At 41.0% G+C, this 144,179-nt stretch overlaps 1 protein-coding gene across 1 annotated transcript; it reads right to left on the bottom strand.

Moving 5' to 3' along the window:
* Positions 1-7,743: 7,743 nt before the first annotated feature.
* Slc15a5 (solute carrier family 15 member 5) lies at positions 7,744-118,177 on the bottom strand. Its single transcript, XM_041678731.1, has 9 exons — positions 117,844-118,177; positions 112,702-112,924; positions 95,854-96,023; positions 79,070-79,293; positions 72,345-72,531; positions 59,538-59,720; positions 46,412-46,543; positions 10,842-10,950; positions 7,744-7,888 (listed from the first exon to the last, which is right to left on the bottom strand). Exons 1-9 carry the CDS (start codon positions 118,175-118,177, stop codon positions 7,744-7,746), a joined length of 1,707 nt encoding a protein of 568 aa, XP_041534665.1.
* Positions 118,178-144,179: the final 26,002 nt, after the last annotated feature.

Consider the following 144,179-nt stretch of genomic DNA (forward strand, 5'->3'; position numbering starts at 1 on the left):
GCATTTTCTGCTGATTTTTTCCCGTTTTGTCATAACTCTTTTGGGAAAACTGTTTCCCAGGTTAGATTGATGATCAGAGGTCTTTGAAGTTTACCAGGTAAACACTTGCATTTAACTATGGGCAAATTACAGCAACTCCTTGAATCTGGAGTTTTTTTTTCATTTATAAAATAAAAGCATGACTAGATGTTCCATAACAGTCTCTTGAAATATGAATACTTGATGACTGAAGATTTCTATGTAAGCACAGCTTCAGATACATAACTATTTGGCCATAGGGCCATCACTCCGTTTCTGACAGATGTCTCAAATTCATTGTGGGAAAAGTCTCTCTTCTAATGTCTCCCCTTCTCTTCTCCCATGTTTATCTAGCCGAGCAGCTTTAACAGTCACCTAGTTTCTTATGTCAGAACCTTGTAACTCTCCTTGACTTCCCTCCCTGCGTCCCCTCCACATCTGAACAGTGGGGTATTATGATTAAGTATGCCACTGTTCAGTGTTAGACTCCGTGAGTCGTGGCTGTTTTTGGGCAAGTAGCTTGAAGTCTCTGTGTTTCAGGTTTCACATATGTAATATGAGGTTAATGATAATTCCAAGATCAAAAGTTTATTATAGATTTTTAAAGAAACAATTTAGTGCAAATAAGGCCTGATGCCTGCTTTCCACTGATTACCTCAGTATTGGCTCCCTGATTTGTGTGTCTCTTCTTGTCTCCATGGTAGGCACTACCACCATTAGCCAGGGACCTTACATGGCACTAATTACCTAGCTAGGCTCCTAGTGGCTGTCTAGTTTCTGTCAGGTTCTCCATTAGATTCTGACTGGCTGATCTTTCTGAGACACAAATGTCTATACTGCCATGGTCTGGGGACTTGTCACTGGTTGTACCATATATGCTACCATTTCCACAACAACCTGTGGTTTTTGTTTCCCACTTGTGTGCTTTGCTTGTGCTGCTTCTTAAGTTTGCCTGGGATGCTTTGGCCACCACCCTTCTGTTCATCCAGGACAGCAGTGATGCCCAAACTTTTGGCATCTCTGGGCCACGCTGGCCAGAGAAGAATGATCTCTGACCACACATCTCTCTAGCCGATACTTACTCAATCCAAAGCCTAAAAATTTACAGCTACAGTTTTCTTAGCAAGGACACAAAAGAATCCTGCTGTATTTCAGGAAGAGATTGAGCTTATTTCTCTTCCTTTTAGTTGAGATGGAGCCCCATGACTGCCCCAAACAGTAGGGATGTTATGTGGCCTTAAGTTAGGGCACAAGCAAAATAGGTTTTCTGTCTGGAGTGTTTCTTGGAATGTTTGTTTGTGGATTTCAGCTCCTAAGCACTCACAAGACTTGAAACTGTGCATGTAGGTAAGCTGTCAGAGTGCCCTAGTTGCAGCCAGTCAAATTAATTTTCTTCCTTCCTTTCTTTCTTTCTTTCTTTCTTCTTATCTATATTTCTGCTATCTATATGTCTATCATCTATTTAATCTAGTCTGTCTAATCTATCATCTATCTATCTATCTATCTATCTATCTATCATCTATCTAATTTTTGCTATCTATATTTCTATTTATCTTCTATCTATTTAATCTATCTAGTCTATCTATATAATCTATATATCATCTATCTATTGTCTGTCTACCTATCATCTGTCTATCTATATTTTATCTGTCTATCTATCTATCTATCTATCTATCTATCTATCTATCTATCTCATTACCTACCATTCTACCATCTATCATGTATCTATCATCTATCTATCCTATCTATCTTCATGTTTCTTCATTACTATCTCAAACCTATATATCTACATAATCATCCTGCCTTCATGGACCACATCTTCTCTATAACCTGAGGTCACATCTACAGCTTGACTCTGCTGCAGTGAAAAGGTTGTTTTTGCCCAGGAAGAAGAGAGACCTTGGGGAACTATCCCCTTTATAAATTCCCTATGGTGAAAATTAACTTAAGATTTAGCATAAATTACAAGAGAAAGCTCGATGAAGTGAATCTCTTGAGTTTGTCTCACCTGCTTTTCTAGCCTATGAACTCACGGCCAGTCATACATCAAGCATCTTTGTTCTTTGTGCTGCATATGGCGATCTGGGCCAGCCGTCTGGGATGTGACTCTGGGTGGAAGAATAATGCTGAAGTTTCTAGCACTCGCTGTCATTGTGGGAAGCAGACTGTTGTTGAAGTGTTATTATTAATGAGAATTACTGCTGGACAGCTTGAACTGGAGGATAATTTATTCTCCGCGAACTTCTAATTGTGGCGAAGCGGTTCATTCACCATGGCTGTTTGTTGCTGCTTCTCAATCACATTTTGCAGCAGTGAAATCAGGAGGAGCCAGACTGTAGGGGGAGCAGAAGTCTGGTTTCTAGAGACAATGTGAATTGGGTCAGGAAGATTTAGTTAATGTAAGAAACACTTGAGAAATGGAGAAAAGCCATCTGGCTTGCTCAGGAGACTGCCATCAATTTATACCAATCAAGGTGCCTACTATATGCAGGACACACTCTCCAAACTAAAATGCCTGCTTCTGAATGGCCACTACCTGCTCTCCCATTTGAAGCCTGTCTTCTCTTCTCTGGCATTTCTGATAGAGATATGCTTCCCTTCTGATAAATTTTGTGTGGTCCCATTCTTTTCTTCATTTTTCTCTGATGGATCCTGCTGGGGAAATACAAACTGCTATGATGACATGTGTGTTTCTTTTGTAATATCTTGGATGGCAAGAGGTGCCCCTTGCCTTAGCCAAATCCCTAGCTCCCACGGACTCCGTTTTTCTCAGCTTTTATCTGTAGCAGAATTATAGAATTGTTGCCTTGTTTTTCACTTAAGTGCCATTAAATGTGTTCCTGACTTGCTGTTACCATGGTAATAGACACTTGTCATAGGCTGTGCACTCATTGCTGTGTTTATTTAAGTTTGGTCACTTGTGGTTTCATAAGCCTAAGAACCGCCTGACTTCCATCCAAGAGATGGAATCAGAGCCAAGAGGTGGATTCCAATGCACCCATGATGAGGGGTAGATGAGGGTTTGGGGGACTGGAGGTTCAGTGATGAAGAGCATACATACTGCTCTTGTGGGGCACTGGAGTTTGGGTCCTCACGCATGTGAGACAGCTCACAACTGCTTGCTGCCTCTCCTGAGACTATCTATAAGCTGGTGGTGACTTTGATTGCTAAAAGAACTGACATACCAAGAAATGGAACAGTTGTATGCTCCAAGCAAGTGGCACAGGAATCTTCACAATTACGGATCAGACTAAGGGAACATCTATTTATTGCAAATTGCTCTTCCTAAAGGCAGTTTAGAACTCATTTGTAATACAAACATCCAGCTAGTTTTGATGGCAGATCTGAAAGAACTGGGAGAACTCATTTTTGAGATCCCTGCTCCCACTATAGTCAGCCAGAAGACTCTTTGAGTGGGGAGCACATGACGATCAGGGGTCCACACGGAGTAGTGGAAGGCTCCGTAGGAGTGCTGACTGTGGAAAATGTTAGCTGCTCTGTCAGGATCCCTATCCGTGTCACGGCATCCCTCTCTTGTTCCCTTTCGATGATGGAGTGCTTCATTCATGTGGGTTGATTCAGTGTTGGTGGTACATCCAGGGTTCTTTGTGAAAGCAGTTATTGCCCTGGGGAACAACGGTGTAACTTTCAAGTCTTCTCTCTGCTAAAATTTATTTTATTTATTCATTTATGTGTGGGTGGTATTTGTACATGCTTGTGTGTGTGTGTTTGTGTGTGTGTACCCGAGAATGCCTATGAGCATGCACACACATGTATATGGAGGACAGATGTTGATGTTAGGAGATTTGCTTGATTGCTCTCCACCTTCATTTTTTGAGATAACGTTGTTCACTGAGGCCGGAGCCCAATGATTCAGCAAGGCTGGATGGCCAGTGGTCCCTAGGAATGAATCTCTGCATCTCTGTCCTCTGCACCAAGTTTATATCCATGTGCTGCAATACCTGCTTTTGACAGGAGTGTTGGGGATCTAAACCCAGGTCCTCAGGCTTAGGTGACAGATACTTTACCGAGTAAACCATCTCCCAAGCTCTGCAACTCCTCATAAGTCACTTACTGTCTTGGTGTTTCAATTTCTCACTTAGAAAATAGGGACATTACCATGTGCCTCCCTCCCAGAATGCTGGTCTTAATCAAATATGTGGCACAGACTTGTAAACCGCAAAGGGTGGCATAGCTATTTTCGTGATTGTTAGTGACTCCCCTAATTCCTTTTCTCTCTACCAGACTGCACTGGGGGCACCTGTATTTTGCCGTCACTCTGCTGCGGGGTTTTATTTGAGGGCTTTACTTAATGGCCTGAGACTGGGAATCATATTCTGGCTTTCCTTGCGGTGGGGATGGTGTATAGCTGTTGCTGGGCCCAACATTGCTGATGATTTTCTCAGACCCAGAGACCCTGGTCGTTCTCAGCAGGCATTCAATTTGTTAATCACAATATTAACGGGAAACATGCGGAATCAGGAGCTGTGATTTGGCGACAGTGTTCCTCTGTTAGCTGACAAAAATACTTTAGAAATTAGCGTGTGTGGTGTGTGCTTGCGGTTGTGTCTGCATACGCCTGTGTGCACACACCATGTACACAGAAGTGAGAAGAGGGTCATGGGTGTTCTGCCTTGTGTCTCCACATATTCCCTTGAGGCAGTCTCTCAGTGGATCTGAAACTCACCCAGTTGGCTAAGCTTGCTGGGATCTGCCTGTCTTTGCTCACTGGTGCTGGGCGTGTGCGTTCATACCACATGATCATGCAGGTTCGTGGGGATCAAACTCAGGTTCTCCCATGGACACAGCAAGCGTTCTTATCTGTTGATCAGTCCCCACAGATCTACAAACTGCTTGTATAAAGCAAGAGAATTCCAGGTTGGCAATGAAGGGCTGGATATTGGAATTCAAGATTGTTGGAATTATTGGAGGGGGTATCACAGATAGGGGAGAGAGCTGAGTAGAGAGATAATAAGGGGGAGAAAATCCATCTGCTTCCAGGTCTCAGGTTTTTGTTTGTTTGCTTGCTTGCTTTTTCCCCTTTAGAAAACAAGGCACTACGCTGGAAATGCTTTCACTGGTAAATTCATACAAAAAGAACACATTTAAAATTTTTTGAGTACAGGCACAAAGTCTGGCTTTCGGCTGCCCCAAATATTACAAGAGAAAAGGGAGGAAAAAGATGTCCTTGTCACTTGCGGACAGAACCAGATGGGGTCAGACCTGTGCGCTCTGTGGGTCAGAGAAAACATTTTCTACTGCCTTCCTTTCAAGTCCCAAATCTTGATCAGAAATCCGGCACTGAGGGAGTTTCTCAGGGAAGACGAGGTTCCTTCAACCTTTGTGACCTGCGTTGAGTGAGTGACGGGGAGACCCTTGGCGGAAGCGGCTGGAGCAGAAGGAACGCTGTGCAGACGCAGGGCTTTGCTGCCATTGAACACATTACGGGAAAAATACAGTACTGAACGCAGCAGGCTTCTGCAAACAAGGCATCCGTTTAAGTTAATTGGTGTTATATAGAAGCTGAAACGCTCCGCTTATTTACAAAGCTCCAGATTTATGTAAAGCAAAACCAATTACACTTAATGCCTAAACTATTCCAGGTGCTCAGCGATAATGTCGCCAGGCTCTAGAGAGGAAACTGCCGTGTGAATGCACCCTGTTCCGAATGGAAGCGCGTGCAGTTACTGCAATTTAGCTAATCACAAGTGTCAACGCCAATGTGAGAGTTTTCAGCTCCTCTGCTGCTTGCTTTGGGTCAATTTTCTAATTTCTGCAGATCTTTCATTGCAAAGGAAGAGGGAGAGCGTGACGAATACCCCTTTCTTCCTGTTACAATGTAGAAATTAGGAGATGAAGGGAAAGTTGGGGAAGGGCCAAGGCCACGCCAGGCCGTTTTCTAAAGCAAGAGCAGGCTATGGCTTTTCATTTACACCAAGACGAGGCATTTGGAGCTTTCTTGATCTTTGGGGTGTTCATTATGAGACCAATGCGCTAGATACTGCACTAACGAGGCTCCTTTGGGGTGTTCATTAAGCCCAAAATTGCAAGCTTGGCATTTAACCTTTCACAGCAAGGAAAGTTGTAAGAGCATTGGGCCCTGCCTCATTGCTTTGCCAGGGATTTATGCAAAACAAAGAATCTGAAAAAGTTGTGGGGAAGAATTGCTGCGTGCACACAGACACGTCCTCCTAACAATTGGGAAGAATTTCTCTGTGCACATGGACGTGTTATCTGAACAAACCAGCAAATAGCAGATAGCTGGAATAGGAAAAACACCTGGTTTTTACAGCAATGCGTACTGAAGCCCAGCCAAGTTGGCTACATCTTTTATTCCACACTTTAAGCATTGGCTGCATCAGAAGGAGGGGGTGCTTAGTTACCATCGTTGGAAATGACCTGGTAAAGGCTCTTGTTCAATCCAGTGTAGTCCAGGAGGGGAAGTGGATGGAGGTCGTTAGTGAGGACTTTCAATGTCTGGGTACCAGAGAGGAAGAACTCAGGTTAGGTTTATCAAGCAGGCATTGTGGGGGCAAGAAAGAGTCACCTGGAACAGGAGACTCAAAACCAAACTGACTGTGATAAACTTGGACAAAGGGACAGGGCATTAATTTTATTCAATAGTAATAATAATAATAAAAGAAGCCTGGCACAGAGGCACCTGGATTGCAGTTCCAGTTTGTTGGCCATTCTTGGCAACATAGTTAAGTTTGAGGCCTGTAGATGGAGCGGCAGGCTGCTTCATGCTCCCCGGGAGGGCTCCCGGCCACCGGCTAGCTTTACCCAAAATAATTACACAGAAACTGTATTCTTTTAAACACTGCCTGGCCCATTATCTGTAGCCTCTTATTGGCTAATTCTCATAACTTGCTTAAGCCATCTCTAATAATCTGTGTAGCACCACGAGGTGGTGACTTACCAGGAAGGATTCTAGCCTATGTCCATCTTGGGCCAGAACTTCATCACGTCGGCCTGAGGCATCTGCCTCATTGCCTTCTTCCCAGCATTCTGTTCTGTCTACTCCACTCACCCATATTCTGACCTATCAGGCCAAGCAGTTTCTTTATTAATTAATCAATGAAAGCAATAGATAGACAGATGACCCTCCTCCATCAGAGGCCAGCCTGGACTGCCTGAGACCTTGTCCCAACCTAACAAGACCAAATGAAACCATACCAAGCTACCTCTATGATAGTAACATTGACTTTAAATTCAGAATTTTTTCATCAATTGAGATATATTTTAGTGGAATAACAAGATCAAATATAGCAGAATTATAATATATATATATATAAAATCTACCTAGACATGTGTTATCTGTGGTTAATAAATAAAAAATAGTGAATGTACAAAAAGAAAAAAATACAAACATAGCATTTCTTAGCTGACATTAAAATTATAAGTAAATATTCCTTGTCACTTTCAATTGCAGAACCATTGTGAAGATTATATAATAATGATTGACATGTTGGCATAGAAAAAAAGAATCATTTTCTGGTCATAAAGTAATCACCAAGACACTGGAATCACTTAATTAGTTTAGTACATCAATACAAAAGCATAATAGTTTATTAGAGGATCATGATTGTTCTGGTAAATAAAGTATGTAGATAGCATCCACGGTGGCTTTCTTTTATGTTGACTTTCCCGATAACATCTATAAAGTGTTCTGCTGAAGAAGGAAATAATGACTAGTGGGCTCACCAGTCGGAGTCAAATCCAGTTTCATAGGGCTGTCTCCCAAAGATCAATACTTGACGATGCTTCCAGCATACTGCCATAAAACTTCAGAGACTTTTCACAGAGAAGAGTTTCTTCATGATTTCTTCCACTGATGCTCTGGGCTTTACAATGATTTAGATTACAATATCTAAAACTGAAAGAAAGTGAACTTTTCTTAGGAGCAGATGGAGAGGACTTGATAAATCACTGGCTTCCCTCCCGGTGCTTCCCCACCTTTTATGATGGCGCTGCGAGGGTCATTATTTAAGAGGTAGTCTTTGTACAAGGACAGGGGAGTTCTATTTAGTACACAGTAAGGATCCCATAAGGACCTTTTGAGAGCGCTCTCTTATTATTGAGACAAGGTGTTGCCATGAAGCCCAAGCTCTCTTGGGACCTGCTTGTAGTCTAGTCTTGTTTGAACTGGGGTAATCCTCTTGCCTTAGCTTCTTAAATGCTGAGATTATAGGGGGAATGCACACCATCATGGCCAGCAGGATGGTGTTCTTTAACAACCACCTGTAAGTCTCTTCTGTACTGCTAGTGAGAGAAACCCTGAAATTTTATTGGCAGTGGATTTCATGGCTGCTTGGACTCTAAGGGCTCATCAAATGTGCTACAGATTGGACTCTACTGATTAGATGTACCATGGATTTGGTGCTGAGACCATTGTCAAAGAAGCAGTCTGTGACCACACTTTAAAAATGTCCACCGTCCACCCCTAACATTAGAGAAACTTTCCTGCCCTGAGTATCTTCTCCAGCCATACTACTCTGGGAAGGAGAGATTGTTGCCATTTTACACACTAGGACACTAAATTTCAAGTGTAAAAAACATCCTTATGGCTTACATAAGACTTGGACAGAACGAGACTTATTTATCAATCAAACCTGCCTTAGTGTGAAGTCCCTGATCTGTGCTTGTGCTAATCTCTGGTGTTGTACATTTTTATCCCTCCCTCTTTCTTTCACCAACCTCAAGCTCTCCTCAATAACCACAGGTATCTGAATGTTTTGGATTGGACACCAGTCTCGTTCCCTTTGTTCTAATGGAGTTTCCTTGATTCTTTAGTGCCTGGAACACTGCTTAACAGGTTGGCTGAGTTCATGTAAGCACGATGAGCTGATAAAGTCAGATTCCCAAGTAAAACCGACTTGGACTTGACCATGCTCATGGTCAACTGGATCATATCTCAGCATAAACATGAGAAGAATAAAGCAGAAGAAAGGGGTGCATAAGGCCAGATGGGGAAGCACTTTAGTGTTGCTAATACTTTTGAGTGTTTACTCAACTTTAAGCACCCTTGCAACACAGTGAGAGGTGAAGAAACCAAGGCATAGCTGGATTAAGGAGTGTGCTAGTGTTTACATTGCTCATACACTGTGGAACTGACCTTGACATCTCTGATTCTGGAGGTTGCTTCTCTGAAGTACAAAGGCAAGTTTCTTTCTTTCTTTCTTTCTTTCTTTCTTCCTTCCTTCCTTCCTTTCTTTTTTTCTTTTGTCCTTCCTTCCCTCCCTCCCTTCTTCCCTTTCTCCTTTCTTTCTTTCATTTGTTTTTGGAGACAGGATATTTCTGTGTAGCACTTCATAATCCAGGTTGACTTTGAACTCAGAAATTTGCCTGTGTCTGCCTTCCAAGCACTGGGATCAAAGGTGTGAGCCACCGCTGCCCATCCAAAGGCAAATTCTTACACAAAGACTACAAAATGGAAACTGGAGAGGTGGTACTGGACCTTACAAGCTGGCAGATGGATTCAGCGTCTGGGGTTGGAGACAGTGGCTGGAGGGAAGGAGCGCATGTCTTCAACTTTTGTTTTCACGACAAAACCTGTTTCCTACAAATCCTTGTTGGAGTTTCCTGTGAGACTCCGATTTTCTAGTTTCCTTCGTGATCTAAGAGCCTGGCATTTAGAGAACTTCCATATTGTGGGAAAGAGGTGGAACCTGTGTGTTTTGGCAATCAAGAAATAATCATACTAAATGGGGCTATCAAATTTAGGTGTGGTGCCCAACCCTCCTTGCAGTGTTTCAGTATCTCCCACAGTGGGCCCTCAGCTCAGGGAGATCAGGGCGGTACAAGACTCTGAGCATCTGTTGACTTTTGACTTTGCAAACTTCTGGTTTGCTGCCCTTATCTGTCACCGGGATGCTGATCCAAAAGACATTTGGTAGAAGAATAAAAGACTGATTTGGGCAAGGAAGAGGTGACAAGTAGGACTCGAACAGGTTAGGCTGCTTGTTCTGTGCACACAGCTAGAATATTTCAGTAAGAGAGAGAGATGAGGCAATCAATGGATAGATGATAGCAGATGATACATATGAGCCTGATTCATGGGGGATCTTTGGCAAGTAGACATTGCATGACTGAAAAGTATTTCCATGATTAGGCAGTATTTTGCATATATGTTAATCATAAGACAAGTGAGATTATGCACAAAGATGACGATATTACACTATTTTGGCAACTTAGGTGAGTCTCTAAAACAGTGGTTCTCAACTTGTGGGTCGACCCCTTGGGGGGTCATATATCAGATATCCTGTATATCAGATATTTATATTATGATTCATAACAGAAGCAGAGTTATAGCTATGAAGTAGCAGTGTTAAATTTTATGGTTGGGGGACCACTACCACATGAGGAGCTGTATTAAGAGGTCACAGCCTTAGGAAGGTTGAGAATCACTGTTGGAATGAATTTCCACCTATTGACCTTGAAAAGGCCACTGCTGATTTAAAGGCTTGACTGGAACCCAAATCTTTAGGGTCATTAAATTATTAGCTATTTGCTGAATGATATTTGTTTTTAGAGGTAATGACTTATGTCTAACTGTAACCTGTAACTCTAAAATAGTAGATCGTGGATAAAGGAAACCACCTTGGTGTCATAGCATGCTTTAGAATGGAATAAAACACGTATTCATTGTGAGAACTGCTGGATAAGGGGAGTCTAAACTGAAAGTTTCGCTCAGAATAATCCATTAAATTTCTGCAGGATGCTAATTTGTCTCGTCATGGCATACGGGATCCCATTGGCTCACTCATGAGTCTCAGACCAATATTTCACGGAGTCAGAAATCGTTCCTCTTCCCACACACTTACCCCCGTGAAGCCCTCCAGAATCCCAGGACATTCAGCAGCGTCAGGGATGCCAGCACGAAGAAGAAGCCTTCTAAATTGCCTTTGTTTAATGTGTTTGGAAACCAATTGCCTGTTTGGAGCAAACGTGTAATCATTATTCAGCTGCAGAGTTGCAAGTTTCTGTGAATATTTTATTATCCTGCGATTCACAGAGAATTGTTCGCCTCAGTAATATAGCCTGCATTAGAAAGCTCGTCTGAAACTTCGTTACCAAAATTCATTTAATTCCAGAAAAATAGAAAAATGATGAGCAGCACACCCCATCATATCAGGCTGAAAAGGTAGCAGCACCTTTCCCAGGGCTGTAGGGTAATCTCGATCATGATATTAATTTGCCTCATCTATGCCTGTCTCCTTCATTCTAGTTTTTCTCAAATCTCTGTGTTTAGCATTGTGCCTAACATATGGAGTAAATACATTTTGAATGACTGAAAGCTCTTTCCTATGATCAGATTGTCTTCTACATGTCTAACGACCAGTCGGATGACACACGGAAATGATGGATATCACACCTTTTAGCAAACAGAGTGAAGCCAGGGTTCTCTTATGGTATGTCGCTGCACATGCTGGGTAGATAGCATTGGTCTCTGATTGATGCGGAGATTTCTTTGGACCCGATGATAATTACTCTAATTTAAAAAAAATGCAACAAAGGCTCTTTGCTTCCTTATATCATCAGACTGAGTATTTATGGAATCACTCAAGGTTCGAGGAAATTAATTTGCTACTAAGTTTTAACTCTTGACTTTGGGCTTTGCTATGATTATTTTCCCTCTTTCTATATCAGAATCAATCTTTATTCAATGTATGCTTTCTGTGTGTATGTGTGTGTGTGTGTGTGTGTGTGTATGTGTGTGTGTGTGTGTGTGTGTGTGTGTGTGTGTATTTCTGTGTGGTAGGAGCAGACACAAGCCTGGAGAATATGTGTAGTGGAAGTCAGGGGATAACTTTGAGTTAAGTCAGGCTTTAGGCTTCTTTAAGCTTTCGATCAAAACAGGATCTTATTGGCCTGGAACTCTGCCATGTAGGCTAGGCTAACCAGAGAGCTTCCAATGTCGAAATACGGTCAGAAGACAGACTCATGGGAAGCATGCCTTGGAGAACTGTGAGAGAGGCTCCAGGGGAAAAAGCAGAGGACCTTTATCTCAGGTGCATTTTGTTCCCTGCATTGCTCTTGGACATGACCTTGCGCCTCCTGTGACAACTAAAAGCCATGTTTATTTTTGTTGAATGTCAGAACACAGCTGTAGAATCCAGTCTGGCCAGTGTACCCTGAATCTGGATATGACCTTCCGCCTTGCTTACCCACATAGAATCTACAGCATGTACCAGGCAATGGTATTTAAACTGGTCTGTCCTGAGAAGGTTCTGAGAAAGGACTGCTTTGATAATATTAAGTATGTGCTGACTGATGTTTATTTCCACGTTTTCCTGATCAGGCTCTTTTGAAGTCAAACAACCTTCCTCGGAGCATTGCTTTCTTTAGTACATTTGTGTCTAAAGGTACTGGAACCGAAGGAAGGTTGCCTCTGAATTATATTGTAGTGGCCCCACCCATTCTCCCAGATTCTCAGATCCCGGGTCTCACAGACACAGATCTGCATAGCCTGACAAGTGCTACCTGAACCAGGGACCTGAACAAAAAGCTTAGCAAGGGCATGAGGGCCCCTGCGGCAGGAGGTAAGAGCACGTACTAGTGTGGTGCTAAAGCAAGGGAAAGCGGCACCGTGTACTGAACTGATACTCCGTTTCTGAAATAAGAGAGGTGCAGCAATGTCCAAAGCCCAGCTGCGAGATGATGGGGTTTAGTAACAGACTATAAGCCCAGGTTTCCTGAAAAGGACACTCTAGATCCCCGACTACGGGATCAGGTCAATGAAAAGACAGTGGAATCCCACAGACAAAGGGAAGGTATTCCAGTGCAATTCTGGGTGACTCCGACATTCGTCAGTGTCACGATACGAACAGTAAATGGGACGAGTCAAAAGATGGCAGATTCTTACATACATGAGCATGAGCTAAATCATGAGACACAAGAAAAAAACTTCTTAGAAGCTAGAAGGAGGCTTTTTCTAGTGTAAGATCAGAATGGACCAAACAAAATCGAAAGTAAAAATGTCAGCCCCGCTAGAGAATGAGCGCCCTTGACCTTCTGTTCCCTTGCTGGGCTTACTTTCTTTGCTTGAGGATTATGATGAGGGTTGGGATGGAGGGGGATGCGGGGTGATGTGCTACCTTTTTGGAAGGGAGCAGCTTTGTTTTCTGGGAGTGAGGACATATGGCATGAATTGCCAGATTCTGGAAAAAAAGACAGAGGAACTTTCTAGATTTAGACAGGGGCCTGACGAGACACATCAAGATTTTGTTGCTCATCTTTTATAGGTGGTCAATAGTTCCCCCCCCCCCCCAGCCAGGGTTCCTCTGTGCTGGTCAATTGTCTTATGGTTGATGGACAGGCAGGAATACTTATCGTTTAGCAACTGGCATATGAGAACGCTAATGCTGTGTGCCAGACTGTCTTCCATCCCTTTAGAAAGAACAGAGATAGTAATGGTTCCATCTGCCTCTGTGCTGATATTGGGCTTGGACCCCGGGCTCTGCCTATGTCTACCTATTACCTCACCATTTCTGGGATTATAGGCTTGTGCCACCACCATGCCTGCCTTTTGTGTGGGTTCTAGAGCCCTGACACACCTCACCTGCAGGACAAGGGCTTCACCACCTGAACCATCACCTCAGCTTCCTCAATGGATTTGGATGTACTACTTACTGTTCAACATACTACATAAAATACAACATACATGTTATAAACATAATACCCAATTTACACCAATGCTCTAAAACCAGAAATATGGTCCAGGATTGTGGAATGTTTAAAAGGAAAATCTATTACTGTAGGAAAAGGTCCGTCTGCAGTTCTGAGTGGCTGGAAAACCTGATAGAGTTTGGCATTATGAAAACAAGAAGGTTTGAGTGCCAGTGTCTGGGTCTCCTTCCATCTTAGGTTCACGGTTTCCAAGGTGTTACTGGGTGTGGGGGGGCAGTCTGGGACCATAGCAACCCGTGTCTGTGCTGAAGGCCTTGACCTTCGGTGCAACACTTTACACCTACTACAGGATGCTTCTGGAGCTAGGAGGGTCTCCCTGGGAAGTACACACTTTCAGGTTGGATTTGGATGAAATGTTCTGCTAGGTTAACAGCCTCACTAAGACAGCTGTGATTGAGTGTGCCACTTCCCATTCAGCGTTTTTTTTTTTTTTTCTCTCTCCTTACTAAAAGAGGATGTCTAACAACAAATGAACAAATGTCTTTGTCCTTTGGTTCTTACAATCCTTTCTGCCCTCTCTCTCACAGTGCTTCCCGTACCTTAGGTGTGCACATGATGTGGTAAATTTATTAACTGGGGGTAGGCTCTCCATAGTCAGTTGAGCTCTGCATTCTGACCAGCTGTAGCTTTCTCTCATGATCTCAGTTTGTTGAAGAACAGACTAATCCAAAAAGCAGGGACATGTACTTGAGAGCTGGGAAGGAGGGGGTAGATACGGGAAGGGTTAGGAAAACAGATGGGAGATGAATATGATTAAGAAACAGTGTATGGAATTATCAAATACTAATAAAATAAATTTTAAAAGATTCACCATCACAAAGAGGTTTGATCACAATAAAAGTATTAGACAAAAAAGCCGCTGCCATTTAACTTCCTAGTGGAACATACTATGGCACAACCGTGGAATCATGGTATGGAATTATTGTGTCTGTTTCTTGAACCCCATAAATAAAGTTGTTGCTGAAATCCCAGCTCATGGGGCGGCGGCAGCAGCAGGCTCCTCAGGAGGCTGAGGCCAGTCTGGGCTGCCGTTCCAGATGCTATCTTCAACGGAAAGCATTGAATTTAGAGCTGTTTTATAGGTTTTACTACCACATCTAATGAATTAATTATTATTATTCAGATTGCGTGTGTATGGGTGTTTTGACCTCACGTACATGTGCATTCAGTAGTGCTTTCAGTATTCTAGAAGGCCAGAAGAAGGTGTTGTATCCCCCGGGACTGGAGTTACAAACAGTCCTGAGCTGCTATGTGGGTGCTAGGAAACAAACCCAGAATCTCTGGAAGAGCAGCCAGTGCTCTTACCCACTGAGCCATCTCTCCAGCTTTTCTTCATCTTATTAATTTGTGTAACCATATAAAGGAAATGCCTGATTCTGTTACTATAGTGACATGATGGATGACATCTTCATCTAGTGTTTGCATGAGTGGTTGCACTGAGTATCTTCCTGTTTGTCTGTGAATGAATATGGTAGCCCCATTTCTCTCTTTTTCTTCCTTCTCTGTGTCTGGCTCTGTCCCTCGGTTCCCCACCTCTTTCTTCTTTCTCCAGGTTTCTGTGTCCGTCTCTCTGTCCTCCCATGCATGTGCAGTAAACAAAGCTGTATTAGACTGGGGGAGTCAGAGAATAAATAGGTCAAGGAAAGGTGAGCTAACACACCACTTATTTTCAGAAAGAACTCAGCTACTCCACTAAGCCTGTTCAAATAGTGCTATTTTCTCTTTCTCTTGAATTAATATCCCAGTCGTATTTCTGTCCTTACCATCTCATTGCAGCACTTCATGTGTCATGTGATTATACCATTTTATCATCGTGTTACTCTGGCTGGGGTAAGAGGTTTGCAAGAAGCATGCGAAGTCTGAGAATTAACATGACATTAATTCTTCCTGGAGCATGAATTTCGATCCATAATAAGTAATTGGAAAGACTATCTTTATATTATAACAAAGTCAAATGAGGGAGAAGAATATAAATTTTGAAATACCTTTAGAGGTAAAACATCATATTTCTAAGAGATATTGCAATTACAGCAAATACCAGCCCTTTGGGAGGCCGTACCAAGTCCCCTGGGCATGACAGCACACTTCCATCTGTCCTTGGGGACATAGAGGGTATGAATAAAAATCACTGTGACTTGGTATATAGGAATGCGGAGGAACCATATGGGAGGACACTGTCCCAAGAGATTAGAGGAAGTAAGTGGAAATATCAAGCTATTCATTAAACATTTTGTAAGTGTGGTTACTTAAAAAATAAAATACCAGGTTTTAATATTACCTATTCTAATTCCTAATTACCTACCTACTTTTATCTATCTATCTATCTATCTATCTATCTATCTATCTATCTATCTGATTCTGGGGATTGAACATAGGACCTTGTACATGCTAAACAGATTCTTTACCAGTAGTCTATCTTCTTAGGCTGTTTTTCCATGTTTTTATTTGTTTATTTTTATTTTCAATTTCTGGTTCTGATAAATTTCTGGGTTTGCCTTGAATTCGCTGTGTGGCCCACACAGTACTTGAACATGCAATCCTCCTGCCTTGCCCTCTGTGGGTCGCTGGTCATGGAGACTTATATCACTAGGCCTTGCTCTGTATTCCTTCTAACTTTGTAAACATCTGACTTTTCAAAATAACTCTGATCTTCACATGAGCCCCACAGGTTTTCAGTCCATTCTGATTTAACATTCTGAATAAAGCTTGCTTTTGTGGGAGACACCACGGTAAACAGAGCCCTTGCCTGGTTTGACAGCTTGGGAAAAAAACGAAGCCTCCGGTTCGACAGAATCTTCATAAAAGCTAAATGTTGCTTATTTGATACTTGGTCTTTCAATAGCAAGAGGCGTATTGGGTGTAGGGAGTCATTCCAAGTCTCTGAGGTCCCCAGTTAGTTCCTTGGGCAGTTGAGAATAGGGAACCTGAAATGACCCTATCCTTGAGCAATACTGACGAATATCTTGCATATCATCATAGAACCTTCATCTGGTGATGGATGGAGATAGAGACAGAGACCCACACTGGAGCACTGGACTGAGCTCCCAAAGTCCCAATGAGGAGCAGAAGGAGGGAGAACATGAGCAAAGAAGTCGGGACCACGAGGGATGCACCCACCCACTGAGACAGTGGAGCTGATCTATTGAGAGCTCACCAAGACCAGCTGGACTGTGACCAAGTCTCTGGGCTTGAGGCAGACTTTTGATGTCAAATCATGTCTCTATTATTGATAATTGTTATTGATCAAATAACTGGATGGTTTAAGCCTCAGTTTCTCCACTTGAGAACAGTGACAGAAATACCTTCCTTTTTATGGCTCTTGTAGGAATCAAAGAGATACTGACTGGAAAAGGTTGGGCACAAAAAAGACCACCATTAACCTCAGGCCATCACCTTCGCTACCCCTTGAGAGAGAGCTCACAGAGCAATCAGATACCCAGGACTTGATCTGGGGCTTGTTTCCTGTCTGTTATTTTGTCATGCTCAGTGTGCCATTTTTTTTTATCATTATCTCAGGCCCGGCTGTAAAATGTTCCATTTAACATTGTCAGTTGACTCAGCGCTTAGTGCTATAACTTGATTTTAGTAGCTTATAAACTTTTATGGTCATAATTCACATTTGGGCCGTTTTTCACCTGACATTTCTAGGGGCCGGTTGAAGTTGGGAGCATCCTTGTAGAAGGAGACAAAGTGAAGACATCAGGTCGAGAAGGAGGCCAAGGAAACTTCTCCAGAACACAGCTCAGGAGAGCAGGAAGTTAGCAGGAGGAAGACTGCCACTGATGGCCCCTTTATTGCATGGTATTTGTAAGCCTGATGTGGGAAGTCTTTCTGTATATTTGTCGCTTTTACTGGTTAAAGAATAAAGCTTCTTTGGCCTATAGAAGGGCAGAATAGAGTAAGGTGGTAATTCCAAGCAGATAGAGGAGGAAAAAAGGCAGAGTTAGGGACATGCTACATAGCCACTGAAGGAGACAAATGCCTGGGAACCTTGCTGAGAAACCATGAACCTCATGGTAAAATACAGAATAATGAAAATTGGTTAATTTAAGATATAAGAGCTAGCTAGCAATATGCTTAAGTGATTTGTCAAACAGTGTTGTAATTAATATAGTTTCTATGTGATTATTTTGGGTCTGGGTGGCCAGGAAACAAATGAGCAGTCTCTGCCTACATAATCCCTCCTAGAGAACCCTAGGTACTCTACTTAGTGATATACCAAGCTAGTTAATGGGGACTGTTGCACTATTGAAGTAAGAGAACATTCAGAATATGTGGCATTGTTCTGCATCTCCTAAGAGGGTTTGCTAACCTCAATTTATATGCTCATTGAAATCAATCTTAAAGAAGCTTTTGGAAGAGGTCACCCCAAGTTGCTTAAGAGAAGTTTTTAAATTGAAGAGGAAAATGCAAATGGCAGTTATTCTGAAATACTGGACTTTATACACACTCATTAAACTGTCTCTGTTTGTCTGAAGTTACCATGACCATCTCAGAGACAAAAGGATTACGGACTCCTGTTGAGAGTTCCACCATTTATTCTATAGACTGAAGTGTGGAGGCCCTGGGTAGGAAAGTGAGGCACCACTCAGAAAGCACCTGTTTCATTCTTACCCGAGCATGCTGATTGCCCCTTCTTGATGCCAAATGCAACTATTACCATTATCACTCAACTTATAACATGAAAAGCTTCTGGATGACTGTCTAGAATAACTTGACTAAAATTCTTCTCCAAACACACTATTCATGCAAGGCCCCTACACAATCTATGAGACTCAATCTCAAGGCAACATGAGGTTCTTGGAATAATTTTCAGCAGAATATAAAGCTTTGAAGCCCATATGAGAAACATATAGGGTGACACACTTTGCACTCCAAATAGCAAGACTTCTCATAAGACAGAAAAATACATTTTTTCCTCTCCAGTTACAGGCTCTGTATCATAAGAACCAAAATGTCATGTTCTCCATTGTCTTTGGGCTTCACAGGGCCCCAAAGTCTGACCTACACATTTTCTGTTTCTTGTTAGACATGTTGTCCAGCTGCAACAAAAGCACAAATGCCCATGTGACAGGCTTATGACTAGAGAAACTGGCTACTTTTTTTTAATACAGCCTCTGCCTAATAGATTTCACTTTCCTGCCAATGACTGAGATGACTCCAAGAGAAAGGGAATACAAATTAGAAAAGAAGGAATCAAAGTATTGTTATTTTCATATGATACGATAGTATACATAAGCAAGCCCCCAAATTCTACTCCTTCAGTTACTAAAAACTTTCAGTACAATGGAACGATACAAGTAGCCTGCCTATACACAAATGACAAATGGGATGAGAAAGAAATCAGAGAAACAAAATCTTTCATAAATAATATTAAATATCTTGAAGTAACTCTAACCAAGCAACTGAAAGACTTGTATGACAGAAACTTCAAGCCTTTGGAGAGAGAAATTGAAGAAGATATCATAATATGGAAAGATCTCTCATGCTCATGGATTTGTAGAATTAACATAGTAAAAAGTGGCCATCTTACCAAAAGCAATCTACAGATTCAACAAAATTCCAATAAAAATCGTAACACAATTCTTTACAGATCTTGAAAGGAAACACTCAATTTCATATGGACAACAAAAACCCCAACATAATTAAAACAATTCTGTTCAATAAAAGAACTTCCAGAGGTATTACTATTTCTTATTTCAAGTTGTACTCAGAACTAAATTAACAAAAACTGCATGGTATTGACATAAAAACAGACATGTTGATCAATGGAACTGAAGACCCAGACATAAATCCACACACTTATGGACACCTGATTTTTGATTTAAAAAAAGCCAGAAATACACAATGAAAAAAGAAATAATCTTCCAAAAATGGTGCTAGTCTAACTGGATGTCGACATGTAAAAGAATGCAAATAGACTATCACTCTGCACAAAACTCAAGTCCAAGTGGATTAAAGACTTCAACATAAATCCAGTTACATCAAATCTGATAGAGGAGAAACTGGAATGCATTGATGTGGGAAACAACTTCCTGAATATAACACTAATAGCACAGGTACTAAGAACAATATTCAGTAAATGAGACCTCATGAAACTGAAAAGCTTCTGTAAGGCAAAGGACACTATCAAAAGGACAAAACAGCAGTCTACAGAATGGGAAAAGATTTTCATCCAACTTATATCCAACAAAAGGGTAATTTCCAAAATATTTAAAGAACTCAAGAAACTAGATGAGAACAAGCCAAATAGCCAAATTAAAAAATTTGGTACAGATCTAAGCAGAGAGTTCTCAACAGAGGAATCTCAAATGGCTAAGAAACAAAGAAAGGAAGTTCATCATCCTTAGCCACCAGGGTAATGCAAATTAATACCTATCAGAATGGCTAAGATCAAAAACACAAGTTACATCTCATGTTTGTGAGGATGTAGAGTGATAGGAGCACTCCTCCATTGCTGGTGGGAGTGCAAACTAGTACAGTCACTATGGAAATCAATATTCCTCAGAAATCAATTTCCTCAGAAATTGGGAATCGATCTACCTTGCAACCCTTGGGCATATACTAAAAGGATGCTCCATCCTACCACAAGGACACTTGTTCAGTCATGTTCATTGCAGCTTTATTTATAATAGCCAGAAACTGTAAACAACCTAGGTACCCCTCAATTGAAGAATGGCTAAAGAAAATGGTACATTTGCATAATGGAGTATTACTCGGTTGTTAAAAATGATGATGTCATAAAATTTGCAGGCAAGTGGAAGAAACTACCTAAGTGAGGTAGCCCAGACCCAGAAAGAAAAACATGGTATGTACTCATTTATAAATGGACATCCGCTGTTGGTGGAGGAAAGTCATATGTCTATTGGTTAATAAAGAAACTGCCTTGGCCCTTTTGATAGGACAACAGCTTAGATAGGCAGAGTAGACAGAACAGAATGCTGGGAGAAAGAAGCCGAGTCAGGCAGTGACCATGATTCTCCCACCCGACACAGATGCAGGTTAGGATCTTCCCTGGTATGCTACCTCATGGTGCTACACACATTATTAAAACTGGGTCAACACAAGATGTGAAAATTAGCCAGTAAGAGGCTATAGATAATGGGCCAGGCAGTGTTCAAAAGAATACAGTTTCTGTGAAATTATTCCAGATGCAGGAGCCAGGCAGCAGGAAGTGCCCCGCCATTCCATACCACACGCTGTTAGGTAAAGGATAATCATATTAGAATTCACATACCCAGAAAGATTAACTAACAAGAAGGGTTCTGTGGGGGATGCATGGATATCCCTCCAAAAGGGAAATTAATAGATTTTGTGTGTGGACTGGGGGTGGGTGGGATGGAAATAGGAAGGGTTGGGTAAGCAATAGGAGGGACAGAGGGAGAGAATATTTTAAAAGATGACTGGAACTGGTGGGGGCATTTAGGGAGTGATGTAGAACCTAATGCAGTGGAAACTATGGAATCTATGAGAGTGGCCCTAGCAAAGTCTCCTAGTAATGGGGGATCTGGGGGTCCAAACTGGCCATCTTCTCTAACCAGTCAAGGCTCCTAGCAGTATTACTGGGACATCAGCCCAGCCACAAAACCTTCTACCTACAATCTGTCCTGCCTGCAAAGGTGCTGGGATAATGGTGGTGCGGAACTTGTGGGAATGGCCATCCCTTTTCTGGACCAACTTGAGGGGGGAGCCCATGCCTGACACTGCCATGATGGCTGGAACCGGAAGCAGAATATCTAAAGATCCAGGATGGAACCAAACCCAAGTTGAAAAAAGTCAATGGAATGACTCTTAATGGTATTTTACTATATCCATAGAGTGGTGCCTCATCCAAGGGTCATCAGAGGGAGTCATCTAGCAACTAATGGGAGCAGATGAAGAGAATCACAGCTAAACACAGGCAAGAGCCAGATAAACCCCACAGGAGAATGGGAGAAAGAACTGTAGGAGCCAGAGGGATAAGGAGCACCATAAGAACTTGTCTCACAGAATCAGCTAAGCAGGGCTCATAGGGGATCACAGAAACTGAAGTGACAAACACTGACTCTGTATGGGTTTGAACTAGGTCCTCTGCATATATGTTATGTTTGTATAGTTTGTTGGGTTGCCCAACAGTGGGATGAGTCTGTGTCTTCTGCCTACACTTCAGGCCTTTTTCCTTCTTCTGGGTTTCCTCATTCAGCCTTGATATGTGGGTTTGTGCCTAGTCTTATTGTAACTCATTATGCTTTGCTTGATTGATATGCCTGGGAGGGCCATTCTCTTATTTATTTATTTTTTTTGAAGGGAAATGGAGATGTATAGAAATGATAAGCTAAAAGGGTAGATTATTGAATTTACTTTAATCTAAAATCAATTATTAATCTTAAATATTTTGTATTGATACAAATTTAATGTTGATTTTGTATGTATGTTTCTATCCTTGTTTAAGGTATTGGGCTTATGAAGCTCATTTAAAAATATAATGTATAATTAAGAAATACAAATTAATGGTCATCTATAAAAGGCAAATTTTTAATCATATTACGTATATTTTCATGGTCATAAACATATATATTTAGATAAATAGATGATTTCAAACACTTCAAAGACCAACAGAATACAGAATTTAATATGCTTAACAACTTAAGACTTTTCAAGATAGTGAGACACATCTACTCCTGTAGCACTGATCTACTTCAGAGAAGATGATAGGCATTGAAGAAACGCTATATGAACTTTGATTTTTATAACAAAATCTAGCCATGTGGGCAAAGAAATTATTCTTGTCTCAATTTCTGACAGTCCAAACTAGGCCAGCAGGACACAAAAAAGGTGACTGCCAAGCTTTGCCAAAACAAGCTAAGATAGTCTTTCAAAATTCCCTGCTTCACAAGAAAGTTTGTCAGATATGTTAGGCCTGTAGGCCAGAGTTAGACATCTCAAAATTACAAAATAATTTTGGGTGACTCTCCAGGTAGCAAGATGTCTCTGTCATTAGGTAACATTTCATCCTTCTGGGGTATCTGATAGAGTTAAAGACTAAATAGTTATAATTATAGCTTTCTTTAGTTATGATAGAAAGCAAAATAAGTATACAACTTTAGACTCACCAACATAAGATAGATAGTAGAGTATTATCTCTAATTTTGTCAGATACAAATAGATTAGATATAATAATTGTTTCTGTTGTACATAATTTTACAATAAATTTATAGTTATAAACCTTCCTTTTTATTAGACATAATTCTGTGGAATAATCCTTCTGTATACTGTGTGAATATGTAACTATGATTGGTTTAATAAAGAAGTTGACTGACCAATAGCTGAGTAGGATAAACTTAGGCAAGAAAGCCAAACTGAGAATGATGGGATACGGAGGGGAGAAGTCAGAGAGAGTCACTGGTAGACATATAGAGAGCAAGACGATGATGCTGTACTGAGAAAAGATACCAAGTCATGTGGCAAAGTATAGAGAAGAAATATGTGTTATGTGTAAGAGCTAGTTAGCAAAAAGCCCGAGCTATTGGTCCATCATTTATAATTAATATAATTATGGTAATTTGGAAAGTAGCTTCCAGTTATTTGGTAACAAGCAGTAGGGGCAGGAAAGCACTGTCCATAGAGAAGAAGCAGATTTGGGGGAGATGGGAGCTGGGGGTCTGGGAGGAGTTGAGGCATGAGAAATTGCTGTCATGATGTAATGTATGAGAGAAGAATAAAAGAAAAAATATTACTTCAAGAAACCAATCATATCCTCCTTCAGAAACCAGGGTTACCTCTTTTTTACTGCTAAGCCTGTACCCATGGGTCTAGCTGGTTCATGCTAGTTCTGAGCACAATCCCCACCCACACATGGTCTTGCAAGGTAAACTGTGTTCTATCTCATGTTGTGAGTGCATGAGACTGAAAAGCTGCTACCATTACCATAGGCACAGTGTCAAGTGCTTGCCTTTAGTCATGGTCTTCTATTTGGGAACAGCGGAACGTCTCTTCCTCATCAATGAGAAAGTGGAATGTAACAGAGTGAGTTGCCATGTCACAGAACAAGGTAACTTTGAGACAGAATATGTTACTTTCTCACATAAATATTGAATTATTGGCACCCCTCCCTTTTCCCTCCCTCTTTTCTTCCTTCCCTCTTTTCTTCCCCCCTCTTTTTTTCCTACCTCCTTTTTTCTCTCCCTCCTTTATTTCTCCTCCCTCCGTTCTTTTTCCTGTGCTGGTTAGTTTCCATCAACTTGATACAAATTAGTCTCCTAACAAGATATGAATTGAGGATTTGTCTCCTGTGGGCTTTGTTCTGAGACATCTTCTTTATCACTAAATGATGTAAAAGATCCCAGCTCACTAGGGGTAGTGCTATCTCTGGGCTACTTGATATGCGTTATATAAGAAAAGTAGCTGAACAAACCACAGCAAATGAGTCCCCATTATTCTTCCATGGTCTTTACCTGACTCCAAGTTCCTGCATTGGCTTCTCCCATTGCTGGAGTGTGACTTGAAAATAAAAACGAACTCTCTCCTCCCACAAGCTGTTTTTGGTCACTGGTAGATATTCCATAATACTATTCATTACTAAGCTGCTGGCTTCTGAGCTACATTGGAACATAGAACAAGAAGCAATGAGATACAGCATATGAAGGGTACAAGACATCCAGGAAGTGTCATACCCTGAAGTATGCATTTTTTGTGGCTCAGATCACCACAACTGTAGGCTACAGCCATCCTTGCTGATGAAGATGGAAGTTGGAAGTTCAAGATCAGCGCACATAAAGATCTCCCTTTAGCACAGCAGGCAGGCTTTTATTTATTTATTTTTCACAGGAGCTAGGGTTTTAATGGAGGTGCTTTAACTGTAGACTCTAGCAAAACTGTTCTTAAATACTCTCATACGGCAAACCATCTGTCTCTGTGAATCTCTGCTTTTGAAGATGAGTAAATAGAACAAAGGAAGCTCAATATGGAAAAGAAACATGACTATAATAAGTATTATGACTGTTGTTTACAAGAGACAGGATGTAAAGGCTTAAAATGAAAATAATACTGTGAATAAAGAGGAAGTCTTTAGATGGAAATAAAAAGAGAAACGCTGATTGGAGGCAAGCATGAATTCAAAGTGAAAGTCATCAAAAAGGACTTGGGGGGACTTTTTGCACTGATAAAGAGTACAATGTGGACTGAAAGACGATTCAGTGGGTAAAGTGCTTAGTATGTAAGCACCTGAATCACAGTCCCCACTGCCTGTGTAAAGCTGGGTGTAGTCACAGACATCACAACTTCTTAATCTGCAGTGAGAGGAGAGGTGCAGACTGAGGAAGCCTCAGAAGCTGAGGTCACATTGCCTTGTGCATATAATGGAGAACATGAGGCTCTGCCTTGACAATGTTTAACAAATATTTTAATGCATTTGGCTCAAATAATAAACCATTTGCAGCATTTTAACAAAAGCAATTGCAAAGCAGACCTAGAAATTTAAGTTACTGTTATCAAATAACCAACAAGTTCAGTCAACTAAACCTACAGCCACAAAACATTGAAAGACAGTGCAGAACATTGCAACTATAAATGTAGGAGTATGGATGTGAATTCCAGAGTGGCACTTTAAAAGTCATATATGGTTGTTGTAGAATATTATTTTAAGTTGTTTTACTTTTGTTTATGTGCATTTGTTTAACCCTGTAAAACTGTGTTACTGTGTCTGTCCAAAACACCTGATAATCTAATAAAGAGTTGAACGACCAATAGCAAGGCAGGAGGGGGGGGATAAGTGGGACTGGCAGGCAGAGAGGATAAATATGAGGAGAAATCTGAGAGAAAATGGATTTGGGAACGAGAAAGGAAGGAGTAGTACGTTAGGGACCTGTCAGCCAACCACCGACCTACACACTCAGACACAGAGTAAGAAGGAAAGAAAACCCATTAATATAAATGGACTCAATTCACCTATAAAAAGGCACAGGCAAATGGAGTGGATATGAAAACAGAATCCATCCTTCTGCTGCATACAAGAAACACAGTTCAACCTCAAAGATAGACACCGCCTCAGAGTAAAGGGTTGGGAAATTTTTTCCAATCAAGTGGACCTAAGAAACAAGCTGGTGTAACTATCCTAATAGTAACAAAATAGACTTCAAACTAAAATTAAGCAAAAGATACAAAGAAGTACATTTTACATTTGTCACAGAAAAAAAAATCCATCAAGAGAAATCTCAATATTGAATATCTATGTCCCAAATACAAGGGCACCCTTATGTGTAAAATAAACACTACTAAAGCTTAAATCAAACACAAAACCCCAGACATAAATAGTGGGAGGCTTGAAAACACCTCTCTCACCACTGAACAGCTTTGCCAGACAGAAACTTAACAGAGAAATAGGGAAACTAATAGATGTTATGACTCAATGGACTTAACAGACTTCTATAGAACATTCCATCCAAATATCAAAGAATATGCCTTCTTCTCAGCATGTCATGGAACCTTCTCAAAAACTGACTACATACTAGGTAACAAAGCAAACCTCAACAGATACAAAAAATTGAAATTACCCCATGAAATTGGTCATCAAAAAAAAAAAACCCCAAATAATCCAATAAATATGGGGCACAGACCTAAATAGAGAACTCTTAACAGATGAATCTAAAATGGCTGAAAGATACGTAAGAAAATGCTCAACATCCTTTGTAGTAATAAGAGCAGCGGGCTGTATTCCCAGCACCCCGGCCACCTGCTCGGCTAGCTTATGCCCGAAATAACAACACACAAACTGTATTCATTTAATCACTGCTTGGCCCATTTCTATCTATCCCTTACTGGCTAATTCTGATATCTCGATCAACCCATTTCTAATAAACTGTAGCACCAGTCTTACCAGGAAGATTCTAGCCTATGTCCATCCTGGGTCAGAGCTTCATAGCATGCGTCTGCCCAGGAGCCAGGAGCATGGCGTCTCTCTGAGGCGTCTGCTCCCGAGAGGAGAGCTGTGGAGTCTGAGCTCACTTCCTCTTTCTCCCAGCGTTCTGTTCTGTTTACTCCTCCCACCTATCTTCTAACCAATAAAATGGGCCAAGGCAGTTCCTTTATTAGCCAATGACCTTCCTCCATCAATCCTTAGTCACCAGAGAAATGCAATTAAAAACAAGTCTGAGATTTCATCTTACAACTGTAAGAATGGCCAAGATCGAAAACAGTGATGACAGCTTCTGCTGGAGAGGTTGTGGGATAAAAAGAACACTCCTTAATTGCTGGTAAGAAGGCAAACTGGTAGTCACTTTGGAAATCAGTATGGCGATTTCTCAGAAAATTAGGAAAAGTCTTCGTCAAGACATAGCAATACAACTTTTAGGTATATACTCAAAGGACATTCAATCATACCACAAGGACATGTGCTCAACTATGTTCATAGCAGCATTATCTGTCATAGCCAGAACCTGGAAATAACCTAAATGTCCCTAGACTTAAAAATGGATTTAAAAAAAATGTGGTACATTTTGAAATTTGCGAACAAGTGGATGGATTTAGAAAAGATCATACAGAGTGAGGTAACCCTGACACAGAAAGACAAATGTCATATGTACTCACTCATAAGTGGCTTTCAGACATAAAGCAAAGAAAAACCAGCCTACAATTCTACAGTTCATCAGAGAACCCAGACAATGAAGAGGACCCTAAAAGAGACATACTTGAATCTAATCTACATGGGAAGTAGAAAAAGAGAAAATCTCCTGAATAAATTTGGAGTATGGGGATCATGGGAGAGGGTAGAAGGGGAGGAGGAAGGAAGGGAAGGGAGTGGAGAAAAATATATAGCTCAATAAAAAATACTAACATCTGGATTTCTATATGTTGATCTCACTTGGATCTGTATCCTAGCAACTGAAATTAGTATGTTAAAGAGACATCTAGACTGCCCTGATTTTTGCAGTACTATTCATTATTTCTCTGACATAAAATCCATTGAAGTACCCGTAATGGATGAAAGAATTTGAAAATGGATTCACAGTGAAATACTATTTAACCTTTAAAAAGAAAAAAATAATTCTGTTATTTGCAACATTAGTGATGACTCTAAAGGTTATTGTACTAAGTAAAAGAAGCAAAGAACAGATATATTTCATAACCTCACATCTGGAACCCTCTGACAAAAATCAAGTTGAGAGAATAGCATGTGTTTACCAAAGGTTTGGGTGGGGGAAGAGAATGTAGAGAAAGGAAAGATGTTGGTCAAGAAGGAAGAATTTCAGTTTAGAAGAGTAAGTCATAGAAATGGATTGCATAAAATGACACTGTACTTAGTAATAATGAGTTATATAGTTCAAAATTGTTAAATGTGTGGATTTCCAATGTTCCTCCATAAAGACACAAGTATATGAGAGGATGGGCATGCTGATTAACTTGACTTGAACATCCTACCACATTAACGTGTAACACTCATCATACTCCTTAACTCTATACCACTATTCCCTGCCAATCAAAAATGAGATAGAGAAGCAGTAAGGTTCTGACTGAATTTCCTAGATGTCATGGAAAACTGGAGTTTTTCTCTGGATTCATCCAGAACACAGCAGGATAGTCATCATGCTGCCAAACACCGCTTCTTCCGTGTTCGCTACATGTTGTGGCAGCTTGAAAGAAAATGCCCCCCCCCCGCATGAGAGTTGCACTATTAGAAGGTGTCACCTTGTTGGAGGAAGTGAGTCACTGTGGGTGCAGGCTTTGAGGTCTCTTTTGCTCAAGCTTCCCTCAATGTGACTGTCAGTCAGCTTCCTGTTGCCTGTAAGAATTAGAACTCTTAGCTCCTTCATCACAATGTCTGCCTGCATACTGACATGCTCCCAATAATACCGATAATGGGCTGAACCTATGAATTTGTAAGAAAGCTCCCTTAATTAAATGTTTTCCTTATAAAAGTTGCTATAGTCATGGTGATTCTTAACAGAAATAGTAATCCTAAGACATAGGTGATTTCATACTGAAAGACATTATTAGATATACAACAGTGGTGGATCATAGGAAAATTCATAAGGTGATCTCAAGAACTGCATAGGAATTATTTAGCACAATGTAATGTGATTTGTTTAAATGCTGGAAGAAAGATCACTTATGAAAAAGTTGATGGCTTCATACACTCACAAATGTACTTAAAAGGTAAATATGACAGACCAATATTTATAGCAAGACAAAATGTGGAAGTCTTTTGGTGTAACCATTACTCTGGAGACATGATGTCAAGAAAAAAGTAAAAAATAAAATAAGGACAAAAATTACATTTGTCCAGGGGCTGGGAAGATGGCTGTAGGTAGAAAAGCATGTGTTTTAGAATCCTGGTAGACCCAGCTGAAAGGATGAATATGGCCGTGCATGCTGGTTATTCCAGCATTCCTACAGAGAGAGGAGAACTGGTCGGAAGCTTCCAGGCTAGCTGCCTGGATTACATATGCTGCACAGAAATGGGTAATAACAAGAGATCCTGTCCCTGCAAGATGGAAGGCCTGAACCAACCCTGGGAAGCTGTCTTTCGGCCTCCACAGGCTCCATTTGCCATGCACCAAGCCCCATGCATTCTGTGCTTGCTCTCTCTTTGTCGCTCCTTTTCCATTGCACACTAAGTTGAAAAATTGTATAATATCACATTTATTTGATGATGGGATTATTTTGCTGAAAGTGAAGTTGTGATCAAGTGAAATCCCCTTACATTTATTAAGGCAATTTGAGAAATGTTGAGCAAATGCAAGCAAAACACATCTTACTAAAGATGACCAGTGTTCTTAACACATTGTAATGAGAAAGAATAAGTCAGTTCATGATAAAAAAGAAAGATGCTTTTATAGCATTTCTAACAAGAAATATTTAGTACACATATAAAGTAAATGAAATATTGCTAAAGGGAATTAGCCGGTATTGAGCAGATTAAAAAGTGCTAAGAGCCAGGGTGCATCTTAGTGGTACAGTGCCTGACCTAACATGCTATCAACCTTAGCCCTAAGTTTTTAGACTCATGTCTAAAAGCAAAATAATCAGCAATCAACAGATTTTTTAAAAAGTTACTTCATTCCATGTCAATGGAATGTATTTTTCTCCTAAAGTTTAACTTAGAAATTTTACCAATTTTGTTAAAATGAAAAAGATTGGTCAAGAAAAGGTGATTGAAGAAAATTGATAAAAACAATTCTAAAATACATATTTCAGTATAAACCACAAAGAACATATAGTCAATAAATAAGGAATAATCATAAAGATTATTAGAACTATCAGACACGAAATCTGTGCTATATAATCACAACAACTAAAGGGAAAGCTAAAACTAAAAGATAGCTATGAGGAGCAGGAAAGACAGACAGTGGGAAAGACTGACAGCTTCTAATGTCAACTAGGACTGAACACACAGGCAATTGTATCACAAATAGGTTAATTTAATTTGCTTTATCCTACATCTGTGGTGTAATTTAATTAGCTTTTCCTAGTGTATATCGAATAACATTATAAATGTTTGTTCTTTGAGGAAGATTATGCATTTCCTTTAAAATAAAAATGAAATTCAGGTAGATAATAAAATTAACAGCAATGTTCCACCATGGGAGTGGGGGATGACACATAACGTCATCCTGTCATTTGGGTCTGGTGATCAGAATACTAGAGCTCTAGCCAAGGGCCTCAAATAAAAGAGCTGGATGTGGTGACATGCATTTATAATCCTGGCACTTCTACAAGTGAGAAGAGAGGCAGAGGCAGGAGAGCCTCCTGGAAGCTGGGAAGCCATTTAGCCTAGACTGTGTAGTAGGGCAGAGAGACCCTTTGCTCAAACATCAAAGGTTAGACGGGATGCTAGAAGGCCACTGGTTCCACGTTGTGCACATGCACACTAAAAAGAAAAATAAAAAAACCCTCCATAACCGAAGATGAACACAACAATAACAATCACCATGGAAACTACTTGGTGGATTTGACTGTGTAGGTCAGTAGACGAATTAAACAAACTCATGTCTAAAAGCAAAATAATCAAAACCAGGAAAATGTTAGGTATGTGTGAATATGACTAAATGGTAATATACATAAAGAATATGAAATAAATTGACCTTTCTGTATAGTTATTTCAGGAAACCAATAAAAATGAAACAAACGAAAAAAGAACAACAGACACAACTAAAAACGTTGTGTCAAAGAAATACAATACTAATCCTCTAAGGATGTTAAATTCTCAATTTCACAACCCAAATAATATAAAGTAACAATGGAAGTTAGTTTTTGTTGGTTGGGTTGGCCAAGATCAAAACATGGCCATGTGAAATTAACAGAGGAATGGATTTCAGGTCTGGGGTTTAAGTGGGTCAGTGATGTGGATTGATAGTTGGGTAAGAGATTTGTTTAAAGAGTAATTAATGTCATAGAGGGACAGACAGACAACAACATGAAAAGAGCACCTGGGAGGGATCAGATCCACAGGTCAGAAGAGGTGTCCTTCTCTATACATTTTACTGGAAGAAGGAAGTTCCATGTCATGTGGTTGGCACCTGCTTGTGTTCAGGTTGTCTGATTCCCAGGAAAAATTGAAGGAATCTGTTCACCTGGGGCCTGAATGGAGAATCGTGTAGTGCTGTGGGACAACGGTCTTGTACCCTGGAAAGGTTTGTTAGTTGTACTGGTTTAATAAAATGTTGATTGGCTAGTAGCCAGGTAGGAAGTAGAGGCAGGGCAACCAGAACAGGAGAATTCAGGGAAGAGGAAAGAGTCAGTCTGCAGTCATCACCCAGACACAGAAGAAGCAAGATGAGAATGCCTCGCTGTAAAAGGTGCCAAGCCACATGGCTAACAGACAAGAATAATGGGTTAATGTACAATGTAAGAGTTAGTTAATAAGAAAGCCTGAGCTAATAAGCCAACCAGTTTAAAATTAATGTAGGCTTCTGTGTGTTTCCTTGGGACTAAACAGCTGTGGGACTGGGTGAAACAGAAACTTCTGTTAACAATCTATGAGGTTGGAGAAAGCAAGCATGTGGAAAGAGAAGTCAATAGAGGGGCTTTACCAAGTGATGTGGCCCTGGCTGACAATGTCACCACAACCAATCCATGCAGCGATTGAAACAGTCTTACTTCTGAGAAGGCTGAGACATACAGCTTCATTGATAAACATTCCTGTTTCTAAGATTTCTTCCATTTATAGGAGATAATAAGAGATGGTCTTAAGGAACCTACAGACAGGCTCACCTGGGTAACATTTGTAACCTTGAGAGACTGGAACCAATCTAAGCCTTCTCTGTAAGAAGGAAAATGTGTGCAGGCACACCACACATGATAGAATAGCCTATCCACTTAGTTGTTAAATGTGGATTTTAAATTTTTTCTTTCACTTTTGCAATTGTGATGGCAAATGAAGCAGATACTCACAGTATTATTTATGGGAAAGTGAAACACGGGCATGACATGTGCGTGTTGACTGGGCAAGGAGAAGATTTCCTATAATCTTATTTTTTGACTATCTACACAAACATAAACTTTAATAACTACTCATGTGTACAAATAAAAAACTCTTGGAAGAAAATTTATAAAAATAATTTGTCTATCAACTTTATTTTTAAAATATTTTCTTTTATATGTATGTTTGTGTGTGCGTGTGTGTGTGTGTGTGTGTGTGTGTGTGTATGCAGTACTTACAGAGACTAGAGAGAGCAGCAGATCCCTTGGAGCTGGAGTCATAGGCAGTTGCAACATAGGTGCTGGGAACTAAACTTAGGTCCTCTGAAGAGTAGCAAGTGTTCTTAACTGCTAAGCCATCCCTCCAGCCCTGTTGCTCATCATCCTTTCATACTCAACCCCCTACTTCCTTTATAATTGGATTTATTTATACATATACTACTTTTACAGCAAGAGACTGGAAAAATCTTGTGACTAATTAATTATAAAATGATCCAGTGCTGAGTTTTTACCACATGTCTCCATTAGCTTGTCATTGGCAGCCTTAGATCTGCACATTAGAAGGCATATGTTAATTATAAAATTGTCTAGAGATATTGTTCTAGAACCCCAGTACCCCAATAAGGAAAATGAGATGGTTGGAAGGCCTGCAGTCACTGGCTCCAGCAGGGTATTACTCCACAGAGACTTCTTAGACACCTCAGACATGAATGGTGTTATTCTTGGTGCTATCTTTTCAATTCTAAACCTAACTCTGCTCTTTCTGGGGGATGATATTGTGGTTCCCCTTTTATTAGCTACTGGTTCATTTGGAAGGCAAAGGAATGGAAAACTGTTGATGTACACATTTTGGAATGCCTTTGAAAGGCAGCTGGAATCTGAATTACTATTTCTCTTAGACTTCATTATTACTGTTTTAAGTGTTATTTGGTGGGACTGGTAAACTAGCAGGTGTCTTAGACTGTTGAGATAAGTTTAAATAGATTGTATATTTTAGGTATAATATTCCCCGTGTGTGTGTGTGTGTGTGTGTGTGTGTGTGTGTGTGTGTGTGTGAGAGAGAGAGAGAGAGAGAGAGAGAGAGAGAGAGGGAGAGAGAGATTTTAAGAAATGTGCAATTAAAGAGATGTACTAGCCATTCTCCAGGGTGGATCATCTTCTCCACCCTGGGAAATAAACCCAGGGCAGAGAGGAGAGCTTTGGAACCGGAAATCCCCCACGGCTATATGATCTTGGTAACTCATATGTTTTCTGAGCTCATTTCCTTCTTATATATGTTGGGGCTACAGATATCTGCCTCCAAAGACCTGTGAAGATTTAGTGAAATAATATCTTCGTGGAATGCGTACAGCAAGGCCTGCATATAACTGACACTTAATAAATGCTAATTTCTTTCCTTTCTCCTCTCAGTAACCTGATTTAAATGCTTCATTTGAGATTCATAGCTTGCCTACCTGAGTTAATTTTTAAAACACATTAATTTTCATGATACCTGAAGGAAATAATACCTAACAACTGTATTCTAACTTTGACTTTCCTATCATTTTTTCATAGTTATCTAATAAAAAACTCAAGTTATTATTTCCTTTAATTTACTGACAAGGAAACAGAGGCACAGAAGGGCTGAGCTGTTTGCCTAAAGTCAAATAAAGGAGACAGGACAAATATTTGTCGAGTGAGCAGATGAACCGGAGTTAGCCTCAAATCCACACACGGCTCCAACCTGGCATCTCCTGCATCCCCACTTCAATTTGCATTTCCAGTTCTTGGGAATTGTGGATAAAAATGAAGTCGAGTTGCTGTTTCCAGGAAGGGACACCGTGTCTTTCAGAACTGTTAGCGAAATCACCAAGCATTGTTCACCTGAACAGGCCGGGAGAAGGGCCTAGATGGTATTTGACATAACAGGCTTTCTTGTAAGGGTGAGCTCATTCTTTTGAAGAGCATTGGGAGGGAAAACCCATCACGATAGTATGTTCTCTTGGTGATTTCAGTGAATTATCATGGAAATGAACTCCAGAAGAGAGGCAATGCTTTGTGATAATAGCCCGATAATGCCATTAGCTATGAACTGTAATTGTAATAGCATTAGTCAAATGAGTAGATCTGATATTAATTTGAGTGTCAAATATTTCTGTAAGGTTCTTCTTGTTAATTAAGCATCAGCCCGGGCATTATTAATTCACCATCTATCCAGTCCTTGCACACAGTAGGCACCCGATATGTATTTGTGGACTGAATTAATAAATCAGTCCTTAAAGTGGAGTTACTAAAAATAACAAAATGCTAAGTTTCAGTACTTTCATGGGTAGAACAAGAGTTTCTAAAGATTTATTTATGTTTTAAATTACATGTCTATGTGTGGATATGTGCACATGTGTGCACACCATCAGACACCCTAAGACTGGAGTTACAGCCTGACCTCACAGTTGGGACTGAATCGTGGTCCTCTGGGAGAGCAGCACCTTCTCTTAACCACTGAGCCATCTCCCCCGTCCTGAAGTGGAGTTTATTTTGTCCTATTGCTGCTTGTTTGTAGAGTCTTTCTTTTATTTGCAACTCAATTCACCTGAGAGCATAATTTACAAATTTTAAAATTTAAAATAGACCCTTTTTCTTCTTCTGCATATTTAGAAGAAAAAATATTTTCCTTCACATTATTTGTAGTACGGAGTTTTTGCCTTTTCAGCCTGTGTCTGCCGTAGGCAAGTTGCTGTATGCTTCATAAAAAAAATGGGGTGTTGCTCAGAAGGAGGCTGCACTCCTGCTTGCATGCATGTTTGGCTTCTCCATTCTCTCCTGAGGCTTCGTTCTGGAAGTCCAGCTCTCCATCTTGGCCCCTGACTCAGCCTCCATTCCCTCTTCCTCAGCACTTGGGCTCCAAGTTCCTTCCTTTCTTGGGCAACAGTTTCCTTCTCTGCCTTTAGAGGGCATGCTCAGACTCACACATAGACTGAAAGTAGCTCAAGTCTATGCCTGAGGTTCCCTGATAAACATAGATTTTCTAGCTGGGTTTTGGGACAGTGAGTCTTGTACTTTAGGGTACATATGTCTCCAATATTGCATAGGTCACGATGCATGTTTATGTCTCAACGGTGCACAGGACATACTAAAACATTGAACAATTTATTCACTTTGTGTCTGAAATTAAGATTTGATGGAGGTGGGTCTTGTATCTTATCTGTTGCTTTCATTGGTTAACTAATAAAGAAAACTGCTTGCCCTGATAGGACAGAAAATTAGGTAGGCGGAGAAAACAGAACAAAATGCTGGGAGGAAGAAGCTGAGTCAGTCAGTCGCCATAATTCTCCCACTCTAGACAAACGCAGGTTAAGATCTTCCCGGGTAAGCCTTGTGGGCTATACAGATTCTTAAAAATGGGTTAGATCAATATGTAAGAGCTAGCCAATAAGAGGCTGGAACTAATGGGCCAAGCAGTATTTAAAAAAATACAGTTTCTGTGTAATTATTTCGGGTAAAGCTAGCCGTGCGGAGCTGGGCGGGAATGCAACAAAGATTTAGCTGTATAAACAGTATTTTGACTTGCTAAATCTGACAATCTCAGGCACACCCGCTTCCAGATGTCATTTTCCTCATAAATCTTCTCAGTTCTAAATTCTTCAAGAGAGTTCCTTCCTTGCTTACTTAGACACTGCAGTCACATGGATCTACTTCTCACTCCCGTCTCACCATGGAGAGGGCTCCTATGGATACTATGAGCTACTTTTTCATCCTGTTTGCTTTTACAGTAGTGTTTGACACCGTGATACACTAAATAGCCTCTTATGTTTAGTGGAAAAGTGCACATATATACACACACACATGTACACATTCAAAACATACATATCAATATAATTCATACATGTACACATAGTTAGGTGTGTGTGTGTATCTATATCTACACCACATATATAATATACATCACAAATACAGACAGACACATGCACAGACACACAGACACACACACACACACACACACACACACACACACACACACACACAAATCTGCTCCTCCAAACACCTGGTGAAGGCCATCTTTCCTCATTTTTCTTCGGCAGACTTTCTTATTTCATCATCTTCTTGAACACTTCAGTGCTAAACTTTAAGCCCTGGGATTTATTTCTAAAGTTCACACTTGGTAATTTCATTCAGTTGTATGGCTTCCAATGTTATATTTGTGCCAAATATCTTTGTATTTCTCTACCTAGCCAAAGTCTTTCTTTTTTAAGCTTTGGGTGTTTCTATCTAGATGACTTCCCAGTATGCCAAACCCAGTGTGTTAAGTGTTGCAGTGTACTCTTCTTCCAAGTCTTTTGCCTTTAGTAAACAGAGTTTTCTCCTGCCCAGCGCGTTCCTAGGCAGCTGGTGTTTCTGTGATTCCGCCTTCTTCCTCTTACACCTATTATTTCCCAAACCATCCCAAGGCAGTGTTGGTTCTGCCTCTGAGACAGAGCTTTGTTGTCCACATCTCCTTCCCTGCCTATTTCTCTTGTTTCATTCATACCTCATTTTTCCTGTATTATTTTATGACTTTCTCCTTCTTTTGAATGCATCTTTTTCCTCTGCTTCCAAACCATACTATATCCACCGAAACTCAATGCCTTCATGATTTACTGCATTGAAGCTATAAGAAAAGCCTCTGTAAGTCAAAGGTGCCATATGATTTTACCCCTGTGCAAGTCCACCATGTAATGCCAGTCTCTCTGATACTGTATTTTTTAAGACTGCCAGCATTCTGTGGGCTCCTTTAATGCAACCAATGATTGTTACTGTTAGCCCTTGTCACAGGAACTCTTTACCAGGTATAGGTCAGGGCTAGGCTCACCCTGGAGAAAACCACATGCCCTTCTAGTCTGGGCTTTAGTACCAACCATTTCCAGATACTCTTTGAATGAAGATGCCTGTGTCTCTGACTCTTCCTTGTTCTACGTGTTTGTAATGGTGAAGAGGTATCATTCATGATATAAATCCATGAAGCCAAGAAGAACCCCGGGCACTGTTTCATGTCACCTTATTCAAAACTGTATCTGAGACGGAGGTAGACTGTGAGAACTAAGCTTTGCATCATGGATGCTTTCTTCCCTAAAATATTTTTGAATACTACAGAAAACCACATAAACATACACTTCGCTGACCTGGAAGACATTGGAAGCTCATTCAAATTACAGTAACCTTAATCACACACACACACACACACACACACACACACACACACACACACACACACAGAGTCTATATAATTGCTCATATCTAATATATATTATGCATAATTGCTTATTTACACTATGTGTGTATTATCTTACAACTCATGTTATTTTTTTTTCTTACAGTTCTCATAAAAGTCTTCGAAGGAAAATTATTAAAAGGTCATTATAGAGGAATAGCTCAGACTTAGAAAACAATGGAAAACAAAAGTAAAGGCTCTGGAAGGTTCTGTGGGTAAAAAAGTAGTTGTGCAAGTGTGAGGACCTAAGTTCAAATGCCAAGGACACACACGGAGTCTAGGCACTGCGGTGCTTGTCTGCGTTCTCAGTGCACCTATGAGATAGTGAGAACTGGAGACAGAACTGCAGGAAGTTATCATGGCAAACATAGCATTAAACATCAAAGAGAGCCTGCCTCATACAAGGTGGAAGTCGAGGATTGACACCCAAGGTCTCTCTCTCTCTCTCTCTCTCACACACACACACACACACACACACACACACACACACACACAGTGCCACAGTTTTTTTAAAAAGATATTATACACCCTTTTCCACATTTTGTGAGTCAATAGCAATAATGAATGACTACCTATAGCCTAATGGATAATTTGGGCTCTTCCTTGGTACTGTTAAGAACTTAAATATTTCTGGGCAGCAAGACAGGTTTTTGTGGGGACAAAGATTGAGGATACAGAAAACACCATATCTGGGATTTATAACGCTGTCATACAGGGTGACCCTGCTCCTAATTTTGTTTGAATGGCATGAGCACAGGTTACCTACACAAGCTGGAGGGAACCTGTCCTGACCACAGGTGTCTTCAGGGGCAGCAGGGCAAGGCTTTCCCACTCCAAGGTCTGTGAATCTATTATCTTAAAACACACATGTAATTAAAAGCCCAGTTGTGCACATTAATGGGAAGAAACACATTTCTTAGAAGAAAGACACAGGCCTACAGAATTCAGCTGAGCACTTTCCCTCACTTAGAGCGTCTTCTCTTCTCTCAAGCTCCTGGTAACTGCAGATTCCTGTTCCAAGAGCAGCTCTGTGATTCATGCTGACATGGCTGTCAGTGCCCTCAATTCCTGTAGATATTTAAATGAGAATTTAAAAAGATCTCATTTTTAATTTAAAATGGTCTTGATTTGAATTATACAGCCAAATTCTTTGTACTTTTCCTTGAAGCTGGAGCAGGTGAGACCGAGGGGACAGGGGACACAAAGCTTGACCTCTTCATTCTGCTCCATTTCCCCCCTTTCTTCCAGGTGCTGTTCCTCACCTCTAAGTCTGTAACTGAGATGTCATTTCTTCCCGAATTTTTAGTTTGTTATTTTTGTCAGAAGGTGAGGTTGGAGTCAGGAGAGTGAGGAAATTGATCTTGCTCCTAATGGGATAGAGGCGTCACCGGCGGTGTGACTGGCTTCTCGACTGCCTTCTATTAGCATTGCTACTTTTAGAGAAACCGTTCCTGAAGTGATTAGTGTGGGAGGACGGGTTTAGTCTCCTGTCTTCTCCTTTAAAACACTCCGGATGAGCGATCCCAGAAGGATCAGATTTCTCACTTGTACTGAAAATGTCACTGTAACAGTCATCTCGCTGCACAGTTGAGTTTTTGAGAAATCCTTTGAATTTCTGCGTTCACACCACTTCTCCATCACTGTGCTAAAAATGACTAATGTAGCTCGAAGCCCGTGAGACTGTGATATCTGATCGCCAGCCCCCCCATACACACACACACACACACACACACACACACACACACACACACATGACTGACATGGATTCTTAAAGACTGAAAATGCCGTAAATGCTGCGTGGAACCGTGAGGGGGCATTAGGTGCCTGAAACCTATCTTAAAGTTGGTTTTATTCTGGTCAATCCTGTTCCACAGTCATTTGGTCCAACATGTCCGACTCAACTTACCTGGTTTTCAGGAGAACACACGGCTCTAATGTGCGACAGTTTCATATTTAAAGCTAAACCCTGGCATTGGAATTTCGAAAGGCTTTATTTAATTTTATCCTCTAATCATCTCTGGGGAAAACGAAAAGCATTGCCCCTTTTTTAATTAAGAGAAAACCGTCTTAGAGGGATAACGACTTACCCAAAGCGATGTTTGTAGTCAAAGGCCCATTCTCTTTGGGGGGCACTAATTAGTCACTGTAAGCCAGCATAGGGTCACAGGAACAGATCATCTAAATGAAACTAATTTCCTTTCTTGAATTATGTTCGAATAGGTAAGGGGGTTGTCACAAACACAGAAGGAACCCACTCCCAGTAAAGCATGATAAAACCTCCTGTGATGTCATTTAGGAAGGGAAGAGGAGGTGGTTGGGTGGAATGAGAGTAATTAGGTGAACTGGGAACTGATTAGAGTCACAAGGGGAGGATTAAGGCGGTTGTCATTAACTTGTCGTGAGGTCTGTGGGAATTTCACGTAGGGCTCTATTTTCAGGTCTGTCCGATTCAACAATTGTGTCAATTACCTGGGAGAAGTCGAGGGGCTTGGTTACTAAACCTGCAGACAACACAAGAGAGATCAGCAATTCACTGGGTGACAGAATCAAGTTCCAAAAATGTCTATTTTTCAGCATGATGGGTTGACACTTATTAAGGGAAGGATAACATCCTATATTTAATTAGGGAGAAAAACACCGATGAGTGCAGCTTAATGGAGAGTAACTGCCAAAACAAGGAGGAGTTTGAGGTTTTAATTGACCACCAGCATGGTATAACTGCTGAACAACGCAACAGAATCTCCATGTGTGGGGGGTGGAGAAGAGAGAAAGACAGAGAGAGGAGACTGATAAGCATCCTGTATGTGCCTATTTTGAGTATTGTGCTTGAATTCGGAAACCATGTTTTGAAGATATTGACAAATGGTTCTTTAATGGTTGCAGAATGACAGGGAAAGAGCAGGAACTATGTAAACAAAAAGAAAAAGACGTGGCTTTTCTATAAAATAGAAGGGGGTTGTGATGGCAATTTTTACTGAACAGTAGCTGTGGTTATTGGTTACTTAATTCTCAGAACAATACAATGTATTATTTATTATGATGATCATGAACATGGACACAGAACATGAAGGGAGACTCTCATGATTCATACTTACTTGGTCTGACCTGAAAACTTATAACACATCATTCCTTTGCATATTTATCAACACATATGGTAAGAAGTCAGGTTTGTTCTACGGAATACACATACCAATGGAAGGAGATTGGAGTTTCATTGCCAAGCAGAGATATTTTCTGTATGCTAAGGGGTGACTGAGCTTCTATTTTTGGTACAAGGTTAGACTCAATGTGACATGAGGCATTATCCAAGTGAAATATTCTAATTTCTTGAGATATGATTTGTTGTAACTCAATTTTATTATGAACAGAAAATAAGAACCTTGAAAAGAAGAAAGTAAATTAGTTAATTGCTAGTTTAAATGGTGGCAATGTCAGTACACGATTGGAGTGTCTGACCTTAGAGCCCATTTTGGTAAGTGTCTTTGGAAAGGTCATCAAAACTTTGCTCATTATATAAACTGTCTTTTTCCATCTTCTACTCTATCTAGAATAGGATCAATATTATCTCATGTGCATACCGGCAGACAGAGATTACTTAGTAGGAATTAAATATGTCTTTAGAAGGTCCTTATGCTTCCAGATTTCTTCATTGCCTAATATGTTAAATGATTTGGACATGTTGGGAGAATCAGGTCTCTTTCAGACACAAGCTGAGCTGCATGGAACACTTTATTTTTTCTGCTTTAATTACATCATTAAAAAAAAAACAAAGAAAATACTATGGCCTTTTCAAAAGTTTTGTAATAAATCTAACTACGGAAGTAAAAGCCTCTACCCCAGCTAAGACTCCTCGCAATAGCAGATACATAGCCTGAACTGGCCATCTCTTGTGACCAGATTGGTGCTTAGCCCAATTGTCATCAGAGAGGCTTCATGTGGGAACTGATGGAAACAGACGGAGACCCACAGCCAAACATTAGGCAGAGCTCAGGGAATCCTGCAGAAAGAGGGACTGTGTTGGAAAATAGCTCGATACAGGAAATAACCAGGCCAGCTTAAAGATAACAATTATTTTTTTAATGGTTATAAGGGGAAACTCACGCCACAAGAATGGGGAGTGCGACTTCTTCTGTGCCTAACCCCCAACTCTGGAATGCCAGAGCCATATCCTTCTTGTTGTTGTTGTTTTCAGCTCTCTAAGGCCCTAGGAATATTTGAGCCTCACACTGGTATGCCAAGATATGTTTGTTTGTTTGTTTTCACTTTTTGCTCTTTGGGGGTTGTCACCCAGCTCCCAAATAATCACATGGAGTCTTATTCTTATGAAAATTTCTTACTTAACTTGACTTATTCCTAGCCTTTCCTCTTTGGCATGAGATGCAGTTTGAGACAGGGTTTCTCTGTATAGCTTTGCAGGCTGTTCTGAAATTCATTGTGTAGATCAAGTTTAGCCAGCTTTTCTTAACTTAAATTATCCTATATACCTATTGCCTCCGGGGTTGTACCTTTCTTTATTTCTGTGTATCCTTTCTTTCCTTCTTATTCTATATCTGACTGTGTGGCTGTGTGACTATGTAGCTGTGTGACTGCCCCCCAGCATTTTCCTCTCATCCATCTTCTCTTTTTCTTTTTCTATTTATTCTGCCTGGCAGCCCCTCCTATCCCTCTCACGCCTAGTTATTAGCCATTTATGTCTTTATTAGACCAATCAGGTGTCTTAGACAGGCAAAGTAACACAGTTTTACAGAGTTAAACAAATGCAGCATAAAAGAATGTAGCACATCTTTACATCATTAAACAAATATTCCAGTGCATACATGAATGTAACACATCTTAGAATAATATTCCACAACACCCCTTGGCTCCTACAATCCTTTCAGTCCCGATGGGGAAGCTCTGTTAACCAATCACACCCAGTTAAGGCGTGGCTACCTGGAATTGAGGAAGAAAAGCTGAGAGGGACCAGGTGCCTGGCGCTCTGGGCGATTCCCGATGAACACAGAGGAAGTCTCACTCCCCATTCTTGTGGTGTGAGTTTTCCTTTATAACCATTAAAAATATAATTGTTTTCTTTAAATTGGCCTGGTTATTTCCTGTATCAAGCTAATTCCCAACACTTGGTCAACATAGACTGTGCTCGCGGGAGGCCGAGGCAGAAAAGATTTTATTTATTTATTATGTATGCAGTGTTCTGCCCGCACGTTTGCGTGCATGCCAGAAGAGGGCACCAGATCTCATTATAGGTGATTGTGAGCCACCATGTGGTTGCTGGGAATTGAACTTAGGACCTCTGGAAGAGCAACCAGTGCTCTTAACTTCTGAGCCACCTCTCCAGTCCCTGAGGTGCTCAGTCTTACTGCAACTTAATATTCTATGTTTTGTTGCTACTTATGGGAGACCCACCCTTTCCTAAACAGAAATGGAAGATGAGTGGATTAGGGGTAAAAACAGAAGTGGATGGAGGGAGGGACTGGGAGGAGAGGAGGGAGAGAAAACTGCAGTTAGAATGTAATATATAAGAGAAGAATAAAATAAATAAATAAAAATTTTAGAAATATATATATATAAAACAAAGTAAAAGTTTCTACTATGCAATGCAAATTATCAATAATAATTTAGATTTTCAGTGAAACCTTTCTGCAGGAAGGAATCAGTTAAATTTGTTAAGAGGCAGCCAATAGAGTGGGAGAAGGTCTTTGGCAACTATACATCTGACAGTAGATTGATATCCAGAACTTGCAAAGAATTAAAAACATCAAAAAGAAATAAACAATCCAACAAAAATGGGCTAATGAAATAAACCGACAGTTTGCAAAAGATGAACTACAAATGACTGAGAAACATAGAAAGAAGGATTTAACCTCACTAGCCATGGAAGAAGTATACACCTAAGTTATGTTGAGATTCGAAAGTCAGTCAGTGAGAACCAATAACATATACTGTAAAGCGAGGATGCGGGTGTCTTGGTCACTGGGAAGTAACAATGCAACTAAGACAACTCATATACAAGGAAGCATTTAATTGGGGGACTTACTTAAAGTTTCAGAGGTTTAGTCCGTTGTCTTAGTTAGGGTTTCTATTTCTGTAAAGAGACACCATGACCACAGCAACTCTTATAAAGGAAAACATTTAATTGGGACTGGCTTATAGTTTCAGAAGTTTAGTCCATTATATTCTTGGCATTGTATAATCAGACATGGTGCTGGAGAAGGAGCTGAGAACTCTATATCTTGATCCACAGACAGCAGAAGCAACTGTGTGCCACACTGAGAACAGTTTGAATATATATGAGACCTCAAAGCCCACCTCCATAGGGACACACTTCCTCCAACAAGGCCATACCCACCTAACAAGGCCATATCTCCTAATAGTGCCACTCCCTTTAAGGCAAGCACTCAAATACATGAGTCTGTGGGGCCATTCCTATTTAAACCACTATATTTAGTATCATCACGGTAGGAAGCATGATGGCACACATGGTGATAGAGCAGTAGATTGGCTAAGAGATCCATACTAATCTAAAGGCTGAGAGAGAGACACTGGCCTGGTGTGGGCTTTTGAAACCTCAAAGCCCACCCCCAGAGACACCTTCCTCCAACAAGGCCACACCTCCAAATCCTTCTCAAATAGTGCCATTCCCTGTTCAAATATATATGCCTATGGGGCCATTCTTATGCAAACTACCACAATGGGAAAGAAACAAGGCATCCTGTAAACTGCTAGTGGGAAGATAAATGAGTCCACTTTCAATGGAAATTAGTATGGTGGTTTCCCAAAAACTAAACATAGATCAACCGTGTGATCTAGCTATATCACTCCTGAGTATTTACCTAAAGGACTCCAAGTTTGATTTTCAGAATCCATATGGTAGAGAGAGAACTGACTCTTGCAGTTCCTCTAACCGTAACATGTATTCTATGTTACACAACCCTATCCTCATACACACTCACACATACAAAATATATGTAAAAGAAAATGTAAAGTAGTGGGCAGAGGAGAGAGTCATTGGCAGAGGGCTTGTACGGTGGACAGAGCCTTGGGTTCAATTTTTAGCACTGCCTAAATTGAGTGTGGTGATGCATGCCTGTAATCCCAGCACACAGGAGGCTGAGACAAGCTTCTCTTAGCACAGGGCAACAATAGTGTGGCGGTGTCAGCTCCTATGGAATTCAGAACTTGGTTAAGGCAGGTTTTGGGGATGCTGCTCCATTAGGCTCAGTTTTGCTGGCTTGTGGAGACAGTTTTCCTCATTGCCCTTTTATGCCCCAGCCCCTCTTTATGTTTCCCGAGCCCCCTTTGAGTAGAAGTGACTAAATAAACTTCGGTTCAGTAATAGCTGGGATCTACAAAGTGTGGTGGACAACACACAGGAATTTGGGGGAGAATTCAGGAAGGTCTATCTCATTGTGGCAAGATGCTTAAGGCAGTAAAGTCAGCTTCAATTTGTAAGGACCTAAGCTGGTAATAATATTTGACTTTGAAGTTTTAGTGGATATCAGATGAGATTTGATGGTAGAGGCTCTCTTTGTACATTTATATGCATATAGTTATTTATTCTGTGTACTCTTATTGAGTCTGTTCCATTTTTACCTTCCACCAAGTGTGTTTCAGGGAAGGCATTCTGATTGCCAGGGTTGGCAGCAAGCCCCTTCACCCACTGGGCCATCTTACCAGCATTGTAGAAATTTTTTAAAGTCAACATTCCGAATGATTTCATTAAACAAAATAAAATAAGGAAGCATGTTTAGCATGGGAAGTGCTTAGATGCAAGTTTAAGTGAGACTTCTTCAGGTCATTTAAAAAATCTTGAAAGGAATACTTTATCACAACAAAACTTGCCATCAGAGTTCAAACACTGTAAGTTCTGGAGCTGAAGTTGCGAGTTTGGATTTGAGTGCTCTGAGAGTCACAACAGGATTGCCTGCTATTCTGTGTGATGTGGGTTTTGAGACACAGCGGGTGAGTGCCCCACATATGCTATTGCTTCACTTCCTCAGATACTTACAGGCAAGGTTTGTCCTTATCACCCAGTCGATTAAAATTGACAGATTTTGCCAAACTTGTTATATTAATTGTTCTTGATGTAAGTGATTCCCTGAATCACTGGGAATCTTCTAGGGGTTTGGGAAGTGTTTATTTTGCTGGTCCTGGCACCCCAGTACCCCGTACATAGAACACAGCAGGTTCTTGATAAATAATTTTTGAACTTTGTGTTGAATTTGTCACTGACTGATTATTTTCTTCATAGTCTGAGAGCAAATAGACTGGATTTATGTAAGAGAATACAAATCATCCCCCCTTTTATATTACTTTAAGTGTACAACCATAAATATATTTGAAAGTAGAGAAGAGTAAGACTGTCATATTTTCCTTAAAGTAAGCAACAGCCAATTAAGATAAAATTTTAGGTACAGTGACATTCAAAAATCATATTGGTAAGATGGGTTGATTTAAAAATATAGTCAAAAGCCTGTCCCCTGGCCCATTAATCATGATGTCTACGCTGTCTGTGTGTTTCCACTCACAAACCAACTTAAGATTAGAATTTTAACATTTGCATCTCAATTTTTCATATTTCTTGTTTCTCTATCCAAAATTTTCCCTGGGAAAATTTTCCAGATCATTTGTTAGCCACCTTAGGATTTCTCCTCAATTGTATAGGCAACATTTGGGGCCAACTGAGAGCAAAGTAGGCCACAGGGTAGCCTACAATCCTGGATATGCGCAGGTGCTCTTTTTTAGCATTGTCTTCGTTAGCTACCAGCCATTATTTAACACAGCTTCATCACAAGACCTAACAAGAATACAATGACCAGTTCGCTTTAAAATGCACTTTTAAAAGACACTCTACGCTGTCTCATGGGAGGTGACATTCTGTAATTACCTCCTCCTATCAAAAGGAAAACAATTCCCAGAAATTAATGAATACAGCAAGACTCTACCTCCTATCTTAATTCTATCTTAATTGCAAAAGTGGATCAATTAAAAAAAAGACTATGCTCGCAAAGACCCTCTCTTATGGTTTTGTCTCCCAGCTCCCTAGTCATCAGTTCAATGTATATAAGCATGAGATGAGTGAATTCTTACCTTTTGAGATGAGATAAACCAACTCCACCAGCAGTGCCCCTGTGAAACAGGCAAATCCATGAGACAGCGTCAAAAAATTCATGGAAGTTCCTCTGAAGGTGCTTGGAATGAATCTGTGTATTGCCATGGAGACTGGGAGAACAAGAAGAGGCCAGCATTTAGGAATTCACCTAAATCACTTATACACGCTATGTCCCTATGAATGCCTACCATGCATCAAATTTACCAATGAGCAAAATGTATGGGTGGGACTTTGTTAAGGTTAGTGCCCAGGTAGGCTATGATGCAATTTACGGTTAACTTCAAGGAATAAAAGATGACAGCATACAGCCTCATACAACTGCCAGGAGGATCTGATTGCCTGGCAGGTGAGTGCTGTAATATCTTCACCAAATTTCACCCAATCTTAAATATTTCTGATGCATTTGTATCAAGGTGTGAGCTGTTCTAAATATGATTTCTGTCATGAGGTCTCTGCTTGAGATTCCATGGCCTTTGGAAAACTTGAATTTATCGCAGAAAATTTATGCAGGGATTCAGGAGTTAAATATGAATGATCTAAAATCTCTTGACAACCATTTATTAGCCCTCATGTGAGTTTATTAATCTAAGTGACCACACGTGAGTTTATTAATCTAAGTCTCAACATCTTCCTATTTGAAATGGGAATATTATCATTACAGACAGAGAGGGGTGGTTATATCTGATGTTATATACCTATAACATGCTGTGTTTAATGCTGCCTTTCATGTGTTAAATAAGTCTAGGTATTTTTATTTATTTTTTCTTTTTATTCTTTTTATTAATTCTGTGAGAATTTCATATAATGTGTTTTGATCATATTCATACTCAACTTCCCCCCATAACTCCTTCCAGATCTACACCAATTATTTACCCACCCACCCCTGCAGCATCCTATCTTCTTTTTGTTGTTGTTGTTTAGTAACTCATGGACTCCAATTTGTGCGACCCACATCTCCTGCATGTGAAACCATTTTTTGGAGCATTGTTGACCTACCAGGAGCCACACTTTTAAAGAAGACTGAGACTCCATTCCCTAGAAGTCATTCTCAGTTAGGGGTAGGGACATAGACTTATGAATTCCCTCCTACTCTGTGATGTAAAGTTGACTGGCTTCGTCTTTTGCAGGCACCCACAGCTGCTGTGAGATCATGAGTGTAGTGATCCTGTCATGTCTAGAAGACTCCCTGTGGTCCTCCCCAGCTTCTGGCTCTTATAATCGTTGCACCTCCTCTACAGCAGTGATCTCTGATCCTCGGGATAAGTGTGATATAGATGTCTCATTTGTGACTGAGCAGACAACTGATTGGTGTTGTCCTGGGTACTTTGACCAGCTGTGAGTTTTTGTGTTAACATTAGCTATCTTAAACAGTATTTATCCTATCTATGCAAAGCACTGCACAAAACCGTTTGTATACATTGACCATGTCCTGGTTAGCCCAGTTGTCAAATTTGCACAGGCTAAAGTCATCTTAGAGAAAGAGGCTCCACTGAAGAATTGCCGAAACCAGGATGGCAGATGGAAACTACTTGATTATTAACTGATATAGGAGGACTGTGCACACTGTAGAGGGGGGAGCCATCCTTACCCAGGTGGTTCGGGGCTGTGTAAGGAAGCTGTCAAGCCTAAACCAGTCAGGGAATGAGAAATGTGGTGAGATTATGTTTGTGCTTCAACAAATAAAGCTTGCTTGAAGATCAGAATGTGGAGCTAGCCAATAGTTAGCCATAGAGACCAGGCAGTGTGGTACATACCTTTAATCCCAGCACTCGGGAGACAGAGGCCGATGGATTTCTCTGAGTTCAAGGCCACCCTGGGCTACATAAAATCAATCCAGACTAAAAGAGATTCAGAGTCAGGCAGTGGTGGCTCACACATTTAATCCTAGTACTTGAGAGTACCTGTTTAATTCTAGCACTAGGGAGATAGAGACAGGAAAGGATTTGGCTAGACAGAAAGAGGAATATAAACCTGGAGGAGGTAGGCGCTCACGGCATTCAGTGTGAGAATTCTGTGTGAGGATTTTTAGAGATAGAATCACCCATTCAGTCTGAGGATTCAGTGGAGGTAAGAACTATGTAAGAACTGCTGACTTCTCTGCTTCTCTGATCTTTCAGCATTTACCTCTATATCTGATTGGGGTTCTGATTACTAAAATCGATTAGAATTCAGACTACAGCAGGCAATATTCCTCCATGGTTATATGGTTTCTGATTTTCTTCTTTCCCTTTTGTGCTTTAAAAATTTTTCTAGCCGGGCGGTGTAGACACACGCCTTTAAGCACTCAAGAGGCAAAGGTAGGCAGATCTCTGCGAGTTTGAGGCCAGCCTGGTCTACAAGAGTTAGTTCCAGGACAGGCTCCAAAGTTACAGAAAAACCCTGTCTTGAAAAAAAACAAACAATAATAACAACAACAATAACAACAAAGGCATTTAAAAGACAAGATCTCCTGAGTAAACTGGGAGTGTGGGAATCATGGGAGAGGGTAGAAGAGAAGTGGGGAGGAAGAAAGAGGAGAAGAGAAAAATATGTAGCTCAATAAAAAACAATAAAAAAATCATCATGGAAAAATTTCTAATGTGAGTGTTGCTGCTTATAATACAATAGTCCCATACTAGCTCAGAATGGAGTCTAGTAAAGCTTTATTTATTATTTAGGGGTAGACTCACAGAAAAGGTGGTGATCAGCATTCCTCTGCATGAGTGGAGAACTGGGATCAAATCCAGCATCCAAAAGGGGCCACACATGATTTTACATCTGTGTATATAATACATGTGACCATGCCCAAAGTGGACCAGTGTCTTAAAGGTCTTGGATGAAGAAGCTGTCACCTCATATTCCCATTTTGTTTAAACATGTGAGCTATTATTTATAGACAATTTACACTGGTGTAGATTCTTGTATATTGATACAAATTCAAATTATATTTGTTATATTGAATATGCTCCTAGTTTTGTTTACAATATTTGTGTACCTATGCAAAGTTATTTTGTCATAGTGTATGCATGTATGTTTCTACCTCTGCTTAAGATATTTTGTATATTGACGCAATTTTAGTTTAGATTTATCATATTGCACTATATATTTCTAACTCTGATCAAGCTATTTATACACTGTTTACATTTTGAGGTCATTGTCCTCATTTGCTGTACAGTTGTTTAAAGACTATTAATATTAATATTTTAATATAAAGCTTTAGTATTTAAGCTAAATAGGTATTAAGAATTATAGGTCAATAGTCATCCATGTTTGTCATACTTATTTAGACTAATCAGGTTCTTTAGATACATAGAGATTGTATTCCACATCGATAAGTAATCTTCAACCACTTCAGAGAACTGTAGAATATGACATTTAAATAACTTAGAATTTTGTTAAAGTGAGACACGATTGCTCCTGACAGTGCTGATCTATTCCTGAGGGAATGTTGGACACCAAAGACACTCCACTTGGAGCTTGTTTTCTTCTTGGTAAAACTGGCCTTTAGGCAAAGAATTGCCCCTGCCTTGACCACTGACAAAATGCATGGTGTCCAGACTGGACAAACAGGATACAAGCAAAACGACTGCTAAACTTTGCCAAGGCCGGGTAATGTGGTTTTAAAATTTTCCTGCCTCTAAAAATGGTCTGTCAGTTACTCTAGGCCTTAGTCAAAGTTGGTTGCCCCAACATGCAAATGAGACTTTGGGAGATGGACCAGGTAGCTGGTTGTCTCTGTCATTTCTTGCACCTTTGGCAGTTGCTTGACTGCATTTCCTGTTTACTCAAATAGTATTAGTCCCCTTCGCAGGTCTTTGATGGGTTTGAAGATTATTAGTTCCCTTCTCAGGTTTCTGATGGGTTTGAAGACTAGATAGTCATAGTTATCTTCCTCTCATGACTTAGTCAAGCATTTCTAAAACAAGAGTTTGACCCCTTAGGATACGATGATATTGAAACATTTAACATATGTTTCTTGCTTGATGTTGTTCATGCTAGTTGTAATTCTAATTTTTATACTTGATATTTGTTCTTACTGTATATAGTTTTGCATTAGGCTTACAACTCTTTTATTTAGACAAAGGGGGTGCAGTGAGAACTCCTTTAGCCAATGACCTTTAAGATACTGGACCACTTTGGGCATGGTCACATGTACTATATATGCAGATGTAAAAACATGTGTGGCCCCTTTTGGATGCTGGATTCGGTCCCAGTTCCCTGACCATGCAGAGGACTGCTGATCACTGCCTTTTCTGTGAGTCTACCTCTAAATAATAAATAAAGCTTTACTATACTCCATTCTGAGCTAGTGTGAGACTATTGTATTATAAGCAGCAACAAATGAGATTGTAAATTGATATTAAGACTCAGTTTTATTTTATTTTTTTTTTCTGCTCATGGTTTTTTTTTAATTTCTTGCTTATTTCCATATCACTTTTAAGTTGGCAAATAGTACTTATGTGTTTAATAATTATATATTTATGAGATGAAGTGGAGTGCTTTAACATTTTATTAATTTTTTTTTAATTTATTTATTTATTAAGGATTTCTGCCTCGTCCCCACAACCGCTTCCCATTTCCCTCCCCCTCCCCCGATCAAGTCCCCCTCCCTCATCTGCTCGAAGAGCAATCAGGGTTCCCTGACCTGTGGGAAGCCCAAGGACTGCCCACCTCTATCCAGGTACTGGCTTTGTGGGAGCCTAGGCAGTTTGAATGCACACCTTACAAGACTCAGTTTTAAAAAGAAGAGATAATAGAAAATGGTTGAACTTGAAGCACTGAACATTTTGTTGTCTTGTCTATAAGAGTAGAGGTATGTTTTTATTGCCTCTTTTTTCTCTTGGGAACTGGTCAGACCTGGCTTACTTGTATTTCCTCTAGAAAAACTCTGTCTCTGCCCACAGCATCCCCCAACTATGTTATTATCATTAATATGCATGTATGGGCACAGGGTCATAGCAGTTGTGTGGAGGTCAGAGGGAAACTTTCTGGGGTCAGTTCTTTCCTTCTACTTATAGCTTCCAAAGGTTAGACTCAGGTCCTCAGGTTCAATAACAAGCTTGTTTATTTGCAGAGCCATCTCGCCAACTCTTGTCTAGGACTGTGGTGGTTTGAAAGAAAATGACCCCCAAAGGGAGTAATACTATTAGGAGGTGTTCTTTTGTTGGAGTGGGTATGGCCTTTTTGGAGGAAGTGTGTCATGGTGGAGGCAGGTTCTGAGGTTTCATATATTCTCAAGCCATGCCCAGTGTCTCAGTTAACTTCCTGTTGCCTTTGGATCAAGATGTAGAATTCTCCAGTACCATGTCTGTCTGTCTGCACACTGCTATACTCCCAGCCTCCATGTTTCCTACCATGATGATAATGACTAAGTCTCTGAAACTGTAAGGCACCATCTCAATTAAATATTTTTTTTATAACACTTGCCATGGTCATGATGTCTCTCTACAGCCATGAAAACTCTAACTTTATATGTACTTACTTTAAATGAACCTTAAATGTTAAGCCCTTTAAATGAAATTACTAATACACAATACAAACACATATTACTAATTTCCCTGTAATTGCACAGCATTTCCAGTTTACTTGTCTTTACTTAGGAGCATTCCAGACTATGCTCCAGGAAAGCTGCTGAGAGCTCGTCTGGAGACGGGTAGATGTATCCCTTCCTTCTCTGATGATAGGCGCTGGGAGGGCTGGCAGAGGAGTGCACGGCACTACACAGGCCAATTGAATAAGCACTGATTGAGGGTGAGGACAATGATGGCAGTAAATAGCACACGGCAAAGAAAAGCATCTAATGTTGGTGACCAGGTTCTACAGCTCTTTGTATGCTAGAAATCACCAGCAAGTTTGTGAGGTCAAGCCTTCTAGTACTTTCAGGACGGTTCGCATGCTTTGGGAAGAACTGATTCTGATTACGATGGATTTGGTTCATGAATCCTGCTCACTATAAATACGGGGAGACCAATAATGGGCAGGAAGACTAAGTGGGCTGATTCCTTTCCCTGGGAAGAAGCACAGTGCACGAGAACATGATTACTCTACTACTTAATAATTAATCCCATGCTTTTCTCTTGCTAGAACTTCTGGTGCAGTGCATAATTCATGAATACACTCTGCCAGCTATCTGCCTGCTGGTTAATCTTCCTTTGGTGTCATTTTAGCCATTTTTCCAAAGCCTCCAGTTCCCTTTTATAGGACTTTGCTTTTCAAGCCTTCAGATCTCCAAATCTCGGGGGTCTAATTGCATGTTCTGATCTTGTTCAACTTTAGTGATCATCAGTTTCTGCTTCCAGGCTCCAAGATGCTTCTTGTAGCCCATTATGGTGCAGATATTATCAACAAGTCAGTCACTACTCTAAAATAACCACTATACTATGGAGACTCAGTAAAAAAAATTCAAAGTGTCTATGAGAACTGGTCTTCTTGCCAACGAGCGTTAAAACGTGCCTCCAGAGAGCAGCAGGCGATGGTTTGTGAGGATGGCACCCGTAGTATGTGCCGAGTCTGTAGCATATGGAGACATAACCACCTTCCTAAGGCACCTGTGATGGGGAATTCATTGCTGGGATTCTTTGTTTTTCACTCCAGTTATTCTTGAACAGTTGAAAATGTGTTTATTATGTTTGAAGAGAAGCAATTTAGAGCACTCAAAGGAGCACAGTCCCGGAAATGGAGTTTACCCAACTGGACCTGCAGAGCAGCATTCTGTCCTTATACATGAAGAACTGGGCCAGGAATCTCATGATACCATGTTATCCACTACTTCTCTTGTGTGCTGGCACCTGCCAATCATGCTCACTCTTCTCAAAATGGACAGATTCTTCTCACCCTCTCTGCCAACATTGTCGCTTGGGTGAGATCTGAGCACCTTTAATACTGTATAACCCATCCTTCTATTCATCCAAATCTTGGTTTCTCTTCCCATTTGCTTCTGATGTGTCCCGTGCCACCTTGATTTTCAGTCCGTTTACACCTGTAGTCACTATATCATGGACCCATCTAGGGAAGGACAGCTGTGGTGGAAAAGTGACCCGGCCAGCACCCATGTTCATAAAGCTGTACCATAGCGTGGCCGTACCCTCCATTATGCATTCTCACCAGCTTAGTTTGTACCACAGTGTCATAGTTGAACAACTAAAATAGAGACTGAACCACAAAATCTATCTATTATTGCCTACTTTGTAAAAGTGACCTTGGCCTGACTTCGTAGCGTCTCTGTGTTGTAATCGCCTCTGTGCACCCCTCTCAGCTCCTATCTTTCCTACTTTGTCTCTACTTTTCAGTGACTAAAAAGTTTTAAGATCTCCAGTAACATAGTTTTGACAGATATTGTCTTGATGTTTTCTTTTGTTTCTGTATTGGCGGTTAAATCTAAAACTTCCAGGCCTACAAACAGCTGGAGAAGATACTGCTACAATTAAGACTGGTTTGAAAGCTTTCTTTTCCCACTAGGACTGCAAGCACATCTCCAGTGTATCACAGGTCATTGTAGGGCAGAAGGTAACCTGGAGATCTTTAGAGTTAGCTACTATTCTTCCTTGTCCACTATCATTAACATAGGACATAAAAATCATTGATTTCCATCATTTGTTTATTAACTGAATTAAAAATACATTTGTTTATAGCATACTTTGCATACTCTCCTTTCTGGGAGGCTGAACTCGGGGCACTATAAGGACAAACCACAGGAACAAAGGTATGGTCTGATGAAACATAATCTCTTCTGCCAAGAGCCAGACAGTATAGAAGGCAATTCAAGATTTTTGTATTATTTTAAAAAGAAGTGTGTATGTGTGAGAGAGGTTATTATAGAGACAGGATGGGAAATCACAAATAAGAGTGACAAGAATAATTTCTTTGAGTGGGTGACTTTGGAAAAAACTCAATGGGAAGAAGCCATCATTTCAAAACAGGAAAAGGCATTACACACCCAAAGTCCATGCACAGGCCTCAGGAATTGGATCACACTGGCTGACCTAGAAACATAGAGACTTGTGTGAATGGTGAGAGTCAGGATATTATAAGATTCAGTGGGAACATCACACAGATGCCAAATCTTGGCAAGGGGAGCGAGACTGCTCACCTCTACGTGTATTGGGAAATGGTATACCTTCAATTATGGGATGGATATTTAGAAAAGATGACCATGGCTGCTCTCAAGGACATGGACTTGGCACTGGAGGGATGGATCTGTAGTTAAGGACACTAGCTACTCTTTCAGAGGACCTGGGTAGATCTCCAGTACCTGCATGGTAGCTAACAACAGTTCATAAGTTCAAGAAGATCTGATTCTCATGGTAACCTTTGATGTTTGTGACTCAAAGACCTGTGTTGAGTCCTGAGGATGGCACTACTAATTTTACGCAAATATCAGCAAGGAAAACAAACTCACGTGATGTTGCTGATTGTAAAGCGTTGTCTATGTACAAAATACTCAGTGTTTTGCTTTGTATAAAATACTTCCCTAGGGAGGGGGACTTGATGGGGGGGGGGAATGGGAGGCGGTGGCAGGGAAGAGACAGAAATCCTAAACAAACAAATAAATAAATAAATAATAAAAAAATTAAAAAAATACTTCCCTAGGTTCTTGGGCTAACTCCTCTAGATGATGAGAGAAGCCCAGCATTGCCCGGTAGTCAGTAGCAGAACAGGGTCTGAACTCAGGTGCACTGATATTTTCTTTGTGTTTTAACAAATAAAGCTTGCCGGAAGAACAGAATGCAGAGCTAAGCCACTAGAGGTCAGGGAATGGTGGAGCATATCTCTAATCCCAGGATTTGTGAGAGAGAGAGGTAGAGGGATCTTTGTGAGTTCAAGGCCACCCCAGCCTACACGTGATTAAATCTGTCTAAAAGAGAAACAGAGTTCACACAAAGGTGATCCCAGCACTTGGGATCCCACCTTTAATCCCAGCACTAGGGAGGTGGAGGCAGAGAGAGGAATATAAGATGAAAGGAAATGGGAGCTCAGTGCAGTCTGAGGTTTGGTGGAGACAGTTGCAATCAGAGGAGACAGTCTGAGGACAGGACTGCCCATTTGGTTTGAGGACGTGGTAGAGGCAAAGGGTCTCTAGTGACTAACTGCTCTGCTTCTCCAGTCTCTCAAATTTCACCCCTTAAGATCTGTCTCCAGGACTTTGTTTTTAAGAACAATATGTCTCCAGTGACTAACTGCTCTGCTTCTCCAGTCTCTCAAATTTCACCCCTTAAGATCTGTCTCCAGGACTTTGTTTTTAAGAACAATTGGAATTCGTGCTATACTCAGGCCAGTCCAGGGTTAAGATCAGAAAGTTGAATGGCCACGCAGCCCTGCCTGTCTGGCGTAACTTGATTTTACAGATCAACAGACCCATTCACACTTTATATAAGTTGGTTTTTGAAGAATGGTGTCCCATTCCCATTCACCCCAATGCTGTGATATAAGGAATAATGATCATTCTTTCTATTTTTTAAGATTAGAAAGTTGAAGCTTAGAGATTAAATGAGTCCCTCATGTAGCAGGTAGAAGACTGGTCATGAGACCAAAGTCTGTGGTCTCTGATACACAAACTCTGTCTATAGTAAACAGGTAAACTTGGTTTCGTGATAGTTATTCTAAATGGTTAGATTAGGGATTACATTACACAATCCATCATTTTTAATAATTCATGGTTTTAATGATCTCTTTGGCCTCTAAATGTCTAATCACTTTGCTGAGCAGGCTAGGAATTTCCTACACGTACTTATTCTTTTACAGGAAGCCCAGAGAATTTTACTTATTTTCAAGACCTTCCTACAAACAACATTGGGCTGATGACAAATGCCAATGTGGTAGCATTTGTTCACAATTCTTATTTATTCTTCGCTGGGCTTACAGTGACCTTCCCATCACAGACTCTAATAGCTGATTCAAATGGAACATGTGAATCAAAGGTTTTAACAGAATGAGAAAAAATGTGAATATGTTTGAGGCTATGATTAGACAAATTTCATTCATTTATTTCATTTATTTAAATTAATTGCTCTGGTTTTGTCTATGTGCACATTGTGTGAGGGCATGAAGTTATTAAAAATGTACATAAAAAGTTTGAAATAATTCAGACTATAATAGACTCATTGAGGGTTTTAGATACAAGTGAAATGATTAGAATTATCATTTAGGATGATTTCGCAAAGGTGGTGGAAAACAGGAGACATTGGATATGTGGAGACAGTTAAAGGGACCAGGGAGGTGGCTCAATGGTTAAGAGCTCTAGCTGTTTTTACTATAAGACATGGGTTAGATTCCCGCACCAACAGGATGGCTTACAGTCACTTGCAGCTCCAGTTTTAGTGAATCAAATACTCTTCTGGTCCCAAAGGCAATGCATGCACAATACGCATGGGCAAAATACTCATACATGGAAATTAGCAAGCAATCTATTTTCTTTTGTTAATCATGTAAAATACTCCCAGTGAAGTGTAATGTGGACTGAGTTACATGTAGCTATCACATTCTAGGGAACCATGAGAAGATCAAAACCCGACATAGGCTTGCTAGGTTATTCTGATAAGTGTGTATACACACAAACACACTGACAACATCGCAGGAAGTTCTCAAATTCTTGTGATAAAGTATAAAGTGGCTAGCCTAATCAATATAAGCAATTGAGATAATCTAGAAACTTCTGATATTTAATAAACATAATTTAAATATGTCTTATGGAATACTGGTAATTACACTTAATCTAGGGTAATTTAATTTGAAGACATCAAGTTATTAGGTAAATTGCATCAAATTTTCATTTTATTTGCATGTTTATGTGCTTTCAAAGTCCATGCTCCAATTTTGGGAGTGTGTGCATGTGAGTGCCTTTGTGTTAGTGGGAGGAAGTCTGAGGCTAGAGAATGGGTTTTAACTCAGTGTACTGCAGTTCATTGTCTTCCAGATTTATTTCTGTCTCACCAAATGGTCTTGGCTCTAATAAGGTTGCGAGTTCCTTTATATCTAATAGAATTATGCTGGAGAACCTCCTTCAGCCAATGGTCTTTGAAAGGCTAGACCAGGTTGGGCTTGGCCTTGGGTACCAAAAAGGTGTGTGCTCATGTGCTTGCTCTCTTTCTCCTCTCTCACCTGGATGCTGGATTTGGTTCCTGCTATCATTCGTGCAGAGGACTATGATCTGTGAGTCCCCACTAAATAAAGAATCCCTTATTATACTCAATTTTGAGTTAGTGTGAAATTATCTTATTCACGTTTCCTTGCAAGGTGTGGAATGGTTAGCCTTCTAAGATACCTTAAATAAGAACTTCAGAAAAGCCCTATTGATTACTCAGAAACTGTTTGCAATTATACCAGCCAGTAATCTTGAAACTTAACCATCATTTTAGTTTTACAGGATACCATAGAGAAAAACATCGCCCCAGGTAATTCTAGAAGACAATAGCCCTTCTACCAACAAAGTTTGTCCTCAGGGTTAGGGACATCAATTAGGGGTTGATTATAACTGATATAGGGTTGGTGTTGGGGTGGAAATTTTGTAAGCTCAGAGATCTCACTTAAAAACAGGGAAAATTGAATGGGATAATAGGTAGATTAGTGTGAGTTTACTCACACTAATAATAAAAATAATAGTGAGTAGTAGAGTGAATAATTGTGAGCTATTATTTAGACAATTTGTATTGATGTAGATTTTTGTATATTAATACAAATTCAAATTATATTTCTTATATTGAACATGCTATTTCTGTTTACAATATTTGTACACCTATACAAACTTATTTTGTCATATTTTATGTATGCATGTTCATACCTCTGCTTAAGACATTTTGTATATTGATACAATTTTAGGATATATTTATCACATCATATTTCTAACTCTGATTAATATATTTATACAATGTTTACATTTTGAGGTCATTGACCTCATTTGCTGCACAGTTGTTTAAAGATTGTTTAATGTTCTAATATGAAGTCTTAGTCTTGGAGTTGTATAGGTATTAAAAATTATAGGTCCATAGTAGGGATTCTATTTTGCATAAATAGGTAATTTTTAAATACTTCAAAGATCTGTAGAACATGGCATTTAAACAGCTTAGAATTCTGTTTACGAGAGACACGAATGCTTCTGGCAGCACTGATCTATTCCTGAGAGAATGTTGAACACTAAAGACACTCCAGTTGAAGCTTGTTTTTTTTTTCTTAGCAAAACTGGCCTTTGGGCAAGGAACTGCCCCTGCCTCAACCATTGACAAAATGTGTGGTGTCCAGACTGGACAAACAGGATACAAGAAAAAGACTGCCAAACCTTGCCAAAACAAGGTAAGATAGTTTTAATTTTTTTTTCTGACTCTGAAAATGATCTGTTAGTTACTCTAGGCCTTAGTCAAATTTCGTTGCCCCAACGTTGCAAATGAGACTTTGGGTGATTGCCCAGGTATCCAGTTGCCTCTTTCATTTATTACACATTTTAAAATTGTACTTCCTGCCTACTAAAGTAATATTATCTCCCTTCTCAGGTCTTGAATGGGGTTGAAGACTAAATAGTTGTAGTTACTTTCCTCCTATTACTTAGCCAAGCCATTTCTAATATAAGACTCCTTTGGATAGAATTAAAACATTTAGCATATGTTTCCTGCTTAATATTGTTTATGTTGGTTGTAACTCTAATTTTTATACTTGATATCTGTTCTTATTGTATGTAGTTTTGATATCTGTTCTTATTGTATATAGTTTTGTATTGGGTTTGGAACTCTCTTATTTAGACAAAAGAGGGAGGTGATGGGGAACCTCCTTCAGCCAATGACTTTTGAGTGGCTTGACCCGGTTGGGTGTGGCCTTGGGTGCCAAAAAGTGTGGTGCACTTGTGCACTGGCTTTCTCTACTCTCTTGCATGGATGCTGGATTTGGTTCTTATTCCCTGTTCATGCAGATGACTGTGATCTGTGAGCTCCCCCTAAATAAAGAACCCCTCATTATACTCAATTCTGAGTTAGTGTGGAAATACCTTATTTGCCTTCTCCTACATAATTAATGTTGGTTACAGATAATAGAACAAAGAAAACTGAGACATTGTCTTAAATGAGGGTGTAAACAGGCATTGCTGGGAATACAGGCCTTGGGGCATGCTCCTCTCAAGCACTCTCTCACAGCCTTACTCACCCGCTGGGTTTACCAGGGCTTCAGACACTCCAAGCAGAACATACTGAGGAACCAGAGAGCCACAGGCCAGTGAGGAAACAGAGAAACCTTTGCCTGAAGGAGACAGCTCCCAGGTGAGTTTTCTGTGTATTTCTAGAAAGCCGGCTATGACCACAGACAAGGCTGCACAACTGGTACCAGCAGCTACAGAGAAAGCAAAACAAAAAGAGGAAACATGCTAACAAGCCACAACCTTACTTATGCCTTTGGGGATGCTTCTGGAACATTCTTCTGATACTCAGAGAGCAGCAAACCTTGGGGTACAGCCAGCCCGGCTTAAGCTCCAAAGGGCTGAGTTCACTCCATTTTTCTCAGTTCACTCCTTACTGAGATATAGCCAGAAGTTTCTAGTCTGCCCAGTCCTGAAGTCATTCAGTCCAAAATAAACACACAGAGATTTATATTAATTACAATCTGCCTGGCCTATTAGCCCAGGATTCTTATTAACTTACTCCTACAGCTTAAATTAACCCATAACTCTTGTCTATGTTTAGCCATGTGGCTTAGTACCTTTTCTCAATGAGGCATTCTCATCTTGCTTCCTCTGTGACTGGTGACTGCGTCTCCACCTTTCCTCTTCCCAGAATTCTCTTAGTTGAGTGACCCCAGCTATACTTCCTGCCTGCTACTGGCCAATCAGTGTTTTAGTAAACTAATATGCCTGACAAATCTTTACAGTGTACAAGAGGATAAAGAGCATTATCCCACAGCCCTGGGTCTAGTGCTTGTTGCTTAAGCTTATTGTCACTCTCTTGACATCTAAGTCCTGGCAATAAAGCTAAGATTCTAGAGAAGTTGTGATATTTCAATAAAATACTGTCATGTTAGCATCATAAAAGCTCCTGGTCACAAATAGTCTTGAGGATTATAGAAGATACTGCAATAGGTTTTAATTTTCACTCTCCACATACCAGTCTTTGTTAAAGGGAACTTCCCACCCCCTGTTTGGTATGAAACAAGGTCTCACACTATAGCCCAGCAGAACATCAAATTTGTAGAAATTCCTGCCTCAGTCTCCCCAATGCAGAAGTACAGATAAATTTCAAAAGGTATATTTGACTGAAACTATGATTCAGGAAAAAAAAATAAGACAAAACCATCTCTTTATTTATTTTAAATTACTGTTGTTAAATGATTTGAAGATAGGATCTTATCATTTTTATGATTTTTCTATGTTGTGTTTCTGATCTCTGCAGCTAATAGAGAATTGAAGACTAGAAATCTTAAATAAGAAAGGTCAAGAAAGGGTGGGGAGATGGCTTAGCATTTGCTGTGAAGGCAAAAGACCCAAGTTTAAATCCTCAGGACCCCCCTAAAACCAGAACATGGCCATGTGTAGGTTTACCCCCAGCATTTGAGGTAACAGATGATGGCCAGGCCCTGGGAGTTCACTGGCTGGCCAGACTAAAACCATGTGCTTCCAGTTCAGGGAGAGATCCTACCTCAATTCATTTTTCTTTACAGCTGAAGAATATTACACTGTGTATATATACCATGTTTTCTTTATCTATTTGTCAGTTGAAGACATCTAGGCAGTTTCTGTTTTGTGGCTCTTATGAACAGATGAATGAAGGACACAGCACAGACACTGATGTCTGTACAAGGGTACAGAATCCTTCTGGTGTATGACAAAGAGTGACATACCTAGGTCATATGGGAGATCAAATTTAACTTCCCGAGGTTTCTTCATATCTATCTCCATAATGCTGCACCAATTGCGATAATTGGGTCTCTTTCCTCCACATCCACATGAGCATCTCTTGTCATTTTATTTTTAATTTTAGGGAGAGTCAGTTTTCTTCAGATCTGTAGCCCCAGAGAAGCAATCCACACTCCAGTAGATTGTCCCACAATCTATATAAACATCACTAAGTGGACACTGCATTTGAACAAAAAAGCTATGAAGCTGAGGCTGAAAAGTGATCCAGGCTAAAGGAAGAGTTGAAGGGGAGTAAAACGGAAAGTGGATTTAATCAATACACATTATATGCATGCATAAAACTCTACATGAAAATAAATGAGATCAAGGTGGTTAGATTAAGCCAGATTACACCTTCTTATGGCCTCCACATGCGCATGCATCGGTATGTACACCATATGTACATACCACCATACATGCATACATGCACTGCACACATGCATATTAACAGACCACACTGGTATATACACCAGCACACATTTGTACATGCACCACAAACATGCATATAACATACCACACTGGTGTATACACCATTACACCTGTGTACTTGCACCACATACATGCATGTAACATACCACACTGGTGTATACACCATTACACCTGTGTACATGAATCACATACATGCATGTAACATACCATACCAGTATATACACCTCTACACCTGTGTCCATGCACCACACATTGCATATAACACACCACACGGTGTATACAACACTACACATATGCACATGCACCACATACATGCATGTAACATACCACATCGGTGTATATACCACTACACATGTACATGCATCACACACATGCATATAACATACCACACTGGTGTATACACCATTACACCTGTGTACATGCATCACATACATGCATGTAACATACCATACCAGTGTATACACCACTACACCTGTGTACATGCACCACACATTGAATATAACACACTACACCAGTGTATACACCACTACACATATGTACATGCACCACATACATGCATGTAACATACCACACAAAAATTAAAAAAGATTTAAAGTAAACAATAAAGAGCAATTATAAGACTGAATTAAAAAACAGAGATGAAGCGTGGAAGACAAAAACAAAGTTTCCCACACGGTGGGCAAGCCCTTCCTTTCCACTTTCAGTAATGGCCAGGAATGTTTAGGTTCTAACTACGGATTTTGTGTCAGTGTTTGATCGAATCCACTTGAAATTTAGAGATAGCTACATTTTCCTATCATGCATAACGTTTTAAATAGTGTAAAGTTTTCCATTAACAAGACCATCAGTTTTCAGGACTGTCTTAGCTAAGTACAGAGGCCGGTCTGAGTCAGGTATCTACCTCAGGGGAGAAAAGGAAGGTGGACACATATGAGGACCCACTGAGAGTAGCTGAAGTAAGTGCAAAGACGTGGCAGATACTGATGCTAATATGAGTCCAGATGTCTGAGAACTTGGTGGAGACAGTAGCACAAATGAGATTCATAAGAAGACAGAGAAAAAATTGATTTAGTTTTTAACAGACTTGGTGCCACGAAGGGGGTAAAATCAATAGAACTTCTCAGAAGACATTTAGAACATGTACTGCAACTCAGGAGACTATGTGAATCAAGGGAGGGCTGCTGAGTTAAGTGTTGAAGGTCAGACAAAACTGGAAAAGGGCTGACCATGTAAGCAATGCCCCCAACGATTATATTTGGAGTCTAAAATAAGACTATGAAAAGGACAGCAAACTGGGTGGAGGGGGCAGTTCTGAAAGGACAAAACAGACCCCAGCGACTCTAAAGTACCGGCAGGAGCGTTTGACTTGGAGACCCAGGAGTTTCAGATGGTAGTGACAGGATGAAGAGAAGTTGGAGAATCAGTTGAAATTTTGTATATGAGCTGTGGGATTCTCAAATCTCCAATTCTCATGTAAAGGAGAGATGAGCACCCTGTTCCTGCTATTCCTATGAGGAGGGACTGGAGATAAATCTCCATGTTTAGATAAGGTGACCTTGGACTTGGGGAGGAAGCATAAGAGAGAAAAGTTGGGGTCTGAACAGCAAGCAAGACCAGCAGTTTTCAGGACTGTCTTAGCTAAGTACAGAGGCCGGTCTGAGTCAGGTATCTACCTCAGGGGAGAAAAGGAAGGTGGACCCATATGAGGACCTCTCATCCACACCTCACTACTAGCACTGGGGATATCCTGAAAGCAAGGCATAGAAAGAGTTTTCTTTTGGTAGTGGAATGCCCCTACTACTCTTCATCTCTTGTCTTTGTTGGGGGGGATTTCCACCATGAAATGACATTTGAAAAGTTTCATCTGTGTACAGACATGCTACCCACAGCACCATATTCCTGTAGTTGACTTCATCCAGTCATGCTTTTCAGTTCTTGTCTAGATAAATGGGCAGGGGGAGGTCACCAGAAGTTTGAGAAGAACTACCAGTATACACGAGGGAAGCAAAGAGGAAGTATTATCTGCAGTTAATAACCTCAGCGATATGGTATCCACAGTAAAGGAATGTGTTGCCATGAAAGAGAAACCAGATATGAAAGCTAATGGTCAAACTGTGGTAGACTCTTTGAAGGATTAAGTCAATGACATTTCCAAAAGACTAGATCAAAAACCAGAAAGAAAAAGAGGAATTCAAGCAACAAAATCACTCACCAACCCAACCAATAGCCAAATAAATGGCCAACTAACCAACCAACCAATTTCCTAACTCATCAGCTAATAAGAATCAATCAACTGATCAACCAACTGAACAGACAAAAATCTTAAGATCATAGACATTTGAAGAGAAAATTTTGAGACATTAACTAAATTGTTTTTGGAAAGTTCAACATCTGATCAGTAGAATTCAAAAATGAAATATAAAGAAAATGGAAGGGCATATTTTTAAAAATAGACAACAGCCAGACATTATTCAGAGAGTGAGAAACATTGGGATATCAGTCCTTAACAGGATGCCTCCATCAGTCCCTCCCTTCAGGGATCAGGGAACCCATGTGGAAGAGGAACCAGAAGAATATATGACCCAGAGGGTATGGGGGATACCAAGAAAACAAGACCCTCTAAATCAATATGATCAAAACTCACATAAACTCACAGGGACTGAGGCAGGAGGCACAGGGCCTGCCCAGGTCTGCACCATGTTCTCTATGAATTTATTATATTATGGCTTTCAGTTGAGTGTTCTTATGGGGTTCTTAAGTGTGTGAATGAGTGAATATTTGGTTCTTGAGCCATTTCTTGACTCTCTTCTTACTCTTTGTATGTCTTGTCCAATTCTTCTGTGATGGCTTTTGTTTTTTCCTATCATACTTTATTTTGTTTTCTATTATCCCTTTGAAGCCTGTCTGTTTTCTAATGAGAGTCAAAAAGGGAGTGGATCCAGATGGGAGGGGAGGTGGAGAGAAACTGGAGGGAGTAGAGGACAGGGAATCATAATCAGGATATATTATGTAAGAGAAAAAAATCTATTTCCAATAAGAAGCAAAAAAGAATATATAATAGAGGTTTTTTTTTCAGAATTGAAAGAATTTATCCAGATCAACTACACAATGGTTGAAAAATTAAGATGCAAGAATATACGGGTTTTAAACATCTTAGAAAAGTCTTCCTTGTCTGGAAACCAAGTCATAAAAGCAGGAATGAGTGTCAAGTTGATTTCTTAGGATTTCTCATTGTAATTTGCATCCCAAAGGCATAGCTTAGTGATAAAACATTCACTTAGTGTGTGAGGTTCTGGTTCAACCCCGTCACAGAGAGGTACCTAATTTATAATTGGACTTCTAGGAGTGACTTCTGAGATGCCTTTCATGTTATGCAGCTCAGACAAAGACTACACACACTTTGAGTATTGACATCACTTGGTGTACGCCCATCCCACCCATCTCATCTGACTTCTCCTCCTCTCAGAGGCCAAGCAGGGGTTGTTAGTGCTTGAATGGAAGAACATCAAGTGATGGTTAGGAAGTTTACAGTCTCTTTGAGACAGTTTATAGTGTGCCTGCCGATTTGTTAGACTAGGGTCTGTGGTTCGGGTTTTTGATAAATGGCCAGTAATATATACAGTTCCTGAGGGTCAAAGGAAAAAGAAAAAAAAGCAAATATGTGTGTAACAATAAGAATTATTTTACAAGTTTTAATGATTCACATTCAAAATAATAATCTGTGTGGGAGTTGTATGATTTCACTTAGCTGGGGTTCAAAGGTAACATTTCTTATGATCAAAAACTCAAACATTCAACTGTGTGAGCATCTCTGTTTACATGTTCCCAGACATATCTGGGACAAGGTTTGGTCCAGAGCTATCGTGAGTAGTGTCTTTAGTAATCAGTGTTTGATGTTTGCTTTTTAATTTTATTTTTGGCTTGATAACAACTTTAGCTTTGTTCTGGGCCGCTGCTACTGTTCTACATACCTGCATGGAATATTAGCCATCTTTGTCCCTTTTCTGTGCTTAACATTCCTCTGTGTGACCATCTGGCACTGTTGTCACGGAGAGCTTGTTAGCTATGGGGATTCTCAGGCACACCAACAACAGAATAAGAACCCGCATTGAAACTATGTCCTCAGATGGTTCCTATCCATGTTAAACTCTGGGATGCTCTGCTTTGTCATTGAATATTCAACCTGATCTAGCTCCATCCAGCCAAAGGTTCCTGCAACTCCATCTAGCTCAATACCGAGGGTCCTCTCCACACAAATTCGGACAAAGCACATGTTTAGTCAGAGGTCCTCTTATTCTGCTGAAACAAAACAGTTGCAAATGTTCTCTTGTGGAGAACAAAGGTTTATTTTCTCAGTTCTATGGGTTGGGAAGTCAAGACCAGGGCTCAGAAACTTCACTTGCTTGATGCAGGCTGACATTTGGTCTGTGCTGGTGCCTTGGATGTAACATCTTCGAAAAAGGATGAATGTTATGACCTCACAGAACGGCGTCAGAGGACAAAAAGAATACACTTCTTCCATCTGGTCCTTTTTTATAAGCATGAATGGAATCCATTCATGGCTAGGTGACCTCTTGCAGTCCAAACATCTCACTCCTGGGGGAATAAATTTCAATGTGACTTCCAGAGAGGATGAGGCCATTCACAGGTATAACATGTGTTACTTAGATGACCCAGGACAAAGTTCATTGTATAAAAAGGATCTAAATGCCTGTGTTTGCTACTGAAAACTTATGCCAGTGAAACTGATTCTAATCTAAATTTAATCTACTTCCTTAAAAAAATTTAACTGAGGTGAGATCACGGTATACCCAAGGCAGAGAGCCATTGATCAGAATGCACGGATTCTAAAGTTCCTGTAGATCTGTAGTTACAAGATTGAGCACAATGGCTCCAGAGGAGATATCAAATAATATATGCTTTAATATTGGCTGTGTGACTGCAGACAGGCCTGTAAGAGTCTCGAAGCTCTCATAATTTATATTATTATCCTACCATGTAATACTTTTCAAAATTAGAGTGCAATGAAATAAGAGAAAGTGGGAATCCATTCCAGAATTAACCCTTCCTTTACTGTTATACACTGAAACAAAACTATATATATATATAGGTAATGGACATACTAAGATTTTAAGGGTTTAAAGATTTTAAAGGCTAAGCTTATCCATTAGGAAGATGATGGAATTTTCATGGATTGTCTGATATATGGAGTCTAACGTGTCTGTGAGCCTCCATAGCTATGATATTCTACCGAGGGCTTAGGGCTTTCTCCTTGGATCCTTCCTTTAGCAGCTTTCCAGGACAGAAAATGAACTTGGCAATGACTTAATTACCATGTGTTTTCTGCCTTTGGGGAAGATACTTGCCACTATGGAAATGGTGTGAGAGAGACTACAGAGGCTGGAGAGGCTAGAGAAGCTGGAGAAGCTGGAGAGGCTAGAGAGGCTGGAGAGGCTGGAGAGACAGATGGACATATAACAGAGTTCACTGATCTTGCAGATAGTTGGGGTTTGATCCCAGCACCATCATGGTGGCTCACAACTGTCTATTCCAGGGGATCTGACACCCTCTTCTGGTATGCAGAAGAGCTGCATGCATGTGTGCATAGACATACATTCAGGCAAAATAAAATACTTATGCATAAAATAAAAATAAACTCTTACAACTAGCCCTATGTTTCAAAATACTTTAATTGGGTTTGCTCTTACTTGCATTCTTCTTTGTTGGGAAGAAACTACCCTCCATTTCTGTATTGTTTTTCTTTGGGACCACTGATCTCATTTCAGGAGATGGGACTCAGTCTCATTTGAATTAAGAGACCATTCTTTGACACAATCAGATCCATGCATTTCTCTCTATGAAGCATCAAATACTGCTTCAGATGGTGCACTAGATCCATCTACTTCACTCTAAACTTATTCCAATTTAATGTTAACTTTAAGACCTGAGGATATCACTGTGCCTTTATTAAACAAATTAAACTAAGAAGAAAACTTAACTGCAGCTCATGTCTATAAAAGTGACTCCTTTACCCGTTTCACAGTTCTTACTATTAAATATTTTGCAACGGACATATAGTATTGAGAAAATTCATCAGTTTGAAAACCCCACAGAAAATAGGAATTCCAACCAGGCCAAGCCTCAGATTCCTGTACTCCCAGTGCTCTAGAGGTTGAGGCATGGAGAGGAGGGGCTACCATATGTCGCGAGCTCAAGGTGGTCCACGACTGTAATAGCATGAACATATTTAAAAGTGGAGGAGAGAGCAGGGAACATAGAGTGAGCCCTACTCTCAGTTAATGGTACTGAGCCAAGAACTTTGCTAATCACCACTTCCTTTCCAACCCAAATGGGAGCTTCACAGGACAACCATTATGTGAAGTAGTAGAAGGTACTGGTTATGGATAAAGAGGCCAATACTTTGTATTCTCAGACTTTGCATGAGAGTTATTAGCGATCTTAATTGGGCTCATTTTAATCTGATTAATACTAACCTGTGCCAGCACTCACTATTTAATTCCACAGGTTACATAATTGTAATCAATGCTAAGGAAAGAAATACTCATGGTGTAAACAGCTTTGTACTATCAAAGTCTGAAACGACCTATGGCAGTTATGATGGGATATATCACAATTATATCTCCAACTTTAGAGTTTGGTAAATTAAGGTTGACCTTTTATTAGGAAATATAATCTATTGGCACCACCCATTTCATGTGAATATGAAAATTCCTGAAGGGGGAGCAACTGAATAGTGTAAGGAGTGGGAGGGACACTGTGAGAAATGGTGACTCACTGTAGCAACAAGAGGAGCTGTTGGGAGATGTTCACTGTCAACTCCAACGTCTAGTATCTTATTGGGAACTAATCCCTGGGCATGTCTGTGAGGAGTATTCCTGACCCACCCTATGGTGCAGGAGTTCCTTCTGTCCATGTGTTGCTTTCATTGGTTAATGAATAAAGACACTGCCTTGGCCTAGTTGATAGGGCAGAACTTAGGTAGGCAGGAAGACAGAACTGAATGCTGGGAGGAAGAAAAGCCGAGTAGAGAGACACCATGGAGCTGCCAGAATCAGACATGCCAAATCTTTCCTGGTAAGCCACTGCCATGTGGTGATACATAGATTAATAGAAATGAGTTAAATCAAGGTGTAAGAGTTAGCCAATAAGATGTTAGAGCTAATAGGCCAAGCAGTGATTTGATGAACACAGTTTCTGTGTGGTTATTTTGGGGCTAAGCTCGTTGGGTGGCCAGGATGAACAAGCGGCCCTCTCCCTTGCAACAACCCTATTCTAGTTTCATTATTTTGCTGCGACATCAACTTTATCAAAAGCAACTGGGGGTGGGGGTGGGGGTGGGGGAAGGAAAGGGTTTGTTTGGCTGTTACTCCACGTCACTGTTTATCACCATGGGAAGTTGGAACAGGAACTTGAAGCAGAATCCTTGGGAAATGCTACTTGCTGATTCACTCAAGGCTCCTACGTGCTAGCTTTCCTATATAACTCAGGACCACCTGCTTCTGTCCATTGTCCAGAACTGATGAAGCCCTCCTACATCCTCCTACATCAATTAGTAGTCACGACAATCTCCTATAAACTTTTCGGAAGGCAAATGTGATCAGGCAGTTCCTCAAGGGGGCCTTCTCTAAGCTCTAGGCTGTGCCATGACGGTAGCTGAAGCTAACTAAGACTCTTTAAGTAGGCAGCCTCAGTTTGTGGGCTGGAGTCCCAGTCTGAGTAAGAAGAAAGCAAGCTGACTGCTGGCATCCCCTCTCTCTGCTTCTCTGTGATACACTGTGACCTGATGCCTCTTTCTCCTGCATGCCCTCAAGGCATGATCCAATGAAGCCTTTCATCCTATGAGTTGTTTGCATCAGTTATTTAGGTCATACCTTCAAGAAAAGTAACCAGTCAAGGGGCATTTTATTTACTTTCCATTGCTAATTGAAAACAGCAGCAAAGGTTTCAAATTAACGGTGATAATTTAACTATAATCTAATAGTCACATGTAGTTGAATAATTGAAAAATACTAATAATTTGATGATAACAATAATTGTAGTAGTATAATAGCCACAAGATTAAAAACCTGAATTTTAAAAACACTATTTTGATGAGCTTTGGTATATTAAATTATGGTTTGTGATGCATCTAAAAATAATATGTACACGATGATGCCCATGTTCATACTAGGAACTCATAAATATATGCCCATTCATAATTTATATGCCTATATGCTTCACTCTTATTTTCAGGCATTTGAGTTCAAAGTAGAAGGAAATTTTAGTATTAGACTCAGTCAATTATGTAAATTGGTATTAGAAAGTACCCTTGGTTTGGCTTTCATGTCCTGGTGAAACTTGTTCGTCTTCCATAATCATAACCAGAATATGGACAACTTACCCAAATATCTAGTTTAAAAGATGCATATCATCATACTTTTATATTCCCATAGCAAAACATTATGCAAATAAATGAACAATTATGCAAATGAATGAACAAGTATGCAAATGAATGAATGAATGGAGTCTGGCTTAGAAAGAACTAAATTCACTATTCCATACCCAGGGGAGCAAAGCTCTATTTCTTTTGAAGTAAGTCTAGCTTTCTTTTCTCCTGCCCAACAGGTCTTGTTACTGATTTTACAGGGGGATAATCTAGTTCATCAACAACATCAAATGATGTACTAGATAATTCTCCCACCTTTATTCATGAGAGCATCCCTAGTAGAATAGTCACGATTTTAAATACGTCATAGAGACAGTTGATCTAATTTAACCTGAACTTAAGATGTTTTATTCTAAGGAGGATTTCTAATTAAGCTCTGGTAGCTGTGGTGTTGGTCTGTTTCCCCAACGTAGGCCAGGTTTAAAATTTTCATGCATAAATTCCATACCCAGGAATATAAATTTGGTAGCTCTGCCTGTAAGTATCATGATACTTGTGTAAGACTGCCAAGATTTTTGACATTTTTGTAACATCAATGGACCCTCGCTCTCACGGTATGCTTCTTTATTCTGTTTCAATAGTGAGCTCATAGAAGTCAAACACACAAAGTTCTATCTAATTTCATTTGTGTCTTCAAAGTTCAGAAGAGAATTATGGGTTTTCTCTAAATAATACTGTTTTCTTGGATTTCTGCATTCAGACATAAAAAGCATGCCTTAAAGCTCAGAGATTATAAAATAAAATATTAAGAATTATAGTTTGCTAAATGTTATTACAAAAGTGACAGGCCTACCTGGTGAGAAATAAATTCTGGAAGCTTCTGTGTTAAAGATCTCTGTGTAGATGACTATAGTGACTATGATGATTTTAGTTACCTTGAGTTCTAAGCAAAACCAAACACCCAGTGCTCTGATCGGCAGAATCACACTCACGGGTTTCAGGAATACCAGGAAACACACATGAAGCTATGAATTGTGTACAGAAAAATAGCAGGAAGTGTGTGTGGCTGGAAGACCATGGTTCCTGATCTTTAAGAAGAGACACAGCAGGTTAGCTAGCTGGAAGAGGAAGTCTGCAGTCTGCCCTCGACTGTTGCAAAAGAATCATATCTCAACTATTGACTACTATGTTCATTTGCCCTGTGTGATATTTCCCAGGATTCCCATTTTTAATCAATTAATTTATTTATTTTGTTTGCCTATCAAAGGACAAATGGTGTCCCCTGAAAATGACGGTCCATTATCACTAATGCTTGTAGCACTTCCCCTGAGTATCGGGACCGTGTTCTAGATACCCCCGGCATGCCAGATGTTTTCAAATTTCACATAACCAAGTGACTCAAGATTTATCATATTTATGTATGTAAGTTACACCCCTCGAAGAAATCCAAAACAAGCAACGCACAGATAGGAGAGCTTAGGTGTTTGTTTCAAAGTCACACAGTAGCTGTTCAGTGGCAGAGAACACACCGACTTCCCTGTCACTTTTGCCCTGTGGCTCCCTGACAATGCCTTATTGAACAAGGTAGGAAGGACATACCCAGCAGAAAGGACTCCTTGACTTTTCCTCCATGAACCAGATGGATTTTGTTTTATGACTTAATGTATGTGTCCTAAGGAAGCTATCTTAAATCGTTCCACTTTGAATATCATTGCCATACCCCTTACTAGCTGAAGAATTACTATAGAGAGGCTGTGAATCAGAGAATTAATTTTTTTCTCTTTCAGGGATGGAGACATAACTTGTGGCTTTATTCATGTTAGGGAAGCCCATTAGAGATGAGTCTCCATGCTCACAGTGCTAATTTTTAATAAATTTCGTTACTGGTTTGGAAATTAAAACTATTAATTTTTTTGAGATTCACTAAGCACCTTTTCTCTTTAAGAGCGCACCAGGGACTAACTTAAGAGTAAGGATGGCCCTACTGAAGAAAAATCCATTTACTGGTGTTTGGAGTTTTACTGTCTCTTTCTATTGGACTGTGCCTTCCACAGAAGTGTAAAAGGATGGATTGAAGATGTCGTATCAATGCCTGGGTAAAGACTCAGGGACCTGGAAGCTGCCACTCATAAATTTATTTATTTTGAAATTTGTGAAAACTGTATGCCTACTCAGGAGTATGTAGCTAGTTTAACAGGCTCTTTTCTGTTTTGGTGTTGCAAACAATTTTCTCAGAATCCCACGTTGTACTTACTAATGCATGCTGACAGAAATGGTCCGTCTCTCTTAGAGGGAAGTAGACAGTTGCTGAAGTAATCTATGAAGGGAGGCAGAATTAACAATGGCAGGATGCTGATGACATTCATTAGTGCAATTGGCAGAGGAAATCCACCCAAGTTCCGGTTGGAATTCATGATCTGAAGATAATATCCTGAAGGGATCTGCATTCGAGGAAGAGGGGAGTTAGCCAGTGACTTACCTTTGGAGGAGGGTGCTCTGTCAGATGCCTCCCCCTCATGTCTCTTTGTTTTTTTCAGAATCAGTTCTGATCCCAGAGGCCATGCTCAGCCCAATGACAATGCTACTGATGGTGAGAACTTTGTTTTGACATTTAGTTCACCTTCATGACTTTGCTATTAAAGCCACAGGTAAAGAATCAAGTTTCATAAATTCTCCATACTCAAATGGACTAAGTTTTCATGAACATTAGAGCAAAACTCACCAGAAAGTGGGAGAGGGTGTCTGCTTTCACTCTGATGAAGTGAAAAGGAGGGCCTAGAATAGACTTTCTAAATGACATCTAGGCTGGCAACAAAACAGGATTTATTTATTTTTTCCAAGAGGGGACAATAGAGAGACACATTGATCACTGTAGACTATCTCTGTGTGCTTCCCACAAGGGTTTTGTTTCTAGCCTCAGTCAAGCAACAAGAAGGAAGAAACAAAATCAACTTTTCTGTGCTTGTGTCTTCTGTTTATCTGCTTTCATTGACACTTTATGTGTATGGGAGGGCTCTTTGCCTGAACGATTGTCTGTGTACAGTGTACATACAGTACCGACAGGCCAGAGAGGGCACCGAATCTCTCTGGAACTGGAATTATAGAAGGTTGTGAAGTGCTACATGGGGGCTGGAAGTTGAATCTAAGCCCTCTGCAAGAGCAACAGATGTTCTTTATGGCTGGTCCATCTCTCTTCAGCCCTGTTACTTTTAAAATGATTCTGGTGTGCCAACTGTTGTGGTTTTCCATGTGAAGTGTTCAGTCCCCCAAAGAAAGATGTCCATGGAGAGTAGGTACCCAGAGCATGGTGATGTTTTGGGAGGTTGTGAATCCCTTGAGACTGGGATCCTAACTGGAGAAAGTGTACAACACAGGGTGGGATTTGAGGTTTGATGGCTGTCTCCATCTCCTGTCTGGTCTAAGTGTTCTGACTGCAGAGGCAATTCTGCCAACTGCTTCCTGTTCTCTTTGTCATAATGCTGTGTCCCTTCTTGAACTGGGAGCCAAAATGAGCCCCCCCTCCTCTGAGCTGTGCCAGGCATTTTATCACAGTGATGAGACAGGTCACTGAGAGGCTGGAGAGATGGCTCAGTGGATAAGAGCACTGACTGCTCTTCTAGAGGACCTGGGTGCAATTCCCAGCACCCATATGACAGCTCACAACTGTCTGAAACTCCAGTCTGAGGATGTGACATGTTCACCCAGACATACATGCAGGCAAAACACTAATTCACATAAAATAAATAAAGAAATCCCAAAAAAGGAAGGAAAGGAAAGGAAAGGAAGGAAGGAAGGAAGGAAGGAAGGAAGGTGACTGATACACTAGCTCATCTCAATAGACCTGTTGAGGAACTGTGTGGAACAGACCTCTATATTAATACAAAAGATGACAGACTTTTTAAATTTCCTTGATCCACCTCATAATTTCAATCAACCACAAAACCTTTTTCATAATTAAGGAAACCCACATGATAACTGGAAACCCCCATGTGTAGTAAGAGCTGCGGGCCTGCTTTTCGTCCCGCCCAGCTCCCGCCCGGCTAGCTTTACACCAGAAATAACAGTACACAAACTGTATTCTTTTAAACACTGCTTGGCCCATTATATCTAGCCTCTTCTCGGCTAACTCTCGCACCTGGACTAGCCTATTTCTAATAATGTGTGTAGCACCCCAAGATGTGCTTACCAGGAAGATTCTAGCCTACATCCATCCTAGGTCGGAGCTGCCCGGGAGAGAGGAGCCTGGCGTCTGTCTGAGGCATCTGCCCCAGAGAGGAGAGCTATCAAGTCTGAGCTCACTTCCTCTTCCTCCCAGCATTCTGTTCTGCCTACTCCACCCACCTAAGGGATGGCCTATCAAAATGGGCCAAGGCAGTTTGTTTATTACCAATGACCTTTCTCCATCACCCATGCTAATTAAATCCCTAACACTAGCTTCTGGTCTCTTCTCATATGCCAAGCCCTGAGGAGTCACGATACTGGAAACAAGAGATACAGCTTATGGCTTGGGCATTGCTTCACACTCTCCAATTTCTTCAGTGGCACATAAGATGTTTTTGATTCCCAGCAATAACCCAAGCCACTGGGAGGCACAGAGTTAAGGCCTGCATGCCACTCCCTCGAGGAACGGCTTTTGCAAACTGCTTTTTAGACAGTAGTAGAACTGATAGGAGAGTCCTGCCTTCCCATCACCCAGGAGAGACACTTGGCTCAAACCCCCCGCATCAGAGCTTCTAGCTGAATTCCTCACTGACCCCTTCTCTCTAGTCAGTTGTACAAACTGGGAGTTTGGCTAGAGTCAAAAAAGTCAGTGCCATTGGTAACCAACTGACCAATGGGAAAAGGCAACTCTTACTTTGTCAACTGCCTAAACACAGGGCTGGACCACATTTTCTTATGGCTTCTGCCTATCTGCACACAACACATCCTGATGATAATTTATCTCCCAGCTTTTAATGGGATACTTGGGGTAATAAACAGGTCTTGCTTTGGTTGAGCTCCAGACGGTAAGAGTGAAGGCTGCATTAGCGTATTTCTGCTCTGCTTCTGTGCAGTTATGACACACACACCCCAATCTGAGGGAAATGAACGATGGATGTGTGGTTTAAAAAGTGCTGGCAGCTGAATAAGGTTTAAGACTGAGTGGCTCCTAGCATCAGAGCGAGTTTCTGTTACTGATTTCAAATGAGAATTATTGTTAATAGGAATAAAGTTATTATCGGCATGAATCACAGACACTGAAGCCTGTTAACTTAATAATGTTGCAAATGTGTCATTAATCTTCAGCGAAGAGATATTAATATATTGCCTAATCCAAGAAAAGGCTGTGGTGTCTTGAAAGCTTGAAATCATTTCTGCTTCTGCCTCGAGTTCTGAAATCCTCCCCTATTTAAAATTTTAAATACTTTTATTTCACACAGACCTCTGAGTATTCAGAAGTAATTGCTGTCAATAGAGATTCATTTTCACCTTCGAGTGGCCCTAATGTCAAATGGCAACCTTGTCGGCCTTAATATCAACATATTTTAAATATATGTCTTGAACCTGAAGGTCAATAATTGCCACTAAATTTAAAATATGGAATTCTGGGATGTTTTATTCCTGGTCCTTTGATTGTCTTCGTGCTGGTGATTATTTTATCTGGAAGCAAAATCTAGTCTTCGCCTATCCTAATGGAAGTTCCAACCTGGAGAAGGATGCTCTAGCATTTTTTTTTTCAATTTCCTGCAAAACATCACTCTATATAAGGTTGGTATCCACATAGTTTGTATCAAAATATTTCATAATGCATCAGAGAGGTGTTGTGGGCAATAGTAATAGGCTTGGATATCAGCCTTGAGTTAGGGCAACCATCCTGCCATACAGAAACAAATCAAAGGTTACGTAGGCTTTCTATTCTCTGGAATCTTAGGCATTTATTTATTCTAAAAACAAGGTCTCAATGTATAACCAGGTGTCTAGCCTAGCCTTGAACTCACTATGTGTCCCAGGCTGGCATTGAACCCACAGCAACCCTGCTGCTTCGGCCTCCCTAATGCAGTGTGGTTACACACACGAGTTGTTACATTAGCTGTTCAGTCTCTGATGTGTGGTAATGACAGTGGCTGGGCAAACATTCTGCGATGATAAAGTTAGACACCCAGAAGCCTAGTTGGTGAGATGCTCAGCTGGTCAGGGCACTGGCCCTTGAGGCTGACGATCTGAATTTGATCTCAGGAACCCACACGGTAACGTGTGAGAAATGACTCCTGTATGCTGTCTTTGACCTCCCCCTTCCCTAGACCATAGCAGGCATACATGTCCCCCATCAAGTAAATGTAGATATTTGTAAGCCATCTTTAAGAAGCTGTGGTGATTAATAAATTATCAATAAGTACTTGAGCTTTTCTTCAGTAAAATGGGCATTTATTTCCTTAAAATTTAGCTTACCAACTTTTCTTTACTTATACAGCCCACCCATGTTCCTGTAAATTACACTTCACTCATGAAAAAATAGTTCACTGCTGTGTGCGCGCACACACACACACACACACGCACACACACACACACACACACAGAGAGAGAGAGAGAGAGAGAGAGAGAGAGAGAGAGAGAGAGAGAAGAAGGAAAAGTAGATGGGCACTATATGGGAAGAGGAAAGGGGCAGAGAAGTGTGGAAGGGGATGAAAGCAGGTTATGTGGGGATGTGACTAAAACCAAATTTACCAAAATGTGCTGTATTTACAACAAAATACAAAATATAGAACCTCTCCCAGAAAAGGCTCAAGCTGAGTGGAGAGAAATAAAAGTTGCTGTTCTCCCATTAAGACAAGGCATCAGGAATTTGTGGTCTTGGCACAGAGGGTTTCCGGCTAGCTACGGACTGCTTAGTAGCTCAGCACTCAGCATTATTTCTCAGGTTTGGTGCCTTTTTAACAAGGACTGCATAAGTGGGGAAGGCTTCTGCGTTGTGTTGTTTTGAGGCCTGCTACTGTTTGTACAGCGGGGAGGACTCTCCCATTCTGTATGGCTCCTGTGCACTGTTTGGTCCAGGGGTTAACAAGCTTTCCTGGAAGGGGTCAGGTGATGATGATGATCCGCACAGGGGTTCTTTGGCAACTTTTCAGTTCTGCCACCTTTGGACATGAGCAGCCGCAGATATAACAAACCAATGGGCCTGGCAGTGTTCTAATAAAACTTTATTAGTAGGCGGCAACATTTAACTTCCATGTAATTTTTAAGCACCACCAACTACTCTTTTGTTTTTCCCCAATGGTGTAAAATATTGAAGCCATGCTAACTTTCACTATATACAAAAATGAAAAGGAGCACCAAGAGATGGCTCCAAGGATAGAGGCACTTGCCACAGAGACATGGGGATCTGGGTTCAATCGCCAGAACCCATATAAATGTGGGAGAAAAAAATCAACTTCTGCTGTCCTCTGACATCTGTGTGAGCACCAAGCCATGTATGCATCCCCTCCCACACCATGCACTTAGGCACATGTAATAATGACAAAAATTATAAAAACAGGCCATGGACTGTGGTTAGCTGGGTGTATTGTTTACTGTTCTATTGCTGGGATAAAACTGTCAACCAAAAGCTACTTCAGAAAGAGAGGGTGTGTTTTAACTCGGTGCTCTAGAGAGCCTGTGAACAGTGGGGAAGAGTCTGGGCACGGTAGCAGGAGCAGACCACACTGCCTGACCACACTTTTACCTACACACGGGAAACAAAGGAAAACCAGAAACTGTATCGAGGCTACAAACTCTCAAAATTCGCCCCCAGCGATGTAATTCCTCCAGCAAGGCTCTGCCTCCTCAAATGCTGTCACCTAGTGGGGGCCAAAATTTCAAACACATGAGCCTATGGGAGGCTTTTCACATTTAAATCCTCACCTGAGGTCTACAGGAGCAGGCATGGACTGTTCTGAGAGTCACTGCCTCTTCCACCTCCTCCTCCTCCTTCACCGCTGTTAACTGACAGACTGCCTCTTCACCATCAAATCACTTAACTTTACAGATCTCTTCTTTAGCAAATGGAGCTGGAGTTAGGCAAACTTTTCCCTGTGTAATGTTCTGTGATTGATGCATACAACTCAGGTGTTAGCTTTCTAAGCTCTACATTGGAGTTGGAGTGGCCATCAAGAAAGTTCTGAGTTTGTTCCATGACTTTCATAATTGTCTCCTTCTGCTCTATTTATGATTTAATCTTTGATTATAGCTGCATGAATTTGTTTAAATTCACATTTAATCTACAAAATACACCTTGGGCTTAGCATTTTCTCTTTGATTTGCTCCCAGCATAAGGACTGATTCCCTGAAGGCTAATATGCGAGTGGGAAGGGCATCGTTTACTCATAACTAAGAGTTAGTGAAGGCGGGGTTGCTTTCTAAAGGTTTAATAGGTTCAGGGAGAGGCTCAAATCTTTGGTTAAAGGGAGTTTGGGAATTGCCTCTGGGTCTTGAGATTCTAAAGACTATGCACTCTGAGATACTGTCTGCTCCTTTCACATGACACAGACAGTCCTACGAGATGATTCCACCCAGGGTCTCCTCAATAGTTTCAGCTTGACTGCCCTGAGCTCTTAAAACCAGGGACCGCACTGTTCAGAAGGTAGGACAAAGGCTTAGAATGTGTTTGAAAGTGCCTGCTCAGGTGTTGTGGTTTGTATGTGGAATGTCTCCCCTTGGTCTGCAGATGGTGGTGCTGTTTGGGAAGGTTGTTGGAACTTCAGGAGGTGGAGCATGGGAGGAGGGTTCATGCTTTCCTAGAGCCAGCCTCACTTTCTGTCTGCAGACTGTGACCTATATAATGCTGTTGGTCCTTCCATTCTGCGACAGACCCTACCCCCTCAAACTGAACCCAGATAAATCTTGCCTCCTGTAAGTGAGTTTTGTCAGCTATTTCGTCACAGCCATGAGAAAAGTGACTAACTCAGGCTGAAAACACACGAAGTCCCTTTGTTGTCTTCCGTGTGTGTCGACTGTCCTCCTTACCTGCATGAGGCACATTCTGTATACGAGCTGGGAACCGACGAGCGGCCAAAGGGTGGAGAAGACAAGTTCTGTGTCTTCCCCCTGGAGTTCTCTGTGGCATCTGTCGTGTATTTGCATGGCACGGTCTGACCGACTTGTTCTATCTCGTCCAAGGTGGCAGTGTGGCAGGCAACATTTTTTCAGGGCCATAACAACCACGCCAGAGACAGTCAGGAGGGAGTAACCTGCAAAGCATTGGAGACAGCATGTGTTAGCCCAGAGATGGCTCCTTAGACCTCTCAGACACAAATAGAGACCTGACATTCCTGAGGACAAAAGGTGGTAAAAGTGGCATAGAAGGGCTTTACTCCTGAGGAGTTGGGTTCAAAGGCACCGCTGGCAGAATAGCTTCCTGATGACCAGCCCAGGGTGCAGCGTGACAGACGATGTAAAAAATGAAAAAGGTAAGATCAATGGGGACACATTAGAAAAGAAGTGACAACATACAACGGCAGAGTAGAGAATTTCAGAGTCTCTAAGAAGTCTCTAACTTCACTCATTAATGAATAAGAGAACCTGGGAATTTTTTTACATCTTTTACTCTGGAACCAGGACTATTCTGTAAAATATAAATAGCCTTCATTTTACTTGGCAGGTAGCTGTTGGTTCTTTTATTTTGACACAGAGATGAAGGCAAATGTATTCTTTTCTTTGCCTTTACCCTTGAATTTCAGATGTAACATTAAATGTTGAACTCTTTAAATGCCTTTATGAATGTTGACAATGTTACTGAAAACATTAGTTTTCTATTAGTTGACTTTCCCAGGATTTCCCTCTATGTTGATATGCAGGATGCCTTAGCATCAGAAATGTCACATTGCCTCAGTTGTTAGCAGTTGCCTCGTCCCAGTCATTTGAACTTCACCCTAGCTTCTTTTTATGTTTTTTAGATTGTACAGAAAATTTGTCTCTCTTAGGAGTTTCTGCTACCCCGACCAGGAAAATACCCACACTGTGTAGTCTGTGTCATGTTGACTGTGACTTTTTTTTCTCCATAGTACTGACTTTCACCAGACAAATCCTTCCACAAATTATAGAGACTGAATTTTGGTTACAGGAAAAATGGTACAATCCACGCAAAAACATCTGAGTTTCTCTCAGTAGGTCAGCCAGAGGCACTCAAAAGACAATTTGGGTCGTCTTACTGTCTCCAAATTTCCCATAAGAAAGTCCTACATAAGATGAATGCTAGGCAGATTCATTTAGATGCCACACACTATTGGCTGTTCTATTTAAATAAGGAATACCTATGAACATCTCTTTTTATGGCTATGAAGTTGGCTATATTGATTCCATCTGATCTTTTCCATAAGACCTGTAATAGGCTGATTATGTCAGCCTTTGATTAATTGAGGAACTGGGGGCCTGGTAATTGAATATGCACCCTTTCACCTCAAGTCACTGAATCAAATCCAGCCCAAATTGGTAGTGACCATGAATGATTATACTTGTGACTCTCTGGTGGCCTCTGTGAAGTATCTTTAGGTCACATGGAAGAGCGTCATGATAATTGCTGACAGGAGAGCCACTCAGATCCATGGGCTTTGTCACCTCTTCCTGACCACTGTTTCCAAGCACAGAGGAAGGCTGAGGATTGGCCCAAGGAGACAGAAACATGTAGGTGTTGCCAGACTCGTGTCCCTTAGAGAAGAAGTAATAAGGAAAGGGCTTCATGGTTGCAGCATGAACGGCTCCATCATTGTCAGAGCATAGCCTGCTCTATCATGAGGTGTTCCGAGCCATTTCAGTGAGCTCACTTCAGGTTTAAGTAAAATGAAAGTTGGGTGTGTGATGATGGAGTCTGGAGTTGAATGTGGGCAGGCCTGGGCTAATGACAACCTTGACATTTCTTAGAGCTTTGCTTGTGTTGCTGGGTGTGCGAGGATGAAGCCTAGATGTTGAAAGTAGGTAGGCCTGAGCTAAAGGACTTAACTTTGACATTTTATTGTAGTTTTGCTTGCATTGCTTTTCAGCTCACACTCTGTTTGCTTGTGCTAGCTAGTTTGATGTCAACCAACACCAACTAGAGGCATCTGGGAAGAGGGAATCTCAATTGACACAATGTCCTCACCAGACTGGCCTGTGGAGCATTTTCTTGTTTGATGACTGATGTGGGAGTGTCCAGTTCTCTGTGGGCGGTATCGCTGCTGGGCTTATGGCCCTGAGTGCCTTAAAAAGCTACTAGGAACAATCTAGTAAGCAGCATTCCTCCATGGTCTCTGCTCCATTCCTGCTTTCAGGTTCCTGCCCTGAACTCTTTTAGTGATGGAGCGTTATGAGTACACGTAAGCTGAAACCCTTTTCCTCCAATTTGCTTTTGGTCATGGTGTTTTTGTTACAGAAATAGGAACTGTAACTAAAACACTGATCAATTCTTGAAAAAAATACAGTGCTATGTAGACATCAGGGTTATGATGATTCATTTTGATCCAAATGACTCCAGGTTTTCAGACAGTCTTCATCATTAAATGGTAATTATTTGTAGAAGGCAAGTCATTAGTCTTTTTTCTTTTCTCCTAAAGACATTTTCTTTACTTTTCTCCCAAGTTTAAAAATTCAAGGTCTTGTATTAAATATGTGTTTTAAATGGACCATAACTTTATTATAAACCAGGCATACTTTGTTGTGTGATAAAAATTGAATTTACTTCTAATAGATGCTAAAAAGATTTCTGAAATCTTCTTAAACAATTCAATATTGCTGTCATATTATTTATAAAGAAAGATAGCTGAGATTGGTGCTTTACTGAACTTTGTTAACATATAGTTATCCCCCTGGCTATGGGAAGTAGACAAGATTGCTGGGCAAAAAACTGGAATCTTGGGGGTGGGGCGGGATGGGGGTAAGGGGAGAGGGGGAGAGAAAAGTGAGAAGGGGAGGATGGGGGGAACTTAGGGAAACGGGATGATTGGGTTATAGGAGGGTTGGATAGGGGAGCAGGGAAGCAAATATCTTAGTTAAGGGAGCCACCTTAGGGTTGGCAAGTCTCGAACCTAGAGTGGCTCCCAGGTGCCCCGGGCAATGTCCCCAGTTAGTTTCTTGGGCAGCTGGGGATAGGGAACCTGACATGACCCTATAGCCATACTGATGAATATCTTGCATATCACCATAGAACCTTCATCTGGCGATGGATGGAAACAGAGACATAAACCCACACTGGAGCACCAGACTGAGCTCCCAAGGTCCCAATGAGGAGCAGAAGGAGGGAGAACATGAGCAAGGAAGTCAGGACCACGAGGGGTGCACCCACCCACTGAGACAGTGGGACTGATCTATTGGGAGCTCACCAAGGCCAGCTGGGCTGGGACTGAAAAAGCAAGGGATAAAACCGGACTCTCTGAACATGGCGGACAATGAGGGCTGATGAGAAGCCAAGGATAATGGCACGGGGTTTTGATCCTACTTCATGTTCTGGCTTTCTGGGAGCCTAACCAGTTTGGATGTTCACCTTCCTAGACCTGAATGGAGGGGGGAGGACCTTGGATTTTCCATAGGGCAGGGAACCCTGACTGTTCTTCTGACTGGAGAGGGAGGAGGAGAAAAGTGGGGGGAGAGGGAGAGGGGCAGGAGGAGGGGGAGGGAAATGGGAGGCTGGGAGGAGGCAGAATTTTTTTTCTTTTCAATAAAAAAATCAGTGTTGGGGATGGAGAGATGTCTCTGTGTTTGTTAGTACTTATCATTCTTCCAGAGGACCCAGGTTAGGGCCCCAGTACCCACAGGTGGCTCAGAACTGTCTGTAACTCCAGCTCCAGGGATCTGATGACCTCTTCTGGCCTCATGGGCACACACCCCACGCTTACAGAAATATAGACAAAACTAAAAATAATCTTTTAAAAAACAAATCAGTGAGGAAGACTCTCCCAGATGTCTGCCATCCCTGCACTTGGAAGGTGGAAGCAGGAACTTTATTAGAGCCTGTCTTATAAAACAAAGAAAATTCTCAAGTAAGATTGCCAAAATGTGTGTGAAATACACTAAAAATTAAATATAAGAAAGTTATAAAATGATATGCCCTGGCAGCTTGTTTGATCTATTAGTTATCAGATGTAACTTCCACAAGCATTTCTACACATATCTTCCACTGTATTTTTTTTTATTTTATAGTAGTGATGATTCTCAGGCCAGCAGCACTGCTCTGTGGACTAGGTTGTAATAGTACTTTGGAAAATAAATTCAGTGAAAGAAAATTGAATCTGATACAATGAGACAAAACGAATAAACTCAAAGAGGCTGTAAACCAGGGAATGAATGAGCGACGGTAATTTCTAAAATTCCTGCTGCCACAGAAAGCACCCAATGCATCTCCATGAAGTGAGGATAAGATCATTCATTCAGTCTCCATATTTACTGTAAACCAGGGGCTCTCTTTGTAGTGAGCCCGACAGGATCACCATTACAAGATGGCGCCAACATCCTGTCTTGTTGGAAATAAACAACTCCATATTTGGCTATGCCTTTGAGAGCTGTGTGTCCCCCGCTTCCCGCATGCGCGGTGGATGAGGATTCTTGAGCCTATCCCGATGCGGTCTGGTGTCAGCTGTTGGTGGCAGCCAATCACAGGGCGACCCGTGTGCCAATTCCCTATTTAAGCAGCTGCCTCAGTGCCCTTCGCCCCTTCGCTTCATGCTCTCCCTGCCCTTCCCTTCCTGCCCCTCGTTTCCTGCCCCTTTTGTTTCATGCTCCCCATCAATCAAGGGTACTCCAGTAAAGTGTGATCTGAGTGGAATCCTGATGTGGTGGTTGTTCTTTCTCGCCAGTCGAGAGGTCCTCCACATCTCTTTGTCTTTGGTATGATGGCAGCGAGCAAGGCTCACAAACCCGCAAGTCTTCTTGGTGCTCCCAGAGACATTGTGAGTAGGAAGCTCCTTACATGACTATGGTGGCAATGCAATGGGATGATATGATAGAAACCTACTAGGGATGACATGAACTGAGGACTGAGGACTAGGAGTAAGCAGCATCACGTGGAGGAAACAGGCCATTAGAGGCGAGCTGGGACATTGTGAGCAGCAGTCGAGGCTCTGAGGGGAGAGGAACTAATGAGAAGAATATGATGAAAGATAAAGTCCAATGCTTGTTAGAGGCCAGATGACACAGATTGTGGGAGGGATGTATAGTCCACCCTCCGAAGGGTTAGAAACCACTATGAGGTTGTAAATGAGAGAGAGATAGTGTATAATTCACATTTTAAAAAGCCACTCTGGAACCTTAGAACACTGCTGTAGGAATTTCTACCACCAGTAGCCTTTAAGTTTCCTGCCCGCTTGACCATGGCCTCTTACACTATATATGCCAATGTAAAGCATGCGACCTGTCTCTCTCTCTTCTGACCGTGGCATTTGCTTGCTGTTCCCTGTTTGAGCAGAGCATTGAGATCTGTGAGTCTACCCCTAAATAAATAACCCTTTATTATATTCGATTCTGAACTAGTGTGGGATTTCTTTTTAGAGTCCTTCTTCAGAACACTCAGCCCTAAATGGGATGTCTCCATCAAATCCCTCTCCCTAGAGCTCAGGGAACCCATTGGAAGGGGAGGTGAAAAGAGCAGCGTACTAGACAGAGAGAATGGGGATGGAGGACGCTAGGAGTACAAGGTCCTCTGAATGAACATAAGCAAAGCTCATATTTCACAGAGATTATGGCAGCATGCAAGGGCCTACATAGGTCTGCACTAGCTCCTCTGTGTGTATACTATGACTTCTAGCTTAGTGTTTTTGTGGGATTCCTGAGTGTGCTATGAATGAGTAGGTCTCTGATTCTTTCGTTATCTATCTATCTATCTATCATCTATCTATCTATCTATCTATCTATCTATCTATCTATCTTTTTGTCTTGTCTGACTTTGATATGATAGTTTTTGTTTTATCTTATTATATTATATTTTATTATATATATTTTAAATGAATTAACTTTAAAAAAAGCTTCCCTGGGGCCTGGTTTGTAACTCAGTCATAGAAGGCTCACCTAACATGTATGAGGATTTGAGCTTGCTTCTTAGAACTGAAAAAATAAATGGTAAAAGAAAAAGGAACCCTTGAAGCTGATAACTGATAGATTTCTGGGAATGAGATAGGAAAGCAGAAATCAGATAGGAGATAGTGGTGATGTGGACAGGACAGGAGTGGGAGCGAAGAGACGGAAGAAGGGAGAAGAATGGACTATGTTTTCAGCAATCAGTAGAATCTTCTGATGTCTGATGGTAAGGAAATAGGAGAGACGAGTAGAGTGGAAGATGGCTGCATTTCCCCTTGAACAGTGGGATGTTGGTGACGTATCATGAAGGTTACAAGAACTTAGTGTGAGCTGGTGATCATGGTAGGGCACACCTTTAATTTCAACACTTGCAAGGCAATGGCAGGCAGATCTCTGTGAGTTCACAGGCACTCTGGTTTACATTGTGAGTTCCAGGCCAACCAGGACCGTGTAGTAAGATGAGAGAGAAAGAAAGAGACAGAAGCAGAGGCAGAGAGAGACAGAGACAGAGAGATAGAGGAAGAGATAGGGAGGGAGGGAGAAAGGGAGAGATAGAGGGAGGGATAGAGGGAGGGAGAGAGAGAGTTTGCAGTTGGATGAACTAGGAGTTGGGTTGGGGTCACATTTGAAACACCACTCGATCACTAAGTCTAGAAGTCAAATAAAAAGTGATGTACTTTTCAAGACTGGACAAAATGTGGATGTGGAGCTGAGAGGCCTGTGGTTACCACTAAAGGCTGGGGCTTGGGGATACTGGAAGAGGAAGGCATGGATAGAAAAGAGGCATGGTTCCTGAAAGAAACCTGGGCCTCAGTTGTCATCAGGCTATCTAAGCCTTGGAAGGGGCAGAAGGACTGAAGAGGAGAACCAAAGGCAAGATGTGCTGTAGGTGAAAGAGGGAAGGAGCTCAGCATGAGGGAACCCTAGCTGGTTGGCAGAGCAGTCTCAAAAAGTCAGTCTGAAAAAGGAGCTGGCAGATAATGTGTCTGCTGGGGCAAGGGAACTGCCCCCATCATTGTAGTTTGCACTGTTGAAATAACCTACATATGCATGCTGTGCCACTTCTATGGATTAACCCATTAGGCTTAATAGAAAGCTCATATCTGTTGTCCAAATAACGGTGAGTGTCATGGACACTCAGCATATAAGAAAATTCCATTGTCATTGTAGTTCTTAGATTGTTTTTGTGTGCCCAGGGTAGAAAAGGGAAGTAAGGAAAAAGAAAAGAAAAGAAAACAAAACAAACAAAAAATCCCATAAACAAACAAAAAAGTTAACAATTAAAAAAAAAAACCTCTGTCTGGAATGAAGAATCAGTCAAGATGTGAAGCTCTGGCTTAAATGCCCAGGACACACACAATGGTTGTGCATATTATAAGATGAAACAGTTGAGCCATTTTAAATATTTTATTGCAAAACTCAAGGATGACACCTATTGCTACTTAAAAAAAACTTTTAGGAAGCCATTTTCCTCTTTGTACCTTTAAGTCCTTGGCTCTTATGTTCTGCTCCTCTGACCTTGATCTAATCATGAATATCTATGGTACTTAATTATAATAAAAAAAACCCGCCTACATTGCACTCTGCATGGTAGAGGCATATTTTTTCTCCTTTGGTCACCTGCCAGTTCTCAAAATTATAGCAGTGGGAAGAAATGCAAATGAAGGGCCTGCTTGACAGCTAAGCATAATGGGAGGCACGGTCCACATCTGAAAAGTTACCTTAATATAAAAGGTAGCATGGAGAAAAACCATTTCTTTAAGGTCACCTATGGCTTTGAATTATAGCTTTGAGAGATTTCCAATTTAGTCATCAGAGAGGAAGAAGCCAAAATAAGGATTATATCCTTTGCTGGAGAAAGATGGAGCTTTACCTCACAACCATCGGGCGATCCAGCAAAGCAGAAACCACAAACAAAACCATCAAAGGAAAAAAGAAAGCATCCATTCCCACATAGCCGTCGTATAAAGAGACTTTCGTGGATAAGTTACTGAGCTGTATTCTCTAGGCTAATTGTAGCCTTGCAACATATGAAATTGTTTTCTTAGTAATAAGCAGAGAAAGAGAATCATCTTACCATGTGATAAAATGCACAACTTGTGGACTCCACTAGCTAGGCGAGAATTGCAGTTGCCTGTGTGGATGACTTGAAGGAGTGTATTTTTTTACTCAGATAAACTTATTTTCAAATAGGAGGTAGAGAAGTAAATGGACACGTGTTGACTCGCTCTTTGGAAAATGTGAAAATACAGTGTTGGATATGTGTGTGCTCATTTGCTATGCTTTTCTTGTTTGTGTGTCTGCGACAGAGTAGCATCCTCCAACCAAGAGTTTGAAATCTTGGGATTGCAAACATGTCCCATGTTAGTGCTCTTCCCCCTCCATCTCTCATAGTGCTTGAGGATTGAAGCCAGAGCCTTTATATTTTAGGCAATTAGACATGCCATTGAGATAGCACCTGTCCCATGTATGTGCATACCCACTAAAACAAAAAATATTTAGTAGTTACACAATCTAGAAAATGCCAAGATAGTTCCCAAATCACCCCCCCCCATTTTATATTGCTCTTCTTTGTTTGGTGTTTGGGATCAACAGAACATCTTTTTGAATATGGACACCACTTATTGGCTACCAGGAGGGCATATACCATGATGGGAAGGCCCACAGAGTCTAGAGCTCTGAGACTCCAGGGCTCTGACATCACTTCTTTTAACTTCTGTGAGGTTTTAATCAAAAGAAAGTCATCTCATCCTTTAGAGATTTGCCTTGCATTCTGGTGAATAACAAACCCTGAGCCTTTTCCATATCGAGGGTATGAGACACAGGAGTCTCCAATTCTGGCCCCGAAAAGACAGTTTGAACAAGTTGGTAAGAACACTGGAAATGGTAAACTTAGGGTTTGCCAGGAGCAGAGATGCAGTGCACAGAGCCTAGTATACAAAGCAGTGATGTTGCCTTTCCTGCCTGCCTCACAGGCACATGGCAGAAATAAAGCAACCTGCCGAGTGGTGCTGGGGAGTGACACTGGAGAATGATGCCAATGGACTAAGGTGAGTGATGTTGGGGAGTGACACTGGAGAATGTGACAGTGATGGATGGGGTGACACTGTTGAGTGACATTCGTAAATAGAACACTTCATGATGTTTCTTATGCTGGTGACTATGCATCTGAACAGGATAGGCAGGAACAGGTCAGAAAGAAGGTAGCGTTAAGCAAGACAAACAGAAAGCCTGATAAAGGGAACAATGGAAATTGCCACAATTCAAGATGCGATGAAGATGACTTATACAACCAAGGTCAAGGACAGGGAATTTTTAGTAAGGGAGAATGGAATAACTTGATAGTAATATAGACAGAAGATGTGTTTATTCCTAAAATCTATCTGAATATCACTTCCAATAGTTCAAAGTCAAAAAACACAATATTAAAACCAAAAGAAAGCATTTTACTAAACCAAAGTTTAAAAAAATCCAACTTATTCTACCATATCTCAGAATCTACAAGAAACAAAAGAGAGGGTAGATACATTTGATTATAAAATTAAACCTATCTACAAAGCTAGTTCCAGGACTGTTAGGGCTATCGAATAGAGAAAAACAGTCTCAAAAAACCAAAACCAATCAATCAAACAAACAAAAATCCCCAAACAAAACAAAACAAAATTTACCACCCCCAAAATAGAAATAACATGAATAGAAAATAATACATGAACCGTGATTAAAATGCATACTATATATTAGAAACAATATGTAGATTTTTATCATAGTGAATTTTTGTCATGGGTGAATACATATACTAGGGATTGAAATCTTAATATTGATGAGGGGGGCCTACAAGACTACCCTCTCTTAAACAAACAGTTAGAAAAGAAATAAAAGAATGTAAAAAAAAAGGTTTTGTGACAAATGGTAACAAATAGAACACTGAGGATAAAGTTTATGGCCACTGGAAAGGAAGAAATCTCTCATAACCTAAGCTGGCACTTCAAGACTCTAAAGAAATAAGAGCAAAGTAAACCTAATGTCAGATAAAGGAAAGAAGTAGAGACAATAAAAGAGAAACATGATAGAAAACAAAACAAAGCCCAAGGAAACCAAGTTTTGCTCCTGTAAATGCCAGAAACATAGACAAATCTTTCTGCATCATGAAGGGGTGGGAGTGAAAATAGTCACAGCCAAAACTGGAAGTGAAAGACACAGTAAAATCGTACTAAAGTTGTTGTCACAAAAGTAAGAGAGAGAATGCTGTAAGCAACAGAGTGACAGCAAAATATATAACCGAGAGGAAGTGGCTCAAGTTCTTAGAAACACATGACATCATTGAGCTAAGTCGTAGAGAAGAAACATGAAACATCTTGTAACCACTGAGGATTCTGAGGCCAAATCAGAAATCAGAAATCTCAGTAAGGAAAAGCCCAAGATGAGGGGGGGGGGAGACCTGTTCTACCAAGCACTTGAAGAATTAACAACAGATTAATGTCAATCTTTACAAACTTGATAGAGAAATTTAAGATGAGACAGAATGTCAAAATGCTCTGTGAGATGCTGAGTTAGCCTGATACCAAAATCATATGAAGGTGCGGTAAGAAAACAGAACTAAAAATTAAAGTAATCCCTGTTAAATGTAAATGCAAAAATCCTAAGAAAAATACCAGGAAGCCAAACTTAAGAACATACTAAGAGTACTGTATACCACAACAAGGGGAATTCATATCTATAATGCAAGGATGGCTCAATGTCTAAAAATAATATACATTGACTTCAAAGATAAAGGGTAAAAATGTATTGCGGGAATTCATCTAACAAATAACCTCTTGGATATAGGCCTATAATGGTGTGGTCTGAGGTACTATAAGTACAGACAGAAAGCATGCTTGCCCCTTTTTGCTCTCTCTTAGTTGGGGGTCAGAGTTTGGGTCACAGCTTCCTGCATCCACAGAGGATAGTGGTTCTCTACCCTTATTGTGAGTTTTTCCCCCAAATCAATACACACTTGTTTGGTATGGGAGGTCCTTCTGTCTCTGTGTTGCTTTTATTGGTTAATGAATAAAGAACTGCTTTGAGCCTATGATGGCAGGGAAGAACAGCACTAGATGAGAAAAGCTAGGCTGTATGCTGGGAGAAAAAGAGCAGCAGAATCACTCTTATGACCTTTGTTGGTGTTTGCACACATGTGCATATGCACTCACAGTGGTAAAACATATATAAACATTGAAAATAAACAAGAAAGCAAATTAACGGTAAAAACCTGATTGTGAACTTGGATCCTCATAATGATTGCTCTTAAAGAAAGTTAAGAAGGCAGTATCAGTGTGAGTATATGCATTAAAATGCTAACTCAAGTCAAAGAGATTCTATCAACACTGTGTGCGTTTGTGTGTTGGTGTATAGAACATAGGACAATGTCCTTAAACTTATAAGGGATCTCAAGTTCCCTTGAATAGTCAAAATAGTTGGATAATTGAAAACAAATTTGAATGCCTGGTATTCTCTGATTTCAAAGCACATTACACAAAGCTGGGCATGATGACACATGTCTTTAATTCCAGCACTTGGGAGGCAGAGGCAGGTAGAGCTCTGTGAGTTGGATGCCACCCTGCTCTACAAAGTGAGTTCCAGGATAGTCAGGTCTATTAGTCAGCAAAACCCCAAAACACAAATGAATAAGACCAAAACCAATCAAACAAACAAAAAAATAAAGAAAAACAAAGAAAGAAAGAAAGAAAAGAAGAAAGAAAAAAAGAAAGAAAGAAAGAAAAGAAAATGTGTAGCTCTAATACAAAGGCAGAAATATAAGTTCCTGGAACCAAATAAAGAACCCAGATGTATGCCACTAAACAATCCTAACAGAGTACCTATATTCCACAGAAGGAAAGTGAGATAAGGAAAATGAATATCCATATACAAAAAAATGAGGATGAATATTTACCTCATACTATAGGCAAGACATTAACCTAAAATAGATTAAAGACCTAAAACCATCAAACTCTCAAAGAAAACAAGAAAAAAGTCTTTGTGATCTTGTACTTTTGGAAATGAAATCTAAATCACACACACACACACACACACACACACACACAGAGAGAGAGAGAGAGAGAGAGAGAGAGAGAGAGAGAGAGAGAGTTAGGCTAATGGTTAAAAACTTCATGTCAAAGAAAACAGTATGAATTGGGCAAAAAGGCAAAGTGTTAAATGGAAGAAACTGACTGTAATTTACACATCCAGTATAAGGTCAACATTTGGGCTATAACAGACTTCTATAAGTTGATAATAACTAGGTGCAAATGTCCCAGTTTTAAAAATGGACAGAAGACCTGAATAGATAATTTATCAAACAGTACATAAAAGTGACTGGCTGATAAACACTGATAAGATTGTGTCATTCATCATTTGGGAAATGCCAATCAAAATCACGAAGAAACATCACTTCACTTCCATCAACATGACTACAATTAAAAGTAAAAGAAGAATATTAGTGCTGATAAAATCTGGAGATATGTGAGTTATTTTTGAGTACTGAGGATGGGAGCAAAGGAGATGAAGGTGTTGAGGAAAGCAACAAGAAGCACCCCCAGACATTAAAAGAGGACGAGATCAACTTCAGGTCATGTGATTCAGGAGGGGGGGCTCTGAAGGTGTTTGCATGTATGTAATAGCAGTGTTTGCATTAGGTAAGAAGTGTATTCTGTGAGCTGTCCAATAATAGATGAGTGTATAAAAAGTGTGTTCTGTGTTGAGCCACATGCTCATAATCCAAGCATTTGGGTGATGAAGGATCAGTAGTTCAAGAGCATCCTTGAGTACATAGTGAGTTCTAAGCCTGTGTCATCTGTCTAAAATAACCAACAATGATATGTTAGGTACACTGGACTATTGCGCAGATGATATGTTAGGTACATTGGAGTATTGTGCAGATGTAATTAATACAGTTTCTGTGTGATTATTTTGGGTCTGAGAAACTGGGAAATGAGCAAGAAGGCTATGCCTGCAAAATGACACTTAATGTTGACAATGTACATCTACATAGGCCTAAAAAGTTTAAAAAAAGAAGAGTGCTTTTAGAACCACAAAAATGGGAGCCAAGCATAGCTACTTGGTAGCCACAAGTTTTTTTTTTTCTGAATGAGCTATTTGCTGGCACCATGGCTCCTTTAAGAGAAGTCTTCCTGACTCAGCAGTCACAAGGAAGGCTACATGGCTTATTTAGGAGCCGGCTTCCTGGTTTATCCGTGCAAACAGAGCTCTGACTCTTTCAGAAGGTCTGGCTACAGAGCATTTGGATGGGGTTTGTGAGCAGAGTGCTACAACTTGCTTAATGGCAACATAAACCCTCCTGAAAATGGGACTGTGAGCATGACTTGCATAGCTGACACTGAACAGATCTCAACCAAGTTGGATTGGGTGAAACCAAAAGGCAAAGCAGCCTTAGTCCTAGCCATGCTGCTTGGCATTTTAAGAAGCAGTCCTGGTCAGAAAAGGATTATAGATAGGCAAAAAAGACAGATTTAGATAAAAAAGATCTCTAAATGGGTAACAATGTTGGATAAATGTACATAGGCTTGGGATAAAGAAAAAAGAGTACAGATAGTTATAAAAGAGTACAGTCATAGGTTGAAGGAGTAAAGAAAAATAAGCCATGTAAAAATGGGATATACACAGACAGTCTGGATTATGTATATTATTGTGTTTTCTTTGAATTTTTTCACTACAGAGAGATATTTGATTCTGGGGGCTGCAAACCAGCATATATATTTTAAAGGTATTTTGACTTCAAAATTTGGGTCTAAGGATATGTTGCTTCGTAAAAAAAAGGTTCTGCTTTTTCTTCCACAAAAGATGAGAACCTGTGGATTCCTTCCAGACTAATGTGGTTTGATGGACCAAGACCCCCAAAAAGGTTGCCGTGAACATCTAAAATTATTTTGCCCAACAAAAAGCAGGAAGAATTTCAGAGATATCTATGCCCAAATTCCTAAATACTGTTTATGAATGTTTAAATTTACATTTAAAGGGGGATATTTATGGATCTTGGTTTATTGATACAAATTTAAGGTCAGTTTTGTTATGCATATATTTCTACTCTTGATTAAGGTATTGTATTTGTGCTGCTCATTTAAAAATATAATGAATAATTAGAAATACAGATGAAAAGATAGTCATCTATAATACTCAAGCTTGTACTCATGTAAGTTAGGTTTTCTAGATGTACAGAGATATATTCTAGATGGATAGTTATTCTTCAAACCTTTCAAAGACTGACAGAATATGGCATTTAAATTTTTTTAAAAAATTAGGACTTTCATGACAGTGAGACACATCTGGTCCTGGAGCACCTATCTACTTCAAGAGGATGATGGGCATCAAAGAGGCTCCTTATGGAGTTGGTTAGCCATTTGGGCAAGAAAATGCTCTTGCCTGGACTGCTTGATGGTATACTGTATAAACTGAACATGCAAAACCCACAGAAACCTGCCTGATAAAGTTGCCTAAAGAAGGTGAAATAGTCCTTTGGGGTTCCTTTTTCATGAAAGAGTCTGCCAGATATTCTGAAGGACATAGAAGAAAGTGACTGACAAACTGCCAATGTAGACAGAGCTGTCTTTGAAATTTATTTCTTCATGGAAATGTCTGCCAGATACTATGGGCCTGTAGGCTAAAGATGGATGCTGCAACATTACAGAACTTTGGGTGACTGTCCAGGTAGTGAGATGTCTCTGTTAATTCTAGAGTTTTATAAGTTGCCTGTTAACTTAGGTAATATTATATCCTACTGGGGTCTTTGGTGGAGTTGAAGAATAGATAGTTATAATTATAGTTTTTCTTAGTTATGATTAAAGATAAAGTAGATATAAATATTATAACTATAATTTTTGCCTGATAACTGTTTTGTTGTATGTAATCTTGCTATGTTAAAGTTAAAACTTTCCTTTTTATTTAGACAGAAAATGGGAGGTGATGTGGGAGTCCCCTCTGTTAGTTAAGAAGCTGCTTTGGGCCTATCACAGTGCAGTATAGGCAAGGCAGGAATTCCAAACAGATAGAGGAGGTAAGAGTAAGTGGAGTCAAAGAGATGCCATGTATCTGCTGGAGGAGAAAGAGGCCCATGTGCTGATACTGGTAAACCACAAGCCTTGTGGTAAAGTATAAAATAATAAAAATGGGTTGATTTAAGATGTAAGGGACAGCTATAATTATGCCTAAGTGATTAACCAAACAATATTGCAATTAATATAGTTTCTGTGTGATTATACTGAATCTGAGCAGTTTGGAAAGAGACAAGCAGCCTCTGCCTACAAAGACATTGTACTTCTTAATTGAAGAATCTGATTAATAGAGGGAAGGCAGGAAAACTGGTTCATGGGTGCTGCCTTACAGTTAGATACAGTCTGGAAGTACTGGTGTGCGAGTGTAAAGCAGGGTGACTACAGATAACAGCAGTATTCTGTGTGTTTTATTTATGTTTTTGTTGTTGTTGTGACAAGGTTTCATGTACCTCAGTCTGGCCTCAGATATGCTTATGTGGTTGAAGTGAGCCTGGCCTCAAACCCTTGATTCTGCTTATACCTTCCAAATGACAAAATTGCAAGTATGTACCACTAGTCCAGTTAAAGTCCATGTATTTAAAGTTTAAAAAAGGTAGAAAAATATTTTGAGTGTTTTATCATAATGAAATGATACATGTTTAGCATAATTTAAACATTACAGACAATATATATGTATCTATATTAAAACATCACATGATACCTCAACAATATGCTTGTTTTATGTTTTTAGGTATTTATTAAAAGTAAATTTAGAAGCTGAGAGATGGTTTAGTGAATAAGAGCACTTGCTTCTTTTGTAGAGACTCAGAGTTCCATCCCCAGCCTCCATAAGGTGGTTCACAACTGCCTGTAACTCTAGCTCCAAGGCGATCTGATATCTGATGCCCTCTTCTGGTCTCTTAGAGCAACTGCACTTAGATGCTGCCATTAAAAAATTAAGTATATACATATAATTTTAAAAATTACATGTATCAAAATATGAAATTATATATATATATATTTAAAGATATTTTAAAATAAATTAATTTAGGATTCAGGCATAGTGACACATGCCTGTAGTTCTAGATCTCAGGAGATGGATGCATGAATATCCTTAGTTTAAAACCAGTGTAGAATACATGGAGAGTTCAAGGCCAAACTGCTGTACATACTGAGATCTTGTCACAGAAAACCAAACAAATTTAAATTAAGATGGAGCAATTCACTTTATCTCTACCATCACCTGTCTCTACTAGTGAACAATGATGACACCGAGAACAGGTTTGGTTTTTTAAAAGTAGTTAACATAAGCATTCACACAGTGTATAATGTGTATTATGTATGTAATACTGTGCATGAGTATTATGCATGTAAATGTTTGTGGGTGACATAGATAAATGAGATTCTAGAACAATTGTGCTTTGTGACTGCCAGAGAGGGACAGAGAAACTGAATGTCAGAGCTTGAGCTGGTTTTGCATGGGGGTGATGGTGGGGGGTAAAGGCAGAGACATGGGACATCCTCTGGCTGTGGAAACCTGCAGTTCTATGAGTTCAAAAATGTCATAGTCAGTTTGTTTTTCTTTTTCTTTTTTTTTGTTTGTTTGTTTTTGTTTTTTGAGACAGGGTTTCTCTGTGGTTTTTGGAGCCTGTCCTGGAACTATCTCTTGTAGACCAGGTTTCATAGTCAGTTTAAGGAGGAGGTAAGAAACCCCGACCCTCTTGCCACCAAACCTAAGGTGTGACTTACGTTTCTCTGGTTGATGGATCAGGTCACAGTGCCTCATGTACAGAGCTACCAGGGCCATGAACACAGACAGAGAAGGAAGCAGAACCACAATGGCCCCAGCCCCAGAGTGCTGGATGCATGCAATTCCCAGAAAGACAACCGCTGCATTCAGGTTCGTAAACCAGGAGGCCCTGGGTACATAGAGAGAGAAAGAGAAATAAGAAAATTCCCAGTGGTTATTTTATGTAAGTCTCACGTTGTGGGTGCTGTGTTTCATATATGGAGTGCGAACAGGTGCCAGGTACCCAATCCAGACTACACAATAGCGTTTTGTCGTAGTTTCATAAGGGTTGGAACATTGCTACCCTGTGTCCATTTTCTGCTTAGAATAGGTGCGGTGAGAGTGGATTCTTTTTTTTTTTTTAACCTTAACATATGTTTCTGTTAGGAGCCTTCTGTAATTAGGATCAGGCTAGGTGTGTTTTTATTATTTTTTCTTCCAGCATCAGCTGAAGAAGGTGAAAGCTAAGGCCTGCATCTAAGCAGGAGTCAGGAGTCTGTGCCCCTTGAGCCTGGAAAATATAATTTAAGAACAAAATATTCCAAAGTACAGACAAACACAGAAACCTTAGGATTACCCAGGTAAAACCCAGGTTAGGCATTAAGCTAAAGGTTTGAACAATACCTTCTCCCAGTATCATGAAAAAGCTACCTACCACAGAGTCTAGTATGCAATTCTTTTCTGGGGGCTCCTCTCACCTCCCAATCTTTCACTGGATCTGTATTTAGCATTAGAGCCTACTGGCTTATAATTCAATAACATAATCCTGCCGTGTCAATTTAAAAATCTATTGCTGAGGTTCAATACAATACAGTACATTGCAATCAATACAATACAATTTACTCATTTAAGTACAGATGCCCCCTTTGTAATGAAGCTTTATTATGTGATCATTTATATTTCAGTTGTACAAATTCTCATAGAATTATGCTTTAATATATTTGCTTTAATAGTAGATGTTTAAAGAGTTTACATGACTAAATCCCCCCATTGGTTAACTCAATACCACTGAACTCTGAGGAATCTTCTTCCTTTCGCTATATTGCATGGTTAGGGGAGCTACGCCCTATCTTTGTGAACATCGCAGGTTGTTCTTGTGCTCAGCAGGGTGTGTCTATGCAGAAGCGTGGTCTGTGGGAGTTCCTCATGGTCTGCCTACCATATCTTCCAATGATTGTTTTCTTCCTTCTTCCCTCTCTTTGTCTTCCCTCTTCTCCTCTTCTACCTTTCTTTTCTCTCTGCCTTTTCCTTCCTTTACTTCTCCTCCCAGTTCTCCATCCATCCCTGACTCTTCTCTACATTTATCCCCTCCATTTATCATCGCTCTATTTCCCCATCTTCTTTTCCCTTCCTGTCCCTCCCTTCTTGCCTTCTCCCTACCTTCCCTCTTCCTCCCTTTCCCTCACTTTCCCACCTTTGTACCCCCTCTATCCATTCACAGCCTCATTCCCTCTATCTCCCATTCCTACAGCTCCTCCTCTCTCTGTGACCCTCCTCCCTCCTCACACATTCCCATCCACGTTCCCTCTAATATAGCCCTGCTACTTTTTTTCTATACCTCCTTCCATGACATCTCCTTACACAGCACTTCCTTCACACCCCTACAACCCCCACCACCCATCCACTCCCCCTCCTACCCGCTTTTTTGAAACACCATTTCTCTGGAGCTTTGGAGCCTGTCCTGGAACTAGCTCTTGTAAGACCAATCTAGCCTCAAACTCACAGACATCTGCCTGCCTCTGCCTCCTGAGTGCTGGGATTAAAGGCGTGCATCACCACCACCCAGCTCCTTTTTCCACCTTACCTCCTCAGCCACAGACATCCACATACTGTCATTATCTCCTACCCATACCCTTCCTATCACCTTCCTATCAGTCACTCTTGGCAACTGAGCTCCCTTCTACTCCAAAGCCCCCTTCACCTTCCACCTATTATCTACCTACCACTTTCTAATACATCCTACATTCCCTTCTACTCCACTTCCATACCCTATCACTCCTGCCAACAAATCGCCCCAGCCATCAAGCTGCTATCCACTGCCTTCCTTACGCTCCCTGCCCATTCCCTTCCACTTACTTCATATCCCATCAGTCTCCTTCACAAACCTTTCACCTCGATCCACATCCCATATTCACAATCCCTCTAACCTCCCATCCACCACTTCCTCCACCTACCTCATGTACTTCCCCTCCATAACCCCTATGCTTATACTGCTCCACCATGAATCTAACACCAGCCTCTTCCCCATACCCTATCCTCCAGCTCACATCCCTCCATACTCTCCATCACACTCATCAATACCTCCCTGCATGACCCCACTGCGCATCTCCTAGATTGGTCACCTGTCATCCCCTTGCTTCCACCCTCTTCATCTACTGGCCCTCCACACATCCCAACTCTGACCCACATCTCCTACACACACACACACAGACACACAATTTTTCTTTCACTATTCATCATTATTCACCCCCTCCAACCTGTCTTGTTTATCCCTCAGTACCCTTCCACCCACCATCTATACACTCTTCCACACACCCTGCTCCACTGTTTAGCTGCCATCTACACAACCTAATATCCTATTCGCCCCATAGAACTGTGCCTCAGCAAACCCACATCCACCCACCATGCACCTGCATCCACCCTTTTAAAACTTCATCTATACTCTGTCCAGCTCCCCCAATCATGTAGCCCATCCATCCTTATCCACCTGAACTGCCCATGAGCCACATCTTATCTACCTTCATGTGCCCTTATCCATTCCCCATGTGCCTCCATTCATACCTATCACCGTTCATTGATATCCACCATCCATCCAACTTCCACTCACCCCATTCATTCACTATCCAGAAGCAACTATTCCTCATCTACCTCCCATCTTCTCCCTTATATACCCTCATCCACCTCCACCCAGCCCTACGCATTACCAGACCCATGCTCACACACCTTCACCTACCCCTTCCAACTACTAGCTGACCCCACTTATGCCCTTATCACTTCTCACCCATCTTATCTACACCGACAACGTACTGTACATCCTCACCTACATGCTACCAACTTTCCATCCAACCACTGTAGCCAGGCCCCCTCCTATTCACTTCCACTCACTCCTCTAATCTACTTTCCCATCTGTTCCTCCATCTACCCCAATCCCCCCATTCAGTCCCATTCACTCCCCATCTACAACTGTCCCCTCCCTGTTCATCTGCATACACTATTCCCCTGTCCATCAGGACATTCCCTCTTACTATCAAGTAGGGTCTATTATATAGACTTTCACTATTTGTCCATTCATATTTTTTCTGCTAATAGATATTTTTCTAGCTAACAGGTAATACAAACATTGCTACTCAAGTGTTTGCAGGGATACTGGCATTCACTCGCTGTAGGGAAATGTCCAGGAGTGGAATGGCTGGGCTTTATGATACCTGTATATCTAATATCATAAGATGATGGTGGAGGGTCATCTTTCTATCTGTTGTTTTATTAGTTAAGTAATAAAGAAACTGCTTGGCCTCTGATAGGACAGAAAATTAGGTAGGTGGAGTAGACATAATAGAATGCTGGGAGAAAGAAGCTGAGTCAGGCAGTCGCCATGATTCTCCCACCTGACACAGCTGCAGGTTAAGATCTTCCCTGGTAAGCCACCTCGTGGGCTACACAGATTATTAGAAATGGGTTAGATCAATATGTAAGAGCTAGCCAATAAGAGGCTGGAACTAATGGTCCAGGCAGTGTTTAAAAGAATACAGTTTCCGTGTAATTATTTCGGATAAAGCTAGCCTTGCGGGCAGCCGGGTGCCAGGAACGTAGCCCGCCGCTTCAATCACAACAATAAGAAATTTACAAATGGCTTTTGAGACCCTTTCATTTTGTGACATTTCACATTGTTATCACATGTCCATGAACGCTCTAAACCATTCACATCATGGTCAGCTCTGAAGATGGTAGATTGGTGCCAGTTGATGTCTTTTGCATTTCCCTAAGGACTAATGATATCCAGCTTCTTGTAATGAGCTTTGAATTTCTATATCTTCTTTGACATAGCTTTCACGCAAATATGTCTCCCATTTAGGAAGAAAGTGGTGCTGGGAAGGTGGTTCAGTGGGTGGAATGCTTGCCCTTCAAACAAGAGGACCTGAGTTCAGGTTGCAGCACCCATAAAAAGCCAGGCCCAGCAATCCCTGTAACCCCAGTACTGGAAGTCCTAAACTGGAGGTCCAAGGGGGTTGATTGGCTGGCTGATCTAGCGAACTGGTAAATACTACATTCAATAAGACAACTTGTCTCAAATGTAACGTGGAGGATGATAGAGGAAGACAGTCAATATTGACCCCTCACTTCCACACACATATAAATGAGTGTGTGCACCTGCACACACATAACACACACACAAATTAAAAGCTTACTTATTTCCGTAATAATGAATTTAAAACCTTCATATGTCTATAAATGAGTTCTTTTTTTAAAGTAATAATACTTTTAATACAATTAACTTCTCAACCGCACATTTAATACATTAACTTTTCCTCTTCTTGGTTTCTCTACATTGTGTGCAGCATCACTTTGACTTGGTTATTTGTGTGTCTATTTTATTTCCCACCTTTATTTTGCATTTGAAAATCTTCCTTGGTGATTTGCATGAGTTACTAGGTGCCTCAAGTCAAGTCTGACTGTGATCCTACTCTACTGTCTACAGTGGAGAGACCGTCTTTCCTGCCCCACCAAGTCTGACTGCAATCCTTCTCTACTCTCTACAGTGGAGAGATCATCTTCCCTAGGGCTGTCTCCACCCACCTGACCTCTCAAGCACTCACCCTCATGCAGGCAAGGGGAAATTCGCTCCTTGACCAGATACTAAACTATCAAGGATCCCGGGGCAAAAAGGGCAGGAGGACCTCTAGTCTCTAGATGGGGTGAGAAGAGTAAATTGGGGAGAGGGAGATGTATTTAGGCTCTAGCATCATGAAGTGCCATGTTAGTCACTGGTGTATGGCTTGCTTTAACTAAAACCAAGAGGCCTCTCCCCATCCTGATCCAATTGCCAATGGGGACTGATAGAAAGGAAGGGCTAAAAATGTTTATTTCTCATGTGTAAAAGCCAGGCTTCCAGTGTTCTGTGGGGAATGTGAAGTGATGTGGCCGTGTGTATTTATCAAAGCTCCCTGCACACTTGTGCAACTGTACTTTGGGGGGTAGGTTTTCATAGGCTAACATTTGCGCTCTACTTCCTGAGTAGCAATTATTTTGGGGCATGTAACTTTCTCCTAGTCTCCACAAAGCCAGGTGTGGTGGTGCATGCCTTGTTATCCCTGCAATTGGAGGCAGTGGGAAGATGGCTGCAAGTTTAAGGCCAGAATGAGCTAGCAATAAAAACAAACAAAAAGCCCATTACACATGTGAAGGAAATCAGCGCTAGATTGCACTGCCGCTCCCACTGCGGCATGGGCACTGGAAAATCTGAGCCGACAAGCACTGGCATGCTTGTTGTTGAACTTGAGCCAACCTGTAGTGAGGTGGACTGAGGCCACTGAGTGTGGCCTGGGAGAAGCTGCCTTGGTGAGAGTTGGACATTGATAGTAGGAATTTCTCAGCAGACGGCCAGGCCCTTGGCAAAGTCTTACCGAATTCAGATGGCCAATGTGTACCCTGGCAATGGCTGTGGGACAGAGCTCCTTGTGTACTCGTCCCACACTTAAAACCCTAAGGATTCTCAGAATCAGCTTCAGCTGACTGGAGCTAGCAACCTGCTCTAGCCCTGTCCCCAGGGGTAGGGCAGTTCAGCCTCTGGCTGATCTCTATTCTTTTTTTTTCTATACTTTTACATTCTACTGGGCTCAGGGGCCCAAAATGTTGCTAAAGTTTAAGCTATCTGAATATCATCTACTAAGTAACTGGCAATTCTTTTTTCTTTCTCTAGGATTATATGAAATAAATTTGAATTTATTTTTTCATTTAAACCCCTCAGTTTTTCTTTCTCATTTTTTTTTTGGTTAAAAAAATCTACTTATCAATTATGTAGTTCTACAAATCTTCCCTTTTTGCCTGGGACTTGTCTATTAATTGTCTAACAAGGTATTGTTGGCATTCCCTTACCAGGTTTATTTTCTTTTGCAGATCAAGCTTTCAGTGTGGTTTGTAAGAGTTTTCTGCCAAACACAAGCTCACAAAACTTTTCTTCCATTTTTTTCGTCAGGAAAGAAATCTGAGACTTGGAGAATTGAAGTGACCCATCTGGCTTGATCTAGCTGTGCTGCAGGCCTGAGAGCCAGGGCCATTTGTCACTGTGCAACCTACAAGCAGGAACTTGGGCTCTGTGATCTTTCTGTGCCCCTTTTCTGGCCTCTGCAGTTACCAGTTTTATGACACCATTATTTCTTTGTTCATCCGGGCTTTGACATTTGATCAACGTGTTTCATCTGTCATTAATTATAAATACTGTCCTTCCTCTTTGAAACGGTGAGCAGAAGACATGCATTGGGGCTAACCTCTTACAATCACTCACACCCTACCTGACCTCCTGCAGTCTGGAACTCAGTGCTATTTCTAAAATAGAGATCATACTTCTGAGACAAAGATTATTTTAAAGAGTTGAGTGAAAAATAGATGTTAACGGTAAGGTGGTCATCAAATGTCTCTGTTACTTTTCCCTCCAGTCCTGACTTAGGAAACAAGAGCTTTGCACAAAGAAATGTGACACAAAGTTGAGAAAAATGAATACGGTGTTTGGGATCAAGCGGATATGTCTGGTTTGAATCGTGTATAGCTTGGTTGGCCACACTAAAGGGATGGGGTTCTATTCTCAGATAGCTGGGGTGTCTTGGGAAGAAAAGAGAACATGGGATTGATCAAATCTGACTTTAAGTGCAAAGGAACTATATGATCACAGTAGCTCTGTGATGATAGACAATGCATCATATGGAGTCATAACCATGATGATCTGGATTGAGGGCAAGAGAAAGCTGACCAGGGGTGCCTTAGGACAGGGGGAAGTGGCAGGTGTGAGGGGTGTGTGTAGAAAGGGGTACGTCACTGCATAACACTGTGTTTGAAACATGCACACTCATTGTTGTCTCTGTGACTTCTTATCTCCCTTGGCTCGCCAGATCTTGCTCATAAGGTACACGTTAGCTCTCTTCTTGAATCCGGTGAAGTCATCCATTGTTCTCGTGTCTTTCATGAACCTTCTAAAGTTGCCTGCTGTCATTCTCCTGCCTTTCTTTAACCTTCTGAAATCATCTATTGTTCTTGTGCTTGAACTTTAAAAGGAAACAGTGACTTCACCTTTGTCAAACTTCTCAGTGATGTCACCTTGTTCTGCATCTCTACTTCTGTCTTTGTGGACCTAGCGCAGAGCTAGAGCCACAATGAATGGACAATACATGACAACTTAATTAGCGATGTTACATATTATAAGAAAGACATAAGCTAGTAAAGACTCCTAATAATTGACATGGGGCTGGGGGCGCTAACAGAAAGCCAAATAAGACCATGAGAAACAAATTGAGTTAATAGAACCTACGAACAAAATTTATCTGTCATAATGGAGGTGGGGTACCCAGTAGGAATTTTCCAGGACAACCAGGTAGAGTTCCGAGCCTCAGCCTGGGCTTAACCTTTCATGCTGTGTGCCAAGCTGTCCTCTTGAACGGCAGCTGTAGCAACTGAGAGGGGGGGATCCAGAGCATTGTTGCTTTACTTTTACTCTTCAGAATAATTCCTTCCCTCTCTCAACGATAAGCAAACACTATTGAGAAAATGCCAGAAAACATTCTGTGACTCTTCAGTGTCTCACAAGGTGATACACACCGAACTGCTCCGAAGAGGGTCAAGGAAAATAATAAAAAAAAAAATACTCCAAGATTTAAATCTTAGGAAAGCTAGTTAGAAACCCAAAGAATTGCAGAGCTGAATTATCTACAGACAGGAGGGAATTTCACATAAAGCACTAAATGTAGTTTAATAAATGCCATCCCGCCTATTTGATTGTGTAATTTTCTGAAAGAATTACTTAGCACGGACATACTCTACATTTGTCTTTGCTTTTCTACGGACAGGACAAGCCACAGATAATTAAGGGTGGAATTATGTATGTATTATCTGCAAAAAATAAATAAATAAAAGAAAAGCCCACAGTCTTAGAGCTTACCATTAAGACTCCTTTCCTCTCAGAGTTCACCAGTAAATTGAAAGTATAAAACACCTCTCACACAGAAAGTCAAGGAGCAAAACACTAAAGCAAAACAAATACCAGTGATTAAGGGAAACTGAAAGCAGCAGGAGGAACACAATTTAGCCTACGTTTAAGTGTGGGCACGAAACTGCAGATAACTGAACAGTGAAGGCGATTTTAAAAATCGAATGATCCCTGGGATTTCTCATAACAAATCTCAGCCATCATTAAGGTTTTTTTATTTTTATTTTTTATTTTATTTTATTTTATTTTTTTACTAGAGGGGGTTCTTGACGAACTTAAGAAGATGAGCAGGAGGAGGAGAGGTAAATTTTCTGGAGGTTTCCAGTCTTTCTAACGTGAGTGAACAACTAACTTAGGGATCCAAGAGAAATTATTTTATTCTGTCCTGAAAGATGTAAAGATTTTTAGCAGATTTCTGTCTGTACAATGGAACAAAGGCATTTAGAAGGGCGACTGAAATATATGGACACTGATTTCATGGTGGGTGCTACCATTCTCCTAACACAACCATGAGTCTATTGAAACACTTGAAGGAATGTTCTGGCAAGGGTACATTTGCGGAGGTCAGGAGCAAACAGAAATGCTACAGTTCTTTCTTGTTCCCTGGAATTGTTTTTCCCAGCCAAGATACTGACAAATGATTGTTAATGTTGATAAACCTACATCAGGGGTCAAGTAGAACTTGTAGTTATATTTATTTTTTAAATTGTTTTTTATTGAGTTAAATATTTTTCTCTGCTTCCTTCCCTTCCTCTTCTCTCTTCCCCTTCTACCCTATCCCATGGTCCCCATACTCCCAATTTCCTCAGGAGATCTTGTGTTTTTCTACTTCCCATGTAGATTAGATCCAAGTATGTCTCTCTCAGGTCCTCATTGTTGTCTAGGTTCTCTGGGATTATGAACTGTAGGCTGTTTTTTTTTTCTTTATGTATAAAAGCCACTTATGAGTGAGTAAACATTATATTTGTCTTTCTGGCTCTGGGTTGCCTCACTCGATATGTTTTTTAGATCCATCCATTTGCCTGCAAATTTCAAGACGTTGTTATTTTTTTCTACTGTGTAGTACACCATTGTGTAAATATACCACATTTCTTTATTCATTCTTCAGTTGGGGGGTGGGCATTTAGGTTCTTTCCAGGTTCTGGCGGTGACAGATAATGTTGCTATGAAAATAGTTGAGCACATGTCCTTGTGGTATGATTGACCATCCTTTGGATATATACCCAAAAGTACTATTACTGGGTCTTGAGATAGATTTGTTTCCTAATTTTCTGAGAAATCGCCATACTGATTTCTAAAGGGGCTGTACCAGTTTGCACTCCCACTGGCAATGCAGGAGTGTTCCCTGTACTCCACATCCTCTCCAGCATAAGTTGTCATCATTGATTTTGATCTTGGCCATTCTTACAGGTGTAAGATGGAATCTCAGAGTTGTTTTGATTTGCATTTCTCTAATGGCTAAGGATGTTGAGCATTTCCTTAAATGTCTTTCAGCCATTTTAGATTCCTCTGTTGACAGTTCTCTGTTTAAGTCTGTATCCCATTTTTTTTTTTTACTGGATTATTTGTTCTTTTCATGATCAATTTCACGAGTTCTTTGTATATTTTGGAGATCAGCCCTCTGTCTGATGTGGAGTTGGTGAAGCTCTTTTTCATTCTGTAGGCTGCTGTTTTGTCTTGTTGACTGTGTCCTTTTCTTTACAGAATCTTTCAGTTTCAGGAGGTCCTATTTATTAATTGTTTCTCTCAGAGTCTGTGCTACACAGGTTATATTTAAGAAGTGGTTTCCTGTGCCAATGCATTCAAGTATATTTCCCATTTTCTCTTCTATTAGGTTCAGTATGGTTGGTTTTAGGTTGAGGTCAACTTTGATCCATTTGGACTTGGGTTTTGTGCATGGCAATAGATATGGATCTATTTTCATTCTTCTACATGTTGATATCCAGTTATGCCAGCACCATTTATTGAAAATGCTTTCTTTTTTTAATTTTATATTTTTTGCTTTTTGTCAATAATTAGGTATTTGTAGGTATGTGGATTGATATCCAGGTCTTTGATTTTTTTCCATTGTTCCTCCTGTCTGTTTTAATGCCATTACCAGGCTGTTTTCAGTACTGTAACTCTGTAGTAGAGTTTGAAGTTAGGAATTGTGATGCCTCCTGAAGTCCCTCTATTGTAGAGGATTGTTTTGGCTATCCTGAGATTTTACATTTCCATATTAAGTTGAATATTATTGTGAAGGGCGATGTTTCTCTGATTTCTTTCTCAGCAAAATTATCATCTGTGATCTGTGTAAAGGAGGGCTACTGATTATTTTTTGAGTTAAATTTGTATCCTGCTACATTACTAAATGTGTTTGTGAGTTGTAGAAGTCCCTTGGTAGAATTTTTGGGGTCACTTACATAAACTATATATTATCAGCAAACAGTGAGGGTTTGACTTCTTCTTTTCTGATTTGTATCCCCTTGATCTCCTTTTGTTGTCTTATTACTCTAGTTAGGACCTCAAATACTATATTGAATAGATATGGAGAGAATGAACAGCCTTGTTTTGTTCCTCATTTCAGTGGGAGAACTTGTAGTTTTAACTGACCAACAGTGGCTTCCCCTTTTCCCCAAGATCTCTAGTGCTTCTTCCTATCTATTATTTCCATCGTCCTTTTCTTCCTTCTTTTCCCAATACTGAGCTCTTCTTTCAGGAATTTCTAATGCATGGGGTCAGATTTGAGAATTATTGTTTTTAAGGGTTAGTAGGGGATTTACAACAAGGTCTCAGGTGGAGCCACTTCACACTTGGTACATAGCCTGGTCAGTCTCTCAACTCCTGACCTTTCTTCTTTTCTTCATACATTTGTATATTTAATTCATCATTTTCTCTGTCATAAATGTTTATACAGATAAAACCTGATTTTTGCTTATTCCATGATTAATTTTTTTGAGACAAATCTCTGTTTGCTCAGGCTGGCCTCAAACTTGTCAAGTAGCTGTGGAGTGCCTTGGACTCCTGGACACCACCCTCACAGCTGTCCTACTTGCTTTTGTAGAATGTTAAAGTCAAGTAACACTATTTGAGAACAGTGGTTTTCAACTCTATTCTGTCAGCTTGAAAATGCAGAAAACAATTTCTCTTCCCCTGTGTCCTGTGTCAACTGATGTACCCAAGGCTCCCAAGGTGCAGGACCAGTAAACGTTTAAAAGATGCTTTGATTACTTTAATGTGCTTCTAGAGTTGAAACGCATTGTTCTCTGGGTTCAGCTTCTGGAAAAAAAATGGTTTAACAATCGCTTTTTAACTCCAGTGCTTCCTTAACATAAAGATTCTACATTTGAATTCATATCTGTCTCAGTTAGGGTTTCTATTAGTGTAAAGAGACACCATGACCACAGCAAGCTTTACAAGGGAAAATGTTTAATTATGGTGACTTACTTATAGTTCAGAGGTTTAGTCCATTACTGTCGTGGCATGGATCAAGGCAGCAGGCAGATGTGGAACAGGAACTGAGAGTCCCACATCTTCTCTTGCAATCAACATGAAGAGTTATGTCTCACTGGGAGTAGCTTGAGCATAGGGAACCTCCCACAGTTATGACACACTTCCTATAAAAAGAACACATCGACTCCAACAAAAGAACACCTCCTAATACTGCTACTCTTTTTGTGGGCTATTTTTTCTCAAAACACCACAATACCCTGTTGTAATAGGAGCAGCGGGGCTGTGTTCCTGGCACCCGGCCACCCACACGGCTAGCTTTACTCGAAATAATTACACGGAAACTGTATTCTTTTAAACACTGCTTGGCCCATTATATCTGGCCTTTTCTCAGCTAACTCTTGCACCTGGACTAACCCATTTCTAATAATGTGTGTAGCCCATTAGGTGGCTTACCAGAGAAGATCTTAACCTGCATCTGTCTGGAATCATGGTGACTCACTGACTCAGCTTCTTTCTCCCAGCATTCTGTTCTGTTTACTCCGCCTACCTAATTTTATGTCCTATTAAAGGGCCAAGGCAGTCTCTTTATTTAAATAATGAAATTAACACAAAACAGAAGACTCTCCCCCATCAATACTCAGCAGAGAGCATTTTTTGTATTGGACAGACAATGTAGGGTCAGTTTCGATACCCACATTTGAAATGCAGGAGATGGAATAAATTCATGTTTTGCCCCTTTCAAGAACCCACTCAATATTTTACTTGGGACTTCGATTCTGCCTAATGCAGCACATTGTTAAGCAGAGATAGAATGCGAATTATCAGCTAAGGGAGGTAGAAAAAAATGTGAAGAGCGGTTTGAAGCTGACGGTGGTAGGCTTTAAAATCATGGTCATAAACAGGTCTCATTTACCACCGTCTTCTGGCTTCCAGGAAGAATCTGCTCGGGTGTGCTTACTTGCATTATCTCCAGTGTGGTGGCTCATAGCTGCACACCTAAGAACCTGGAAATCCCGGCAAGAGCCGGTTCCGATCTGGGTCCGTACACCAGGCTGCTGGCAAAGAGTTCCTTTTCAGAGAACCTCCACTTTATGCTTCCCGTGAGGCACACAGTTGCGGAGACACTGCTCCAGATGGCACCCTTGGCTAGCAGTGGCTTTCTCCCTTACATTTGGCAACCTTACTCAGAATCGCTGTTTTCAGCTCCTCAAACTTCCAGCCTACACGGCTTAACAGGATCGCAGGGAAGCTTTGGGTGGAACAGACGCAACGACACATCTCATTAAAGGTCTTGCCGCTATGAACATCCGACATCTGTGCTGGAAGCAGGACGAAACGCAGACTTCGGTTAGGTTTAAGTGTTGCGTTGTCCCTTGAAAGGAGCTGCTGAAATCAATTACGTTCTCCGTGCTTGCAACTTTTAGGATTTTATTTTTCTTTTGTGGCACTGGTAATTGAACCTGGGGCCTCATGAACGCGAGGCAACCGTTCTAGCACTGAACTGTAACCTTAGCCCATTAGGGGGTTTTAGGACTCTGAGAAAACAATTGAGTTAGTGGACAGCCAATTTTAAAGATGGCTACCTATTAAATAGGTTTTCTCTTTCCTATCAATAACAAAGATTTTAAGCTATGACTTGCTCATTGTTCAATAATAATAACAGCCTTTAAATTTCTAGTGCTAGTGTTAAGTTAGGATACTCTGTCTATAAGCATTAATACATCCCTCTGAGGTATTCCTACATTGTGCCTGGGTAACCCTGATTTCTGCAAGCTACCGACCTTGCTGGTAGTTATAGCTGTCCCAAGTGACCCATATAAGATTCTGCCAGCTAACTGCCTGTGGAGGCACTGTTAATCTTGCCACCCATCCATTCAGAATGTTTTAGAACAGATATTTCATTCTTGTCATTTGTTTCTACTAACTTTAGTAAGTAGATAATGACAAAATTTGTTCTGTAGTTTAGTATTTAAACCAAGAAAACAAGCAAACCAAAAAAAGTAATACTGTGGTTCTTTGTCTACTCCTCCCCCAGCCCCTGCCCAGACACTTGTACCTTCAGGCTTCAACAACGCTGCAGGATTATTCTCCTCGGAGACTTTAATGAAATTAGAAAATAGCAAAAAGTGTTTGCTAAATGTGTTCTTCCGGAATCTGGCCTGGCTCCTCCCAGCTTCTCAATTTCATTGTGTGACACTCCACATCCTCCTACCCAAACCCCTGAAGCACAAACCCACTGGGAGTCCTCTCCATTTCCCAAAGGAAGGAGTTCATTCATATAATATCCCTTTTGTAATCAACACCGAGAAATGGCACTTTGATTAAGCACAACTCTGAACGACTCAAACCACAGTACAATGCAGTCTCTGGGGCTATCTTTCAGAACAACTGGTGGCTCTCCCGTCGTAATCCTCCAGAGTCTTATTTAATCAAAATGATGTTGCTAATTAAGGATTAAAACCTCCAAATAGAATGAAAAAGAAGGATTTCATTCTCCTTTGGGCAGGTCAAGGAGGCAGAATTTGCTATGAGGTAGTGAACATCCCTTTTCCCTTTGATAGACTGCATCTTTCCCTTACATTAGGACTTAATCCAAAATAGGCTTGAGTGTTTTGTAATATTAATATAAAGCGGGAGGAGAAGTGTGAGGAAGAGAAGGAATCTGCCTGTAGAGCTGCATATTCATAGATAACGTTGACTCTAAACACTTTGTTGAAGGCATTTTTTTTTTAATTTAAAATGTGTGTGAGTGCATTGCCTCCACATATGTATGCAACCCAGGTGTCTGCCTGGTTTCTTCCTAGCTCAGGAAAACATGTTGGATGCCCTCTGGAACTGGAGTTAGAGGTGATTTTCTCCACACGTGGGTGCTAGCAACAATGGAGCCTGGATCATTGGCAAGAGCCGCAAAGTACCTTTAACTACCGAGCCTTCTCTCCAGTTGTCACTTAATGTTCCCAACATTAATTTTCCTTAACATTTTTGTCTGGTGCTGTCTGCCTTGATTTACCCAGAGATTACAGAGGTAGCAAGATAGTTATTCTAGACAATGCTGAGAACCCATTTTGCACACACACACACACACACACACACACACACACACAAAAGAACAAGCCAAACCAAACCAAACCAAACCAAAAACACACAATAAAGCAACAGCAAAAGCAAAAAATCCAACAGACAGACAAACCCAGAGTGAAAACCATGCATTTCTGGTAGCTTCCACCTGTTGTGACAAGCATGTATGCAACAGTCAACATAGAGGGAGGAAAGTGTGATGTCCCAGCTCCTGAGATTTCAGTGGGCCCTTTGTGGGCTGACCCGTTGCCAGGGCTTCTGTGATAACGCAGTACCTTGTGGCTGTGGCTGGAGCCAGATGATCAAACAAAGCTTCTCACCTGGTTGAGACCCAGAAGCAAGCAGCACAAGAGGAAAGGGCCAGAATTCCATAGTTTGTGTTTTATATGAGACTCCACTGTGCAAAGGTCCTACAGTCTCTCCAGAGTACCATAGGTCAGGGAAGAAACACTCCATACATGGGCATTTGGGATGACATTTTGGGTTTAAATAGAACTTTCCTGGAACACTAGCTAACCCATCCTGCAGCTGAAAGTTGTGAAATGGCTCTCATCCATGCTTTAATGGTGAGTCATAGCTGGGAAATACCCACTAATGAGAGCACTCAGGTAAATTCTACACTAAGCTATGAACAGTGGGTGACTTTTCATCAACTGTCAAATCTCAATTGTTTTCCCAAATCTTTATTTTATAGTATATAAACTGGTTCCTTTTAAAGCATATAGAAACAGGCAGTGGTGGGGCACACCTTTAATCCCAACACTTGGGAGGCAGAGTTCCCAAGAGTTCACAGAATTCCTGTGAGTTCAAGGCCAGCCTGGTCTACAAGAGCTAGTTTCAGGACAGCTAGGACTGTTACACAGGGAAACCCTGTCTCAAAAAACAAACAAACAAAACAAAACAAAAACAAAACAAAACAAAAGCATATAGAGCCTGGGGTGATAGCTCAGTACATAAAACGTGTACTGTGCAATTATGGGGACTCGAGTTTAGTTCCAAGAACCCATGTGAAAAGCCAGGTGTGGTGATGCACATTTAGATTCTCAACTCTAAGCATGTGAAGACAAATGGGTCCCTGGAACTCACTGGCCATCCGACTTAGCCTTGCTGGAAAGTTCCAAAGGACCAGCAAGAGATCCTTTCTCAAAAAACTTAATAGGTCCTGAGGAATGACCCCAGAGGCTAACCTCTGGACACCATAGGAACATGTGTGCATGTGCACACCTGCACACACATGTATACTTGCATGCACATACCTCATATTCCCCAGGCCAAGTAGCAAAGCGACAGAGAAAGATAGTTTGGTTGTCACGAAACATCACCTCAAGGATACTGGTAGGTATCCAACGTGTTCTGAAAGACTCTGTTTCGCTGTCATCTCCTCTTTACGCTGGACTGTGAACTTAACAACCTAGCCAGTCTCTGCTGCAAGTAGACATAAGGACGACAGCCTCCCTTCCATTCTTTGTGATTATCTGTAGCTGTGCCGCAGTTACATCTGGCAAAGTGCTAACGCTGTCTTCAGACATGAACATGCTAGAGAGAGATGACTTGGTCATGGGCAATTCTGGTAAGTAGAGGTGAGACTTCCACCTGGCCTTTTAGGCTCAGAGGCCTCATTCTATTCATTGCGACAAACCACGGTATGCCTTCTTAGTTGGAGGATAAATTAATCAGTTTTTCTTGGGAAGTTGCTGGTTGTGATCTATAGCTGATCATTATTATTTTTAAGATCAGCTTTATTGTTTATGTATGTGTTTGTGTATGTGTCTGTATGCCTATGTATGTTGCATATACATGTGTGTGCCTGCAGAAGCCAGAAGAGGGCATTGGATTTCCTGGAAATGGAGTTACAGGCACCTGTACTCCACTTGACTGGGGTGCTGGGAACCACACTGCAGTCCTCTGGAAGAGCAACCAGTGTTGTCAACTGCTGAGCCACGTGTCCAACCTTGACCAGGATTATTAGCTGAACCATCATCACAGAGGTCACCACATTTTCACTTACCCAGCCCAACCAATGAGAAAGGCCACACAGAGAGAAAACCCAAACAAAGAAAGAGTGTGATAATTCAGTTTTTTCCTACCAATCAGTGCCACTTACCAGTTAAAAAAAGACCTTGGCTTCTTGGATTCATGTTCCTGAGGGCTGTACGCATCAGATGGACAAATGACAACCATTATTCCTCCTGTGCCCAGGCAGAGGGTCAGCAGTGCTGTGTGAAACATTCCTGCCCGTTCTTCCACAGGCACGTGGTTGACCACAGGGTAAGAGCTTCCGTAGAAATCTTCCAAGGGGAAAGCAATCATGGATAACAAAGCAGTGCCTGGTGGCAGAGAGAAGAGAGAAGAGAGAATACAAATAGTGCAAACCCACAGACTCACCGAAGCACGTCCTAAATAAGCATTTCCCTCTGAAAGAGAGGCTCAAGTCTGTGTGAGAATATCTTACTCGCACACTTAGGTCAATCATTGCAATTTCAGGGATGGCTTGGGTTTTCTAAGTGTGGAAATTCTGTGTCTGCAGAGATGGCTCGGTTGTTAAGAGCTTGTGCTGCTCCTGCTGAGGACCAAGCTCAGTTCTGTGCTGTTTAGTGACAGATGCCTCTTCTGCCCCTTGCGGGCTGTGCTTACATGCTTATACCCCATTCTCTCACGTACATAATTGAAAATAAAATAACAAACACAAGATTTTCATTCATTTAGAGTTGACATATATAAAGAAATTATATAAAAATGAAAATTCTCTTTCTTGCGTGTTTAAACTAATCCAGCGTTCTGTGTATTTCCCTTTCAGCTTAAACCATTGTTGTAAGAGGTTTCTGTCTTGCCCGGTCCTGCTATAAACACACAGAAACTTTATTATTTACAATACCATTTGGCCAATAGTTTAAGTGTATTGCTAGATAGCTCTTACATTAACCCATTTCCACTATTTTCTATTTTAACATAAGGCTTGTAGCCTACTGGTAAGGTTCCAGCTGGCAGCCCACAACTTTCCCCTCTGGTGGCTCCATGGCAACTCTCCTGACTCTGCCCACTGTATATATATATATATATATATATATATATATATATATATATATATATATCTTCCACCCTGGCAATGTTCTGCTAAGCCATTGGCCCAAAGCAGCTTCTTTATTCATTAACCAATAAAAGCAACACATAGACAGAAGGACCTCCCACATCAAACTATCTTTTCTCTAAGATTGTATAAGCAAATGATGCTAATTTTCAACAACATTAAGATGACTCAGAACTATATCATGAGAAACATTAAGACATTTGGTGTGCCTGGCAGAGTATACTTGTGGTCCTAGCTCTCAGGAAGAAAAGGAGAAAAGGTCAAGAGTTCAAGGTTATCCTTTGACCACGTGTGTCCTTGTTTCTATGATTTCTTACACAGATTCACGGAACCTTCCTGGCACACAAAGGGAGGTGAGAAATGGGAGGGGCAGGCATGAGTGTGTCCTGGAGTCATGTAGACCAGTCAGGAGGAGGTAGGGGACAGAGTGACAAGGGAAGCTTGAGCCTCCTTCCCACTTTTACCTTGTGAGCCCTCACAGGACGATTCTACTCACTAAATAGAAGCTACTGTGCAGCCCCATCAATTGCTAACTTGTTCATTCCTTCATTTTCAAAAGCTGTATTCTTTACTCTTGAAACCAATGTTGAGATGTCAGTTGGTAGAGCTCTCTTCCTGTCCTATTTTCTTCTCCCTCCCTCCCTCTCTTCCTCCCTCCCTCTCTTCCTCCCTCCCTCTCTTCCTCCCTCCCTCCCTTTCTTCCTTTCATCCTCTCTTTCTTCCTCCTTTTTCTCCTTTTTTTCCTGTGGTACTAGGGATGGACCCCAAACCCTCACATACATTAGGCTTTCGCTCTGTCACTGAGCTACATCCCCAACATTATCAATGTTATTTCATCCATTTGATTACTTTTGTTCTATCCAACTTTGTTGACATTACCATTTTTGGTATGAATTTTTAGAGAGTGGCTCTGGGCAGTTAGTTCCTCAACTGGAGCTCAAATTGAAATTTTAATTTCACAGAAATATGAATTGGGAACAGCATTTAATGTCTTTTCTACATGTTTTTTACCATGTGGAGAATATATGCATTTGATTGTCATTCAGCAATGGGATAATTTACCTTGAGAGTGGACCCTTTAATGCCTTGAGTTTTAAGTGTTTTCTTTCAAAGTCAGTCAGGTGTGAAACAACATGTTTCTCTACTACTTAATCTTCCCTAGAAGTGTGATGTGAGGTTTGGCAGTACCAAAGGCTATGCAGCAGCATGTTCAGCTCAGTTGGCCAATGCAGTAACTACTTATTTAAGGAAAATCTACTTCTAGACCATACGATGCCTCAGCGTAAGCCACAAAAATGTTCTATTTTTATCCTTTGAGAAAATGTCACAACGCTCTGATTTCATTAGATCAAGACTTCATTTTTATCTTCAGTAAAACTGATGTGATAAAAACACAAATCTGTGATCTATTTGATAAGAATTTCTCTCTTTGATGTATGCCATTGTACCCTGCATAAGTCATCTGCCTATATCTGTAAGCGCTGGGAAACATGCTGTCATAGCTTATGTAAGGTGGTGGGGAGCAGTTCAGGAGTAAGTACATCAGAAAGAGCAGACATGCAGAGAACACGTGCATGGCAGAAGTCTAAATGCAGTCATGTAGATTGTGTGCATGTATGTGTTCCAGCACATGTGGGAAAATGTATGTGGGAGCCAGGGAACTCTGGGGGTATTATCCCTCAGAAGCCACCGACTTTGCTTTTGCAGATGACAGTATCTTAGTGACATGGGGCTTGCCAAGTTCGCTAGTGGTGTGCAGTGGTTTCCTCTGAATTGAAACATTCTTTCTAGGAGAGAGAGGGGTGATGAGGGGACCCCTCATTCACATGTTCAGGGAAAGATGAAATTTGCACGATTCACTAAGTCCCCTCCCCAGAGCCGTAGAGGCAGCAGACAAGTGCGGGTGGGTCAGACAGATGCAGAGGGGAGAGTCCTTGACTCTGGAACTGTCTGAAAGTCATGGAAAGAGCTCTAGGGACATGGACTTCATGTCATCACACAAGTTAGAGTGCGCTTTATGCTTGCGGTATCCCTGCTTTCGATTCATCCCCGCTCATATATATTACCTTTCCCCACAATCCTATTGTAACCCCAAATGAAAACTCACTGGTTCCCCAAATTGAACTTTGGTTGATGTGATTATTACTTTAGTTGTCACAGCTTTTTTTTTTTTAATCTGGGATGAATAGGGTTGTGTGTGTGTGTGTTTGTGTGTGTGTGTATGTGTGTGTGTGTTTGTGTGTGTGTGTGTGTGAGAGAGAGAGAGAGAGAGAGAGAGAGAGAGAGAGAGAGACCTAAGAAAAGCCACTTACACATTAGCAGGCAGCCTGTCTCCATCTCCCAGTATTGAGCTAAAACTGGAGACCACCACACCATGTATTTGGACATTGGTTCTGGGATGAGCTCAGGTCTCCATGCTCACATCAAGCATTTACTGAGCCCCCAGTCTCTCCAGCCCATCACTTCTCTATATTTGATAATAGCATGGCTAAATTCTGAGGGACAACAATAAACATGGGTCTGGACAAAACAGCAGGGGTTTTCAAAAATCTCAGGTACAGAGTGAATGCTTGAAGAAGTTAACTCTTTCAGACACAGCAAGAATGAATGGCAGAGGGAAAACTAGGTACATAGCAAGGATCTCAACGTCATTGGAGGCAAGCATAGATTACATTTTATATAAATTATAGAGGTCTGATAAGCTAAATTTTGAGTTTATTTTTTAGATATTAGAAACAATATGAAATAACATGAATTCTTTTTTTTTGTCAGGAAGTCAAGTTGGTAAATTGGTATGTGGGCTGGAATTGGACAGATTACTGGCAGCTTAGTAGAAAGGCCATCGTCAAGGGGCAAGCTGCATTTTTAATCTTAGTTGATACCAATTTTGACAGTGGTCATAGTTTGGTTAGAACTCTATTATTTAGTAACAGGTTGCAGTGTCCTGGCAGTTCTGAGGGGAAACTTTGGGGCACCACTCACAGAAGAAAGGGAAGGCAAGCTCAGCACCACAGGCTTATCATCCACCTTGCTGAGAGGCTATGGTAGGAGGACTAGTTTCAAGGCCTGATAGCGCTACACAGTGTTTTCTAAGACCATCCGGGCAGCCCAGAGAGACCCTGTCTCAAAATACAAAGGTAGAAAGGGATGGGGATGTACCTCAGTGGTGGAGTGCTTGATGAACGTGTGTGAGTCCTGTCTTCCATACCCAGTATCGGTCAGATTCAATGCAAGGAAGGTCATGAAGACGGGGTCAGTGGGTAAAGGTGTTAACCGTGCAACCTCACAGGCCCTGAACCCATGTAAAATGCTGGCCATGGTAGTACACATCTTTTATCCCTGCTCTCCTGTGTTAAGTGTGGAGGAAAAGGGAGGAGAACTGGCTGAAAGCTTACAGGCCATTTACTCTGGCATCCGTGTCAACAGCAGAAACAAGGGAGACTGTACCTCAAACAGGATGGAAAGTAAAAACCTACTCTCAACATTCTCAACATTGTCCCCTCTCTCTCTGTCTCTCTCTCTCTCTGTCTCTCTCTCTTACACACACACACACACACACACACACACACACACACACACACAAGATTATCCACCAGCTTGCTCTTTATGCCACAGCAAGCATTCCCAAGCTTCTGGAGTATGTTTATTTTTCTTTACGTAAGCAATCCTAATGTTCTGTCTGAATTCACTTATCTTTAACTGTAGTTGAATATATTTATATGAAATCTAATTGCCATATGATTAATTATAAAACTCAAACATCTCTTAGTTATTCTCCATGAACTTTAGCAACCTTTTCAGCATGATTCATCCAGTTGTGAAGCAAATGCTTTTCATGTTTCATATAGACTCTGTCACAAATTTCAGTTGGAGCACAAAGAGGAAAGCAAGGCATTCTAAGGTGTGCAGAAGATTGACATGCAAAGAGGTAATTAGCAAAAATGTAGTAATCAGAATGCTATTGACAATTCTGGAAAACACCACACACACACACATCTACCAATGACTTAATATATAGAATAAAATAAACTGAAACAATATACTTCATTTATTATAGCTTATGTTAAGACTAGGGCAGGAATAAAATAAACTAAAAATTCTAACAAAAACTTATTGAACTATGTGACAAAAGAAACGCAGTTAGCATGGGACACTCACCTAGAAAATGTAGCAGTAAGGATATGTGCAGCAGTTTGCTCCTTCCGACGTAATTGTCTGCCATCCACCCAACAAACCCAGGGCTGAGGACTGAGGCGCCAACAAAGCACAGGTTGAGAATAGCTGCCTGGTGGTTGTAGTAGCCAAGCTTGACTGTGCAAAAGGGGATCATGTTGCAGACGACTACAAAGAAGGTAAACTTCCCACACAGTTCCACCAGAAGCAAGCAAATGCCAGCCTGGAGACCCCGGGGATGTCTCCCTGTCCTCTGCTGCTCAGGGCCACCATGTAAGGCTAGGTCTTCCTCGGCAATGGCGAAATCTGTAACAGACATGACTACTTTGCCTTCAATATGACTTATGTGAGTTGCTTGGACTTGAAGCCTTCCCCCCCCCCCATTCCTCTCATGGAAAAAAAATTTAAGATGTCTGCTTTGAATGTCACAGCTTCATGCTGAAAGTTCTTCACTTTTTTTTTTCCACATTAGTGCTATTCTTCTTGACAAGCTACAAGCCCAAGAAAGAAGACAGGGGCATTTAAACACTCAAGGCTCAGCATAGCCAAATCTGATTTGTTTGTTTAATTACTTAGACACTAAATTAGACACTTCTCCCAAAATTATATTGAATTATGTGAATTCAGTTCCGTACATATGGAAACTCATCTGCCTCCTGCAGATAAAGGCTTAAATATGGAGACAGAAGAAACAGTTTTTCAGGGGGGTTTGAGCACCAGATCAGGAAATAATTTGAGTCTAATAATTTCTGATATTTTAATTAAACAAGCCAGAACAGTGCCAAGAGATAAAGCGGAAAAGGAAATCTGCTTTGAGGAGGCAGGGTACCTTATCATGATTCCATTTCTTGTTACTTTTGCTTGGGATTCTGATAAGAAAGTTAATTAGGAAACAAAAGTGCTAGTACATTTAGGTAGCGAGCAGGGTTTACAAGGAAGTAATTTAAGCTCACTAATGAAAGGAGAAAATATTAAATAAACTCCACGTCCTTTAGGTTGACCCCAAGCTTGTAGAACAGCCTCTCTGAGGAAACCAGAATCAAAAGGTGCCATTTGACTGACTGGTTATTAACCAGTAGTCAGGAATACAGCAAGCAGTCTACACGGGCTTTGGGAAATATTGGATCTACTATTATCCTGGCTCCCACCAAGTGAGTGGGGGCAAGCATCCTATTTTAGAAAGCGAGGGGACATCAACTAGGCTGACGAAAGTGACAGTGGATGAGAATATCTCACCATTTTGGGGTTTAGAGCCTGGGATTCATGGAGACAAGTGGATGGGACTACCAGGTCAACCTGTAAAACTTTAACAAGTGAGTCTTATTTTCATGTTGGCGTACCAAACCAAAGATTGATCAAAGCTGTGGACTTTGATTGGCATCATTTGTCCCTTAAGGACAGAGCAAAATGCTTTGATTTGACTCTCAGTAACGATCTCTGTGTACTGGTTCATGTTTTGATCTACCCAGCTTCCGTGTCCCTTCTTTGGCTGTCGTATCTCTTGTGGGTTATATATGAATGTCCCCATGTGCTCATGTGTGTGACTTCTCGGCACTTGTGGGAGAATTGCAGATTCTTTAGGAGGTGGCACCTTGCTGGAGGAAATGGTCAATGGGAGTGGGCTTTGAGGGAACACTGAGGGTGCTGTTTTCTCTCTGCTTTTTCTACACGGTACATGTTATCCGCTGTCTTCCTGTTCCTGCCACCATGCCTTCTCTGCCTGCTGCCAAGTCTTCTCCATGATGACCTTTGCCCCCAGACCTGTAATCCAAATAAACCATTTTCACCTTGGTTTCTTTTTTCTTTTCTTTTTTTGGGGGGTTTTTTTATATCACAGAAATGGAAAAGAAACTATTATGCCCTGTTTCTTTGTATAGAATGATCACACAGTTTATCCCTTAGACTTGATCACTTCTGTGATGATGGAGGAAGGTCATTGGTTAAGTAATAAAGAAACTGCTTGGCCTCATAGGTTAAAACATAGGTGGGAGGAGTAAACAGAACAGAATGCTGGGAGGAAGAGGAAATGAGCTCAGACTTGACAGCTCTCCTCTCGGGGGCAGACGCCTCAGAGAGACGCCATAGCTCAGTTCTTGGGGGCAGAAGCATGAAGCTCCAACCCAGGATGGATGTAGGCTAGAATCTTCCCGGTAAGCGCACCTAGCGGTGCTACACAAATGATTAGAAATGGGCTAAATTAATATGTGAGAATTAGCCTAGAAGAGGCTAGATAGAAATGGGCCAAGCAGTGTTTAAATGAATACAGTTTGTGTGTTGTTATTTCAGGGCATAAGCTAGCCAGGCGGCTGGGGTGCTGGGGATGCAGCCCTGCCGCTCTTATTACAACACTGAGAGATTAAAGTGGTGTTCTTTTCAGTATAGTTTTTCCTGGGAAATGGATCTACATGAAAACAGCACGGAGCACAGCCCAACCCATATTGGAGAATGACTCCATCTATCACAGGAGGTCATGGTGGACCTGATCATCAGGAAATCCCTGTGAAGCAGGAGTGTGTCTACCTAGTGAAAGTCGGTCACTGGCAGCTCATCTTTGAAGGCTGTACATTGTCCACATCCCTCCCTGTATTTAATTTTCTATGCTTCCTGGCCTCCCTGATGTGAACTTCTCTGCTTTCCCACACAGTTGTTTGGTAAGATGGCTCGGTGAGTAAAGGTTTTTGTCTTGCAGGCCTTGTGGCCTGACTTCAATTCCTAGAACTGTTTTTAAAGTGGGAGGAAGCAATTGATTCCACAAAAAGTTGTCTCTCACCTGCACATGTGTACCTTGGCATGAATGACCACACATATGGCATAAATGCACACACACACACACATGCACACACAGAGAGAGTCATAATAATAATAATGATAATGATAATAATAATAATAATAATAATAATAATAATAATAATAATAAAGTTTTAAAATTTATGGGTGGAATGACCCAAGAATGGACATATGGAATCTGAATCATCCAGATGGCAGGACACAGAAGAGGCCCTGGTGAAAAATTTAGTGCCTCCTGTCTCCTCCTCTGACAAATTTGCCCTTTAGTAAAACTACCAGGTCATTGCAATCTGTGGTTTGATTAAGTTACAAACCATTGTGGTTTCTGTAAACCACAGAAAGTTAATTTTACTACCAGCCAAACAGTTTCTGTCGCTTGTGTTTGCCCCACAAGCCGCTCACTGGGGATGTAACGACACCGACGAAAGTTTTCCGTGGTGTCTTTCCCAAGAAAGCAGCTCTGCTTCTTGCAGGGGCCACTGGCAAGCATGCTGGAATTCTGTGGTGGAAACTTGGGCTTTGGAAAACTTTTCCTCTGTGAAAACTGCAGAGGTTGCCTGCTTCTATAACCTTCAAGGGGGCAGAGAGGACCACTTACTGTGAAGCTAGGCTTCCTGCAGCGTTGGGTACAGAGGGGAAGTCTGATAGTCTTGTGATAAGGACAGAGTAATTAGTAAAAGGACATCCACTGAGTTGGGAGAGGAATTAAGCGGTAGCCCTGCTCTTTCTCTTACCTCGGTGAGTCTCTTACAGTGACTGTACACAAAGCCCGAACCAGAAAGCCACAGAGGAAGCTCAGAGTAGAAACGACTGAGGAAATGTCACAGCTCTCTCACAGAAGTGCCTTTTATTGCTTGTTCCTTTATATCTGTATTCCTCAGATACACTATGTAATGAATCTTTGGGAAATATGGAGCCATCTTCTAAGTCCTGTTTGCACAGAAGGCAAAAGTCAGGAGGCTGGATTATACTAAGGGGAATTGAAGTAACCCAAAACACCTTTATTGGTTCCTTTCCTACCACTCCCTCACTCAGATTTATTTATTTACATATTTACTTACTTATTTACTTGTAAGTGGAGACTGTTTATTTGTTTCCCAGCCGCCCAAACCCAAATAATCACACAGAATCTATATTAATTGCAACACTGTTTGCCTATTAGCTCAGGCTTCTTATTAACTAGCTCTTACATCTTAAAATTAACACATTTCTATTAATCTGTGTATCACTATGAGGCTGTGGCTTATTGGTAAAGTTCCAGCATCTGTCTCCTTCAACATGGCGTCTGTCTCCTTGACTCTGCCTACTATCTCTCTATATCTCGTCCAGCCTGGCTATATTCTGCCCTGTCATAGGCCAAAGCTGCTTTTTTATTAACCAATAGTAATAAAACATATTCACAACATACAGAGGAGAATCCCACATCATCTATCTATCTATCTATCTATCTATCTATCTATCTATCTATCATCTATCTATCATCTATCTATCTATTATCTATCTATCATCTATCTATCTATTTATCATTTAATTGGATGAGTATTTTTCCTACATATATTTACACCACATGCATTTCTGTTGCCCCTGGAGTCCAGAAGAAAGCACTAGGTCCCCAAAACTAGAGTTCATGGTGGAGTAAGTTTCATTGTGGGTGCTGGTAACAAAACCAGGGTTATCTGCAAGAACAGAAAGTGCTCTTAACCACTGAGCTATCTTGCTAGCCTCTCCTAACCAATTCTCAATGCCCAATACAGAGCACTCTCAAATGACAAGTGTCAAGTGCTCTTGAGAGTGACACTTTGCAGGAAAATTTGAATATCATCCCTTTCATAAATAAAACTGTCTGTGAAGACTGGAGACATGGCTCAGTGTGTAAGAACCCTTACCACATAATCCTTGGACCTCAGTGTGGAATTTTGGAACCTGCGTATAAGCCAAAGGCAGAGAGCAAGGTACAATGCTCCAGATTGTCTTCTGATCCATGTTCATGGCATGCATGGGCAACTGCAGACACCAACATCTATGTATACACAGACACAAACACAAACAAATAGGGTGGGTATTTGCAGATTTTAAGAAGGCTATAGAACCACTGTTAGTCATTTGTGACTTCATTAATACTCACAGCTGTGTGTACAATGACTGTGCTCCTCTGAGTCTTAATAAGATCCTCTCCAGGTTTCTAATTTTTACTTATTTTATTGCTGAAAATTTCAGACAATGTGTTTTATTCATATTCAGCTCCATTTCCCCAAATCTCCCTAGCTCTACCTCTTCCCTCTTCTCCCAACCTTATATCCCCCCTTTCTTTTTTCAGGGCAGAAACAAAAAAGCACACCACTAAGTACAATTCTGCTGTCCCTGTGCTACCCTTGGATTTGGGGGTGCCAACTGGAACATGGTTGATCCACCAGGAACCACATACTGTAGATGGCTCAGCCCTAAATGGGAGCTTTGTATCATGCCCTCTCCTTTCCAAGACTCAATGATCACTGAAGAAGAGGGCACAGAAAGATTATAAGAGCCAGAGGTATTGTATGACAAGCAACCAAGAAAGCAGTGTTTTCTGGACACAGCAGGACACTGAACATATGAATTCACAGTAGTTGTGGCACCATGAATAAGTTCTGCATGAGTTCAAGCCAGGCAAGATCCCATCATGGAGAGGAGAGGAGCCCATGGAGTTCTACCTCCAGATGAAGAGTTATTGGCAACTGACAGCTTCTGGGGGAGAAAGAATCTATCCTTTTCATGTTCTTTTTTCAAAGTTTTTATTGATTCTTTGTGGATTTCACATCATACATCCCGATCTCATTAATCTCTGCTCTTTTATCTGCTCTTTGCCCTTATAACATCGTCCAAATAAAGTAAAATAAAATTTAAAAAAAAAAGAAAAAGAAAAATCTCTTCATTGTAATATACACAATATACTCTTTACTCGACACATCTTTACTTGCAAATGCTCATTGCAGTGAGACACTGGTCTGGTTCCAAGGTCTCTGGCTTCTACAATACAATCAATACTGGGCCTTCACTGGAACTCAGCTTGGATATCCGGTTGTTGCCCTGTGTTGTGGAGATCCTGCAGCTTTGGATCTTCAGGGCCTGCCCCTTCATATGCTCCAGTAGTTCATAGGTAGGTAGATGTTGGAGTGGGCCAACTCATAGCCCTGGTTCTAGATTGCTGCTGGACTGGTTAGCTTGCCAGATCTCCCTCATCCTCACCACCAGAGTGAGCTCACTCAATGAAGCAGGCAGCAAAGGGATTGGGCCAGTCCTCCTGCTCTTGTGCCATCAGGGACAGCTCACCTGGAATCCCACCACCAGGATCAACTCTACTGTGGTGAGGTGCAGGGCCTGCTCTCCTGAGTGCTGTAACCAATGAGGAACAAGACCAACTCTGTACACCCCGATTCTTATAGCCTTTGATGGTAGCAGGAGCCAGGGACATCAACACAGACTGTGGTTGCTGCAGGGCCACAGATCAGACATGGTCCATGGCACAGGCTCGGGTGTCACCATGGTCCCGGCATATCAGCCTGCTCCTCACCACCTTTGCCTCTTCAGATCTGCCTCGCTCCACAGGACATGAATCATTCGTTCCTCTTTCCATCCCATACCCTGCCATGTATTTGCTCATCATTACAGCACTGGATAAGTCCGTGGTGGTTTCTTCTACCCTCCAAGGGCAAGTGGCTCCAAGCAGACATGTTGGTGTCCTTCTCCTGCTCCGTCCTGATGACACTGGGGTGTCTTTCCATATTCTTAAGGTATTATGCACAACTCTCTGTTTCAATGCATGTTATATTATTGTGTATTAGTTTCTATGCTTTCTTTTTCTTCTTTATTAACCATAAGTTCTTTGAATCTTGGAACAATTTTATACTTACCTTTGATTATCCGTTGCCTTAGACAGTTCCTGAATTTTACCAGTTATGTCAATCTATGTCTAGTACCTTATAGTGGTGGGCCCCTGTGACTTATCAGACACTTGAAAATTTAGCATATTGCTATGCCTCGTGTTGCAACTTGTAATCTAATTTACTTAGGTGACTGAGACAGGAAGACTATAAGTTCTGCCTTGTCTCCAGAATAAAGTTGAATGCCAACATGGGAAGCATAGTGATTCCATCTCAAAATAAAGAGTAAAAAGAGGATTAAGGAGGCAGCTCAGAGGTAGTGCTTACCTAGCATTGTGAGCCTCTAGGTTCAGTTCCTGAGAACCTCACCCCAACCCCCAAAGTAGAAATAGTAGAAGAGGTTGATTTAGGGGCTGGAGATACAGCTCTGCAGTATAAAAGCCATATCCTGTTCTTAGAGAGATACCTAGCACCCAATGGATGGTGGCCCATAATAGCAGTAACTCTGACTTCAAGGGTATCTAATGATCTGAGGTCACCTTCACTCACATGTGTATACATACAAATAGCCACAGCCCCAGTCAAGCCAGAGACTCAACCTCAGCCTCAGTCACAGCCTCAGACACGGCCACAGCTACAGCCACAGCCTAACATTAGCCATGGCTACAGCCACAGCCTAACATTAGCCACGGCCACAGCCTAACATTAGCCACAGCCATGGCCGCAGCCTAACATTAGCCACGGCCATAGCCTAACATTATCCACAGCTACAGCCACAGCCTAACATTAGCCACGGCCACAGCCTAACATTAGCCACGGCCATAGCCTAACATTATCCACAGCTACAGCCACAGCCTAACATTAGCCACGGCCACAGCCTAACATTAGCCACAGCCACAGCCTAACATTAGCCATGGCCACAGCCTAACATTAGCCACAGCCACAGCCTAACATTAGCCACGGCCACAGCCTAACATTAACCACGGCCACAGCCTAACATTAACCACGGCCACAGCCTAACATTAGCCACGGCCACAGCCTAACATTAACCACGGCCACAGCCTAACATTAGCCACGGCCACAGCCTAACATTAACCACGGCCACAGCCTAACATTATCCACAGCTACAGCCACAGCCTAACATTAGCCACAGCCTAACATTATCCACAGCTACAGCCACAGCCTAACATTAGCCACGGCCTAACATTATCCACAGCTACAGCCACAGCCTAACATTAGCCACGGCCACAGCCTAACATTAGCCACGGCCACAGCCACAGCTGTAGCTAATTTTTTAAAAATGTCTTGAGGGAAGATTTAAAGTCCTGGTTAAGGTATTGCCTAGATCAGATTGGCCTGTGGGTGTGCCTGGTGGAGTATGTCTTAAATATTAATTAATACAGGGAGACTCAGCCTGTTATTGGTGGTACCATCCCTAAGAAATGAGGTTATGGACTATATGAAAACTAGATAAGTATGAACCTGTGTGTGTGTGTGTGTGTGTGGAGAGAGAGAGAGAGAGAGAGAGAGAGAGAGAGAGAGAGAGAGAGAGATAAGTCAGAATGCAAGCCAGAGAGTGACCCAGACAGCAATTTCTCCTGGGCCCCCTGCTTGAAATTCCTGCCTGACTTCCCTCAAGGATGGACTAACCTGGAAGTGTAAGCCGAATACATCCTTACCTCCTCTAAGTTGCTGTTGGTCAAAAATTTTAGTCACTGCAAAAGAAATAAAAATGGGACAGTTGTCAGTGATGGGTCTAAACAAATTTAACTAATTAATAACGATTTTAAAAACTAACAAAATACATGCCCCTTTGCTGTGAGCCCAAGATTATTTTATCAATAACTGGGTGAGCCTTTATTTCATCAGTAACTGGGTGAAAGTCTATCCCAGAACTTTACCAGAACTTGACTTAAAAAGTAGAAAATGTAGCTAACTGTCCAAGCTCGCAGCTGCTCAAATGCACAGTGTTGTAGGCATCTGACTTTAGACTGTTCTGCAGTAGCTACAATCAGAGTGATAAGCCTGACTTCGTAGGACATTCTGTTTTCTGCAGTAAAGACTGTGAACTGGATGGTATGTAAGACTCTTGCTATCTGGGACTAATTTCTCTTGCTAAAGACTAGTAATTTATAAGAAATATATCTTTTCCACAGTCGTGATAGACCCATCTGCCTATAAATTCTACTCTTCATTTTCATAAACTAAGCAGGGTGTAAGTACGATTTAATTATTTTTTAAAAATGCAATTATCATAGTTCTCTCTAGATTTCTATCTTTTCAGTCCTGTCCCTGTGGGTACAGTTGGAAGTAGAGGAAGAGATATTTCTCTATCTTCCTGGAAGCCAGAGTTAAGAAATTATCCCTGGATTTTCAAAATGTATATAGAAGAAAGAATAGAAAACTTAAGAATACATGGCTATAAATAGCTCTTTGGTTCTGGCTTTGTTGTTTCTTTCAACTCTGAAAATTTTATTCTAGGGTCTTCATTGAAATATACATAATTACCTAAGCTTTGCAGTTTTTCAGACTTGCAGGGCCCGTGTATTATTGCACCTGTGTAGCAGCTTTATAATTCAGTGGTAATTGAAGAGCAATTATTCTTCACGACACATGTACATTTTTATATCAGATTGTTGGCAGATATTCTTTATGATGATGTCGTCTTCACTAATGAGAAAATTAGAACAAGTTCTCTCGGAGAGAGTGAGGCATCTCTTGCTAACTCGTTTCCTAATTCCTGACACAAATTTCAGAAAATTTTGCTTTTGTACTGGAAAGCAACTTGTACAAATCGGCACGATGCCTCCTCTGAAATTGGGGGATCATGGGAGGGATAGTGAACTATTTCACAGGACTGGTAAGGGTTTGTTTGTTGAGTCCATATGATGACTCTTAGAACAAGTCTACATAGACATCAATGTGGATATTTAGATCACAAAAGTCTAAAAGAATTTTAAGTCCCCTCCTTCCACCGCACATGTATGTGCAACCTACTGTGTCTACTTAGCACTGTTGGTATATACATGTTTTCAGGACTGACCAGTTGAGATTGGACATGCTGTGTGGAAACCTGTCCCTGGAGAAAACTGACTCTTTCTCTCCCAGCAGTCATTAACTACCTGATGCTCTTCTTCTGGGGCGGGGGGGGGGGGGGGCTTGTGGAATTTCCCCTGTCTATGTTGGCATGTCATCTCGTATTGTCATTATGCTGCTCTTCTTCAGGCCACCATGTTGTTGAGGTTTCATTGTGTATGCCTTGTCAAGTAGACACTACCTAGCAACAAGTGTCTCAAGCCTCCAGCTTTTATGGTTTTCCTGATCCCTCTTCCATTATTTGTGCTGAACCTTAGTTGTAAACTGTTTTCTGTAATAGACGGGGACTTACAGAGATCCAAAATTGGTCAAAATGAAGAATTTAAGCTCTTCATAGTTACTTTCCAAAAAGCAGAACTAGTGACTTACACAATAATTTGGTGTAAGACGAGACACCATAAGGCTGACATGTATATATTATAAACTTAGGTAACAAATCACTCAGTTTAGACCATTTAGAACCAATCAAAATTCAACATACACAGAGCATCTGCTCTCTGTCAGGCACTCTGCCAGATAGTAAGAAGCTAACTTTCCTCTAACTAGAGTAAGTGGATCAGATACCCTAGATTTGCCGTATCTGCACAAATAGTAGTGATGATACTACCTCCAGAGTAGGGGATGCAGTGCAGTTGGCAGAGGGCTTACCTAGTATGTACAAAGCCCTGGTTTCCCCAGCAGTACATAACTGGGGATTACATCTTTGTGTAATCCAGCGCTCTGGAAATATATGTAAGAGGCTCAGAAAAGGCTTCGAGTTGGTAGCCTGAGTAGCAATGGGGCAAAAAGAGACACCTTAAAGACTCACATCTGATGAGGAGGTGCAGCTGGGCCAGGACAACAGACCCAGCAACCTTTATACATAGTACAAGGAGCTAGGGGAGTGGTTGAGGCTATTTAGTGGGGAGAGGGTGTGAGAATGGGCAAATTGAAGGATTTTGATATTGAAGACAGAAACAGAGTTGCTTTCGAAGTGTGGGGGATATTAAAATGTTGTGGGTGAAGGTGGTTGAAAGGATGAAGTAGTTGTCATGTCACGTTGGTCAGACTCAAGCATAGTGACTTGATTTGCTGACAGCCATGATTCTGATACCTTTTACAAAGGTCAGTGCAAAGTAGCCACACTAGTCAGCCATACCGGCCAGGCAGTGATGGCACACACCTGTAATCCCACCAGCCACACTAGTCAGCCATAGAGGCCGGCCGGTGGTGGTGCCCACCTCTAATCCCAACACTAGAGAAGAATATAAAGTGGGATGCGGTAGAAAATTGCTCTCTTTCAGAGAAGATTTCAAAGAGGTAAGAGCTCCCTAGGGGCTTGGCTGTTTTTACTTTTCTGATCTTTAGATTGAACTCCAATATCTGTCTCTTGGTTTTTATTATTTGTGCTATATCTCTCAGCCAAGAATGCTACCCAAGACAAAACCCCATGGCAGGTCAAAAGTTCTAGATAGGATATCTTTATTCTTTACCTTTTGTGGTGGTTTGCATAAGAATGGCCCCATAGGCTCATATATTTGAATGCTTTGTCACCTGGCAGTGGCACCATTTGAAAGGATTGGGAGGTGTGGCCTTGTATGAATAGGTATAGACTTGCTAGAAGTGTGTTATTGGAGCTGGGCTTTGGGGTTTTCCAAGGCCCAAGCCAGGCCCAGTGGCTCTCTATACCTAATGCTTGTAGACCTGGATGTAGAGCTCTCAACTACTTCTCCAGCTTCATATCTGCCTATGCACCACCATGCTCCCTGTGCTAATGAATTTTGGTGAATCCTCTGAAATTCTAAGCAAGCGTCAATTAAATGTTTTGCTTTATAGGAGTTACTGAGGTCATGATGTCTCTTCAGAGCATTAGAACGCTGACTAACACAACCTTCTGTGTTCTGAGGGAGCTGTAGTTGACAGTAGTCATGATTTTATTGTTTGGGTGTGAGATCATGTATTGAAGGGTTTTCACCTAGCGGGTAGTGTTGGGATATAATTGGATCATAGCTGCAAACCTCACATTCTCCACTCATGTTCACAGGGGAAGGAGATTATCAGGAGATGGGAGTTGGTCAGAAGAAGAGGGTCACAGGAAGATGTTTCTCAAGGGTACAGCTTGTCTCTGGCCCTTTCCTGATTCTTGCTGTGTCTCTTGTTGGCCGTGAGGTTGACTGCCTCTTATGTCATGTGTTTCTTGTCCCACAGTGTTTTTCTTTGCTACAGTCTAGAGCAATGGAACCAGCTGTCTATGGAAACCTGAAATCGTAAGACAAAATAAACTTTTCCTTATTGTGTGGGTTTGAATGAGAAATGTCCTCCACAGGCATATGTGTTTGACTGCTTTGCCCCTTTTAAGTGGCACCATTCACAGAGGTTATAGAAGTTTTAAGGAACCATCTTGGAGAAAATACATCAGTGGGCATCTTTGAGGTCTCATAACTTCTCCTGGCAACCATCTCTATGTCCTTGTTTTCTGTATGTATGACAATGTAACTTCCTGCTCCTTATGCCATGCTTCCCCTGATAGGCTCTAGTTCTCTCAAATGATAAGCCCAAATAAAGCCTCTCCCCTCTGAGTTACGTTTTGTCAGTACATTCCCCCCCCCATAGGATCTCAAAAGTAATGATTACACTCCTTTATGTTGTTTTTCTGAAAATATAGCCATGGAAAGCTAACTAATTCAGGCATAGAATGAGTAGGTGAGTAAAATGGACACCCAGGTGTGGCGGACTTCTCAATCGGCGAGAAAGAACAACCACCACATCAGGATTCCACTCAGATCACGCTTTACTGGAGTGCCTTTGATTGATGGGGAGCATGAAACAAAAGGGGCAGGAAACGAGGGGCAGGAAGGGAAGGGTAGAAAGCGAAGGGGCAGGGAGCGAAGGGGCAGGGAGCTAAGGGGAGAGACAGCATGAAGCAAAGAGGTGAAGGGCTCTTAGGCAGCTGCTTAAATAGGGAAATGGCACACGGGTCGCCCTGTGATTGGCTGCCACCAACAGCTGACACCAGACCGCATCAGGATAGGCTCAAGGATCCTCATCCACCGCGCATGCGGGAATCGGGGGACACGTAGCTCTCAAAGGCATAGCCAAATATGGAGTTGTTTATTACCAACAAGACAGGATGTCAGCGCCATCTTGTAAGGGCGATCCTGTCCGGTTCACTACACCCAGGAGCTCTTCTATATAGCTAAGCATTAGAACCTCTTTTAAGAAAGAACATTATGGGGCTAGGGGCATAACTTTGTGGCTAAAGTGCTTGCCTTGTGTGCCTGAGAAACTGAGTTGACCCAAGAGTCCATGTAAAGAAAAGTCAGGTATGGGGGCACAAGCTTGAAATCCAAGCACTTGAGGCACAGACACGGGCCTTCTGGTCAACCTGCTTAGCCTACTGGGTGAGCTCCAGGCCAGTTGATGTTTAACTATATGGTTTAATTCTCTTTAAGGTTTGTTTTTATTGTGTGTGCATATGTTCATGCATGCATGTGTGTTTACATGTATGTATCTGTGTGAGTAAGTACCACATTCTGTGTGAGTGCCCACAGAGGTAGAAAGAAGGTGTTGGTCCCTTGGTGCTCTAGTTACAGGATGTTGGGAAAGCCTGAGTGTTGGAAATTGAACTCTATCCTCTGGAAGAGCCACAAGTACTTTTAGCCACTGAGCCATCACTCCAACCCATTTAATTCTTTACTTGTTATATTTTTATTTTTTAGCAGTAATAGGGCTGGATCACATAGTTTCACCTTCTAGTTTCTGGGTACCTCTTTTTTTTTTTTTAAAGAATGTTTGCTTGTATATTTGTAGGCATAGCCAGTTAATAGGATAAAAAAGAACCTACCCTGACCTCAATTTGGCAGTTTCTGCTGAGAGAAGTCAGTGACTGTTTCCCAGGCATCTCTTCGCGCTGTGCTGACTGTCCCCATTGAACAGGCAGGCAGCACATAGCATTTAGCCACTGAATTCCTCACATTTGCGATTCATTTTCTGTGTCAATTCATGTGTTTGATATTATAAAAATCATTTTAAACCTAGTTTAACTTTTCTTTTTTTACGTTCGGCTTATTCATAATTTTATGAGCTATAAATTTTATTGCATTGTGAATTGCCTTTCCCATCCACAGATAACTCTGAAGAAGTCCTTGGAGGAATTGCTTAGGATAGGATTTAAAAAGAAAAGAAAGAGAGAAAAGGTACTTTTGTCGAAACTTGGTACATGTTAGGCCACAATGTATCCTTGAGTAGAAAATGACCAAGAAAAAAAACCCTAACCTTGTCTGACTTTAGTTAAAGCATTTACACCAACCAAACATGTAGATTCTGGTTACATCATGTAAAATGAATATGAAATTTGATATGATTGCATATCTTATTAAAACAACTCTATTACTTCATACACAGCCCTTCTTTTTGGGCTATAGATTTTTGTTGGTGTGAATTATCCAGATATCTGGCTGTCAACAAGCTTGAGAATGATAAGAAATTTCTCATTTTTATTTTTCATGGGAAATGCTGACTTAATCTTGATACAAACTAAATTCAGTTTAATCTTGATTGTAGAGAGGAGGCAAGCAGGCCTGCTTTTCATCCCACCCAGCTCCCGCATGGTTAGCTTTAAACCCGAAATAACAACACACACATTGTATTCATTTAAACACTACCTGGCCCATTAGCTCTAGCCTCTTACTGGCTAACTCTCACATCTTGATTAACCCATTTCTAATAATCTGTGTAGCACTATGAGGTGGTGACTTACCAGGAAGATTCTATCCTACATGCATCTTGGGCCGGAGCTCATGGCGTCTGTTTCATTGCCTTCTTCCCAGCATTCTGTTCTGTCTACTCCGCCCACCTAATTTTCTGCCCTATTAAAAGGCCAAGGCAGTTTCTTTATTAACCAATGAAATTAACACATAGACAGAAGACCCACCTACATCACTTGATACAGATTAAATCTGGACTTACTCAGGTCATGCCAAACACTCACTGAATGTTCTAGTCTTATTTAAGCCTGTAAGTGCCAGAACTCCTCATGAGGGAAGTCATGCTGGTTGGTTTCATGTTGGGGTTGTGATTACTGCCAAAGCTGAAATGGCTCAAAGCATATGGAAGAAAAACTACAATAAATTTGGAATCCGAGTTCTGATTTGATGGTTTATTGTTGCTTTTCTAGATGTTTACTACAAATATAATTTTATTTAATCTCCTTCCATTCATGTTCTAAGCCTCTTACTTTAATTTTTTCCTCAACATGTACAGTTATGTCCTTGGAGAGTTTTAGAGGTTCCATAAGAGACAGTGGCAGAGGCAGAGGAGTACTGATTTGGATTAACATTGGAATGGCAGCTTTGCTCACAAGGGTTCCACTAAAGCACATACATCTTTCTGTACTTTGTACCTTACAGGTAGAATCTCTGCAATACATGCCTTCATCCTGAATCTACAAGCCCAGTGTATCTGCTGTGTCTTTTCCTTTGAATTTTCCTCTCCAGAATGCTTTGCTCCCAGATTTCCACATGCCCAGCTCTTTTAGTTTCCATCAAACCTTTATTAGGAGACCATTTTCTCAATTGGCTTTAGACTGGATTTCTTTAAAATATCAGAGCGCTTTTCCACTTCCTACTCAACGTGACCAGTATGCCCTAGCTTGCTGGGACTCTTCTTATTTCAGTATTGAAAATCCCATGCCCAGTGAACTATGTTGGATACAGTGTCTTAGAGGCCCTAAAGATTCAGCCTATCATCTACCCACTCACCTATCTCCCCATCCATACACACATACTCTGTCATCTATGTATCTATCTAATCCATCTATCATCTGCCCACCCCCTCATTTAATTGAACTAAATTATATTCCACAACAGTCAGATTTTTTCTTCTTCTTCTGTATTCCCCTATCCCCATAGCAGCATTCCTAGGGCTCCCAAATAAATCTCAACGAGTATTTGTTAAATGAATGAAAAAAATCTATATGTCAGGGCAGATTAGTAAAAATGAGAATAGAAAGGCCATGTTGACATTGCCCGTCTGTCCAAATAGCTGCCAAAATTATGTCTTGATCCTTATCATCTTCACAACTCATACTCACAGGCAACCTGCACGAGTCAGAGAGTCTAAACGGTAGGAAATGCAATGTTTTATACACAAACAGTTTGAACTGAAAATTGAGATTTAGGTAATGAAAATGCTGATTTGTATCAGAAGTGCCCTGCAGGATGATCAGATTGGATGAGTTCTTTCAGGCCTGCTGCAGGCTGTTGGAGACACTGATAGGAATGGAGGAACAGGCGATGTTGGGCCTGAAAGCATGATGGAACTGGTACAGCATCTGGCTTTAGAGGAGCACAACACCGGAAGCTTCCATGGCTTGAGATTGACATGCAGTTGGCATGTACTTAGAGCATCCCAGTATGAGCCATCTAGTGGAAAACCCAGCAGCAGAAAGAAAATGTAGCAGACTGGAAAGGTTATCAGACAGCCTCAGATTGAGTGACTTACCTAGAATCATGCGAATGGTGCTTGTCACTCTGTGTTATAATCACAGTTACAGTTTCATGTTTCTTGTTCTTGGCCTTGGCTATTTTTTTAGTGTGTGTTTGAGTGTGTGCATTGTGTGTGTGTGTGTGTGTGTGTGTGCTATGTGTTTGTGGTGTGTGTAGTGTGTATGGTTGGTTGTGTATGTTTATATGCTGTGGTATGTATGTGTTTGTGTGGTATAATGTAACATGAATTCTAGTTGTTCTTAATAATAAAAACCTGAAATCAGAGACAGGAGTTAATGCTGAAAGATCAGAAAAGCAGAGACATCAGCCACTAGAGAGTTCTTACCTCTACCAATGCTTCGTCCAAAGGGGTGATTCTATCTCTACGAATCCTCAGACTGCATACTCAGACTGAATCCTCAGACTGCATCTGAGCTCCTGTCTCATCCCATTTTATATTCCTCTTTTCCCCAGCCATATCACTCCTGTCTCCACCTCCCTAGTGCTGGGATTGAAGGCATGGGATCCCAAGTGCTGGGATACCCTCTGTGTGAGCTCTCGTTCTCTTTTAGACAGATTCAATCTTGTGTAGCCCACAGTGGCCTTGAACTCACAGAGATCCCCCCATCTCATCCTGGGGTTAAAGGTGTGTGCCACCACCGCTAAGCCTCTATGGCTAGCTAGTAGCTTAGCCTTGTACTCTGATCTTCGGGCAATCTTTAATTGTTAGATTACAAACAAAATATCACTAGAGTGGTGTGTGTGTGTTTGTGGTGTGTATGTGTGTTTTGGTGTGTGTGTGTGTGTGTGTGTGTGTGTGTGTGTGGTGTGCATGTGTCTTAAATCTTTCTCAATCACTCACCATGGTATTTATTGAGACAGGGTCCCTCACTGAAGATGGAATTCAGCAATTCTGCCAGGCTAGCTGGGCAACAAAATTCAGAGATCTTCCATTCCCCACTGCACCGGTGACAGAATTACAGGCATATGCCCCCATGTCTGGCATTTTTCACCTGTGTGCTGGTGACTTAACTGAGGTCCCCAAGCTTGCACGGCAAGCACTTGACAGTCTAGTCCATCGTCTCAGCCCCAGTTTTTTTTTAAAGTTAGGTCAAGTGTCACCTTTTATAATTCCTTTCAGTCTTTCTCACTTAATTTTAAGATATGTCTTCCCCATACCATTTTTGGCACTCAACCAGTCATCAGGTCTTATCCATTTTATTCTTAGCTATTTTTAGACCATGGCCTCTCTTCTACCCTTCTCATCCGTACTTGATGTCTTTCCATAATCATTGTCATTCTGCTCATCTGCCCCCACCTCTTTTTGTCATGCCCCCTTCTTTACTCAGCTGTATGGCCTCTTATGTGCTAAGCCACTCTTCACAACAAAGTCCGTGCTCCTGGAGAAGACCCACGTTGCCCACCTCTCTGTCTTCTCTGTTTCTCAGTGTCCTGAGCTCTAGCAATGCGAACTTTGAGTTCATGTGTGAGTGCCAGTGTTTCCTTCTTTACCTGTCTACTACTTTATGAATACTGCCCTCTCCATCTCACTATATGTCTTGGAATAAAAATAAGTTTTATATTCCAAGATTAATTTCCAGTGTCTTGTCTTCCAGGAAGGTGTCTCAATGCCCTGGCCAGTGGCAGGTGAAGTGTGCCTACTCTGACCCACTGTAACACAGTGAGGGTGGTGGGGTCTTTGGTGCCTCATTGTCATCTACTTCTGTGTCTTTTTCTTCTTTTTCCTCCTCCTGTATTTTTATGCATAGCCTAAGCTTTACTTATTTTTGGATAGGTAGCATCTAAAGATGGACTTGGTGATAAATCTGTTGATTGAATAGTTGGTTACATGAACTTGAAAAACTGCAGGGCTTCACCGTGATCAGTATTACATCAACAGGCATAGCCACCTTCCTTAATTTCCTCTTCTCAAATGGAAAATCTTGTACTTCAGTACTTCAACACTCTCCTCAGCTATCATAAAAATTTCCATAGGCCATGCTCCTGAGGATCCGTGCTAAAACCTCCTCTTTTATTTTGATTCCCTTTGGACCACTGTAATGGACTCTTGGCTGCTGTCCCAGCACCCATAATTAGCAGACTTCAGTGGGTATGAAATGCTGCTATAGAATTCCATTCAACATTGGATCAAATAAGTATGTAACTCCGGTTTTTGTGTCATCAAAGTTAGAGATGGGAAATAATTATTGGTTTCACATTGAGCCTGTTCCTCTTGGGAACTGGGGCAAAATTGTTCCCTTTGGGCATTTCATCCAACGATTTAAGTGAAAAACCAGCAGGTTCTCTGCTATTTCCTCTGGGAGACCCTTTTGCTGTCAAATAGAAGTGATTTTCTGAACAAAAAGAAGAGGGAAAGTCTTCCTTCTGTTTATATTAGGTTTTCCTTATAGTTCCTGCCTACCTAAATCCTGAAGTGCCTATACATGCTGGGGTGTATTCTGTGGGGGAAAGGATTATGTTCCTCTGTGAAGACCCTTGGAGACATAGCCTTTTTAATGACCCGTTTAATCATAGTCATTTGAGAATGAGTTGTTCCTTTCTTCACACAATCTAAGTTGGTTTTAACATGTTCCTTTCTTCACACAATCTAAGTTGGTTTTAACATTTTTAAATGCAAGGTTTTTTTTTTTTGGTGTGTGTGTGTGTGTGATTTTCTGCCCATGTTAATGTGTGCATCTCAATCTGACTATATAGGCATCAGGTCCAAAGCAATGATTTCTGGGTCCTGGAGCCAATTGCTGTATACTGTATTGATTTATTAAACAACTTAAAATGTTTGTTTGGATTTGGCATTTGCAATCTGCGGCACTCCAGCGATAGGCTTTACCTGGGAATGATTGCGTGGGAGGGAGCAAAGGGCATTGCAAAAAACAAAAGGCCTGGATCCTTACAGGGATTGTTATCTGGCTTGATGTCAGTATTCGCCGTTAAGGTAACACTCAAAGTTTGACTAGAGGCCTAACCTAAGGAGATGTTTTCCTCCATTTGCCTTCTCCCAGTGCAGTCTGGGGATTGAAGCCAACTGGACAATAACTCAAAAACCCAATCTCCAGCTTTCTACTTGTGAAATATTAAAGATGTTTGGCATTGCCAATCTCTGATGCCTCATTTATTAACAGAAAGCAGTAATGTGATACTTACATGGTTGTTGCAGGGGGTTTAACTGATGTAACATGTGGTATGTCTTGGTGCACTGTACACACCCAAAACATTTTGTATTTCTTTTTACCAAGAAGACTACTGTACTGTCCAAGATTCTGTGGACAGATTGGCAAATGTATGTGAATGACTTAAATTTATATGCCTTTCATGGAGGTAGGAAGCTAAAGTACATGTTATACTTATTTAATTATCAATAAATTACTATGAATGACATTAAGTAACAAGTTCCGCCTAAGTCTAATATACATCTGATGCTACTAATACTGCCAATTATTAATCTATTAAATCCTTTCAACAGCCTCCTCTTGACCTATAAAGCCCTTTAAACGTTTTTCCTCCAATGTACGTAACTATGTTCTCGAATCTTTCTTGAGGCACCTCAACTGTGCCTGCTGTGTGAATAGTATGCAAATGTGGCCTACTAGAACTGTATTTCAGACATCCTTGAGGCGTTTACCTCCTCTCTTTCTTGCAATTAATTGATCAACAACATTAAGTTTTCAGATTAAGCAAAGTGCATACGTGTGGAAGGGATGTTAAGCACTGAGCAAAAGGCTGGAGAAGTGTAATGTCATCTGCCAGGATCTAGTCTCTCAAACTACCATTATTCCCCCGGAGACCTTCTCCCAGTTTAATATATATTTTTTAGATAAACATGCATGCTTATATAAGCACACTGTATTATTTCTGTAATGGAAACCACTCTGAAAACAATTTATTTGTCTAGCAAGAAGGATATGTTTAAATAAATTACCATACAAATCATAAATTATCCAAGCTGCATTTTGAGGTCTCTGAAGCTTCATTATTTGGCTTATACTACTTCATATCCCTCTTTGTTGTGCAAATAATCAAAGGCAACAGAGTCTAAGGATTTAGGATGTAGATCCTAAATTTAAAATTTAAAGATTTAAAAATATTGCTGGCTTAGTGTCTTCACTGTGTGTCATATTTTAAAACGTTCGATTCTTTTCTAAATATTTTTTAATTGCAATAGAATGGCATCACTTTCTTTCCTTCCTCTCCTTCCTCTAGCCCCTCCCTCTAGCCCCTCCCTCTAACCCCTCCTTCTAGCCCTTCCCTCTAGCCCCTCCCTCCTCTAACCCCTCCCATAACCTCACTGTCAAGTTGAAAGGTTTTTCTTTGCTTGTTGTTATACATACATGGAATTTTTTTTAACAACTCTATTTGAAAGATAAAAAATTAGCTTGCTGTTTTTAGGAGTGTCACCGTGTAACTTGGGGGCCATCAAACTCAAGGCAGTTTTCTTCCCTCAGTCTCCCTCATGCTAAGATCACAGGAGTGCCCAGCCCAGTAAGACAGCAAAGTTAACTGGGCTGGGAGGAAGTTGTTCCCACAGGCAGGTGGGCATTTTAACATGTTGTGTTTCTATCAAGAACAGGCTCTGATCTCTTTAAAAGAAGTACTGCAGCAGTATTAATTTGGTTACTTTTACACACATTTACATACATTTGCATTAATATCCATGAAGTCCTTCTCCAGACATGCAAAATTAAATATCATTAGCTAATTAGTGCTCCCCCTGTCAACTGTATTCAAGCTTGAGATGGAAAGTGTGAAAGCGGCTGAAACAGGGGAAGTCTGTGAGTCAATCGGTGCTTCTCCATGCTTGGCGGAGGTGCACAAGGGAAGAGTCAGAACCTCATACACAAAGGACAAAGGCAGCTATAGGCTTCTTTACATTTGAAATAGCCCTGTCTATCCCTCCCCACCCCCACCCTCGCTCCTCATGCAGAAAGTATGCTGTCACAGATAGCAGCAAGCCACAGGGACTTGAAGTACAGAGCTCAATCAAACGTCCAAAGAATTGTTTTTCTTCTTTATTATGGCCATGTTTTCATATATGTCCCACTTTAAAAACACAAGATACACAATTCAGTGTGGAGTCAAGGACTAGGACTAGTCGTTTGTGGGGGGTGGTGGGATTTGTTGTGTGAGGGGGCCAGCAAAACGAACAGAAGAGGGCAGGAAGAAGGGAAGAGTTGTAAGCAGCAAGGTTTGAATTGAGAATTGCTACCTCCGTGGCTGGCCACACACATTCATTCTCTGGAGTAATGATAATACATTGAGAGAAACTGCAAAACAGGGAAGGAAAACACTTTGGTGGAAAATGAAATTTAATGGAAAGAAATGTCTATAAAGGAGTTTAAAAATAATTTTCCCTCCTTGCAAATCTGCTGTTTCTCTATATATCTTAGCTCAGGGCAAGGCTCCCTCTGTCCTAGACTTCTCTGTTTTCTGAGCTCAAGATTTCAGAAAAAAAAAAAAAAGACTTGGAAGCAATTAATAAACAGCTTGCACGACACCCACATAAGCACTGTCCAGTTGTAGCTAAATAAAGGAAAGTAGATGAATGTATTCACAACAACAACAACAAAAGTTCTGAAATGTTTAATTGGAAAAAAAATTCAAACTAATACAGGTATCCAGAATGATGTCGTGCACTAAAAGATTAAAATCTAAAGCTAATAATTTTCATTATTAATGTAACATAAACAGCAATTTCAAGTTATATAGAATATTTTTAGGGAGATAGTAAGGAGAATGCAACTGCTAGCGGTAGGTGGAAGAGGGGACCCTTCCATTTGCAGTTTTGTGTTGTGGCCATTCTTCTGTGTGAGAAACAGAAACTTTCACAGAAGTATTAAAGGACTCATGGCTACCTAAAGATGTGGGTTTTTTACAGCTTCCTTTGCAGGTATGCATGGTCATATGACTAATCCCTTGCCAACATAATATGATTAAACTTCTCCATTTCTTTAGGGGAAACTTTTTAGTCCTCTATCCCTTCTCCCATGTGTTAAAATCTAGATGAATTGCTGGTAGCCCTGTCTCAACTCTCAGCCCACAAAGATTATCTAAATGGAATTTAAGAGTTTAGCCTATATTTCCACGGTTTGTTTCTCTCATTAATTTGCTCAGCAAATATTTATTGACCAAGCACTATGTACTGTAACCTACGTGCAGTATTAGGGACATGGTGCTATGTAAGTTTACGTGGTAGTGATCCTGATTGAACTTGCGTTTTGCTCTTAAGAACCTGCCAATAAGAAACCTTTATGTCCTTTCCCAGTCTCTCTCTCTCTCTCTCTCTCTCTCTCTCTCTCTCTCTCTGTGTGTGTGTGTGTGTGTGTGTGTGTGTGTGTGTGTGTGTATGTGCATGTGTATGGGGTGGATATGCATGCATGTTTGCCTGTGTGTAGGCACACAGTGTGTGGGTATGAGTGCATGCAGGTGCATATGTACATGCCTGAGGTTGATGCCAGAATAACTCTCAATTGCCCTTCTACCTTAATCAAGGAGGAGGCAAGACCTCTCAGACAAACCCAGAGCTCACCGATGCAGCTAATTTCACTGGCCTGCTACCTCTTGGGCTTCCTTATTTCAGAATTTCACCTTGTGAGGTTGGAATTACAGGCCAGTTGACCCCCAGTTGCTATTTATGTGGGTTTTGGGAATTCCATCTCTTGTCCTCATACTTGGAAGTACTTAACCACTGAGCCTTTCCCCAGCCAGGTTTCTATTTTTATTCTATACTTAACTTTAGTTGAAAGAACACTGCCAAGGGGCACTGATTTTTCTTCCTGTGTTTCAACCCAATTAAAACAATTCAGACCCAGGTTTTTGAGAAGGACATTTGGGATTTTTTTCAAGAGTTTTAAAGTTTGTTCTGATTCTTTAAGAAGTGATGTGGGATTCTCCTTTGTATGCTGTGAATACCATTGGTTAATAAAGAAGCTGGCTTGGCCTGATAGGGTGGAACAGAGCTGGGCTGGGAAAACTAAACTAAATGCTAGGAGGAAGAAGGCCGAGGGAGAAGCCATGGAGCTGCCACTGGAGACAGGTGTGCTGAAACTTTGCTGGTGGGCCAAGACCTTGTGGTGATGCACAAATTAATATAAATGGGTTAAATTAAGATGTAAGAGTTAGCAAATAAGAAGCTAGAGCTAATGGGCCAAGCAGTGATTTAATTAATACAGTTTCAATGTGGTTATTTTGGGTCTGAGCTGCTGGGCAGTTGAGAAATGAACTCATAGCCTCCCACAACAAAAAAGGTATTTTGATTATTAAGAAATACTTAACACCCAAAATGAGAAAGCCTCATCTGCACAGAGAAGAATAAGAAAATGAACAGGACTGAGCCCATGAAAGAGTAGGAAGTTGCTGATTATGAGAGTCATCTTTATCGGGTAGCTCACGTCTCTCATGTACCATTTTAGGCTTCTATACTATTAGATGCATGCATTGATTTATGTTGTAGTAACCAGTTAATTTTTACTCTTATGTTTTATTTTAATCAGATTAACATTGTCTTAAAGTTTCTATTGCTGTGATTAACACTGTGACCAGAAGCAACCTGGGCAAAGAGGGTTTGTTTCATGTCTCGATTACACTCTATCGTTGAGAAAAATCATTGTGGGAACTGAAGGCAGGACTCTGGAGACAGGAGCTACAGCCAGGAGGAGGGCTGGTTCCTGGATTGCTCCTCATAGCTTGCTTAGTCTGCTTTCTTACACAACTCGGGATGACCAGCCCAGGCATGACACCACCCACAGTAGCCTATATCCTCCCACATCAATCATCAATCAAGAAAATATGCCACAGACTTGCCTACAGGCCATGATTATGGAGGCATTGAACTGAAGCTTACTTTTCTCAGGTAACTCTAGCTTGTGTCAAGTTGACATAAAACTAGCAAATGCAGATTCATTGTAGTCTATTTATTATTTGTCTGAGGACCAAGGAGGTCTTTTTCTGTTTAAGGCTGTGAAGAGAAATCATGCTTAAGATCATTTTCCTCTGAGGTTAGAGTTCCTCTCGAGTATTTGTTAGGAGCAGAGTTGTGACTGAGTGGGACCTGTCTGTTCAATCTTGCTTCCTAAAGCAAGCTGAACTCTTGTCAGGAGGCTGGATGGCTTTAGATCATCTCCAGAGGGTGTAAGGGACAACACCTTCTTGGCTTTGCTGAAATTGTAATATTGCCATTTAAATTTTCATAAACTAGTTTCTCACCATGGTTTGAATTTGTGATTTTATATCCCTTTTTCTGATCCCCATGAAAACAGGCAGCTTTTCACATAAACTAGGTCACCTGTGGCACCTTATCTATGAGATGCCCATGTTTTCCCCTTTCCAAAGGCTTGTGTGCACATGATCATGGGAGTGTGAGTGGATTTTGTGTCCATTTGCTCTTTTCAGTGCTAGGCTTTTGTCTGGTTTAAACCTGTGTGGGTTTGGTGTGTGCTGTCAGTTTCCATGAGTTCATGTGTACATCAGGCTTGCTGTGTCTGGAAGCTGAAGTCAGTTTTCAATTTATGATGAAGAGACACCTTCATAATATGGAGTGCCTTTGTCAATGAAAATCTGCACTTTGATGTATAAAGGTATTCTCTATATTATCCTAGAGTTTTATAATCTGACCTTTCATATTGGTCTTAAATCTAAAAGAAGTAACTGATTTTTTTGCATATGATAAAGGTTAAACATTAAACCTATTTATTGTATTGTAGATAGCCAATTATATTCTTCAGATTAGAAGGGCAGGGAACAGGGCCACCAAGGTTGAACTGTCATGACCCCTCCACTGATCTCTAATTTCTGCTTCAAATTATTTGTATGAGATTGTATTAGAGTTCCAGTTTTGTTCTTTATTTGCTTAGTGCCAACATCACCCTGTCCTGTTTCAGTACTGTGCACATGCATGCCTGCACATGAGTGTGTGTGTATGTGCGAGTGCGTGGAAAGCGCGTGTGGGTATGGTGCACGTTTGTGTCTGTGCATCTGTGTGTATGTAGAAGCAGAAGGTCAACCTTGGGTGTCATTCTGTACTATCTGAGCAATTACTCAGTTGAGATTCCTCTTCCTGGTGGCTCTAGTTGTGTCAAGTTGACAATAACTAACAACGCTATCCTCCTCTTGCTGACAAATAAACACATCCATGTTAAACTGTAACTTTTCCTTTCTTGTCCCGAGATCAGATGTTAATATTGTGATATAAAACACAACCCAACTCTTAAAAATCTCACAGTCTTTATTTACAACACTTTATAAGCTGAAGGTCTTTTTAAAAACTCCAAAGTCTCTTAACTGGACTCCTATAACATAAAACTCATAAAAAATGGCATATGCTTCCATATTCCAAAAGAAAAACCAGAACATGAAAACAATCAGATTTAAGCAGTGCAAATTCAAACTATATAGATTAATGTTCAATATCTCTAACTCAATGTTGATTTTCTGGGCTCTGGGGAGCTTCAGAGGCCCACCTCTCCAGTTTTGTCATACACACCTCTATCATGAAATGTACCCTATAAGCTCAGGCCAGTTCATGCTTCATGCTTGCCGCAGTCCTGGGCCTGGTGTCTGCCAGGCAAGTGAGCAGTGTTGAGGCCTGCCTCAACTTCCCTCAGTGATGGACTGTGAACTGGAAGTGTAAGGTGAAATAATTCTTCCTCTCATTTAAATTGCTTTGGCAAAAGTGTTTGATCACAGCAAGAGGGAAACAGAGATTGATACCAGAAGTGTGGGTGTTTCTGCGATGAACCTGACCATATTGCTTAAAGAATATATGCATACATTTTGTGTAGTGGTAAGGCAAGCGGGCCTGCTTTTCATCCTACCCGGCTCCCACATGGTTAGCTTTAGGCCAGAAATAACAACACACAAATTGTATTCATTTAAACACTTCCTGGCCCATTAGCTCTAGCCTCTTACTGGCTAATCCTCACATCTTGCTTAACCCATATTTAGTAATCTGTGTGGCACCATGAGGTGGTGGCTTATCGGGAAAGATTCTAACCTGCATCCATCTCGGAGAGGAGAGCTATGGTGTCTGCCTCATTTCCCTTCTTCCCAGCATTCTGTTCCGTCTACTCCACCCATCTATGTTCTGACCTATCAGGCCAAACAC

This window comes from Microtus oregoni, unplaced genomic scaffold (genome assembly GCF_018167655.1).
Source record: "Microtus oregoni isolate MIOR12 unplaced genomic scaffold, Mior012 000002F_ref0000024, whole genome shotgun sequence".
In the NCBI taxonomy this organism is placed as follows: Eukaryota; Metazoa; Chordata; class Mammalia; order Rodentia; family Cricetidae; genus Microtus; species Microtus oregoni.

Excerpts from the sequence above, each read along its gene's own strand:
- Slc15a5 (XM_041678731.1), bottom strand. The coding sequence starts at position 118,177 with ATGTCTGTTACAGATTTCGCCATTGCCGAGGAAGACCTAGCCTTACAT. Across the intron at positions 96,024-112,701 it reads CCAAGGTCTTTTTTTAACTG|GGCCTCCTGGTTTACGAACC; the intron begins GTAAGTGGCACT and ends CTATGTACCCAG. Across the intron at positions 7,889-10,841 it reads TTCTGGAGGGCTTCACGGGG|ATATTGTAATCTAAATCATT; the intron begins GTAAGTGTGTGG and ends TTTCAGTTTTAG.